Source organism: Pseudopipra pipra, chromosome 1 (assembly GCF_036250125.1).
Source record: "Pseudopipra pipra isolate bDixPip1 chromosome 1, bDixPip1.hap1, whole genome shotgun sequence".
In the NCBI taxonomy this organism is placed as follows: domain Eukaryota; kingdom Metazoa; phylum Chordata; class Aves; order Passeriformes; family Pipridae; genus Pseudopipra; species Pseudopipra pipra.
Window position 1 is genome coordinate 88588061 of NC_087549.1, and position 115851 is coordinate 88703911.

General features: G+C 38.2%; 1 protein-coding gene and 1 long non-coding RNA gene across 3 annotated transcripts; one reads left to right on the plus strand and one right to left on the minus strand.

The window, feature by feature from the left end:
* The first annotated feature begins 47219 nt into the window (after nt 1-47219).
* Nucleotides 47220-81007, plus strand: LOC135418604 (uncharacterized). 2 transcript variants are annotated; one of them, XR_010432569.1, is made up of 3 exons: nt 47220-47458; nt 47551-47658; nt 76917-81007. It is a non-coding gene; the product is annotated as an uncharacterized LOC135418604 (long non-coding RNA). The 2 variants fall into 2 exon arrangements; XR_010432570.1 differs by lacking the exon at nt 76917-81007 and adding an exon at nt 48112-48867.
* Nucleotides 81008-84429: 3422 nt separating this feature from the next.
* On the minus strand, nt 84430-91509 carry LOC135418598 (uncharacterized). Its single transcript, XM_064664033.1, has 2 exons — nt 91179-91509; nt 84430-90608 (listed from the first exon to the last, which is right to left on the minus strand). Exon 2 carries the CDS (start codon nt 90581-90583, stop codon nt 89813-89815), a length of 771 nt encoding a protein of 256 aa, XP_064520103.1. The 5' UTR covers nt 90584-90608; nt 91179-91509; the 3' UTR covers nt 84430-89812.
* Nucleotides 91510-115851: the final 24342 nt, after the last annotated feature.

The following is a 115851-nucleotide window of genomic DNA, read 5'->3' on the forward strand; positions in this document are numbered from 1 at the left end:
AGACTGTATTCACTGTCTCAATTGGAAAACAGAGATATTTTCTTTGATCAACATCTCCAATTCTAAAGTAGCTGTTCAGGACAATAGTCATTTAACAAATGCTTTCATTTCTAGAGTCTGTCACAATTTGACTCCAATAGCAATTTGGCTGTCTAGCTACTGTGATATAAACAACAACTGTGCTGGTGGGACTGATGTGCAACTAGAAGGTGGGGTACCATTCCATTCAGCCTTTTCCTCAGTAAAGATGCTGAGATGAAGCATTCTTTCTTCACCCCAGGAGCCCAGCACACACCCTTCAGTTCAGTATCCCTCAATTTAGTGATCTGATCCAGGTTAAATGCCCACGTCTTTTTCCTGCCCCCCAGCCCACCACACCCCGGGTCCTGCAAACACATACTAGCACAGCTAAAGGGCTGGAAGATGAGCAGAAGGAATAAGGAAGTAATTTTCCTTCCAAAATTTTACTTTGCTCCTGAAAAAGGTACTTGGCAATGCACTTCTGTAGACAGGCAAAGGCAGAACCATCTTCATTTTACAGTCAGGGAAAGAAATCACAGAAGTATTAATTGGTTTGCCCCAGGTTACACAGTAGTCTGTGGCAGGGCCAGAAATTTGACATAGATCTCCTGTGTCTCAGATCGGGGCCTTAGCCATGAAATAATTACCAGAAATCAAATATCAGGTTAACTGTGGAAGAGTAAGGGGGCTTTATTGCTTTATCTAAGATAATTTATGTTCTGAGAAGTGTCTGGAAAAAATTACACCTGGGATTCTCTGTTTATTCCCTCTCAGTTACTTTCACATGAAATTTACAATATTCACAGTTCAAAGGAAGGTGTTTATACAATGCAAATTCAATTGAGGACTGAAAAATCATACTATAATTTTGAGTCACACGTCATCAGTAGCCAGGAAGAGTTTTCAAAAATATTCCAGAAATCAAAGGTCCGGAAAAAGAGACACCTGTTTAATTTAAGTTGCTCCTGCTGGTGACAGAATAGTGTCCAAAATCTGGGAGCTGAATTTCTTTCACACTTATTAATGAGCAGAATCTTCCAGTCCAATCCAAGCTATCTAATTTCTAAGACAGAGTTACCTTCTAGAATATATAAATATTAATACTAGTAATAGAATAATAATGTTTCTTCACACTTGGTTTTAAGCAATTATTTAATTTTATTAATCCAAATAGAACAAGAAGGATTTCACTTCCCATATCACTTTCTCTTTTTGCAATGGATCCTTCTGATTGCAAACTTTCCCTGTCTTACAGTCTGCTGTCCTGCAGGTACCAGGCAGGCCAGAGCACTCCTCTGCTCAAGCAAAGCTGTGGGGTGAATAATGAGACTTTTGGACACTTTCTCCACAAACACAGTTGCAGTAGGTAACTCTCTCTCTAGCATCCAGCAGCATTCACCACACTCAGCCCATAGTTCCACGCCTGCTGGAGCAATGGACCTTTTCCCCTAAGGGCAGAAGCAAATGTGTGCAATGCTGCTAGGAACAGGGCTTCTGGCAATGAGATGCTTGGTCAAGCCTAGATTTAGCTGATCTGGCATGGTAGGCCTCCAGTCCCATCAGGAAAGAAAATGATCATATGGCATGAAGCCCATTCCCTTTTTCGGATTTTAAAAGAAATGCCCAGTATTTGTCCCTTAGACTCAAACTGATCCAAAATTTCATCCAGCCGCAAAGTCCAACCACTTACTACATCCTTTGTTTTCTCCTGCAAATGTTTCATAAATTTCTTTGTTGCTCTGCACTCTGTTCCAAGTACTGAAGACAAAAATGAGTGCAGATCTCAAAATACTGACTGGGAACATCAGTGGCTTGGGATTTTTGGGAGTATCCAAAGACAAACTTTCGTTTGAGCATTTACATCCAAGACAAAGTTGAGATTTTAATTTATGGCACACTCTGTGGTCTTCTGATTGCACAAACAGGTAGCACAGTGAGATAAATCCTTCTTCATCTCTAGAAGCTATGTACTACTCACATCCCACATAAGCTCCACCTTGAAAGGGTCCATATCTGGCTGGAATTCACCTCAGGTGAGTGTTTTTACTATAATGCTATTTCCTCTCTATTACTACATGTCTTTCTCTTCTCCCATTTTGAAAGAGTTCTCAAGCTGCTTTTGTGAAATAAATACTAAGAGAGCATAATGAGAACAAAGTCTAAAGATGAGAAAGATATAATAAAAATAAAAAACTGTAATAATACAGTAAGAGTATTGCAATATTGTACTATCTTTCTTTATAGAAGAAAGCATTAATTAAGCTTCAGTCTTTAACCTATACCCACTTCACTAATGAGTAAACAGAGGCCATGGTATGTTACAAGCCTTGTCTATAGTTGCCCAACAAATCAGAAGAAAGGGAAAGAAGTAAATTAACAGCAGCAGAAAGTATTTCTAGTATGACATTATGTAAATTCTCTTCCCTACTTCCACTAGCTAGCATCACTGTATTTCCCAAATTATGGTATTTTTATACTTATAACCCATAGGGTAACCATCTTCCTGCCATGATTTAGGAGAAGCTCATGTCTAGACATGTCTAGACATGCATTCATGTCTATGGGCATTTATTCCAGGTTTACCCTTTTCTTCATTTGCTCCACTGACTCTCTTTTCCCCAGTCTGCTTGGTCTTCCTTGCTTCTGAGCAGGCAGCCAAGGCTGGAGATGTCAAAGGTATCATTTTCAAGTGAGGATGCCTTTGCAAAGGTGCAGGTTTCCAAAGGGCTCCTCTGAAGCCTGAAAATATGGCAAGAAATTGTCAACTGTGCTTTAGCAAGTTCCCAACTGCAATAGCATCTATAGCGAGGAAACCTCTATACGCATTTTACATATTTATATGTAAATATTAAGGATATTTAGGGACATATATACCCCTAACACAGTCATGTATTGGGATTAAGTAACATTCAAGGAAGTCACCCCCCAGGTGGAGAACAAAAGAAGTGTTGATTTCCCAACGGACTACCTTCATACAAAATATCCTCTATTCCTTCCTAGAGAAAACAGAAGAATTAGGGCTTCATATGCATAAGGAAAGTTAGAATGGACAACTACATCTACAGAGAAAAGATGGTCAACTATTCTGTCTTTACACACTGGACTTTTGGGGATCAAATGTAAGCCTCTTTCTCAGACCTGGAGTGGTTCCAGCCAGCTGTGGAGTAAGGGGGTGGGAGAGACAAGCTTTCGTCCCAGTGCTAACTTGTTCATATCTGCACTATTACACTAGCAGCACAGATAATGTTCTTCTTAACTGGGAATGACTTGGAGATGCAAAATCAGTTAGCCTGGCACATCTTGCAGAACTCTGCAAAACAGAAACACTAGCAGTAATATTAAAGGAGATAGGTAATGAATAAAAACTGTTCAAGGATCTGGCCCATAGTTATTATAAACCTGTCTTTTTGCCTAATTTCTGCCCTAACCAGTGATTTTTCCTTTCCTCCTCATTTTGATTCAACAGCCATGACAGAAGTCCACAGCTCCCCCTCTCTCCCATTTATTCCAAGGCATAATGTAGTAATTATACTTACATTTTTAAAGGTAGACATTTCTCCATAGGCCCTATCAACCTGTGGCCTCACGATTATAATTACTTGATCTACAGACTGTTAATTTTTTATCTTCCATAGGAATAAAATAGCACAGGAATAGGACACAGGGAAATGCTGAGAAGTTGCAGACAGATACCAGATAATGTTTCTTTAATGAATGACATATATGACAGGAAATATGAATATCAAGAGCATGAGAAAATACATGATTTTACTTTTATTTTTTTCCTAATTTTCTGTTTCTGAACATGTAAACAGATTCAGTGAAATGGATTCAATTTCTATGTGGCTTCCTTGGTTATAAGCAACAAGAAAACCATCCAAAATAGGTTTCTGTTTATTACTTTTCCAGTTAGATTTACATGGCATTGATGCTTGCTCTCAGGAGTCTATTTGCAATATTGGGAAAGGGTGTGAGTGAAATGAGGCCAAATCCATGACAAGTTTCTACTTAGCTTAGTTTTCCCTCAGTTGCTTATGACATGTCTGTTTTTCCAGCCTGTAAACAAGATGAAAACCAGGAAAAGCAAGACTTGGTAATAACAGTGCTTACTCTGGCTGGAAAAAACTGGTCCAAAACAGCAAGCCTGGCCTTGATTACATCTAGTAATCAAGCTGTGTTCAGAATTACTTGACTAAGTGTCTCAGGAAATGTTAATCTGCACATGGAAAGCTTGGTTCTAGAGACTGTATGATCCACTGACACTGGGTAAGAAGTTAAAGTATTCCATGCCTCCTTTTTTTTCCTACTGTAGTCTCATGTTTGGGAAGGGCTAACAGACGCAATGTAAAAGCTGGTTAGTAAATGAGATTTTTTATCTTCTTGGTCAGTATGGTAACAGTACTAAACAAACAAAAACCCACAAACAAAACCTGGTAGCGATCCAGAGAAACTGGGTGCAACTTATATAGGACTATTTTGGTTTCCACTGGACTTAAAGTACACTAACCTGACAGCATACATTTTAATATACTTCAGAGTTTAGTGAACCAGAAAAATACTTTGCTGAAGATAAAACAATGCAGTAGAAGTGGATCACAGTGGTGACTGTTTCACGTAAACTGTAAGTTTTCGAATACTGTTTCCTCAATGTCTCCTAGAGAAAGACATTGATTCGATCTCAGGACTGTTAGCTGTGCTACAGTGGATTACACAACTGCACATTGCATTAAAAAATAAAATAAGCTGTATAGTCCTGAAGCAATTTTATTGGGAGTGGGAGGTATGGGAGACTAAAGAAGCTCATGGGATGTGTGTTGTCTTGTTTACGTGCCAGTTAAGTGCTGTGGTATTGCAAAAACTCTCCCAGTCCCCATCAAGAGTTTGACTGCATTTGGCTAATTTATTTTCATCTGATAGAAAAAACCAGTTTCTTCTTGTCATCTGTGAGTATCTTTCCTCCTTACAACTGTCCAGCTGTTTCCCCCACCAATTAAGACACACAAAGAGCTTGGGGAGACAGTGGGAAAGAAGTTTGGGGGAAAATCATAGTCATTATGCAACATGAATGAAGACTTGTTTAAGGCTATATTTAGGTTTAACAGAACAGCAAAAGTATAAGTAAAATCTGGCTATCTGGAGAATGAGCCAAATAAATTGTTCTTGATTATTTCGACAGGTACTTGAGTACCTGTTTTCAAGTATTTCAGAAACTTGGGGGCTATTTCATCTTGTCAGCAAAGCTTAACATGCTTCTATAGATCAGAATTATTTTCAGCTATTTGACATAGGTATGGATTTTCTACTGAGAATTCTAGATTATATTCAGCTGTCAATACATCCTGGGCCTGCATTTGCCTTTTCCACAAGATCAGCCTGATGGGTCTTAGCTATCAATGTGATTGACTGATTATACACCCAACTCTTTCTCTTCTTTGTTATTTCTATGTGAGGAGCTAAAAGCATCCGAAATTTTTGTTGCTTCCTGGGTGAATGACCAAGCACTTCATGCTACTGCTCATATCCTGCATAGTATTCTCCCTCCATTAATTAAGACTCCCGTCTGTACTGCCTTTCTGGTGTGTATCCTACATATCTCCTCAGCCTTGACAAGTTTTCCCAAGGTTAGGAAAACCTCAGCAAGGTTCATTAGCACTCTCCTGCTTTATGTGGCATGGTCAATCATGAAAGTACTAAGTAAAACCTGTCCTAAGAGTGAGCCTTGCGGGGACCTGTAACTGCAATACCTATTCTTTCAGCACAAGGTGTTGTCACATTCTACCCCACTTCAGATTTCTTGATCAAATTCTCTCTTTGTACCTCAGTAATTTTCCATCCCTGTGATATCAATGCTTCATGCAAGTCCAGTTAGACAAAACCTTCTGCATTTCATTTGCCTAAGAAAATCTTACCAAATAGTAGTATCAGTTTAGTGTGGTAACTGTAGTGGGTTGACCCTGGCCAGATGCCAGGTACCCACCAATACCGCTCTCTCAGTCTCCCTCTGCAATCGGACAGAGGAGAGAAAAAAAACAGCTAAGGATTCATGAGTTAACAGCTGGTCCTTGATGGACCTCTCTGGCGTGAATCCATCCCTCAGGCAGCAGTTCTTTCCAAACTGCTGTCCCATGGATCACTCCTCCATGGGGTGCAGTCCTTCACAAATGAGCTGTACTGGCGTGGGTCCCCCACAGGGGCCACGAGTCCTGTTCGGGAAAAACCTGCTGCAGTGTGGGCTTCCCTCCCCATGGGCTGCAGGTCTCCAGCAGAACCCTGCTCCATCTTGGGCCTCCCACAGGGTCACAGCCTCCTTCAACCTGCTCCAGCGTGGAATTCTCCATGGGCTGCAGGTGGGTGTTTGCTCCCCGAGAGTCCTTCATGGGCTGCAGGGGCACAGCTGCTCCACCATGGTCTGCACCATGGGCTGCAGGGGCCTCAGCTCCGGCGCCTGGAGCATCTCCTGCCCCTCCTTCTGCACTGGCCTTGGTGTCTACTTTGTTGTTCCCATGTTCTCACTCCACTCCACTCTTCCCTGGCTGGAATTCTTTCTGCACAATACCTTCTGTTCTTAAATATGGTATCACAGAGGCGTTACTGTCACTCCTGACTGGCTTGGCCTTGGCCAGTGGCTGGAAGTCCATCCTGCAGCCGGCTGGCATTGGCTCCACTGGATGGGGGAAGCTTCTAGCACACTTCTAACAGAAGCCACTCCTGTAGTCCCCCCTCCCTGCTACCAAAACCCAGCCGCAGAAACTCACTACAGGTAACAATCTATGTTGATAAACCTGTGCTGTATATTTCTGCCCTCCTCTCTATTTTTTTCCAGATTTTATTATTTTCTCTGAAAACCCATTTCAATAATTGCATACTCTGAAGTACTAGACCATCAGTAACACAGATTCTTATTTTAAAGCCTTGAAAAAATTAACAGATCATGATCCACTGGATTTTAATATTATAAGGAGCAAACAATATTTTCTACATAATATTTCCATAAATCAACAGCATGAAAAGCAGTTTCCCACAGGTGTCAGTAGCTGTTCATAAAATTTTATTTAATAATCAGAGCATACGATAACTGAAACTGAATCAAATCATACTGTTCCTGGTAGAACCTCCCCCATATGTGTTATAGGTGAACAGCATTATCACAAACAGAGTGAGTTTGGCAAAACTAAAAGTATGGTGATCCCTAGATGTAAAAACCAAATAAAAGGAAGATATCTGACTCAGACCTCCCCAAATCCTTTGTTCTTTATAGTCAGCAATTTAAAAACAAATAAACAAACAAATCAGACTATCTCAGAGGTAAGCCATGCATTGAACTTTGTCCCCACAAAGTTCTATGGCTTGAAAATATTTCTGCATTTATTTGTTGTTTGCAAAATGCTGACTGGCACAGCTACCTTAGAGTGACTAATATATCACTGTAATCAAGAACAGCTGGTTTTCTTGTGGAGTTACCAAATTCTCTTCAGGAGCCCTAGCTTCTAATTATCTCTAACTAGGAGCAGCCTCCACCTTGCCTTCCCTCCCCAGCAATACAAGAGACCGTGGTGCAGCACCACCAGCCTCCAACTCTTGCTCCCACACAATGAGAAGCAATGTATTAAACATACAATGCATGTTCTAATAAGTGGAGCCAATGAGAACTAAAGAGCTTGCAGCTGCTGGTACCACCTGTGTCCCTTCGCTTCCAGCCAGAACAATCTCCTCTCTGCAGTCCCTAGTTGTGGCGAGAGATAAAAGAGGCAGAAAGCGAGAGTGACATGTCTGGCTTGTGTCCTGCTCTCATCAGGAAGGAGCCAGTTGATCTGGAAAGCTTGCTTGTTCCCCCTGTGAATGTGGATGATTGTACCTCTTTCCCCCACACTGTATGAATTTCCCAGTTATTTCTCTGTGGAGTGTGCCCCACATGCTTGTAGCCATAGTTCACGTAAGTGCAATTTCATTAGTTATCCCTCTTGGCTTTTTTGAGCCATGAGGATTGTTGGTAAACTTGGGCTGAGCAGGGAACAGACCTGGTGGGTAAATGTGGTTTTGGCAGACTGAGTGGAAATCCATCCTGAGATCCATTTTATTTTAAGAGACATTTTTATAAAGGCTGTTGACACAGAGCTGGGGTATTTTTTTTTACCCTCCTTTTTTTTTTTTAATATACTGTTTCTTTTTCCCTTGCCTGACTGAGTGGTGATATGGACGCCTTTCAAAGTTTAGAATTATCTGTTGGCTACTTCACTGCCTCAGGACAACTGGCATCTATTCAGGGATCAGAAAGACCATCAGTTGTTTAGATCTTTTTCCTTTCACATGGAGTTTTGCTTTCTTTTTCCCTTTCCATGCATTTCATTTCTGAGTTTTGAATCAATGCCCATCTTGGGCCAGATTGTGCCATTAAAGCACTGGCCAGTATTGTAGCCTGAATGGAAAGCAGGGTTGGCAGAAATAGGCAGTCACATAGATTCACACTAGGTTGTTACCAATATTAGTTATCAACAATGAGAACTGTAGTTGTTTCTTACATAATTTCTACTCCATCCTCAAACTAGACTCTCCTTTCTGCATAACGCCTTCCACAATTTCTTCACTCTTTTTACACATTTACTCTTAGCTGACCTTTCAAGTATGAGTGCTGGAGAAAATTCCTTCAGCCATGCTTCAAGAGAAATACCCTGTACTCTTATAGTCTTGCCCTTTTTACTTCCCAAATCCAGAGGTCTTGCACCTTCCTTTCCCTTGTATTGTGTCAGAATGTTACTGCCAGTCTGACAGAGACAGAATGTAACAGGCACAACACAACATTACTCCTTCTGGTCCAGTGTGGAACTGGCTCCTTCCATTTTAATTTAGTATAAACTAATGACCTGAGTTGCAGAGATATTTTAGTGTTGTGGTATAAAACCTGGGCTCTTAGGGCTATCACAAAGCTCTGGTTTATAACACCAATGCCTTCTTGTAGACCTATCTTCTCTTCCACACAGAAATACTGTTCACAAACATTTTGAGGATTTCTTGTGCTTCCTCAGCCTTTTTGAATCCACCACAGCATTGTCAGGGAGATTTTTCCCAGTTTTCTCCTCTAGCTAGAACAACTCTCTGAATTCAAAAGTATTTCTCCCACAATTTAGAAGAAAAACAATTGGATGTGGTACTGTGATGCCTGTTCCAGTCATTGCAGAAGTAGACCTATTACTGCTTTATAGGAAGCACTCATAATACTCAAATCAAATTATCTAGAAAAAGTGATAGAGTAGATGTTTCTTTGTTTCCCTGAATTGCCCTAAAGCAGAGTTATCCCTCCTCACCAACTAGATAAAGAGCGTGGGACTCCTCACCATCTGACTTAGCAGGTGACTGAAGTTGGTGGTATGAATACCCTACTGTACCATTGCTTATTTACTATGCTGTGTGTCATTTGTTTCATATTTATTACTACACCCTTTGTTCTCCTTTGTAAAATACTCAGCAAAACCTTAGCTGCTGTGAGAAAAGACGCTTGCATTTATCAGCCTGATTGATTACAACTGGTCTTGGAACAGAGGCAGCACAAGGGGTACAGTGAACACTTCAGAGGACAGCATAAGTTGATATTGCTGGTAAATGCATCAAACAGAAAGTGACTATATTAAGCAAACAGCCTGATCTGTATCTATACTATTAGTTCTACTTGTAAAGAGGGAGTAAATAAGTTGACCTTCTAGCTTTCCATGTTGTCCCATGGCAGCTCCCACCATTTGATTTTGTATTTGCGCTGTAGCTCATTCCTTTTAATCATTGCAAAACTGGCATTAGACCAATTTCATTTCACTTGGACTGCTTCTATAATGTGACAGATGCTGTCCTGAAGCAGACAGAAATTGAACAACATTGCCCTGCACCTTCCAGGAATGAACCAAAAGACAGCCCAGACTTTTCCAAATTTTACTAAGATATTGCTTCCCTTTCTTATATTGTTTTTTTTACTTTTTTTCCAGACATTGGACACATACATGTGCCAACTGATACTTTAAGTCTACCAGAAAGTGTTTATTTTCTTAAGGAACAATTGAGTCTTCATTTTATTTGTGTTCCTCCACTCCTTTTACAAGCATATTATTTATACAAACCACTAAGGGAGACAGATATCCATCCATCCATCCATCCATCCATCCATCCATCCATCCATCCATCCATCCATCCATCCATCCATCCACATTTCTGTATAAACATGGTTTGCATGTTCAAATTCAGATGTGTTTATGAGTGCATGAGAGAGAAAATATTAATGTACAAAGTTGGCTATAACTCAACAAACCACATTAGCGCTCCTTTGAAAATGTGATGCAGTATTTAAAATACTGTTGACATGTTAAATTAAGAAATGTTTAAAAGCATTTAACATTTCAAATATATCTTTATTCTCCCTACTTAGCATATGAAATTATAGATTCAAAACATAAATTAAAGGTGTTCACATTGCCATCACCTGTGAAACATGTTTGGGGGGTTTAGAATAGTTGTCCTTATAGTGGGCTGCAAGAAAGTTGTTTTTCAATAGCTCTGATGTGTGGAGCTTAACTAAGAAGTGGCAATAATTGACATTAGTTAATCACTAGGCGGAGTTCGGGCAGAATTGTTGCTGTTATTTTCAAATTGTTCTAGCTTAATTACTTTTCACTGTAATAATGTTAACATTGACATACCGTGGAATGGATGCCTTGATGGTTTTTTTTGTGAATGATTGAGGTCCTCTCTTTTTTGTGTGTGCGAATGTACTCTTAGTCTTTCCCTGCTTCCAGATTTTCTTGTAATCATTAGGGTATGTGCAGTAATGACCAGGTTAATAAGGTATCATTTTAACTTATGCTTCAGCTAGTTCTTTGTCACAGGAAGAAGGGGCCTAGATATAGTTTATGAAAGCTTAAATCATGGATCCAGGTAACTGTCCCTCAAGAGTCACATCAGGATAGCGGTAGATGTGTGGAGCAACATTTTGCCCCACATCCTGGTGACTACAGTTGTAGTGCTTTGAAACCATGCATCGTTACTGCTTCTCAACCAGCATTTTCCTATCCTCTTCACAGGGATTCTCTTAGGAGAGGAGAAATTGAGGAAATCTTTTACATGGGATTGTCTGCTTTCCACCTAAGTCAGCTGCAGAAACACAACCACAAGCTGATTTTAATCTTATGCTTTATATATACGGTGTATGGCAAATAGTTTCAAAGCACTTCAGTAATTTAGGTGTGTAAGTCCTGTGGATTTGCCAAGTGTGCATAGCAGAGATTTTCCTCATCAACATTATTTTTGTAAGTTGCCTGCAGGAAATGCAAACAGCATGATACAAAATTGTATAATTTGTGCATACAAACAGAAAATTCTCCATTCTGCCAAAGATTAATAACATGAATCTTTTGGTTACTCTTGCCAGTTTCTTATATTTATTTTTCACAGAATATTCTGAGTTGGAAGGGACCCACAAAGATCATGAAGTCCAACTCTTAAGTGAATGGCCCATACGGATCAAATCCACAACCTTCGTGTTATTAACACCATACTCTAACCAACTGAGCTAATCTCAGGGTCATTTTATCAAAGCATTAATCAATTTTTACGTATATTTTACTTGGATTTTAAAAAGATGGACTAATATGTATCACATTTTATTTTTAAATTCATGAGTATATTAATTTGCAACAAATTAGATATCTAAAGGCACAAAAAACAGAAAAAGACTCCTGAAAATTAAGTTTTGTTTAGTTAGGGCTCAATATAGCTATGTATGAGTAAGCAGTCATCACATATTTAACTTTATTGTGTTATATATATCCTTTTCAAGATAAAAGGACAGACAAAGCAGCATTTTCACATCATTACCAAAACTATGTTACAGTAAAAGCATTCAGTAATTATAGTGCACACTGAGATACTACTGTAAAAAGACTGGAGAAAAATTACAGGTTATTTTGATAGGGTGACATAACCAGAAACAAAGATTTGTTGTAGCCATTTTCCATTGAACTGATCTTTTGATTTCAAAAAATGCATTTCCTTATAGAGTCATGTGCAAGTCACCTGCAAAGCAGGCAGTAAATTCAGTCTTAATGTGAGGTAATATATATGGAGGAAAAAAAAATGAGGAGAAAGACAAAAAGATAATTATATGAATCCTGGTCTTGATTCACTGCAGTAACATTCCAGTGAAGTAATTCAAAAGAAATTAAGCCAGCACTACACTAGAAGAGATTCACAGTGGTAAATCAGAACTTCTTTTGGCATGCTCATGTGCAAAAGGGAAATTTTCTCATTGGATTCTCCCCTCACTTTCACAGCATAAATCAGCAGTAATTCCACTGAAATCAATGGAGTTAAGCCAGGTTAGAATGAAGGGGAGATGCGAATCAAATTCGCAAAGCACAGTTTGCTGTGATTTAGCACACAAACGAGTGCCTTATAATCTGTTTACAAACAATGGATGAAATATGCAAATTGTCTTTTTGGAAAGCAGCCGTGAAAACTGAGCTTCACAGAAACAAAATGAGGGATGTGAATGTTCTTAGTTCCAGACATTCTTTGCCATAGTCAGAGATTTGATACACAGACGCTGTAAGTGAGAAGAAAACTGCCAAGTCTTTGCAACACATGCAGAAGTAAGGTAGATTATAACAAGATGTCAGAGCATGATGTGAAATGGCAAACATCCCTCACAGACACTGGGATAATCCAGCAATCGGGTCCCAAACAATGTCCCTTCAAGCAAACATAGGCAGGCCAACCAGGCCATTTCATAGCACGAGCTGCACCCTGAATCTACTGCAGAGTCATGCAAATGTGACTAGGTTCAGGTGGACCCAGTGCCTGGTGGTCTCAAGCAGGGAATATTCACAAAAAAAACCCACCTTTATGTTTGTAAAACCACCGAGGATTTAAAATGGTTGCAACTGAGAATCAGAATGTGTCAAGCGACTGAATAGAAGATTTCAAAATAACTAGACAGTGAAATGCTTTCATGTTCACTCTACCCATGGTAGAGCCAGGAAGAGTTAACTTTTATTGGCCCTGAGCAAATGCTCCTGGGTTTCAGGATGCAGAATGAGCCTTCTGAAACTGCACATCATAATTAGAGAGATTATTTCCTTATGCTAAGTCTTTAAGTTGAGACTTCCTTCTTTGGATTTTCTTTTTCCCTATGATCCTTTTATACTGATCCAGGCTTAACACAGATATTTATGTTACCTGTGAGAAGATATTGTATTATGACATTCAAGACTGGGCAGGACATGCAACACATGGAGAGATTGGGATTTGTGTTAGCCATATCCTAAAGCATTTCCTGAGGAGCACTCCAAGTTCCACAGGAGCTCACAATGAAGGAGGGCAGAGCTTATCTTTTCCCAGCGAGCTGATGACCTCATATCTCTAATTCTGGACTTCTGTTAATTTCTGATAGATTTGAGAAAGTCTCACAGTTTGACATAGGAGGAAAGACAGACAGGAGGAGCTGTCTCAGCTCACAGCCCTACAAATCTTACACGTCTGGCTCGAAAAGAGTATCAGGGAAACCAAAAACCTTCTGTCACAGCAGGCTCTGGAACCCCATTGCCCAGAAGAGGGCAGACCTACAGTATTTTTCATTAGACAGTGGCATTTTTACAGACCTACTTATCCTTCTTTTGTTTGTCTAGCCTGCTGTGTGGGCTGCAGAAGTTAAATACAAAGCAAACATACAAACAACCACAACTCCGGGAAAAAAAACTTAGGCAGTAGACTTAGTCCATGGCCTCAATCTTTTACCACTTTAGCCAGTCAGAGTTCTTAGGCAGGTACATTTTTCTGTCTGCCTAATGACTGTTGTGGTCAAGTAAGGAGATGTGAACTAGATCCATTTCACTACTGTAGAACTAGACAAAAGGTCTGTCCAGAACAAAAATTAAATCTAAAGACAAAAAATGTTAATTTTAATAAAGTTCTCCATTCCACCCCCCACCCCCCCCCCCCGGCAAGCAAAAGGAAAACAATCATCCAACTTTCACCTTATTAGTGTTCTCCCTACTTTTCTTCCTTCTTTTTCTTCTGCTCCCCCACAAATGAGTGGAAAAGAAGACCTGAATACATGATGATTCATGTATTATTTATTAAAGAATATCTAACACTCCAAAAGAAATATTTGAAATTATATTTCTATTTCACTAAAAGTGCATAGCAGAAAATACAGTGAATTCTTGTCACATTGAACCTAGGAACCATAACATCAGTATCAACTATGATGATACTGAATAATATACACCTAGAGAATAACATCTCTAGGGACACAATTCTCAAAAAACACCTGTTAAGAACCAGCACTTCTCCAGCTTTCTTAGCTTCCAAGCATTTTCACCCCAGAGTTGCAACTATGATAAAAAGACACTATTATTTTACTTTAAAACAAGCAGAAATTCTGCTTCGAAGCAGGCTGTGCTAGTACTGAAATCTGTGTGTGCCAGGTCTCATCTCTTTCCCTTTATCCAGCTCTTTTTGCTGTAGAAGCATACTGCTCATCAGCCAGCTCTTATTTGCTCTTGCAGTCTGCTTAATGCCAAGAGTTAAGGGGAACAGCACAGCGGGGGGGGTGTGACTGAAGGGTGGATACAGGCACTAGGAGAACTCCTCAAGGTTCTCACTGTTCTGTGATACTGATCTCCCCCCTCCTTTCACATACCTTTGCTCAAACATCATTCTAAAACTAAGCAGAATCAGGCATAAAATATCTGATATAAACCTACACTTGCTTAGGTACACTTACCACAGACTAGATTATTGCAATTTGGTCATTATCAGGATTCCCTTGAAGGTGACTGGAAAACTGCTGTGATTGCAGAAGGTGACAGCTCCCTCGCTGTTCAGACAGGTGTGTGTGAATCAGACTTGCACTCTTCTTGGACAACCACAAATATTCTGCTACACTAATGCATTAAAACTTAAAAGGTAAGAGAAAAGTACACACAGGAGTATCCTTGCTCTTAGGTCGCATCAAAGCACTTGAAATCAGATGAGTTGTTTCTAATCCCAGCTCCAAGTTTAGCACAGACCAGGACAACACAAGGATCTTGTTAACAAACTTCTCTATGGCATTTTCTCTGCAAGAAAAACAGGAATGATGCCACTGATCAGCTATGTAGCAGATCTACTAAATATTAGGGCTCTACCAATTCAGAAAGAAATAAATGAGGATATTAGAAAAGGAAAGCATACCACAAATATCATGGAGAGAATGAATAGGTAACAATTATAATTATTTCTTTTTCTGAAGAACATGAAATTATTATGGCCTGTTTAAAGTTAGCAGAAGGAAATACTTTCTCATTTAACTTGTGATTAGAATATGGAGCCTATTTCCACAGGAAATTCTGGAACCAGAAAGAATAAAAGGGATAAAAGAACAATTAGAAGTGTACCTAGAAGAAAAGTCTGCCAGGACTATTAAACACAGAGATATTCTCTGGTTCTGGAAGGCTTCTAGGTGTTCAAGGATCTTAAGATGACAAGTTTCAATTCAAATAATAATTTAGAATAAAATTTCACAAAAAGGAAACAGTATTTTCCAGCAAAACCGGGCCAGCCACCGTTTCACAGAATGTGTTTATGAAAACTGAGGTAATGCTCAAAACTGGACCTAGTCCTTTCAGAGTGCTGTTTAAGGAAGGAAAACATTTATCAAATAACAGTAACTTCTGACCTTGAAAAATTTTCCAGAAAAATAAAAGAACCAAACAAATCCCTGAACTACTTATGCCAAATAACCATTGGGGTTTCAAATTTTTTGACAGAAACTGTTAAATAGTTTTACTCACAGCTCATTGTCTCTCCAAAGAAATAGACACAGTGTTAGAAGATTAAAAGTTTAGGAATATCCCTTTTGAAACTTAAAATAACCTAAACATAGCCTAATTCAGCCCCAGGTATAGTAGCTGTTGCTTCAGAGGCAAAACTAGGTGTTGACAGCTACAGCACCATGCATACCAGACTCCATAGTCTAAACCTTTCTCCAGTTTGAATATCTGGACCTGCCAACATTTCCACAACAAAGGAATCATCCCTCCTAATGTGAGGGAAGACCCTTACTTCCCTGTCCCTCAGAGGGCAGAACAGATAAGAAAAAATAGCATTTTTGGAAGAATAGTTTAACATCCATGAAATTCAGTAGGGGCAAATGTGAGTATCAGCTGGATACTTGTTTAAAATGAGCATCCTCTATTCTTGGCTCAGTTACAAAGGCAGAGCTTGCAGAATGACTAGTTCATTATTGAGAGACAAACTAGACTGAACAATGGGGACAGTTGACCTCAGACCACACACATACTGCCTTTACTTGGTTCCTGGATGATCTCTGGATACCGAATAATCACTTTTCCTGAAATACCAGTCTCTTCCCTCCCCAAAATTATCCCGTCTCTTCCCAAGGCATTGCCCTCAGTGAGTGAATCAAAGAACACATCACACATTTTGAAAAAGTGGATCCAGCAGAAATGGGACACCTTTTTATCTGTATGCTGGGAACCTGATTTTGTCAATTATATGCTGTATATAAAAAGCCTCTTCTATCTGCTTTCCCAGTACTCTGGGGAATGCGTATGAATAATTTTAAATGAGGAAAATGCTGTTGGGAATATTGTTTTATTTGGGAATTCTAAACTTTGAAACACATCTACAAAGAATATTTTATAATTAATAATATTTATTTTTTATATACACACATATATGCATGTATTTTGGATTAAAATAAATAAAAAGACTACATCTTAGAATCACACAACAGCTAACACAGATCTGAAAGACAAGCCACAGTGCTCCTAAAAGATATATCTCTGGACAAAGGCGGTAGGCATAGGAAATCCTTTGATTACCTAGGTGCAGGTTCACAGTACATGTGAGTGATGGACAACACAGAAATTATTCCATTCATCGACTACATACTTTCCTTATGATGTGATAGTTATGTGACAGGAATAACTTTGGAAAACTCTAATACATATCACTGTTTACAAAATTTCTGCTTGGCTTTTAAGAAGAATGAGAATGGTAATAAGCTGCAAAGGAAAAAAAAAAAAAGAATGCTCATCATATAATGAAAGTTACTTTAGGGTGATTTGACCTGTGATTGTACGACAGAAAGTTTTCAGTCTTCTGGGCCTGTTTGATAACACCTCACCAGTTCACTGACATAGTTCATTCCCTTTTGGACTGTGTAATTTAGAATCATTTGTCTCCAAAACTTTACAATGACCTTTTAGAGACTGCTGATACAAGATTGTTATTCTTAAAGGAACAAATTTCAGAGCAACACACAGAGGAATTACAGTTTCCAAACTGCAATTGTTGGCCAGTTCTTTTGTCTTTCATGCTTTTCTTTTTGGTGATTTTTTGGTGTAGCAAACAAATTTAATTCATCTTGAAAAATAAATTACAAACAGGGAGTTTTCTGAGCTGTCCACACAGTATTTTTTTCATCTTCCAGCATATGTTCCAAGTGTATCACTGGGACTGACACTAAGAAAGAAGGTGTTTGCCAGCTGTCATCACAAAGTGGTTTCTGAGCTGTAGTGTTATTGCCGGATCCCAAGTGCTCTTGCATAAAAAAATATTAGCAACAGCTGATCTATTACTGAGGTAATAGTACTTACTGTTGATCAGCTAGAAGTTTCTGAGACTTTTTAAATGGTACGTTTTCTTTTAAAGGGTATGTTTTCTTTCAAACAGATGATTTTGTATTAAAAACTAAAAGGACACTTTTCATTATATGAGTCTGAACAAACTCTTCTGCGATTCCTTTTTTTAATCAGTGGAAACAAATAACTTTTTAACCGAACTTTTTAACATTCACATATATTTATTGGCTTTCTTACACTGCTGTACCACAAGAAGTTTTCTGTCTTCCTTGAGCCCTGGATTATTTCTCTCTGAGTTACAAAATTTTGCAAAACATTTCAAAAAAATCTTACAGTAGTTATTATATTAAAAGACTTAGAGTAAAACCATCTTGATCTACCAACAGCCACCTACATATTGCATTATATTTCTAGATTCATCAGCATTTATAGAATGGATTTAACTTGCTAGAAAACACAAGATTTTCCTTGAAAAGTAATACAAAGTTTTTCAGGTATTTTTCAGTTACGGTGAATCAAGTGTAGCATTTAATTTACAATATTTACCAAAAAATTACATACCCCTTCAAAAGAGCTCAGAATCAAAATATTAAAAACAAACCAAAAAACCACAACTTTTCGTGGGGAGAAATAGATGACAGATTAGGCAAACACGATTTTACATCTGGTCTCTAACTCTGGATATAAACCCGAGGGTTTGTCTTTTACAATGTTGCAAATATTAATACATTTATGTTAGATGTAACTTTCACCATATCTGCCTGACTCACCATCGCAAAATTCAAGGAACTTGTCTTCTGTATGTCATAATGAAAATGCTTAATATTGTTGACTTGTGAGAAAAACAAAACAAAACAGAACAAAACCAAGACCAAAAACTTAAAGATCCATTCCACTGAGGGCCATATTAGGGTATCTCATTCTTGTGAGCTGCCATCTACAAATGGTGTCCAGTACTGATGAAGAAGCTACTGCTCTGAAGGGAAAATACACTGCTGTGTATATAGCCTCACATTTTTCAACATATATCAATAGTACAATAATGTGTATTCACACATAAAAACACATATATATTTAAAGTAACTTGCATTAACACCCAGGACATCTGTGGTAAGATACTGCAATCCAAAATATAATTTAACTCTAAAAAAAGTCAAAGACAGAAAGTAGTTTTAAATGCATTTCTTAACATGAAACCTACAGTAGTGTCTACTATTAAATATGTCCCCCTTCAAGATATGACATTCCTTTGCATGAAAACAGGGTTGCTGCACAAGGAATTGGGGATGTCCTGATATCTATGTAATGGATAAGAAAATCACACAGTATATATTATTAATTTTATCCTAGAGAACATGAGTAGAAATTCCGAGTACTTTCCCAGCTCAAAGTTTCTTTTCCAGCTTGAGACGAGTGAAGCTAAAGAAATCAAACACTCAGGGTCGTGGTTAATCTGTCATCTTTCAGGTGTCTCATGCTGTGCACATGAAACTATGGCTCATTTTTTAAAATTTTTTGGGATGGGAAGCACTTTCAAACGTCAGCCTGAAGTCTGGAATACTAGCAGGGACTCCTGCCTTGTCTTTCTTCACTCACTATGGAGAAAGCAGTCAAATATTTGCCTTCTGCCCTTGGTGATACTGGATTGCTTAAGAGCTTGAAAAATCTTTTCTTTGCCCTAGAGAAGTCTTTTTATCTTGTCTAATCTGTGCAAACCTCACTAGGCTGGCAGAGAATTGCCTGGGTTATTGGCATCCCTGCTGCCAGTGGGCCAGTCTCGAGAACACCATTTCTCTCTGCAGATCTCATTTCTGGTGGCCTCTACACTCATGCTTCCACAGGGAACTTTTATCCAAGGAAACTCATCACAGCTGGAATCCAGTATTACCTCAGATCTTTTTACATTGCGTTACAGAGTTAGGACAAATAAAAATCTTCCCTTAGAAGCAGAAAAACAGGTATATATTTATGTAAATATCTGACCAAATAAAAAAATTAAAATTACCTCAAGAAGTACCAAAATATAAACATGTTTCATCTTAGTATTTCAACATTGAACTCTCATAAACCTTGCTTAGAGGTTCCAGAACTCCCCATACCTCCGACTTCGTCACCAGGTAAGGTTTTTCAGGTCTTCCAATATCTCAACCATTCAAATACATGTAAACAGTTACCATGTTAGTACATAGGATTCACAGCATGCATGTTTGCAAATAACATATGTTGATATAACTATTTACTCCATATGGGATTTAAGATTCAAAACCATCTACACATTTGAAAAGGATAAAAATTAATAGTAGGGAAAATACATGATCAGTCATTTCAGTTTGCATAATGATTTACCCATAAAAAACAAAAACAATAACCAAATTGAATTAAAAGTTCTGTACAAAACATTATTTTATCCCAATAAACCCCTTGAGACAATGATGTAAATATTCAGATATTGTGGGATATAAGTGCATAGCAAAAAGCAAATAACCTTGCTGTTAACATTTAAAATTACTGTAACTTCAGGTAAAAATAATATTAATACAGACACAACAGACTAGACCTTTAGCTGCAGTTCAGTCCCATGGAAGTATGTAGTTCTATGACAGCTAAAATTTTGCCTCAGAAAATTCATATTGCTGTAAAAAACCTCACATTGAGAAGCTCAAGTAAAAATTTAAAACAGTCTTTTTTAAAGCCCAGAATTTCTCATAATTTAACTTTGCACAGGTATGTATTACCGATAGTATAGAAATTGTTGGTAGAGTGAAATTATTAACAAATTTTGTATCATAGAAAATGAAATAGCCAGTAAGAGGTATTTGAACAAACCTTACAATCAGGTCTTATAATCTTTAGAAAATAGACTTTTCATCCCCAGAAATTCAATGGGATTGATCACAATAATATTGAAGTGCCTTCCAAAGACACCCTTAAAAAACGTCTACAAGGAGAGGACATATTATCTTCTTTTTATGGGAAACAAAACAGATGTAGAGAGATAGGGATTTGTACAAGGTGACACCAAAGCATAACATAAACAAGAAATGTACTAGAATTATTTGGGTTCCCACCCTGAGTCTGAAACAGGAGCACAGGCCTCTGTCTCCAGTGAAAGCCAAGCTCTCATTTCTTTAGAATTTCCTGTGAATCCATCATATTAATTAAAATAATTAATCGTGCTAGGAGAAGAAAAGCTGCTGATCTCATGTGCTCTTACCCCAGTGGTAAAAGGCTTTCAAAGCTGGTTCCCCATTCCCTCCCTTTTTGGGAGGGATTTACACAAATACTATTTGTCCTCCATTTATACTCTTAATAAGGTAAAGCATGACAAGACTAAATACCTGTTTCAAAAAACACTTTTTCCACGTATGATCTGTTTCCTATGCCCAAGGTATTCGCAAAAAGTAAGAGAAACAAGTTAGTCTGTACTATGCAGTCATTCACTTGCACGGAATTTTTGAAGGGTCTGCACTGCTGCTTCTTCATGTTAGCTGTCCATGAAAAAGACCAAAGCATTCCAGAAAAATGATTCATGGGTGTCTTTTTGCTACTTGAGAATGTTCTGAGGAGTATCCCTGGTCGGGGTTTTTGCAGGATCAGTGAGAGTGAGCCCCCCAGCTGGCCCTGCGAACATGTGGGAAATCCCAGGGCCATCCTCTTTCTGTAAACATCTAAGTGCTCAGAAGGTCTTACATAGCACATGCTTAAAGAATTGTCATTTTAAACTCGGGTTTTTAACAGTTGATTTTAAAAACATTGTATCAACACTCTAACTACAAAAAGAGTAAAAAAAAAACCAAAAAACTCCTTGCTAAACATAATGCTAGCTAAAAGAACAGTGATGACTTTCCAATTCTTCACTGATAGTAGTTTCAGTGTATTCATTATCATCCAAATGAATGGAACAAACCAACAAATTTTATTTTAGGAATAAAATTATTAAAAAATAACACCACCAAACTCCTACTCTGACAGTAACGGTATTTTTAGTCTTGACTGTTGCATCAGGAATTTTCAGCAGTAAGAGTTCATATTTCTTCTCATTCTGTGAAATAAAAAAGGCTTACAATTCTGTGAAATGTAATGTACAGGTTTAATAGGATTGTACTCTTGCCTAATGTCGCAGTAACAAATAAATGCAATAGAGAATTGCTGACACAATAGAAAACTGCTAGTTCAACACAAATGAGTCTGTAAATAAATCTGAAGTAGTTTCTCTATACATCTTGGCTACTGCTTTAAGCTCTGCTTAGAGTCAGGAGGTGGCATGGCATTAACAGGGGGGAGGACAGTGGGGGACCCTTATAGCAGCCTCCTCAGTGCATGCTGTAACTCAAGGAAAGAGGGACGTGATGGTTTGATGTCAAAATACCTCGTTTAGGCATAAAGCCCGCTTGCAGCCCACATGTTAAAAGGTGCAGAATGGCACATCCTGATCTGATGAAGAAGGGATTGTGAAGGGACAGTGACACTCCCATACACTGGGCAGCAGTCACATACTCAGATCCAGAGCTGTTGCCTTATGGTTGGCACTGCATATCCTGGCTACAAGAAATGAAAGCAACACCTCACCTTCCCAGTCAGGAGTTCTTGGCTCTTTCTGCCACCTTTTCCTTACTAGCACAGGTTTTCTTCTGACTAGTAGATTCTGCAACAATTATACTGGGAAAATACACATTACCTCTACCCCAACTATTTTCCATTCTGCTTATGTTGAGTCTTCCCACTGCTACCAGTTTTAACATGACAACATCTGCTACATGTTGACCACTCAAGAGGAAAACACAACATATAACTGACAGACTCTTATGCATTGTATAAGACCATGAGAGAGCCCATGAGCAAAAATAAGGGGCAAACCACAGAAAAACCAGCAGTGACTGTTATTAGTATGAAATTGTAATAGATAAAATAGCTATCACCCTTTTTCCTCACCATTCCCTCTCTTGGCATGTTTCTTAATCTCATTTTCTCATTAGTCTCATATGGGTTATAGTTCTAAGTAGTGTGTGACATTAAACAAATGGTATACTATAATATTTTTCATTTCAAGGTATCAGCACTCTATCCACTAAAGCAATTTAAAATGTCACACTAACAGCACAAACAATCTTATTCAACATGCACAAGCACTCATTAAATAAGATGGCAAGTAACTCTTCTTAAGGGGCAAACAGACATGCCAGGAAGAGCTGGCATTTTCTTCAGCACAAGGTAATAGCTTACACACATACTGGATAGTTGGTTCCACTTGTTTTCTATAAACTATATCATATAGCCATAGATTGCCTCTGATATTCAAAAGTGTTATAGTTGTTTTTGTCAAGGGAATCTTTTTATTTACTGCTATCATGACTTCCCTTCTGTGGAGGGTTAGCCTTGGCCAGGCACTCACCCAGCTCCTCTCTCATTCCCCTCCTCAACAGAACAGAGGGGAGAAAAAATGGAAAACTCATAGGTTAAGATAAAGATGAGGATGCCACTCACCCATTACCAAAAGTTGTTGATAAAATTATCAATATTTATGGGCAAAAAAATTGACTTAGTGAAAATTAATTTTGTTTATTACCAACTGAAATAGCATTGGATGGTAAGAAGCAAAGGCAAAAAAGGAAAATGTCCTCACCCCCTTCTTAACTTCATTCCCTCATTTATAGCTCCAATAGCCCTGCCAGGGTCTCATCAGGGGCTGCAGGGGACTCCGCTTTCACACCTGGAGCAACTCTTCACCCTCCTCTCGCTTTGATGTTCAGAAAGCTACTTCTCACACTTTTTTCCCCTTCACCCCAGTGTTTGGCCAGTGTTTTCCACTCAACTACATTTCGCTCTTTCTTAAATAAAATAAAATAAAAAAAAAAAAAAAAAAACACAGAGAACACTTGTCAACAATCTTCAATGATCTGCTTTCAGTTAACAGCCATTATGGAATATGGCATGTAAGAAATAAGGAGTGGCATGAGGACCTGGTCATTGCACTGTTTATCGACAATCTCCCTGGGCGGTTTGATTAGCTGAGGAGCAGATGCTATTTTTTCCCCCTTTCTTGATCTATTTTTCTTTGTAAAATTTGAAGCTGATTGCACATATGCTTGAAGTTTAGATATGCAGATTTGGAAAAATCTAAACAAGTAAATGCATTTCATGAATATTACCAAGTAGGTACCAAATATTTACTCTAACCATCGGATTTCCATGCACGAATGTTTAGCTGATACAAACAAAGGGACTCCATTGGTCAAATTTTCTTTAGGTTATGGAAGGAGTTTGTTTCTGTCCTGGTTTAATTATCTTTCTTGGTCCAGACGCCTTTTATTGAGCTGCATCTGCAAAATATTTCCCATCTGAGCTATGACTAAATCCTTCCTGTGATATGTCCCCATGGCCAAGATCCAGGCAAACTGAACACTCACACTGCTCTTCCTGAAGTCGTGAGTGCTCAGAACCCTAAACTCTTTTATAGGCAGTTTTGCATATCTCAAGGGTAAAAAATTTCACAAGAGAAGAAATCAGTTATGGACCATTTCACATATATACTTACATACAGGTACCCTCAATATTTCATAGGGTTAGACCAGAAAAGGCCTGACACTAATGTTCTTTGCAGGAATGGATGAGTAAGAGAAAGCAAGTGCTGACTAAAGCGTCTGAGAGGACTTTGTAGGGCTGAGCTGGAGGGAGCATGATAGTAGGATGGCCAAGACCTTCTCCACTCCACAGAGGGCAGCAACCAGAAGGAGGGAAGCCTTTACTATGGAGAATCAAAGGGCTCCCTGTGGCATGTTACCTCCTAGAAAGAAGTATTTCTGACTGCATCTCCATTTTCCAGAAGATAAAGATTACGCCTTTCAGAAGGCAAAACAAAGTATCATCAAGGATCACAAACCACAACAAAAGCATCAGAACTGTCTTGACAGAGTCTCAAGGTCATCTCACTGTGATTCTGAGTCACCATTTTGTGTGACTCAAGGGTCTGTGATTTCCATTAAACAGGTTGATGCACACAGCCCATGTTTTGATGCCAGGAGGCAACTACTCTTCCCCCATAACAGTCTTTTTATTCTAGAGGGAGGAGGAGGGACAGGGCAGGAATATTTTAATTGATATTTTTCATAAAATGAATCATTCTGATATTAAAATATTAAAATTGTACTTTTGTACATTTTCCACATGGCACCAGGAAATAGAAAGATACATGATTTGTTTCTGTATAAGGTTTTATTTTTGTACATCCTGATTTCCAAGCAGAGGCATCTCCGTTTTCTTTCTTCCTATGCTGAGTACACTGACCTGAGTGTGTATGTCTTTCCAACTCTATCTGCACTGGAGGAACTGGTGTTAGAGGTGTTGGCAACACTGATATTTTTAAGGCTGTAACAAGTGATCTATCTAAGAAATGAAGTCACAGCTCAAGTGAAGAATTATTAAACAGGAATGTCCATTAGTAAGAGTCAGTATATCAGCAATTAGGACAGTAGGATTTTGAGTAAAACAAACAGAATTTGACCAGAATTGAAAATTTCATCAAAAAATTATCAACATCCATGTAACTTTGTCTCAGAAAAGTCTAAATAAAAGGTGGCCTTGTGGCCAGGCACAGTTGCTCTTTCTTTCAAAATCATGTCTTTACCTGATGAGAACTGAAAACATCTGGTTATCCTCAGATTTTCATGCTTGCCTGAAGACTTTGCTCCACAGCCAGATTACGTGCAGTAAAACACGTCATCCCTCCATGGTGAGTCTACCAGTAGTTCATTCAATATTTGACACATTGGTATTTTCATATTAGAGTACTTTTTCCTTTTGGTGGGTCACGCTTTTTTTTCCAGTGGTTAGTTCACTTTTTTTCTCTTAAATTTCAGAGGGAGAATCCCAAAGCAGTAATCAGTAATTCTGTAATCTATTCTGATTTTGTAACGCTGAACTAACCAACAGGAAGAAACTCTTAAGACATAAAGACTTAGTTAGATGCACTTTGGTTGTTACTAGTGGCTGTTCATTTAATGTAGACTTTAATTTAATAAGTATAATCATGGCATCTACTGTATCTCTCATAGTCACAGACATCATTTAGAAACTTTGGAACTCAGAAGGAACATTTGTGTCCAGGGTCTTCAGCTACCTGTATGGCTGAGATCTGGCTGGATTATACACAGTGAACTTGAAATGAGAAGATAATCCCTCACAAATTCATTGAGTCAGGCAAACATTATGACTGGAGCTCTTTTCCATTACCTTACACAGAAACAATCATTTTTGAGTGGATATTTTTGCCTTCATGTCCACAACTTTCATTTCCTTTTCCAAAGCACATCTTTTGAGAAAAACTTGCTTCTTCTCCTAATACTTTTGAATGCAGTTTGTTATAGCCAGGATGGCATTATACAGTATACCAGATGGTCTGAATAATACTGAATGATTCAAGCTACAATTTTGTTGTAGAAGTTGTTCTGTAGAAAAAAAATATACCACTATTTTGTTTTTACTTTCAGAAATAGACTCACTAAGAATTGGGACAAGAATTTAAAAAGAACCAGTAAATGTAGGTGCAGAGCAATACCTCAAACAAAGCAGTGGTGTTCAGCATCCTCAGAAAATTTGCTTTCCTGGATACATCCTGACTGGGCAGAATTTTGAAATCTTGGGTTAATATGATCAGACAATGGGTTTAAATTGTGGTCTATGTACAACAACACAGTAAGCAGCTATTTGGTGGGCCTACTCTGTTCTATGTTACACATATTTAAGGCTAAAAATTACTCCACTGAAAAAAAAAGAGAATCTGCTATTTCTTGCAAAAAGTTCCTTTCTTACTTTTTTTGTTATAAACTAAAGATTTCAATTTTGAAATATCTTGTGTATTGATATTTCAGACTTCATTTCCCATGGGAAACCAATGGATTCATAATTCGTTGCAGCAACTCAGCAAGAGGTGAAAACTATATGCAACGTAATCTGTTTAAGGAGAATCACACAACAAGAACAATGGTGGGATAAAAATTCAAAATATAACTCCCATGAGCAATGTGGAAGTATTTTTCAAATAAAAGTGTTCAGTTTTCAATTTTTGGTGAAAAGGCAACATAGGCTAAAGAACAGCTGCTTCCTTCAATCCAGTCTGGTTAACTCTTGTGTAACTGTGACAGCAGATACAGACGCTGCTTCAGTTATCTGTGTTATGTCTACATATACTAACATGACTTTTTTTTTCTGCAGTGCTGTGGCAGATTATGGCACTTACAAAACATATGTCTTATTAGCTGATATGAAAGGTGGTAGAAAAGACATAAACCCACTAAGTTCTCCAACCTACTATTGCACTGTTGGTAGCTTAATAGAAGTAAACAGAGGTCAGCATTAAAGTCTGTCTGATTTTATTTTTCTCTTACAACCTATTCTGTAGATCAATCATGGACTGTGAGACTCCACGGCCCTTTCCACAGGAAGAAGGATGACTCCATATTCAGGATGTTAGACTTGAATTTAAGAGACTTGGGTTCAATATCCAGTTATCCTATGGAATCCTGGGCAAATTATTTAATCTGTCTGTTCCTATTCCCCATCTGGGAACACAATAGTACTTTTTCATCACTCTTGTGGCTTATTCACTTTAAGAGCACTTAAGGAAGGGTAGGAACTGCCCTACTGTGGATCTCTGCGTGCAGGGCTCAGCACTGCAGAAATCCAACCCTGCTTGAGGAACCACTGCAAGACCACAAGAGTAGCAACAACAACCTGTTCCCAGTGATATAAATGCACATGCAGGTTGGCTGGAGCATGCGCTTAATCCATAGTGGAAGGCAGGCCCACCAGCTGAAGAGGCGTATGCAGCGCTTCTGATGAAATCACAGACCAGCAATAGCTGTGAGATGAGTCATGCTCCATTTTAGCCTTTTGCAGCAGTTGTAGGAGCAGCAGCAGGGTGATGCTACCTGTCACCTGCAGGCTTTGAAGCCTCGCTGCCTAGTATCTTCACCCGTTATTCAGAAAGCACTTGACTGACAAGAGCTGAGCAGTGTTTTACCCTGTGGGGTTCATGACAACCACGATGTCTGTCAACACATTCTATCACTCTCTGCTTATGCAGACAATTTTTTTTTCCTTTTTCCTTTCTCTCTATCTCCTTTTTCTTCTTTCCTGATATATTCATCACTAGGCTGCAGACACCTAGTTAATCCATTTAGAACCTATCAGCTCTGTTCATCGGCTCATAAACCCATTACCTCAGAGGCGCTGTGCTCAGGGACACAGGTGCCAGACCAGTGCACAAAACCCAATTGAGTTATGTATCAGGCAGCAAGGCCCTTGGATTCATGATTCTGCCTGCATGGGGAATTGCACGCGTTATGTGGCAGCAGCCACTTTATTAAATATCGATTTAAATCACAGCCTTTAATCAAATCTGATAGAAGACCTTTCTCACCTCCTGTCTCTCCTCCCCCTCCCCATGTCTTCTCCATGCTCCCCCCTCAGCCCCAGGCCTCCCCAGTCCCCTCCTGTCTCACACGTGTCTGTCTGATGACAGCATAGCTCAGGAATGAATAGTTAGCAAGTAGTTCAACAGCAAACCCTTATCAACAGTAATGAGGCATTTGCGATAATCGAGTGATGAAATGTAAATGGGCAGTAATGAGCACAATTACATCCACTGGGGAACCATCAAAGCTGCTTCTTTCCTCGCAGATAGATGAGCTCTCTCGCTGTCACTGCCCATTGCTGCCTTCGCTCTGAGCATGGCACAGATGTGGAGACCAGTGGGAAGGGAGGTGGCACTGGGAAGAGAAGGATCTGGCGGTGCTTCGCCAGAGGAGCCTGCTGACCAGGTAGAAGACAGACTCCCTCTGTGCTTATTCCACCTTTGATGGTTAGCCTTCGCCTCCTTCTCCCCCACCCTCCCTCTACCCTCTCCTTCCTCCCTCCCAGTCCTTAGGGATGATTTGATTTGCTGCAATGTTTGAAAACTGCCTCATTGTGCTAACAAGATTAACTCGAGCCTATGTCTGTTTGATACACTGGAAATGTGCAGGGTGACTCAGACTGGCTTTCAGCTGGAAAGAGCCAAGAAATGGGACGGTTGCCAGGGAACAGGCCCGACGGCAGATTATGTCATTCTTGCCAGCGAGGGATCAGTGGGGAAGAACACCGACACGTTCAGAAAAGGGGGAAACTCGGTGCTTCCGTAATCCAACCGGGAAACATTAACAGATCCCAGAAATTGCTCATCCAGAAATAAACACATTAAACTGCGTAATCTGGCCCAGTTACTCAATTTATCCTGGATAATTTGTGCAACTAAATAGTGCTAGAGAAAAGTCAAAGACCTAGGGTTAAAAAGTTGGATTGCAAAGAAACAGGTGTGGAAAATACTTTCGTGCCTGCTGTGTATTCACCAAACTTCTCTTGAATCTTATTTCCTGAGTCTCATGTGGTTTAACTGTGACATATAACCTAATAATAAGTGTCCTTATTTCCCTGTTTCCCACGTTATCAATGGAGGATTATTGCAGGAGTTTGTTAAAGAAGTGATCTGCTAAGGAAGTTATCTACTAATTATCAGTCGTGACTTCTTTTTCTTCAAAGTCACAGGAAAGCTTCTGGTATGCCTAAGCCCTGACATGATGGTCAAAATTAAATTTCTGATACTTCCTTGCATTAAAATCCTCTTTAATTATGCATTCATTGTATCCCATGAAGAATTCCTATGCAGAAAAACCTCCTCCCTGTGGATCACACACTTGAAAGCCAGACATAGTACAAATGGTCTATGAAGAGCATGCTGCAGGACTTTTGACCCTTGACAGATCTGCTAAGAAGGGTAGGTGTCACGTTCAGCATGGCCAAAAACATGTCAGCCTGCTATAGGTGCAGAAAGGGGCCATTGGCAGAGCGGGAGATAGGGAAGAGAAGTTCACTTATCTTCCCTGTGAAGTAACTGTGAACTGAATTTATACACTGTAAAGGTGTGGGTCTCATTTACAATAATTCAGTTTCATAAACTGACTGGAAAGAGGAGGCTGATTAACTTTTTTTTAAGCATACACATTTTGTAAAAGGTAAATGGCTTCAAAGTCTCTGGGACGACTAGAAAGTCACAGGCATAAATAGTAAAGCAACCAGTGGAACAACATAATACTGGTGGATAGGGAGTAATAGAATAGGAAATAGTGAATTTTTGGTTGATCTCTTCCAAGGACTACAAGGATTGTAATAGATGGGATCTGAATGAAAACAAGGTTTGTGAATGGAGCAACAGGATGGGGGCAGGAAAAAACCAAAAGGAGACTTTTAATACTCGCTAAATGTTTTCAAAACAAAGTCAGGGTAGCAGACAAAGGCTGAACATACCCAAGCTACCAAAATGAAACAGTTTTCAAATACAGCTGAGTTTATCTTTCAGTTCTACCTTTCCAGCTCTCACAACATGTCACCTTGTGACAATGAATTCCATCAGTTAGCTCTTGTGCTGTGCTAGATGATCTCAAGTTGAGCCAGGGGAGGTTTAAATTGGATATTAGGAAAAATTTCTTAAAAAAAAGGGTTGTCAAACATTGGGAAGACTGCCCAGAGAAGTGGTTGAGTAACTAACCCTAGTGGTATTTAAATGACCTGTAAGTGTGCACTTCGGGATATGGTTTAGTGGTGGATTTGGCAGTACTGTGTAAATGGTTGGACTTGATGCTCTTAGAGGTCTTTTCCAACCTAAATTATTCTATGATTCTAAAAGATCCTCCCTCTCAATCACACTTGAATCTGCTGCCTTTTAATTTCAGAGAATATTCCCCATTTTCTGTGTCAGAAGTATCTCCAAATGACCAATCACAGTGCAGAAACTGCATAAGCAACCCAAATCCTGACAAAAAAATTATGTCAGTTCACATGAGGCCTAATTACGTGGATGCTGCATCTGAAGATAGATGACCAATGCATGGGTTTAGGAAAGATGCCACAGAGGATGCAGCCTGCTCTCAAACCAGGAAGAAACTCAACCCTGGACAATCAGAAGGATTGAGATGGTCACCTCTACTGGCTGCCACAGAAGATCCTCATAATGTCCTAACAAGTTCCTTAATATTATAGAGTTCTACCACCCTCAGTGTTTTTAACTGCACTATTTTGGATGCATGTTGTGTTTAGAAATACACTAGGATCTTTTACTTGTTAGAGACGCAATAGCTGTTAAATTGTATTAGTTATTGACCTTAGCAGCAATAAACTGTAGCACGAGTAGTCTACAGTAAACACTGCTAAATCATAAGCGTCTGGCACAATGCTGGTATTTCTGACCATTTGCACTATGCTCTGTAAAATGCGTTTAATCACGGTATATGAAAGTGTGAGGGTACTGTATATAGTTTTGAAATGGACTGAGTTTAAAGACATATTCAACCAATTTATCATTAAACTTACAAGTTCGCAAAAGCTATTAAACAACACTGTGAGCCTGGAGGCCACACATATGCTACAGCCCTGGAAATGTAAAGAAGTTCATTTGAATCGCTTAATAATGACCTTGACCTATCGAACAAGGTGTACTTATTGTCAACAATTTATCTCACTCTTGACCCTGGCAAAATGCCTAACCTTTGAATACTTATGGTGGGGGAGGAAAGGCTTGGGGTGTTTTTTTCTTTCCCCTGGTGAAATGGGCCAATTTTTTTCCCTGTTTAGCAAAATCTGGAACACAGATCATTAGAATGCTTTTGGCAGCTAATTTGAACATCAGTGACTCAACTTTGAGAAGGAAGCCTTTTTCTGCCCTAAAGAATCTCAGAGAGTTTTCAGACTACAGTAATTGAAAAATCCCTAAACACTCACTCACAGAGGAGATACACATTACTGCAGGAACAGTCTACAAATTGTAAAGTATTCAATTTACATTCTCAGTACCTCAGGGCAGTTGTGAAGAATTTATATCTTCAGAAACCTTTGAACTAACAAAAGATAACATTTCACAGCAAAGTCTACTTGCATAAAAGTTTTTTAACTCCCTTCATTCTTATTCTGAAGGAAGAGTCTTTTGCACTTCTGGAACCAAGGCTCAACACAGGTATCCGAGATGTTAAAAAGGAGATGGAAATGGAAATAGAGGTGTTAAAAAAATTTAATGGACATGCTGCATCTCATTTAGAACATGAGTTCATTATTCACCAGTCCACATATGATGTATTCTAGCTCTGAACTAGATGTCTTTTTAAATGATCCTTGGGTTTGATCAATGTGCAAAAATTCTTAGTTATATTAAGGCCCTTTATGCAAAGGACTTTATAATGTGTAGGTAACAGGTACAGCTATACCCTCGATGAGGGCAAGAGAACATTTTTTTTGTCCCTGTGAGCATCAGCCGGGGCAGGGTGTAGTGCCACATCTGATGCAGTAAACTGGCTACATTAACCCTCTGTTTGGATCTTCATCTGCTTGGAGACACTGCATTTGAAAAGAAATTTTGGTGAGACTTCAGTCAAACTAAAAAGAGAGTCCTTCTCTTTAAGATGTGATTTTTTTTTTAATAGTGTCATGACACAGATTATATCACTTGAATCTCTATCAGCAACATTTTCAGAGGTTCCATTGTGAACCACACAATTTACTTAGGACCAAAGTACCTCAAAGACTTCATAGAATAGTAGGTAACTTTAACATTGGGCTTAAATCACACAGAAGTGAGCATTAACATCCAACTAACACTTGAGCATATCAAGAAGACAGAGACTAATAAGTCATAAGGGTTCAAGCTCAAGAATCAGGCCCTGTTTGTGTTAAGAAAATTGGGAATAGAAACAGGCATTACATTTGCGAACTATGAAATTATCTTTCTCTTCCTCTGCCCCTTTTCTTGATCAAAAAACATTCAATATAATTACCAATTTAATAAAATCCTTTTGCTTCACTTTTTTTTTCTAATTTCTATGGAAAAAAAGAGAAGGAAAGACAAAAAAATTTGCTTCAAGCCAACCCTAAATCTGTGATTACCATATTCATGTCCAACACTAAGCATTATGTGGAAACATTAATGAAAGTTTTAAAATGCAATCATTGGTTAAAGTTTTTTTCCCCTTCTCTACAAAGAAATTGATAAATGTTTCTATTAACTAATAACCCAGGAATCAACAGTCTTATAAAACTGGTTTATTCAGCCCAGAAAATTAGGCAATCCATCATGACTGATTTGCTCACATTTTCCCCTGCAAATAAGTGAGATGAAAACTTTAAAACCAATAAGATAATGCACTTAACAAATTCAGCTGAGAGAGATGGATAAACTAAGATGCCACTGGCATCAGTTAAGGAAAATCTGTCGTGTTTCCAATTATTTGAGCAGATTTTGTATCCCAATTTGCTGCCAGACTGCCTGTATCCCCCACTCCCCTCTTTCAAACCAAATCATCTGATCTTAAATCAGAACAAGCTCATCATATCACACTATGGAAGGCCAACAGGGGATAAATGACACCAGATGTTATATGAGTTTTCTTTTAGGCTTTCATTTCAGACTTACTGCATTCCCCATGCTGCTTTTTACTTGTCAAAAACTAAAATGTGCTTTGATAGATAACAACCCTATTTTCTTCACTGTCTGAGCTTAGAGAATACCATTAAGTATTGATATTGATGGTGCTTAACTAGGGAATGCAACCTGGGACCACAGAAAGCAAAATCCTGGGATCCTGAGATATCTTTCAGTCCCACAGATACATTTTCTGTGAGTCCCAGGGTTTTTCTGTTGTTGCTGCTGGGGGTGGTGTCGGGATACATGCTGTGTGATTTTACAACACAAAATGTGAGCACTCAGACAGAGAGGAAGAGCAAGGAGGGGCAAGCAGGCTCAGAAACATAACTCTTAGGCCCATCTGCTGCTGCTGTCTGAGCTGCTGAGGGAGTCACTATCATACAGAAAGACTAACAATGAACTTCTGAAACTGAACTGTGGCTCACTGGTGCAAAATCCAAGGCACATAATTTTAATTTACTTTGCTTATGGTCTTCCAGAGTCATTGTGTACTCAGACCAGTAGTGAAAAAGGCTGGAAAATGGCAGAAACAAAGAACAGCAATGGGAGAACCAGGCATGCAAAGGATATGGCACACATGGCTGCAGGGCACATGGTACCCCAGCAGCCTAGGTCTGAATGGAGAAGCTGCTCTGTAAGGGAGAAACATGATGAAGGTGTGGGCAGCATTTTAAAAGCCAGCTTGGCCATGCAATGTACCATGTTCCCAGGCCTAAAATGGCTGGTTAGTGCTGCAAAGAACTTCATAAAGAGAAAATGTGAATCACCTTAATAAAGGGCAAAGAAACAAATTAATAAATAAGTCAGTCTTGATTGTGAAGGAAAAAGCCATTTCTTTCATTTGTGTCAAAAATTATTGTCTTTATGAGTATTTGTAAAGCTACACTACCTTTTCATAATTGCCACAAATATTTTCTTAAGAAAATACCTAAGTACTGAATGTGCTTTAACTCTTAAACCCACAGTGTCTGGGGACATCACATCATACTGGTGTTTCACATCAAGACAATAAAGGCCTCTCTCAACTGTCCAGGTGTGTGTTTGTATGGAGGCACTACCTTGGGTTCAAATACTTTAGTCTACTGCCTGAGAGTAGCTTGCTTGTCTCCTGTGTGTAGGAGGTGGCAGCTTAACCTCATTCACTTTCCTTCCAATACACCTTGCAGATGCAGTGAAGGAGAATATTCACACATACTCTGACTGAAGCTGCTGGCAAGAAGCTTGCTCCACAGTACACTGAAGTCAACAAGGTTAAGCCTCAGGAGCAAAGAGATAAGGGTACGGTCATCATGAATGACAGCAGCAGAGGCTCTCCTTTACAGGTCAGAAATGCTCAATCACGGATTCTGAAGCAGAATTCAACTCCATTTAAACATCACAACTTTAGCCCCTTAGCTCTTTCTGCTGTGCTGGTGTTCTGCTGCTGCCTATGCATTTCTGCCTGCTGTCGTGATTTCACTTCCACTGATAGCATCACCTTTGCAACTCATGCAAAATATGCTTGGTGAACAAAATACACCAATAAGCCAGCAGCTGTCAGAAACCATGACTTACAGCATTAAACAGCATCACTTTGGTTTGGCTGACACTCTGCAATATCTACGTACCACAGCACTATTTGATACTAAGAATGAGCTGGCCTCAGCTCCCACTGCAGAGAACCTTCACAGGAAAGCAGAAATCCTCACTAACCAACTTGGGCAGTGAAGTGATAATGCAGAACACTCAGGGTATGGGGACTGGGTCTGGCAGCAGATACATCAATATGTTTAGGCACATCAGTCTAGAGATCAGTGCCTTTTTGAGCCTGCTTTCTTTCAAAGACATAGGCAAAACACAGTGTGAAGAAAGGAGCCAACAACAACAACTCTTAAGTCTGTTATGACAACAAAAGAAAAATCATTAAGCATCTCACAACAACAAAGTTGTGGCAGATTTGACTTACCTTAGCCACTTGTACCACTGTAGGACATATAATGGTAAGCAGCAGCTTGAGCTGGTATTTTAATGATCCCCTCCTAGCATTTTTCAGTTTGAGAACAAGCGACATATCACTAGTTTATCCAATCTCTTAAGGGTATTTATGCCTTTCATAGAAAACTAGCAGAATAGTTTAGAAGATGTCAAGGTGTTTACTACACTAAAAGTAATTAACACTGGAAGTTATTTAGGCAAAGCAATAGAAAAATCCATTATCTATTCAAACTATTGCCTAAAAAAAGATGATGAAATAACCTTTTCATCTTTTCTAAATGTCTGATTTTATAAACACAGTCAGATGTGCTAGATAGCAGATGAAAGGAAAGATCTCCCATCCACCAATGCTCTCTCAGTGCTAATTAATCTTCCTGTTATGCACCTGCTCACAAGCTTTGTGGAAGAGGGACAAATTGCTCCTTTCAGATCCATGGGTTCAAGAGAAAATGCTGTGACTCAGCAGTCCTCCAGTATCACCAGGAAAGGTCATCCCTACAGTCACCAGAAATACAAGACCTTTGGCAGCCTAGTAGCCAAGTTAAGTGTGATTCAAAATGGGCTGTGGTGGGGAGAGACACAAGGGATGCTTTCTCTGCTTCCCCTCCATGTCAGAACAGAAAAAAATGGTCTTGGAAATGGATTGTCCCACACACAGGCACTTGGTCTCTCCGTGGCATCTGTCTCTCTTGGCACCTCTGGACGTCTTACCCCTAAGGGTTTTCTCTGCATACAAATTTCTCTGGTGGAAATTTTTGCCTAAGATGAAGATTTTAAATGAAATTGGAGAAAACATCTGTAGAAAGTGTTTCTGGAACCTCTGTCGGAGGACAGCCGCCATGGAAAGCTCATTCCTCAAACCGGGAAAGGAAAATGGCCCTTATAACAGTGTAACATCAAAGCAGCTTGAACTGCAGTTGCAAATGTTGACAACAAACTGCTCTCAGCCAAACCCCAGGTTGAATATTACAAGCAGAAATTAGGCAGCTAACACTTTGGCATGACGAATTGATTTAAGAAAATCAACACTCTGCTGACATATAAGTCATGAAACAGGAGCAAAAGTAGCCAAATCAATGGCTTCTTTCACTGTATGATATTCAGAGCAGCTAAATCCCACCATCACTTTCTTAGGACACCAATACAGTAAAATTGCCATGTTATGTCACTGGCTGGCCTGCCTGTGGAAGCAAGCTCCTAATTTAGTTATTGCATGCTCTCTGTTCTTACTGCAGAGCTATTTCCTTTTACATTTGCTCTGCCATTTTCTAGGCCGAAGATAAAAGAAACAACACTGAACTACCCCCAGCAGTAACCCTCTTAAAATAAAAGTCTGGGAATTAACAGCAGCTGCATAGGTATCTTTGGAGATCACAGGAGCAACTCTGAATTTCCCAGCATACAATTGTATGAATATTTGCCTTCTCATATCTTTCCAGTTGAGAATGAAGCAGCCAAGTAACGGGATTTGAATGCATGTTGGCTTGCTGCCTCTGCTGTTTTGATTTGCAGACTGGCCAAGCAGAACGCAATTAGTGGTTATTGACACCTTTACAGGAAGCATTCATAAGGGAAATGGGAAATTGAAAATGTCCTTTAAAAGATGGAAGCAAAATACGGTATCAAAGCTTGCTGGTAAATAAGACGAACCCAGAAAAGTGCTCAGTCAGAATATTTGTATTTCTGTATCATTTAGGAAAATCCTATTATGGCTTTAGCCACAGAGACATCCCTGGTGTGCAAGATAGAGGCAGTTCATAAAATACATAGCATTTTCAGCTTGAAAATAGGGCAACCTATTGCTTTCTGTAGATGGCTATGTTACACCCCAGTTCCCATCAATAGAACATAATCTCATTGCAGCAGGCAATACTCAATATCAATGAAACACTGGTATTGTAGGCATTTGCAGACTGCCAGTACCTAAAGGACAGAAAGACTTTGTGTTTTTACAAGGGCCAATATCTCTGGAACACATTTATGAAACAAGGCAGCACACCAAGGAGGCAAACGAGTTATATGCGTGTGTCCACAGAGCTGTCTGCAGGCATTTGTTTGCTCTTTCTCCCCCACCCCCCCTCCTGTTACTTTTCACCGTCCCTACCTTACACTCTCTAAGTTTCACTAGCAATGTCAGTTACACAATTAGTCCCCTGCCAATTAATGACAAATTAGATGCCTGCTGTCAGCATTCCCTAGCACTGACGGAGTGTTTGGTAATAATCTGTAACCAGGATAATGCTCTAAGGAGTCTGCATTGTTCTTGGGATGAGGGGAAAAAAAGGAAAAGAAAGAAAAAGAGAAAGGAAAAGTACGTTGCATGTTCACTTATGCCATCAGCAGTCAGTGCAAAATAAAATAAGTTTTGTTGTGCAGTTATCCCAATGATTAAAATATAATAGGCTAATGAGATTACAAAGCTGATTGTGAACAAGACCAATTGTGTTAATTGGAGACTCCTGAATGGCAATTTGAGCTGCCGCCGCTGCTGAGTTTTGAAATATAATCAGTTTTACTAATTTTATCTGATTTCTTAATGAAGCTTGCCTTGAGCAATTGTTCTATGTGTTCTTTAGCAAACAGCGTGTGTCATAACTGCTGACATTAATCTTGATTACTTTAGTTAAAATAAATAGTTATACTTGGGCGGCTTTCAGAAAATACATCAGAGCAAATGTAATGTTAGGAAGAGATGAAGTTTTACTTATATTTGTTGTTTTTCCTATGTTGTAAAGTTCCTATAAAGTCCCAACTGTGAAACGTCTTTCTTGTGTGACTTGATCTCTTTCAGACTCCCCTCTCGTTCACTCTCTTGAGAAAGTATTTTTGACTTCCACAGAAAGAGGGATAAAGACAATGTCATTAATACAGAAAAATCTTTACTAATAGAGGGGAAGAAAAGTCACCAACAAAACCCATTTCAGGAAAAAAAAAAAAACCAAAATGCTTTTTCATGCATGAGTCTCAAAGTTGGCACACACATTCTCACCACCTTATGGTCCAGCTGCCACTACTAACACTCGAGCGTTATAGAAATGCTCTCTCTCATATAGCTTATTTATTTTTATGGAGGATTAATATACTTAGGATGGCTCTTTGGAGCTTTCATGGTGAATTTGATGTGATGCTGTACCATATTGCTGCTTACAAAGGGACACATAAACATTAACAAAAATAAACACTAGAAAAAGGGAAATGGAAATATAAGTGCAGTCTGAATTAATAGTAAACATAGCTAGAGATGGTTCATATTTCAGAACTCCTATTATATTATGGCCTTGCCTTTACAGGGATAATCCTTTCATAATTAAGATAATGGCTAACTAGTCTGATAAGTATTATACATCTTTTTGAGCCAGTATGTTTATATGACAACAAAATTTGCATGTCCTTATTACTGGATTATAAAATCTGTGGATTTTATATGCAGTTACATTGATTAGGTACTTGCATGATAAATAGAAACCATTTGGGGAAAGATGATATAGGATATATTAAACATTTATTTCACCCACTCTTTATAGCCAGCACTGGTTTGTTAAATTAAAAATGTTTAGTCTGGCCTGGGTAGTAATCTATGTCCAACTCGGATCTAAATATGTATAATAAACAATCTAGCTTTTAATCCATATGCATCCAGCAATTTCTTTAGTTACGGGGATTTAGAAAGAATTTAGATTTCTCTGAGACATTTTTCTATAATAGGGGAAGGTCATGGCCAGCAGTACAAGCACGGAAAGCAGCTTCAAAACAGCACTGTCAAGGACCACTCTGAGTACCAAATAGCAGCATTTTCTACTCACAGATGCAATGGTTGAAAGTCTGGATTTCCTGTTTAAACTCTTCTTCCTCAGTGCTTAAATGCACTTGTACTTGAAACACCACAGTTAGAAAAGATGTCAGCTTTTTATGGATGAACTTAACTTTTATGGAGAAGCTGACACCTGGCTAAGGCTTTTTCACTCCCTGATCCCAAAAGTACTTTTACTTAAAGCTACTCCCTATCCTGCTTAAATGTTGAGCTAAAAATTTTGGAGAGAAAAAACCCAAACAAACCAACCATAAGATGCTTCTAGAATGACCTTTCCTTGAAATAAATCTAATTCATAATCATAATTCATAATCATAATTCAGACCCGCACCTAGAATGGCAGTGTTCCAGTTGGCTTGGGTCCCTCAAAAACCAAATAACCTTTTCCGGACATGTTTAAGTCTCCAATGAGTAGGCTGATGGCTTCTTTAAAAGCCTTGCTTCACTCAATGAGTAAAAAATATATGTGAATTTGAATGTATGTATTCTCACTTCTGCTTAATAAATATGGAAATTTATACTTACTGAGAATCTACTTTTACCCCTCTCTGCCTTCCTTAATGAGACCTAATTGAATAGAACAGTCTTCGTTTGGCAGGACACATCATGAGGGCTTGTCTATACTTAGAAATTTACTGAGATAACTAATCTGAAATGGTTGAGAAATATCCCTACAGCTTTTCTGCCCAAATAGCTGTTCCAGAGCAATTATTTCAAATGAGCTATTTTTGTAAATTTTCAAGTGTATACAAATCTCCAATCTAATATCTGGCTGGCATTACATGCCCAACTAGTTTTTATGGATCAACCTATTTGATCTGGTAAGTCACACTGTAGGAAAAAAAAGAAGTAACTTTGGCTCTGATTTGCCTTTATGCTAATGCATGACATGATAAAAAAAGAGCATTAGTGTCGCCGATAATTTGGCTATATATGCCCTGGATATTGATTCCACAGTACCAGTGGCAAATTCCTAGCCCCAAATACCATATAGAATACTTTGTAATAAAATCTTTCACCTTTCCACTTCTGATTAGGAATGAATAATTTATTTCTCAAGTGCTTTCTCTGCAATTTACAGACATCTAGGCTGCTGTAACTTTCAGAGGTGCATTAGTGTGTGATAAGCCTTATTTTAGGTCCTTGCTGTGCTCAGTCTAAGAATGACTACCAAGTTTCAAACCTCATCAGTATTTCTTTGGGGTCTGGCAGAACACCAAAACAGTAGACTCTGCTGAAACAGCCTGGATTCGGCAGACGTGGCTTGATCCTTTCTTGTTCTGTGTGAGACCCATTTCCCTCAGCATGACCACTGCTTTAATCTTGTATTTTAAACATAAACAGAATGGCAGATTTTACAGTATAATCTGGTAGGCACAGCAGCCTTTTAGAAGAATGAATCATTAACCTAGAAGCTATATTTAAGTAAAAAGGACAGACAACAAACAAGGGGGAGAGAGGGAGAGGGGGAGAGATTGGTTTTGTTCATGATTTAACACACAACTGTGATCCACCCGCCTCTAAACTGCATTGCTGAAGCAGAAATAAACCTCACTATAAGCATGACGAGAGAAAGTGGCAATACAAAAAAGCTTGAGGAGCATAGGGAGAGAGGGGGAGGAAAAATGAATTTTAAAATTTTCTCTCCTGCTGTATTTTTGAAATGTAACACATACTTTTATGGTAGTAATGTTCTTGTTGCTGTGCTGGTGTAAAGAGACAGAAGAGAAGGCATGTTGAGAAAGGCAGTGCCTCTCATTAAAGCAACCGATATAAGCGGGAAAAAAACAAAGAAGAGGAAATAAAAATGTTCTAGTTCTCCTTGTAGTCAAGTCAAGTGGTTTAAAAAAAAAAATCATTCCATTACGACACCAGGTCATTTTTGTTTAGAGGATAACTGGATTGCAGCTCATGTTGATATATTAATCAATTTGCAGAGGGAGAGTTTCTGAATCAGTTTCTCATTTATACTATTGTCACTTTTGTATCAGACTGGGCAGATTAAATGTAATTTACACCCTTGTTTAAGTTTATTTTGTATTGCTATGTTATTAGTGTAAGTAAGAATCAAGCCCTCTGCTCTTAAACTACTCCTGAAGGTGGCTTAGAGACCCAAATGTGAAACTGATACTACTCACTTACTGTCTCCTCTGATAAATTTTTCTCTCATTTCTGAGTATAAATGTATGTGTAAATGTATTGACATCACAGGTGCAGGTGGAGCAGGAGAATCTCTGTCAGCATTGCTATAATGAAGGTATTTTTATTTGTTCATCATGTGTACACATGTAGTTTTCCTTCTCCTTGATTACAACAAGCAGGATGTTAGATTGACCCATTATTATCTTTAACATTTTGACTGTGTGTTGCATCTTCAAATTTGACCTGTTAAAGAGACAGTGCAGAAAAAATGAGGCCTTTCAACTTGTGTTTAGGGTTGGTATTTCGCAATGAATTACTTAAATCCTTTGTGTAACTTGAACTTGTGCTGCTCAGTTATTCCCTGCAGTTGGTATTCCCAGATGTACTTGCAACCCGTGTGAACAGCAGGTTTTTTCAGCCATTTCCTGGGAATTGTTTTATACACCTGAGTCACCCGAAATGACTGAACTAGATCAAAGTAGGGCAAGAGTGAGGTCATCGAGTTGGGTGGCTTTTCTCATGTGTCCTAATATAATTTGCTGGTGCGGTGAAACAACATGTTACTGTGACAGGATACATCAAAAGGGAGAGAGGTACCTTTGAAGGAAGATGATGTCACCAGAAAAGCTTAGGCATGGCCAAGCACATGTATATACATGGAGCTACCTGAAGAAACGTCCATGGCCATCTATAAATGACATCCTGCTGACCTGCCTATGAGGGAGGACAATCATCAGCTGGATATCCTATTTACTTGAGAGAATGAGCAATAACTCTTTTTTTTTTTCTATTCTTCATTCAAGCTAAGGCGTTCGTAAACAAGAAGCAAACTCATACCAGATGGGATCTTACTTTTCACAATGCAAAGACAAAATTGTTATTTAATCCTTCCAAATTGATTTACTATGTCAGGCATCTCTTCTGTTGGTAATGGTAGGAATTGAGGAGTTTTGGGTGTCCCTCCATGCCACATCCCAGAATGCAGACTGGCTTATCTCACGGTTCTTATAACTTGTCTCACAGCCACAAAGATGAAGACACAGATGTTAGAAGTCTTTCCAGCCACAGGTGTTAGAAGTCTTTCACAGATGACATGCATGCCTTTACCTTCCTCTCCTCCTTCAAGGCATCTCTACATATTAGAAAAAAGATGGCACTATGATCCCTTCCTTTAGTTCTTCATAAATTGTTTTTTTAATGCTTTAACATCTGCACTTCTGAGATGCTTTGCTAACCTTTTCCTTTTTACTCTTAATTTCTGAAGTGGATCTGTTGAAAACAGACATCTGTTATTTTTTCAGGCAATATTTACTTAAATTATGTCATATAGTCTACATACAGATTTCTCTTTCAGAAGAAAACATTGTTTCAGACTGTATCTACATATAGGTAAGGTAGAATCACAGAATCATGGATTTGCAGAATATGCTGATTTGGAAGGGACCAACAAACATCTTTGCTGTATTTAGATTTTTTTTTATATAGTTTGAATTTACATGTTTCCACGTTGGTTTTTATACTGCAGTTTCTTTTTATTAATCTTTTTAACATATTTGTCATGCATGACTGTGGCTTCCTCTGTAAGCCTTTAATGTATAAGGGAAGCTTATTATATAACAAATAAGAATTATCTGATTAAACATAACAAAAGGGGAAAAAACCCAAAAGATTATGGTGGGGTTAAAGTCTAAAATTTGCCTATAAATTCAGTCTATCACTTAAACAGGCGAGTAGTTTTAACCAAATGAATAGTCCCAGTGAAATCTAGGGCGGAGAACTGTATTTAGAACAATTTTTAAGCAGTGTTCTGACCAACTGGGGTTGTAACAAGTTCTGCACTCAAGCATAACAAGACTAACAACCGCAGGTAATGGAAAACAAATAAAAATAGGCTAAAGAGTTGTCCTGGCTTGTCTGCAGAGTGATCTCGTCTCTTGGTTGGGCAAACTGCACTTTAACAGAGCAGAAGCATGATGTGAGGCAGCTTGCTGGGCATCGAGGGTTTGTGGGGTAACCATTTGTGAATCATCCTCTGAAAGGCTATGTAATTCCCTGATGAAAAATATTCACTGCAGTTTGCTTCAACAGCTGAAACTGACTTGCTGTCCTCTTAACACTTATATTTGGAGGAGGGTTTATGATAATTATCTAAATGAGTTATAGAAAAGTTCACAAACTGTTCATAAATAAACAGTGAGGAGAGATGGGTAGAGAGATTAATCCAAAGGTGTAATCTGGTGGCAAAATGAAAGGCAAGAGTTTTCTATATATTGCAGATCCCATAGTTGTCCTTTATATTTCTTCCAGAAGAACTTGTGATCTTGTGGAAAACTAATCAAAAATAAACATATCTCTTTCTTTCTCCCAATATCGTATAATCATAAGCTACCTGTCATCTCAATGCTACACAGATCTATTTGATCCTTGTGTTTTCAAAAATACTTATATATTTTACTGCTGCTAAACTCTTCAAGTTAATTTTGTGAAGCTAGCTTGATTATTCACCTTGTGGAACAACAGAGTTTTTAATTTAATTCCAATTCAAGGTTTTGCCATACTGCTAATGCACATACATGGAAGAGCACCTTTTAGTTTTCAGATTTCAACCCAAATATAATAATTGGACTGTTTTCCTGAGAGGTAAAAGTTGAATCCATATATTTCCTATCTTATTCATGTTGTGTCACTTCTTTTGAATTAAAGAAAGATTGCAGTAACAGGAACTAATGCAAATTCTTTTGCCTTTTGATAAATACAGTAATCCTCTATTTTCAGACTACAACTTTCACATCTGCATACTTCAGGCTCGAGTAAGAAACTTATTTTTTATTACTTTTTTGTATGGGTTTTCCCTATGTTTTTATCTCTGCAATGCCGCAACAGTTGTAAGCAGTGCTAGTCTCACTCTGAGGCTTTAAAAAAAAAGTTAAAATTTTTTGTGAAATTACTAGCAAAGCAACAAAAAATAAAATCAGCATTTATTTACCTCGGTTTAGAAATTTTGATGGCAGAAATTTTGTTTCAGGAATTATAAAAGTTTTTTTCTAATTTCAAAGTATTCAATAGTTTTTATCAAAGAATACTTCAATCAACATTAGAAACCAATTGGAAGTTTAAAAAAAATCTTATTTTTTTTTCTTTAAGTTCTTATGCATACAGTAGATATGAAAGGTTGAGCTCTTCCAATTTGAAGGCCTCAATGGCTATTATGAACAGAAATAGTTGATTTAGCTATGCCATTACACTATTTCATTTATTTAATATGCTTGTTTGAAGTGAAAAAGAAAGTCTGTTTAAGTAAACATATTTTTCCCTTCTACATATCCATTAAGATGGATTTATTTACTTAGTGAGAACTATTTTAAAGTGCTTTTTTCTCCAATTGTAGAGATGTTGTGACGTCTATATAAATATTTGTAACACAAATACCAAAGAAAAAATAGCATTCACCTAATGAAGAAGTTATAGCACTCACCATATTCTAACATTATGTAAAGGTGAAAAATGAAGAACTTAAATTATATTAAACTAAAAACCTTTCTAATTGAATGGGCAAAGATATAGAATATGCTTCTGTTCAGCAACAAATACACTAAGTGAGCAGCTTACTTAATAGGATGTATTTAGTCAGATATTTTACAGCTTGCCAACCAACTGGAAGATGGAAGGCTTTTTAAAGGGCACAAAAAAGGACAAATGCAAACAAAAGTAACAGATAACTTTAACCAAGTTAACCTCTTTTAAATCACAATTAAAACAAACAATTTCAATCTTTGGGAATTAAATCAGATCAGTGAAAGCTTTGGGTTTTTACACCCTTTTCACACATTGCAATGAGACCCTGACATGTCCCTGCAATACCAGTAATGGTTAATCACAACTTTTCTTACTTTGGAGCTCTCCTGGTAATCAAGCTTGGCAGGTACCTCCATGGTTTAGGTCTGGGTCACAGCTGGATTTCACCCACAGTGTTTAAAGAATGTACAATTCCAGAGGTTTTCAAATTGTGATATGTGTAAGCGTTAGCCAAGTTGCTACTAGTCGATTGTGAACCACTTTAGGGTGATAGGTGACACAAGTCTGGGAGCAGCATTACTACCATGGCTCCTGGTACTCAGAGAGATGACTGCCCCTGCTCATCCCTGCAATCACTGATGGGTGACAGTGACCAGCCTCCAGCCCTCAGAGCACAGCAAGGTGATGAAATAATTTTGTCTCAGAGTCTGAAGTGACCAGTCTTACAAAGATGACCATGAACTTCAGGTTCAGAGCTGTTGGCTGGAACTTTCAAGCTCCTTGCAATGAGGAGGTCCCTGCCTATCACTGTCCAGGATCTCCTCATAACTGGATGGCAGTAAGTATCACAGAAAACAACCAACAGGCTTTTGGCTGGACAATAACTCTAACTAATATTTACCCTTTCTCAAATATTTTTTTCTCATAGGGAGCTGCTGCAATGGCTGCACCAAGGGAACTTGGAAATAAAGGAATCCCTAGATTTCATAGTCTTATTTTTCTTCTGTTTCAAGCTGCCCACCGTGCTGGATGTTAAATTTCTTGAGCAAAGAGTGAGACTTACTTGTAATAAAGTTTATCATATGCTAGTTCTGGAAAAGATAAAGAGCAATTTCTTTGATGCTCTAAATGTGTAACCTGCACTGTGGTGATGAGGAGCTATTTGGAACTTCCTTTTTACTAAAAAACCTACCAGTTGCAACTTTTAACGTATTACCTGTCTTGCTGGGCTTGAAACCTGCGTGAGAACACAATTCGGATTTTACAAAAGCCTCCAATCAAGGGGCAGGTTTGATAACTGGTCATACCATAGAAGAAGTCTGTCTGATTTTATTTCTGGTAGATGAAGTCATTTTTTGAGAAATTGGATCTATAAAACTGCAGGGCATGATACAATGATCATAAATGCATAGAAGCTTTCATATTTATTAATTAAACATATTAGAAGATAGAAACCAGCCAGAGTAGTTTTCTAAACTGGGATCAAGATTTTTTAAAGCAGCAGCTCTTTTAGCTGTAGATCTTCATACAAGACCCACTGTGAAGTTTCTGAGCATCGAGAGACAAAAAACTGTATTAGTATTTGAGACAAGGTAAACAAGACCATCACATCACATGGAGAACATAGCTCCTTTAAATTATCTCATTCATATATGCAAAAATGGACATAAAACCCCAAAAACCCGAAAAAACCAAACCAAACAAAAAAACCCAAACCAAACAAAAAAAACCCAACCAAACAAACTAACCAACCAAAAAACAAAAACAAAACAAAAAACCCCAAAACCCACAAAAGGAAGAAGTGACACTTTCTAAAGTCTTTATCCCAAACCAGTCAATAAAAAGCAACTTCTAGACTTCTAGAGCCACTTGCTCAGAAATTACTTGTAAGCTTCCATTTACTGTTCTGAAAAATGAATGATGAATGGCATAAAACTGTTGTTATGCCTAGCTTAGAAAGAGAAACTGAGACACTGAAAGTTTATGCAATTTCTTCAGAACTCACAAAGGACATGGAAATAGAACTGCTGTCCTTGGTCTCAAGATCCTCCTCCTATCTTTTGAAAATGGGAGATGTTACTGTAATGACTATATTGTTTCCCTTAGGGTGGAAGGCAAGTCCCCTTCCAGTGATTTTCTTGATGTTATTTGCTAAATTCCTTCTTATGGCTGTCAACAGGGTATTTATAAGACAAATTATATAAAGGAAAAGCTATGCCACATGGCAGGTATAAAAAGTAACAGTTCTAAGGATTCATGCAAATACTAAAATATTGAATTTACCCTAGTGTTGTTCATGTTTTGTGTTACACTGCCCAGAGGTGTTTCATTGTTTCCTACAAAAGGGATATTTGAATTTTTTTCTTTTGCTTTTATTCCAGTAATTAGTCATGACTGAGTTTTAGAGATATGCAGGAGAGGTACCCCAGTGCATTTTCTTTTGACGTTCCTTGAATTAGGTTCAGTGCTAAGAGAAAACACTTTCCTGCACCCCTCCTCTATATCTTTAAATGAATGTCATCCAAATGGCATTGCCACTCAAATATTACAGTGAAATTCCTTGCATGCTGATAGTGCAGTGTGGGAATGTCTAAAATTGTCCCCTGTAGGCTTGAATTCAGCCCCTGAAGGTTCACTTGAGTTTAATTTCACTAATCACACAGGGACAGTTATTTTTTGCTCTTGCTCAGCTTCTCTTTCACATGCAAGCACGTTAACACACACACACACACACACGCACACGCGCGCACACACACACTCACTCACGCTGCATCCCTCCCGTTCTGTTGCACTGAAGTCCAGATTTGCTCTGACCATTCCTGCACACAAGCAGAGAGCGACACAACATGACGGTGCCTAAGACCATAGGTGGGTCGTTTGCTTCGAGCCAATTTATTCACATTTGCGATGGTAAGATTGATTTTTATCCTGCATTTCTGAGTTTATTTAACTGATTTCAGAAACTGCCACAGAGGTGGGGGCAGAGATCATCTTCAAGGTTGCTGTCATCTGGAATTTTATGTCCTTCATTTTCTTTCACTCTATATGCCTGTCACATCGGCTTAACTGTGAGTAGCGTACTAGCCAGTACCTCTGGCATACTGTATATTAATAGAATATTGATATAGCCCAAATACTGTTGTGGGATTCATCATTTGGTAAATCCTCTGCCGTCTGCAGTTTTACAGAGCTGTTTAATTAGCAATTTTACAACCTCCTATTCTCTCATTAAATTAATTAATAATTAAGTTCAAATATAGGCATCTTTAATGTCATAATTATATTTCAGTTTTATGGTCACCAGAGTTTAGCTCATTAGGCAAAGTAGTCATAAACCATAGTTCTATTTAGGGGCTGAGGCACTAATGCACAGGTAGTTTGCTTCTGCTTAGTATTTTTTATCCTTCTCAATTTCTCCCCTTCTACCCTCATCCCCCCGCCTTACCCCCCTCCCCGATTCTCCAGTTTCCCTTCCTCTCATTGCTCTCTGCTAACACTGGCTTTTTTTTTTCCTGTGGCAGCTCTTTCTTATTTATATGTCATGTTAAAAAAAAAAGAAAAATCCCTGGTGCACACTGTCACAGCTCCCCCTCCCCATTACTCTCTCTGGAGCAGTGCAATAACACCGGCCTGCTGTGGGTCCTGCTTCCTCGCAAGCCTCAGGGACCACCAACTCCAGTGCTGGGCACCCAGAGGTGGCAACTTTTGTGTAGCATCATATTGGTGATATTGTACTCCTTTTTGACTGCGTGATTTACCAAGGCATGGGATGTAGTAATGACATTTCACACAGTATGATATGTTGTGCGTTGTTTTATATGTAGTGGATTTATTTCGGTCATTATCACTGATTAAACCAGCTTAGTTGAAAAGGCAAAGCAAAACTTGGCTTTGAAATTGTTCTTATTTAATTTTGTTTGTGCTCACATAACCCAGGACAGCACTAATTATCTCTTTAGCGTAGCTCATATTTCTAATGTAATTCATATGTAAATTGTAATTTAAATCATATGGGAATGTTTGTGTTCCTTGCATATTCTCAGTAAAGAGCACAAACAGCGAATTAAAACTGTTTGGAAATGAAAACTTTATGTTGCCTTTTTTGAACTGTCTTTGATTTCTTTTGGCTTGTTGTTTCTCTAATGAATCATGATTCAATTGGATGGCTAAGGCCGATGCGTTTAGTCTCTTCTCTCTGTATTTACGCAGCTTGCTCACTGGCCTGCTTTTCCTTCTGAATTTAGAAGGCAGGGGGGAGCTTTCTGCATGCTTGCTACCTTCGGAAAAAAATCATCATAAGATGACTATTACTAATAATGAATAATATTTGTATGATTACAGAGCCTAAGAGCATGGCATGCCATTATTTGTGCGACTTTGCTATTCAAATGGAACCACGCAAGAGTGTTATTTCTGGTAGCATAACTGATAATATTACATTAAAATTTTAATCCCAAACCCGACTTTCCACTTAATAACATTAACTTTTTTTTTTTTTTTTACTTAATGCAATACTACTATCTTCTCTGAAAGCTGTTGCTGCCCATAGTGAAGTGGTCTTTTGACAAGGCAAGTCAATACTTATTTGTATGAGTAGAGCATAGGACAGTAAACATTGTTCCCAAACTTCTGAAGTTTCAGGACAGGTTGGCTTCCTGGATGTGGGAATGCTACTGCGATACACTCTAACACCAAAAACAGAACTAAGACTAACAGCAAAAGCTACAAGCTGGAGGGTGATTGTGAAAGCCTGCAGTTGTGGGTTGCAGGTGCAGGTGTGCTACCATCTCCTGAAGCAGAAAACAGAAGGCAAAAGACGTGAAGGAAACAGGAAGGGTAAAAAGGTCAAATGAAAGAATAATTAAACCTAGAAAGCTATTAAGTTAATGAATGATGATGTCAGCTACACCTTTCTTTGCTGGAACTGCCCTTTACATTTCCTAGGCAAATCTCTACTCAAAACATTAGTGAGATAATGAATGTCTGTTTCTCATCCTGCCAAAAAAGATCTTTGCCCAGCCCATGCCAAATGAAGCTGTCTGTGCTGTATAGAGTCCAGGTGTCAGTGTCACTCCCTTGCCCCAGCAAATTGTGACCTGACCTGCCAGTGGCCACACAGGAGTGTGTTTGAAGTGCTCCCTCAGGTTCAGTGCAGGGTACTTGCGATATGATGGTCCTAGGAGCCTCTTCCCATGGACAATTGCTGCTCAGGCTGGAATACAAAGCCCTCAGAGGAAAAATCCTTAACTCCTTGCCACCCTCTCTGTTGTTCCTGCATAGAGAGGTTAAGGGTTTGAGGACTAATACTGCTGTATTAGTTCCTGCTGCTGTAATGCTGAGCTCTGGGACAAGTGACCCTGCCCACCAGTGGGAAAGATTGTATATGCCAAGAAAGAGGTAGAGAGGTCACATCAGTGAACAGACACACTGCTTCCTAGCATCCCTCTGCCGACCTCTCCATCAGGAAAACCGCTCCCTCTCAGGCCTTGGGGACCCCTGCAGATACGGTGCGGCATCAGGGCGCTATGTAGCACAGTTGAATGGGGGATGGAAAAGGCGAGCAAGAAGCATCACTGGTCTGGTTTGGCTGTGACCACACAGCCCTCCTGCAGCCAGGTATCCTCCAGGGAGGAATGCTGCGACATCTAGGGCACGCCTTTAAAACATATGTGGACACACATACCCACACGCACATGCACGCGCACTCACCATGACGACACAAGAGCTGTCCGAAACTATTTTCAATAATTGATTTGCTGTTTAATTGAACATCATGACTGACTAACATAGCTCATTACTTTACTCATTAGTTAATTATCGAAGAAAGTAGGACAAGTCAATAAAATGGAAGGCTGTAAATTCCAATACTAATTAGCACCATTTCCTCAGAGACATATTTAAGGGCAGATTGGCTACCTGAGTGTCCCTGGACCTTGTAGATGAAGGGAAAGGGTAGACTTACCATAAATCTAGATTACCGGCAAGCGAGGCTCCTCAGCAGTAAGTAGTCAAGTACACAGGTGCTGAGCTACTGTCAGGCACGCTCTTTGAACTGGAATATTGGAACACAAGCAGCACAGAAATTCCTATTTTTAAAAGAAAAGAGGGGCGTGGAGGTGGTGAGGGAGGGAGTGCTCACACACCAGAGAGGATCCATATTTAAAATAAATTATGCAAACTGAACTACTTTTGCAAAGCACATTTGCTCTCCAAAGCTCTCTCTTTTCCAGTCTCTCTTGCATTCACTTCATACTCTTTTTTTGGCAGTCAAAATCCTAGTCAAAATCCTAGTCAAACACCTTCAGGAGTGGGCACATTTTTAATGTGTGGCTTCTAATTTATATCTCTTATTTTTGTTTTGGTTTGGGTTTTTTTTTTTTAAATACAATATTCCAGTGAGGTAGAATTTAGTGGGTCCAGCAGAGCTTTAATTGAGCCAAAAAGTAATGTAAAACAAATAAAGACAGTTTCAAAGAAGACTGTGAGAAAAGGAGGCAAAGAAAATGCACATATGTGTAACATGTCTGCACTCATGGTATATATTTTATATACACATGATGTGTTATATATATGTATATATGTACTTAAATAATAAGTGCATGTGTGCATATAAAAATTCATGCAGATACATACATAGAGCTACATACATACATACATACATATGGAAATATGCCTATATGGGGTTCCTTATCCTCAGTAAGAGGAAATTAGCAAATTTCTTGAGTTCTGCAGTTTAAAAGCCCTCAGGACTTACAGGCTGCCTTTTAAAAATCAGCACAAGAGGACTCAGACTATGAAAAGGTTCTGTTGATATACTGGTACACTGTTCAACCATTCGTCTAAATTATTATAAACAATTAAGGGATCAGGATAAATATAATTTCTTAATTCCTTTTATTTGGAGGCATATCTTCTGGGTCTTCATCTCAACATATATTCACTTTTGAAAAATTAATTTCCAGTTAGGTGAATGGAAATGGAGATCAAAAGCATTACTTGAGCTCAACTTAAGGGAAGAAATCACCCTAAGAATAGCTCTCAGTCTGGAGCTTTAAATATTTAGTAATTCTAAAAATATATTAGTGGATTAACCTAAAAAATGCTAACAGATGTCTGTTACTTGACTTACTATATTTTGTGCCTGCAGTTCTGATTATTAAACCACAAGTTATGCTTGATTATCAAGTGTTTTAAAAAGTACCTTGCCAAAGTGTCCTAAAGATTGCATGGATTTTTTTAATCAGTAGTTTCGAGAATCTGGCCTCTGGTGCAAATAAAACAAGACTGAAATTTAAGTTTAGGGAAGAAGATGTAAATGTGCTTAACAGAAAGCTCTTGATAGAAATAATGTAGGGGAAAAAATCTTTAACTATTTTAGTAAATTTTTTTTTAGAAGTGATATTTTATTATCTATATTTGGAAGGAGACATTTGTTTGGGATGTTCTCTTTGCATGAATGAAGGATTGGGAAAAAAAAAACAACAAAACAACACCATGTAAAATTGACTGGGAAAGAACAGAGAGGAAAAAAAATCAGATGTTCACTCAGTATAGGCTAAGGTGCAAGGTATATACAGCATATACAAGCACTGCACACTTGCTAGGAGCTGGAAATTATAAAGGAGAACACTCAGAAAAGATGTGGTCCCAGACAGTGCCAAGCACTCTTCGATACTGAGATTTTTATTTTTTTTTGTAATAATTCTGGTTAGGTCATGCTATATCTCTAGATATACTTGAACATCTTGGCTATGAGGCCTCAGGGAGAGCTCCCAAACTGAGCAGCCAGCATGCTCAGCCTACAAGAGCTCAATATTACACAATGGGTATGGGAATGGGGAGAAGGCTGTGAGAAGACCCAACTTCAAGATTTGAGCCATGCTTTAGAGCCACAAATGTCTCTAAAAGTACACAAATATGCAATGCTTATATTTTACACTGTCATTTGTCATACTATTGTAATGTATGTACATAATGTAAGATAATTCTCATTTACATTTTTAACTCCTTGTCTGTATCTGTTGTTAATCACTCCAAAACTGGAGGCAGAAGTCGATTACCAAGCACAATACCTAGAGTACTCTGAGCCAGCAGACGCAAAATGTGCAGACTGGAAGTGCTCTGGTGAATTTGCAGAGGTCCTCTTTGAGATGGGGCCCTCAGGCCCCTGCAGCCTTTAATCAGCTGTAACTGGAGTGAAGCTGTCAGCTCCTGCTTGTATTCTGTCAACTTCAGTACCACTTAGAGCATCCCTGACAAACGTATATTGAACATTTAACAGTCAATCTGTGGGCAAGCTTTTGATTTTGCAGGAAACTTTCTAAGGTTCCACTTTTTACAAGGGAAAACTTGTTAAGTTATTAGGGAGGAAGATGGAGAAAAACATCCTTCAGTCAAATCCTTTGCTTTTATGGAGAAACTCAGTTATCTTTTCTTTAGCAGGATGATGGATTGGCTCAGTTCAAGGTGATATCCCAGCTGGTGCAAGACAAAGAAAGGGCTATCATATGATGGTGACACCTCTCTTCCACTGTCAGTCAAACTGTGCTAGTTGTACTGTAGAACTGGAGCAGTCTGCTATTATTAGAAGTATTATCATATAAATTATTCACACTGAAATATATGTTCGGCTCTGGTGTGTTTATAAGTTTCCCATTAAGAATTTAAATTTAAAGATCTTTTCCAGCTTCATGAACCTCCCCAAATACCCTTCTTCCACTCACCTACTTCTGGTGTTGCTTCAAAAGCATACAGATGTAAGTGTGACTGTCTGGGATGAGTGACTTCAAGCAAAGCTGTTCTTATATTTTTAAAATACTAAATGCATTTCAAAATAATGCAATACATGCCAAATCTACACACAAATTCTTTATTATGTGTAAATTATTTGAAGATTTTTTTCCTTGTTCCTGTCCTTTCTGATGCCTGGGGACTTTATTTTTTCTTTTTTTTGTGTGTGTGTAGTTTATGGACTAAGCTTATTATTTGCTAATTTTAGGTCCTACCTCCTCCTCTTGGGAGCCTAAATACTCTACTATTATTTCTTCACAGAGCTCACTCCTACAGTATCCCTGCTGTAAATGCAGTTGAATCTTACCTAATGATGACAAAATAAGGCCATGACACATCTGAGCAGTCTGGAAGGGTACCAAGGGAAGTAGGACAGATACAGTTTCTTCACAAGTCAAATCAGTCCATAGCATTCGGCTTCCCCACAGTCCACATGGTAATGCCATTGCAAGAGGGAAATTATTATAACATTACAACACTGAGCTCCCATAACCACACTGATCCCTGGGTACTCTGCCATTTGCCACCCCACAACACAGAAAACTTCCTGAATAGGCTCCTTCCCTAACACTATTAAACACACAGTCTTCCCAAGGAGAGAACAGAAACTTCCTTGAGGACACTCTGAGTCCTTAGAAGACAGTTTTGGATGCCTTCTACACTATTCATATAAAATGGGAATGAAAACACTTCTGGTCTCCTAAAGGCACCATATGAAGATTATGGCAACCTCATCCAGACAGAAATTAGGAAATAAATCTAAATTAATTAGAATTAAATTAAATATTTGAGTAATTAATATTTATATGGCACCAATATGTACCTATTTATTACTACTGAGTGTTGTTGGTATCACTTTTACTATTTTAATACTTTTTTTTATTACTGTACCACTTAGAAGCCCTCACTGCAGAGGGCAGTAGTGCAACCACTGTTGCACCAGCCTGACAGAACAAGTCACTGTCCCTTCTCCAAAAGGTTAAGGAGCAATGACTGTACTTATGGAAGCAGTTCTGGTCCTACCAATGCAGAGACTTACCTAGTGAAATCTGGAAGATTATTTAAAGGAAAAAATTATTAATTCATATAGTTGTCAGTGGGACTTAGGTGCCTAGCATGGCTTAAAACCCAGGCCTGGATTAGGCAATTGCAGCTATGACAAACTCAATAAAACTGGCAAACTTAACAAACTGAAACAGTAGGAACAGCTTTAGGAAAAAACAGCGGCAACAAATTTTTGTGGACTTCAATGCAGGAACATTTCTAGTCATATTTAAAAGGAGAAAAAGTTTCAGACAAAACCAGGCCTACCCATCTTGCAGAAGTCTGAGGAATGAGCAGAAGGCCAAAAAGAGTCAAAGCAAAGCTGCCCATCTTCATTACATACAAAGTAAGAGGCAGACAAATGAGGAAATAATTAAATTTTTGTGCATATATTTGAAGAACCCTCCTTTCCTGCATCTGACATTCATCAAATTCTCACTGCCTCTCCCAGTCAATTCTGTCCTTCAATTAACCAATAAGTCAATTTGCTCTTTCTCCATTAGAAAAATCCTCCTCTCAGCAAAAAATGCATCATTTCGCTATCAGATCGATTCACCCTTCCTTCTCACTGCTCAGTCGATAATCTCTGCATCTCCTACACAGCAAACAGGTCCGTGGAAAGAAACCTGCCTAGGAAGTTTCTCTCCTTTTATTTGGCGTGCTACCTACATACAGGTGGCTCACTAGGCACTTCTGAGTGCACAAGCATGGAAACATTCGAAACAATACTGTAGGGAATTGGATTTGAAGGTAAAAGACAGATCAGAACTGAGCTTTTATTTCCAATAACATTACAACTGTTTTGATATGTGGTGGAATTATATGTCACACCAAAAGTGCATGCAAAATTTCACAATATTAAAAAAACAAATGGAAAATTGAGTATGCAATGACAAACAGCTCCATTTTTGGACAATATAGAGATTTTACAAACCATTCTATGCCACTGAACTATTCTGATTGAGTTTGATAAAAGTAACAAGAAGTGCCCATACCCAAAGCTCTAGACAGTGACAGATTGCAAATACAGATAGCTATGAAGAAAGAAAAAAATTGTCTTCAAATAAAAAATGGCTGTAAGTCAGGCACATTTCATTTGACCAGAAAACCATCAATAAAGCTCAGTACATTCACGATGTCTTTTCAAATCCAAAACGTAAGGTTGTATGGCACTAGAAAAGCACAACTTATCGGAGAGGTTGCACCTTCTGTACAAAGGACATACACAGGTGCAAATCCAGAGACTCCTTCAGCATGAGCAGGAATCCAGTCCTGGATGAAACACAGTTACCATATAACTAAAGTTGCAATGCTCAGCAGATTATGGCATGAAGTGGAAAAGAAGTTGTTTAGATTACATAAAAAAATGCAATTAGCCAAGTTGGTTAGAACACTGATATCAGTACTTGTAGTACAGAAAGGGCAAGGAGCTCACTTTCAGTGAAACCTTAGGCAAACTACAAGCACTCCATTTGATGGTCAGAGAATAAATTTTGTGAGATTATATTTTGGGGGAGTTCTCCACCATTTAGAAATGTGAAGATTTAAAATACGAACTGCTAAAAGCAATGTGTCTTCACTTTTTATTTTGTTGTTGTTGTTGTTTAAATTTCTGCTGAGTGTTTTTTCACTTTAGGTTTGGTATTTTTCTTCCCACTTCAATTGTTTGCTCTCTGTAGGAGTGTGGCAGGGTATGGAGTAGGTTTTTTACTTCCAGCTGTGAATCAAAGCAAAAGTGAAAGTTACACTTTTTTGTCTGTGATCTATTAAGACTTGTGAATATTTTCATACCAGAGCACTATTTGAATATTTATGAATAAAAATCCATTAAATACTAATGAGTTACCATTCTCAGTCACTAGCCTCTTTCTTAATCTGTTTTACCATTAACTCATAACCTCAATGTAGTAGCCCAGGTTAGTCTTTGGCATAAATTTCCAGCTGAATATTTTATTTAGGAAAGAACGCAAATTTGGGACAAGCCAAACTATTCATAAACTTGTGCTGAATTTTGTTAGTAGGTCACCTGAAAATAAAAAGAAAGAAAATCAGAAAAGTCAAACCGCCCCTTTCCCTTCATTTTGAACAACGTTCCCAGTTATTGCCTCAAACTGATTCTTTTCCATTCTAAGGAAAACCAGGTCTCCATGTAACCCAATTAAATACTTTCTAAGCAACTGCAACTTATAGACACCAAAATCTCCCTAAAAACACTCAGGGAGTTGAAGTCTCCTTTGGGAGCCCAGCTGGTTTTGAGTGCCTTGCAGCTGGGAACATCATTTGCATCAAAGAGCTCCTGGTGTAAAGACTCCTCCCTGCAAGGATGCTGTGTCTTCATTTATGCACCGACAGTACCTTTGCAATGAGATGGGACACCACACAGCACCTTCAGTTAAACTCTCTGCAGGATAGGGGTGTACCTTGTTGCTCTACAACTCTCACGGGGAACCTTGCTGCTTTCTACAGCTAACAAAAAGGAGGTTGTAGCTAAGTGGTGGTCCGTCTCTTCTCTCAAGTAAAAGTGACAGGATGAGAGGAAATGGCCTCAATTTGCACCAGGGGAGGTTTAGACAGGATATTAGCAAAAATTTTTTTCACTGATAGGATGGTCAAACAGTGAAACAGGCTGCCCAGAGAAGTGGTGGTATCACCATCCTTGGTAGAATTCAAAAGACGTGTGGATGTGGCCCTTGGGTACAATGTTTAGTTGTATTGTTTAGTAGTGTATATATATTGTTTAGTAGTGAACACACAGTGCTAGGTTGACAGTTGGATTTAATAATCTCTTCCAACTTCAGCGATTCTATGATTCTAGAAAAGAGCTAGAGATCACTGCTGTAAAAGATGCTACAAAACATACAAACATTACTAGCCTTTTCAACTGAAAAGCTAGAATAAGATACAGCTTCTTTGAGACAAAAATGTCATAACTTTTGAGACAGCTTAAGTCTACGTGTATAACATATACAAATTTCACACTATATCGTTCATACTGTGAACATGTACACAGCATTGCAGAGCACTTCTGATGTGACTTCATTCACTTTCCATAATATAGACATGATTTTATGTTGGATCACAGTTGATTATGTGTGCCTTACAACTCCAACACAGGAAAATAATCTCTCTTTGAGCTGCCCTGGGGTAGATAAACACAGTTTTCACAATGTTACCCTATGGCCATAAGAGCTGCATGGTGGGGAGAGAGGGGAGAACTAATCTGTGCACAAGATTATGGAAGGGAGAGAAGATTGCAGGACGCAGATTGCACCTACCACACTCTTTGTGATCATCACTCAATGGCTGTCCCTTATCCTGGGAGGACAAAGAGACAAAGGAGAGGATACAAGATCTCCTTTTCACCAAGTAATTTACTTGCCCATTGTGTGGTAACAGGGAACAATGTCCATATATCGCTTGAGCAAAAGGCCTTTTAACACTGTTGCCCTTGAAATCCTTATTTTTGTTAACGACAGGACTTATGACTACACTCCCCTTCTCCTCCACCCCCTTCTCTTCCAGCTCCCAGTAGCAGGGAAGAGGTTGGGCCAGCCCGCTCCTGGCCCCGGGGAGGAGGTGGCAGAAGGCTGGCCTTATTTACCTTAGCCATTTCCCCGTGTAATCTGGGTAATCGTGTGGCTAATCGGTGACACGGAGGAGCCCCCCACACCGCAATTCACAATGCCAACCCATTCATATTTCATACAATAGGGTATTTAAGTCATCCCATGCCTTGCCAAGGCGATTGCTCCCCCTTTGTTCTGATGCTTTCGGCAGGGGTCTCCTGCCCTACTCCCTCTTTCACACCAGCATATGTCCTAACTCTTGCCTGCTGCAGCTGGACAAGGGCTGTTGTTTTTGTTTTGTTCTTCAAAACCAATGAATTGATTATGGCAGTGTGAAATGTGGGTTAAAACAGTCCCCACATGTATGCATACATTAGCCATTTGCTACATTACAATTTCACAGCAAGGTGACCGATGAGGCAACAGTGCTCATGCTCTTCCATTTTGAATGGGCAATCTGTTAAGCACAAAAGGAAATAGTAAATAAAAGACTGACTGAACATATTGTTTCAAAAATGGCTCACCATGCTATATCAAAGTGAAATAAAAGTACCTCTACCCCAATGTACTGCAACCATAAAGAAAGAACAAATCTGGTCTGTAACAGAAAATTACAAGGTTCACATGAATGGATATAGAATATTAAATTCAGACCACATTCCTGCAATAAGGATTACTATTGCATCTTCACCTTTACTTGCTGCCTATCTCACATTCAGCATGTAGTGAACTCAACAGCTTTACAAATTATGGAATCTGATCTCATCTTTGTACAACCCAAATACAAAAAGCCCACAGTAAACACCTCCAGTTCAGGATGTACCTCTCATAGGGTGTGTTGATTTGTGGATCAGAACTGGCAAGGAGAAATTGCCTTCATAGGCTAGACTATCAGGTCTCTTCTCTCCCTGACTGGCAATGACAAAAAGTCAGTTTTCTCCAAAAACTCTTTTGTAGCTTATACAAAACAAGTCTTGTGGCTCCATTTCTCTTCCAAGGTGTAAAGAAATGACATATCACAGCAACTCCCTCAAAATTAATACTGCCAGCTTAGGTCAAAGTCTGCAACAGAAATGCCTTTTTATTTTTAAGAATAACCCTAAATGCATTATAATATAATTCAGGTACTTAAAAAGAAGTGTTTATTGACATGACAAAAGATGTCATTCCTTCCTGGTTCAAGTTTATACTACTCCATGGATGTACAACTGGTGCTGAAACACGTCACTCATGACTTTTCGTGTAAATGCCTGAGCCGTGTTCCTTGGCTTGAATTGAGTATATAGAAGTTCACACCTGTGTTCTGTATTACAATTAATTTTCATTTTTTACTACTATAACTGGAAAAAAAATTTTGAGCCTCAGTCTTGAGAGCCAGTTTTCAACAGAAAGCTAAGCTTTCTATGAAAAGTTAATTAATTAGCACACATACAATATTTTACAGACTTATAAATAGTAGTATATTGTATAAAGTACATAAAAGGAAAAATTTGTACTGCACGCTCACCTAGTTTTTGAATGCTTAACTGTAAGCCTGAAACCAGGAATTTCAAAATTTTTAGGGGAACAGAGGGCACAACACAGATGTATATAAAATTTCATTTTGATTATCAAAGAAATTACAATATCTTGTTTCCAAATCCAACTCTTCAATGTCAGAATTTGGAAACCTCTTTATTTCTACACACCCCCTGCCCCCCCCCAAATCACAAAAGAACTATAACAAATAAAGCTTCTCAAGACTATTCTTTCAGGGCACACTCTGGCACTAGAATGTGCAGCAGCAAATTATCTATCTGTACATCTGTCGCTGAAGAAAAGCAGATTTTGTTCAAATTGCTATCAGTAGAATTTATACCACCTGAAAATTATCCCAATACAGCTAAATTGTAAATGGTTACCTTCCCCATCACCCAAACAGCAGGGACAGAGCTACAGCAATATAAATGTGCTAATCCCTGCACAATGTATTCCCACATCTCCCTATATCAAATCATTCCAAAGGGTTTTCAATATACAAGTTAATTAGCTGTAGCGAAGCAGCAAAGTAACGCCTAATGAAGACCAGGACTTAAAATACCAGAAGTAGCCTGTTGTACCCTTTCCCCCAACTTCAATGTTCTTTTGAAACGGGTTGCAGATATAGTTCAAGTGTAATTTAACAAGAGACAGGTGGCATTTAATGAACAGGATTGTTTTAATTACATGGTAAACATAGTGGACATTTTAAAATATACATTTTCAACAACATCTACAAGAACACCATTTCTGTTTTAGCACCTCGAAATGCTACTGCCATGCAGTATCTATCTATCCATCCATCTATCCATCTATCTATCATCTATTTAAGCACTTGTAACGCTGAGCAAGAAAATGACACTATTTTGTTACTGAACACATGACATTATATTCTAATTATATGCTCAATTTCTCATTTCTTAAAACAGTTCATGGAAAAGCAGTTGCATACTTCTACTCAAAAAAATTAAATCTCTCTAAAACTAATTGTACAGAATTAAAAAGATACAAGCAAGGGATGTCTGCAACATACAATTTGCAGAGATAAGATAAAAGATAACATAAGAAAGTAAACTTAATTACCTAAGAAATATCTGCCACTTGCAGGAAATGCAGAGCTGCCACAGTCACATGTTTCATATTTAACTAAGAAATGAAAAGCCTTAATTAATTAAATTAAGGTCCTGATCCTCACTGGATGTGGAAGTCAATGAGAGTTTATCCATGTGAACCTCATAGCTGGAGCGGAACTGAACACTCCCTTTTACTGTCTATTAAGGATGAAACTCATTTTGTAATCCCATCACTTCATTAGCACCTTTCCAGCACATTATCTTTGCCCTAATCCTCCTGTCACTTTAGGGATTCAGGGTCATTAGAGCACTTGAAGGGTCGATGTTATTGTCGTGGAGGTGTGAATTGATCACTAAGATGACAACTGGTGACAAGTATACTTTATTAGTCTGCTACTTTGCCTCTTAATTGCCACTGATTATCCTGTCTTTTAGAAAGGAAATTTGGACTCCTCCTGCCATTGCCAAAGATTGCACTGCTTTCTAATAGAACCATCTAATCACTGTCCCCTATCCCTTCCACTTCCTCATCCCTCCACCCCCAGAAAGGAGTCCATTTAGACATAGTATATTTGCTCAATTCAATGGAACTACTTGTGTGAGTAAAATCAACAAGATAGGCCCTTTAACCCTCCTATTGCATTGTGTTTGGCTTTTGATTGAGAGAATTTCTCTGTTAAAAACCCAAACATTTCTGATTGCTTCTTTTCCTTTGCGATGGCATGAATAGGATCTTTTTTTTTTTTTTTTTTCCAAAAGTCCCGTTTTGGGTATGGCTATGCTTACTATTTGAATGGATTTCCCAGAGGAAGAGCTGGCTTTCCAAACATCATCATATTGCATTTTAACTACACATTAACCCAAACTAGCAAAAAAAAAATTAAACTTCTGCGTCTTGCCATATTTCACATGCTTCAAGCCTTAATTGCTGTTAACTACAAGATTTACACTTAGTATTTAGTTTTACAAAACTCCTTGCTTAAAGAAGGGTAAAAAAAAATAAAAGGAAAAAGAAAAAGAGCTTTTCAAACTAGAGAGCTAGGAGAGTAGAAAAATCTTAGGGCAGCATAAATGTGCTATTGTACTTCCTTGAAAGTGGCAATGTTTGCATTACTGGTTGTTTTGTTTCATATCAGGGTAAATATATCTATAAGGGATCACACTTAGCAGCAAGGGAATATTAATACAGAACTCTTAAGCTCTTTGTTCTTTTTTATTAACATTGATTAAAAAATAACACCGGCAACAAAAAGAAAACAACTCCCAGATCTCCTATTCCTACTCTAAAACCCACATAAAAGTCAATCTCTGTATAACACTCCCTTCCAAAACCAAGTGCTAAACCTAAATCGGAAAAAATTAAGAACTTTAACAAATGTCTAATCTTGAATTTTGTAATAGAGACATTCAAATATGAATCTAGCTGCTCAGGATGAATATTTGACCTTCCTAAGTCATTTGAATTGTTCAAGGTTATTTTATAGGATCAGTATTTCACATTCTAATTTCCAAGGATGACACATTTCCCATGAAAAAAAACTGCTACATTAAATTTAGATTGGCTCTTTGAATTTTACTGTGGTCAAAAGAAAACTTTGAACAGTTTGTGCAATAATCTGATCCCTCCCTTCCTCTTTTAACCATGCCTACGTAGAACTTCTGCAAAGCTTGAAGATGATTGAAACCTTTAATTATTTTTTTATTTGATTTCACTAGAGAAAAATAGCAAATACTTAAGGTATTATTTTTGCAAGAGTATGACTGCATTTTATAGATAGTTTTACATGCACAGTCCTGCTCAACAAAACAAAAGTTCTTTCATTTTACCTCCACATGTCAATACAAAACACAACTGCTCCTGACTAGAGTGTTGTTTGGTCTTCTGATCCCATTGTTTTCTTCAAAAAGAGATCCTGAACTGTATTTGGATGGAGGCCTCTGTAGACCCTATTCTAAACTGTAGCTACTTTAACTTCACTAGTTTGGGATCTAAAATATTTTTATTTAACTAAGACATGGCCCATAAATTGTCAATGTAATTTCAGTCTGAGTGACTCACCTCAGTTTTCATTAACCAGTACCATGACAGCCTGACTTACCTGAAACAAATTGGCCTGCGTGGAGATAATACCAATACCAAGTACAACAGGTATGGGATTGATGAGCAAGATGTTTGGGAGACAGAACATATCTGTGAAGTAAATGGAAGAAGGTGAGCACTGTTGAGGTCACTTCTGAAACCCATGTCAATGATTGCTTTACACAGCCTGCTCTGACAAACGTAGCCTTAGGAAATAACTGTTACCTGGCAGCATTTCTGGAAACAATCATAACTGGATATTCATGCTAAAAGATGGGTACTAAGAAAGGGAAGACACTGTAAAGTGAGACAAACTGGTGCAGTAAGATGTTGTTGAGATGTTTCCTTACCATCACCACAAATTTGTGACTCAAATTTGGTTCCCACAGAATGTAATTACCTTCCTGCAACAGAAAACTAGTGAGCAGTCCTTCCTGGAAGGAGACTGGCTAAATAACCATAATGTACTCCTTATGATTTAGGTAAATTATAAATAAATATATTTTAGATCCCATATCCCATATCTGGTAATAAAAAGACTAGTACTGAAATATACTTCACTGTCCATACATAAATAATGGGCCAAATAATTGGAAAATTTTAGGAGATGAATATGACAAAAATGGGAGAAGAGTGTAAATTTCTTCTGGAGGAAAAGATCTAGTATCCTAAGGGAAAGTAGCACCTCCTGGCTAAAAGCAGGGAGGAGTTATACTTTGAGCTAGAGGAGGGGATATATTTTTCAGAAGGGTACATATTCCTTTGCAATGACTGAACAGAGACTGTTGAGTAACAGTTGACCCACTCTCACAGGCAGAGCTGAATGATGTTCTGAGAGACTTGCTCTTTTCAAGCAGACCATCAGCAGATGATAATACACTAGAGTCAGCTTCAGGGTCCCTGTGGCATAGGCCATATCTGATGACAGCAGTGATCAGATCTAGACTTAGCATCTCTATAGGAAATATCCCTGACACTATCAATTTTCTCCCACTGTCTGAACAATTCCAGAGGTTCTTTCCTCCCACAGTCTTGGCCTCACAGCCTCTTGTTCTAGTGTATAACAACAAGGCCCAATGCAGCTACAACATATCCAAAGCCCTGTCACAAACAGCCCTACTAAACAAACCTAAGGATGCCACGATACATATTCACAAAGAAATGAAGGTTGTCTTTTCCTAAAAAATATGATGATACTCTTCATTGGTGTTAGTAGGACTTCTAGTTCAAGAGACAGCTGTTTGGATAGACAAAGCACTTGAAGTCCAGGTCAGACTGATAGATTAACTCAGAACTCTGCCATTTGGATTAAAGAAGTATAGAAATGAATCTTATATTTGACATTTAAAACACTTTCAAAGGGAACCTTTTCCACTGCCTGTACTTCCTTAAATCACAGCAGAAAGAACTGCCATGGTAGAATAGTGTGAGAAATTACTGTCCAACAGCTTCTCTGTTTTCCCACGTTATGACTGAAGACATTAGTCCCTGAATCATTTTACATCTCGGCATTACGTGCAATGACACTGTGCATGAAAAACAGATGATGTAACAGAAAGAAAATTTGAAAATTTATTTATCCTTTCTTTTGAAAATCATCTAGAATGTAAATGTGGTTGTGGCAGCTCTAGATGAAAGGGAAGAGAAAAAAAAAAGTCTGCTTTTGGAGGGCTAGCTTGACTAAAAACTTTAGATTTATGCAGTCTGACTCGCAGTTCCTGCACGACCTTGGCAAAGTCACTTATTGTAACATTTTCAGAAATGGATGCTATTTCCTCAGGCTTTCATTCTACTTCTCATCTCCAGAGTATATGACTACTTTGCATGTACAACCAATTGCAAAATTAAAATTCTCAAGGGACTTTATGGAATCTCTGGATCTTGGTGTTTTCAGGGCTTTAGAGCTATTTGATGTAACATACATACACCATGATTTGTTAGCTGTTCCAGGATTTCCCCCACAAAACTTTGAGTTTTACAAGAAGTCTTTATGGACTGCCAGAGTTTTGGAAGACCAGTTTGAGACAGCTAAGTTATCCAGAAGAAGTCAGTGAGAGACATAGTAGGTCTGAAATATCAGATTTTTTCCATCTAATTTCTTCCCATCAAATGACATGAAGCATTTAACAACTGAAGGACACAAAACTGAAAAAAGGGTGTTTCATCTCTCCCTTACTTCTCAGCTTTCAAATCGGGGGTTTAATTATTTTGGAATAGTTGAGGCAGAAGAAGTAACGAAACTGCTGAACAAGTTGAAAATCTTCATACTTAGGGGAAGCAATATGCTTTATACATATGCTTTATACATATGCTTTATATATTAAATGATTTGCACATTTGCTAGAAACTTGCACTGATTTATAAGAAACATCCTCTCAAACCCAGATATTAAGGTTAAACTGGTAACTGCAATCTCACTCTACTGCAGTGTTAAATAAATAATACATATATTAGGACTGAAAGAACCAATCCAGAAAGGAAGGACTATACCAGACTATAAATACAAACAGAACAAAGTTCATTAATCTGCTATATTAGCTGTTGTAGGATATTTCAACACAATGTATACTTCCTCTTTATTATAGTCACCAATCTTTCTCCTGCTCATATTCAAGCTGAGGTGGGCTATCAACCTTCACAATCATCTGAAATCACATTTTGGTGAATATTCAGGCACGTCTGACAGAGCATGGAAAGCTGAAGTGCTCTAATAGGGCACCAACATCAGACTCTCTGTTGGTGTTCATCCCACCAGCTTTAGATATTCTCTAATTTTTATCTCAGAACAATTTCAGTGATGCCACTTTGGGTTCTCACTGAACTTCTCCATGTATGACCTCTCCATTTTACTGTGCCTATAGGAAATGTCATTTCTCATCGCCATTGCTTGAACTTTTATTGCCACCTTCTTCCTTTTAGTTGTGTGGACATTAAGCATTCACTAGCTGACATTTCTTCTCTTTCTTTTTTTTTTTTTTAATAATGTATGTAAGCATGTAATCACTTAAGGTCTCTACGTAGTTCTTATTAGATGTTTTATTAAGTCAAAAATATGCCAAGTTGAAAATATCCCTTGCTTTACATTCCAGATTATAAAAACAGCTCACCTTTTCTTAACATTTTGGACATAAGGTTTTCTCATAAACGTTGACAATGCTACCAAACTTATGATGAACCTGTTCTTTAGTTCCTTTAAACAGCTCTAACCACCAGCAGCAGAACAGTGGACTGTTTGCTGCTCTTACCAGCCAAACTTCACAGGGACAATAATCAGCAAAGAAAGGAAAGTGCATGCATTTGTTCCTGTAGTTAAACCAAAATAAGCTGGAGTGAAAGTCCTCTGTACAATTGACTGTAATATTGCACACCTGTTAGTGAAATACTTACAAGTAACTTTCTCAGTCATGTGCTTGCACTGACTGTCTTTTATGCTAGCAAAATCCTGTTGTACCAAGTTTAGCCAGTAAAACTAATAAAAGTGAATGAGTAAACCATGATGCAGGTATGAAATACATAAATTAAGCTACAATATTGGACGGAGGGGAAAAGGCAACACCTAGAAAACAACAGAAACCTACAAAAACAAGATCTGAGTAGGATCAGAAGAATTACCTGTGGCATTCACTTCAGATTCCCTCAGAAAATTATGAAAGATATTGTTTTCAAAAAAAGCCAACAACTCTCTTAACTGCAACTTTCTAATATGTTGGAAACAAAGACGCTGCAGACTGAAGTACACTGTTTGAGCTGAATGTGAACACAAACTTTCTAACACCTCAGTAAACACTTCAGAGAGAGCATTACTCTAATATCTGTAAATCAGGGCACTTCAAATTAACCCCATGTTCATTAAAAAGCTTGCTGATTTTATGTTTTTGTTATCATTCTGATACAAGCCTGAGAACAAAAGTACTTAACAATTCCGGTCAAATAGGATCAGGGCATTAATTCTTGTTTGGATGCAAGAGCAATATAAATCATCTGTTCCAAGCTAACAATTTAAAAAGTGCACAGCGCATTATGTTAAATAAAGTATTAACACTGAGTAAAGAGCACCTATTAAGGGACTTTGAGACTTCTGGCTCACATTACCTTACACTATTTCTTTAAATAACCTTATTCCAGCTTTTTAATCCCATAATTATTCCACAACTGTATTGTCAGAAAACTCCACTGTTTCTAACAATGTATAGCTGTAAGACATTGTGTGAACCTTCAGTTAAATTCTTGTACTTATTCATGTTATCAGCCTGACCCACATTAGTGACTTATCTTTTACATTTTAATATATATAATATTGTAATTGTAAGTTGATTAAATAAAGTGTACTTGATGATCTAAATTTCTGTTTTTCAAAACAAACTGCTGAAATAAGGAAGAAAAAACCACATTTTACTTGTGCATGCACAGATATGCATCTACATGTATACACACACACTATTTAATACATACTTGTGATGTGTCTTCACTCAGTCATTTAGCAGCCTTCTTCCCAGTCACTTTCAAGGTCTGTAGATAAACTATCTGAGGCTCTTCTTCCATGACCTTCGTTTTCTTTCCAATATGTTTTCTCTTGACCTGATCCCAATTTCAGTGGATGTACTAGGACCACTATTGTACAGACACTTGCATTAGATATTGATACAGAATAAATTTAGAGCTTGAGATGCTGAGAGTGTAAGAATTCCTTAGTGGTAAGGCTGAACTCTACAACAAGCCATGACTCTATTAGCATGGGCCAGCATGTTCTCTTGTGAAGGGTATTGTAAAAGAGAAGGATTGAGAATATGAGAGTAGGCTTTTTGTACCTTCCCTGTTTCAGCTGAGAATTACTGTTGTGAAATGTAGCTGAACCTCTACTTTGAAGAGTCCAAGGGAGAACATGCATACTTGTATTTCAGAACTCAGTCCCAGCTTAGACAAGAAATCCAGAAGTGTGCCCCACCACTGCTGGCTTTCAGTCGCTCTGAATAGGATCTTCCTCTAGCTGTGCTCACAGTTCCAGGTGTGAGCAAATCCATTTGAAAGTACCAGGGGAAGAAAAAGACAGTAAAAAGTTTTTGCATTTGTCTGGTCATTATTACACCAGGCTACGAACTAATGTAACTAATTCCAAATGCTTCAGACACTCAGTTTGTATAAACACTGCAAAGTCTGGAAGGGTACCCAAGGACTGTCAGCCTGGAAAAATGGTGAGGATTCACTTGCTGGGTCACTAGCTCCAGCTTCCACACACATTCATGTCAGGCCCTCAGCTTCTGGATGAAACCAGAGCAAGTTGCCAACAACAGACAAGAGATAGTTAGATGTTTTCCATCCTCAGGAAAAATGTAGTTCAGATAGATACACCCTGAAATTTGGACCATGGTTCAGATCTGTTCTTATTTTGTCTGGTCTCTGCCTGCTTTATACACCTGAAGAATTTAGATTCTTACTTATATTTGCCAAAACAATGCTAATATCAAGTCGAACATGAACAATTTAAAATACAAATCACTGGATGCTGGTCTAAACTGGAAAAAAAACCCCAAACCAACAAACAAACAAGTAAAAATCAGTAAGCCTAGCCCTAAAGAAGATGACTAGAGTTACTTGGGCAGTGTAAAATTACGGATACTACTGTAAACGTGAAGGTTGTGGAGCTCCTTTAGCTTCCAGAATTTATTCATTAGACCCAACTATTCTCCTTATTTTCATATACTAAACACTAGACCTTGGAGACAGGGAATTTCTTCCTTCATATAGACTTATATAGACTTCTGGTGGAGTCCTACTTCTTGGCTGAATCCTATGTGTCAGTTCAAGAGACCAATACATTCATATGCCACAGAGATGCAAAGAGGCAAATGAATGTGGTTTCCCAGACTCCTTTGCCTGATTTTCTATTGAGTGGGAACAGGTCTTCAACAGATTTGACTACAGCACAAAGATAATAACACTGCAATTAAGTTCTCTTTAGCTATATGGGGTTGAGAATACTGTTAATAAAAAAAAAAATAAGGAGAAGTGGAGAAGAAACTAAAAGCCCTTGTTGCCAAGTTGGGATTTTTCCAAACATTTCCAGTTCTGTGCCTCAACAGAACACATCCATGCTAATTTCCTTCTGTGCACATAATATGCACTGTTTGGACCAGTTGCTAACACAGGACAAGGAGAGGCTGAGGCTTTTCTAAGAGCGTGTTCATTTGAAAAGGTGTTTATTCTGTATATTACATCAGTTTTCCACTGAGGATTGTTTTGTTCTCAGTGTTCCTCTCCGTTAACCAATTTGGAATCAATGCCTGATCTTCCGCTTCTCTTGCAGTTTGCCTTCAGAGTCTTCTCCTTAAGAAAATTATGCATGGAAATTCCTTTTTACAAGCTTTTGCTGAAGCCACAAATCTGTATCTGAAATATATACTACTGAAAAATTTTGCCCAAAGCTTTGTCTTGGCTATATAAAGAAATTATAGGTGTGGACCAATTTTTGAATTAGCATGAAAACTGCTTTTATGTGTATATGAGAAAGGCCTTTGAAACATCTTGCCAAAGGCTTTTTTGTCTTCTGGTTGTTATAAGAAAACATGGTTGCCCAAAAGAAAAAACCTGATCATGGTTCCACCTTAATCAGATTCACAATCGTGTCCTAATGCAATTTGTCCTAATCCATTTCTAAGGAAGACAACCACTTATGATTTGGAAGGATGTGTGGGAATAAATGTGGCTATATGGAAATCCCCTGAGTCCTTTATTTACTATATTTTACCAGTTCATAAAAAAATCCTAATTACATTATAGAGAAGAAGGCATTATAAATGCAATGTATATTCTAATACAAAACCCCCTCTACCCGGGTGTCCTACAGTCAAACTGTGCTCAGTTTGCAATCTCACAGTGCATTTTATATGTCTGTGGCTGGTTTTAGAGTAATGATGCCATGCTTAACACATTTTAATACTGATAACACATTTCAGCACATAGCTGAAAATGATGCTATGTTTGTTTTGTTTGGGAAAGGACTGCCTTCTGCTTAGTGTGACAGCAAATTGCCCTTGCAGCAAAAGAGAGAATTCCTTGGTGCCCAAGGAATAAATTAATTAATACTTGTGCAAATATCTATACATTCATCCATACACAAAACCCTACATATTTATTTCATGAAAATTACGTACTCCAGAGAATGAAGAGACAGTTCAGTGTGTTCAGGAATCTGTTTAGACTACCTACCCCCCCCATACACATGCATCTCAGGAAGTGAAGGGTGGGATGGGAAAGCGTACAAGAAAACACTTAAGAAAATATTTAGCTTTATACATATGAGTATTCCATTGGAATTGTGTGAATAAAGTTAAGCATAACTGTTTTGAGGACTGAGGCCCTAAAATAATACAGAGGAGTTCCAAATGCAAAATGTTCTAGGTTTATTTGTTCTGAAACTCTTTTATGTACTGTTTCCCTCCATACACACATATTAAAATATTATAAATATTATTGTTAAGAAAAAAGTTGCTATAAACATTACTGACTATAATAAATGGCATAAACCTGAGGCAGGGCAGCAATGTAAATAATCAGAGTCTTTCTATTTACCCATTTGTAATAAATAGGAGATCATGTAACTCATGAAATCATAATTATCCAACATTTCATCATTTGTTTTTTACTTGGAAAGTTTGGGAAGGAATGTTTTTCTTTTGCACACTCGCATCTGAGGATGATCATTTTTTTCTTTAGCTGGTGAAAACTGAGGTCCTAATTCAAAGCTCATCATCTGCCCTAAGCTTTTTATCGGGTGATTGGTTTCGTGTAAAAGCTGGAAAGTTGTGCTGATGAAGAAACTACGGCCTTGTGTGCACCCAGTCAGGGAATTTTTTTGTTTGTTTGTTTGCCTGATGAGAAACAGCCCTCCACTGAAGTCAAAGTTTTATTTTATTTAGGACTTCAAGATAGAAGAAAATGGCCCTGTTCCAAACTGGAGCCAAACCTAAAATGGTGAAGTTGCCCCTGAATGAAAATTTCATTGCTTGTTCAAAACACATTGATCTTATTTGGTGCAGCTATAATGTTGAATAAGACAAATGGGAAGAAAATAAACTGAAAAGCTGACAACAATTAAAAATCTGTTTGAATCCCACAATATCAAAGCAATATTTCAATGTGAAATTATTTTTAAGATTTTGTGAATAAAAGTCATATTGGAAAGTGTTTCAATTCATATAAATCAGCATATGCAAAAGCAAAATTTCTTCAAAGCATTTAAAAAAAAAAAACAATAGAAAATTAAGTCCTTCATTAAAAGGACAGAATGTTAGATTTTCCCTTTCTTTTTTAATTATTTACTTTTAAACACACAGAAGTGCAATATTACCCCTTGATGTCCTAATGTTTCTCTATGTAGTGCACCATAAGACTGAAAAAAAATTGATGTACCCCTTGTAACCTTCTAGTTACTGTCAGCATGAATTTTGGCATTCAGAAAACTTCGTGCCTTAGCAGCAGCATTAACAATCAGAGGCTCAGGACCAAATTCAAGTGTGAAAAAGGTGCACTATAAGAACAACTTTAATGGTAAAATGAAAAGGACTGATTAGATGCCTCTAATGCATAAGCGGAATCTGAAGTAATTCATAACAACGGAATGAAGTTTAGTTTCCAAGAAAATACAGTCTCCGACTTGTTTACAGTGGAATAGAAAGTGAGACACATTTTTGTTTCAGTACACTGCACCAGTAAGTCTCTAAACTGAAGTCCTAATTAATGTGTGAACCAAACATTGCAGCAACTAAAATCATCTTCTTTCAAGTTATTATATACACAAAATGGAAGTGCTCTCCTTTGATTTTTGTTGTTGTTTTCACTTTGGTTTGTTGTGGGGTTTCTTTTTTTTTTTTCTACATAGGATCTTGCTTTTATTTAAAAAATCATTTTTCCCCATGTATTTTGTTTCAACGTTTGGAATATATTTCTTATGCGCATTTCACGCCACATGTAGGCCTGGACACCATCACTGGTCTAGACAATACCACTGGGAAAACTTTGTTGTCATACGACAAAAAGACACTTTTTAATGTTGAAGAATATTAGAACTAGTACAGAATTGATATGTTCTGAGCTTAAAGGCAATGATCATTCAAAAGTAAAAAATCTAATCAGATATGAAAATAAACATACTCTTAACTTGAGACATTTTGGAAAGAAAGTTTTTCAAAGAATGAAACATTCAATACTTTCTGAAATAGGGCCTTCTTTACACTAGATGTTAAAAAAAAAACAACCCCAGGTCTCCAAAAATATTTTTCTTATTTTTTTTTAATATTTAATTTTAGATTTATTAAATCTGAAAGTTGCAGACATAGTTTTTGCAAACTCAGCATGCTCAATAAGTAACTTTGAGTACCTTTAACAAGACAAGACTGATTTTCCTATTCAGAAGATTAATTTCTTATTGCTGTTGTTGTATAAGTACAGGCCTGTTTTCTTTTGTAATAAATAAAGCTGAAGTCAACACATGTAACCACCGGTATAATACGTGCATGTTATGAAACTTGCCCTGACTCAAATCTGTTTAATGGTTTTCCACTGAAAATTCAACATCTGCCAACACCACACAAATCTTGATAACTGATGTCATCGTGAACCCATTAAGCCTTGGTTTTTAACATGTTAGGAAAACAAAGGGTTTATGGAAGACTGCTAACAGAGGGCTAAATCCTGGAGCCCTTATTCAACAGTAGGGATTGTTCCTTAAGTAAGGTGTGAGTAAGAACATCTTAAGCCTGGCAGAATGTAAGCAAGCTCTTGTTCCACATTAAATTTAATTAACCAAGTCATTCATGAAAATGACACCGTAAGATATGAAACCTGTCACTGCAAATCACCTTTCGTCACTGAGGCTGATTTGGGAATGCATGTCCTGCCACACCAGCTACTAGCTTTGATGTGTCACAGCTGTGATACTGCAGCAAGGAAAAGCCATTTAAATAGAGGGGGAGCTTTGGAGGAGTAAGACATTTTCCCCTAAGGATCTGAAACTTCTCAGCAAAGGCCATCCAGAGATACATATTGAATAAAAAGGTCTTCATACTAAAATCTCATAATATGCCTGCAGGATTCCTGTAGCGGGAGCTAAAGGAAAAGCTGTGTAGTGTTGAAACAGTAAGGAGCATCCATCCAGATAAAGAAGGAATCCCATATTATCTCTAGCATCCATACACCTGCAAAACTGATAATGTCTATCCTGCAGTTTGTATCCTGGGCACAGAGGTGGTTAATCAAAGCTACAGCATAAGACCTGTGGGGGTGGGAAAGTAATTTAATTAATGTGCCAGATATCCTTGCCAAAGCTTTTGCCAAGATTAGGTTCAGATTGCAAAGAAATCTCCAAGAGAAGGATAATTCTCAACACCTGCAGGCACTTTTATTAGCTGCTCGCACAGAATAGAAAACCTTATGTTAAAGTATTTGTCTCTGCTCTACCAAACTGACCTCACAATGCTTTTATCTGGCCATAACTATAAGCAGATTTTAAAGCAGGCTGCAGAAGAGATTGCTAATGGGCAAGCGCTCTTGTGGCAAATCCACTTGAATAAAGTAACCTGCGGATGGAAGCAATCATATAAAGCTGTTCAAAAGGGGACGCTGCCAAAACAAGGGTAGATTTGGGTACACAGTGGAGGAAGAAAGTGAGAGATCACTAGGATCTTTAACACATCCAGAAGAGGCATCCATCTAATGCAGCGTTATGCTAGATTGATCCAGGTTCAGGCCACCAGGGCAGAACCTTGGCTTTGTTAATGGAAATAGAAAAAGTCCCCCAAAACCTCTAAATCTTTTTCTCCTGAAAAAACTTTAGCAGTGTTTTTGTTTGTTTGTTTTGGAGTTTCTAGTTGTGTTTGTTTGTTTTTTGTTGCTTCAGGGGGTTTTGCTTGTTTGTTTCTTTCTTTTTTTTTTTTTTCCAGAGGCAGTTGATTCTACAACACTGGAAACAAGGGTCAAAATTTGAATGCATAACAACAATGCTTTTAAGGAAACTAAACCTCAGTAAAAACCTGATGTGTTTAGAAACATATTACAATAAATCTAGGAAATTATTATGTTTTGGTACTGCATAATATGACTTCTCTCTAAAAGAAATTCAAGTGAATTTAAAGGTCTGTTTATCTGTATTTTGTTGTGAAATAATTTGTTTCTATCTGAAATGAATAGTTACAACTGTCTGGTGGAGGCTTGTCGAATTGTTATTCACTCTTGATCCAATGATATGTATTTTCTGCACATGTAAACAAGTAGACACATGCATAGACATGTGCAACACAATTTCTGCAATGATTTGTGGTGATGAAACGTGAATTCTCAAATGTTCATCATTCCACACACTCGAAACAATCTCTCTTTTATCTTGGATAATGTTTTATCCATTTAAGTTGGTTTTTTTCCTGGGGTTCAAAATACTCCTACCTTTTTTTCTAGATAGAAAAATAGCAAAAGGGCTCTGATTTCCATTCTTTTAGTGCTAATGAAATAAAAATACTAGCAATAATAAAAAACATCTGTGACTTCGGAAAATATAGTAAAAATCTTTAGATTTTTCAAGAAGTGGCCTTGAAATATTGCCCTGAGCTTTGGTGGTCTTATTGCTCTGGTTGCATTTCCTTGTTCCTGCCTCAGCTGCACCAGAATTCTTTTAAATAAAATGTTAATGACAACTCACAGCTCCATAATTTTAGATCAGATTCTCCCCTCTTCACTCATGCTAACTAGTACCTTATTCTGCAGGAGTCTAAGTCACCTAAATGAGTGACGATGATAATGAATAAATGTCCAGGAAGCATCTGGAAAACTGCAATGAGTCTAAGCTTAAACTCATCTCTCCTTACATTTTCACCTAGCAAACATCACAAAAACAGTGAATCATCCTAAGCAGTGATTGCCGTTTACATGAAGTGGGGTAAGTTTACATGGCAAGTGCTGCATGAGGTAAGAAGAACAGAGCTGTGACAGAGCCCTGCCACTTGCAGGTATTTGCAGAGGAAATGTAGACCCTAAAATTCAGGAGACACAGCTCTCTCACAGTATCTGACAGTATTAGCAAATGATCTAACAGCTCACACGCAGCTCCTGGGCAGATATATCAGTTCAGAGCTGACGTCGCTTTTAACTTTCAGAAAGATGAATATAGTCTTAATTACAACTAACTTTGCCCACTTTATACACTATGAATCTATAACTATGACTAGCTTTTACAAAGCAGATAAGAAAAAAAAAAATCCAAATCAGTGGGATATTCCTAGAGGTATTCATGCTCATCCTGGAAGATAAAATTGGTGCTAGGGTTTTTTACACTCTACTTCTGAATCTTCTGAGTCTCGAGGAAAAGAGAGTTCCAGCACTCTCCACACTCCAAATTCAAGGTGATGACCTGCCATTATGTTACAACTTACAATCTTTTTAAACCTATCCCTAGGATTTTACTTTGAAAACAATTCTGTATATATATATTGAAGAGTATATATATATATATATCATCTTTTAAAAGACTGAACTTAACATTTAGTGCACCATTTCAGTACAATAAATATCAAAGACAGCTGTGCAGATATCTTTGTTAGCATTGCTGATACAGGTCTCTCTAGATAAGACCTAACTCTTCATCTTCATCTTGTTACGAGCAATGGAATATGAAATGATGGAGTTTTGTAAAATGTAATACACTTCTGTGTTGTGTGGAATTTGCTTAGGTCCCAGCCCTACAGAGCACACACATCAGAGTTTTACACCTGACTAGTTCTACCAGTTGAGCGAGGCTTACTCGTGCGTATCATGTTAAATGTGAAAATAAGTGCCTGCAGGATCTTAAGGAGCAACATAGGCACTGAAAAGACAGCATAATCTTGATGGGCAAATAACAAATATGTTCCTCTACAGGGGAAGGGGGGGGGAAGGTGAGCCTACCATAACAACTTCATCAGTGTAAATTTGGCAAACACAGAACCACAGAGGCTGACTGCAATTTTTCCACTGTAAGCCTGACCTATAACTCGTTAACCTACTGCTAAAACAGTATTCACCTCATGTTCAGTTATCCAAAGAACTCAAAGGAAAAAGAAACCGGAATAAATTTTTATTCCCCTCCACTGGAAAAAGGGCAAGGTATGCTGTATTTGTAGAATTTTATAAACACTAGAAAAAGACTAAAAAAGAATCCATCACCAACTTATTGAATGTATTCATACAGCACTTTTAATGTCTCATGCCTTTTTTTTTGTCCACATTAGTGTCATTGAATTGTAACTCTTCTTTGATATTACATTGTTCTCACATAAAAATAAACCAATCCTCCTGAACACCAAAATTGCAAAGGTTCAAGACCAAGGATAAAAGTACTTCTTCTTTATTTCCCTAGGTACTCACCACCTGCCCCATTGCTAACGCTGCTCTTCCTAGCACTTCAGGGTATTTCTGCAAACTCCACAATTACACCAAAATGACTTTTGAATCTTTTCCTAGAACTTGAGTTCATGAATGCCTGTTAGTTTGGGAAGTATTAATGGGAACCATTTCACCAAATACTAATGCTACTTTCTATTTCATGGGATTGTGCAGAATTTAAGACAACCTAAAGCTTAACCATGGTAGTTGTTTTTGCATGGGTTTATAAGAGTCTGTCAAATTGAAGATAGGTCCATAAATAAAACATCAGGCCTTTTTTTTCCCTGTTATTACCCTCATTGTGAATTGTGTGAAAAATTGTGAAGCATAAGATTAGACCACTTTAATGGGAATAAAACCGGTACTTCCCAAATTTCTTCAGGAAATTCAGATGGATGGCTCACTGAGAAATTTCCAAGCAACTGGATGAAGAACTTCACTCCAGCTTCCCTGAACAAGTATAAGCTGTCATTTTTTGAAGAATTTTAGGGTGATTTCTTTTCTTTAATTTTTGTATAAACCTTCTAACAAAAGCACTGCAGCTTCTAGATAAGGGAGCGTAGGTCTTTGTAACCTTGGAAACAAAAGATTACTTTTACTTCCTTTGATAAAATGTAGTTTTTTCTATCTCAAATCCCCCTATCTTATTATTTATTTTTATTTTAAGGTCACTGAGTTTTCAGAGTGCCCTTTGACAGTAGCAAAAGGCACATGTAAGTTACGGACACACACAGACTAACCAACCTATTACCTTTCCTCTGCTCTGAAAATTGTCTAGGTAATAAATATATCACCATTAAACTCAGAGATTCCTAATCTCTACTTTGCTGTTTTCTGTTTAATTTCAGACCAGAGAAGACTCATCTTGAAACCTGACTGGATTCTTCCAGCCTCCTTAGTTGATGTAAAGAAAGAAAATGCTTCTTCTTATAGTCCTGGGCAGTACTCTGCAAGTCATCTTGGAGATCGCAAAGACTATGGAGTTTTCTGGGAAGAATCTTTCTTTCGTTTTTATTTCTGCACTCCAAGCAGATGCAATAAATGCTGCACAAGCACAAATATATGTAACTTTTACCAGTGACTGTTTTTCAGGAGTGGTGCCAAAAATGCAACCTACTGTGATTTGTGTTTTTAAGCTGCGTAACAGAGGCCGATCAGCTCTGCATTTGCAGTCTAGAGGCAAACTCCTGCACTTATACAGGCAAATTCCAGGACTGGATGAACAGTGAGAGCAACCTCTCCATTTCTGTGGGATTTTCTCTACTACCAGATCCAGTTCTATAAAATATGACCTTCAAACGGAGAGGGAACCTAATCCTATTCAAAGTTACACGTGCCTAATTTCAAAGCTTTATGCCTGAGGGCTATCCACACTGAGAGAGATACTGCATGTTGCTCACTCTTCTCCCCATTCACACACTTTTATTGCTGTGATTCTGTTGTAGAAAATAGCTTATAAAAAAGACAGTTTGAGATGTTGTATTCCTTTCTCCACCAGTAAAGCATAGCCAAACAGACACTACGAACAGTATAGTTTCTTTTTGTCTTTCCTCTTCTTAGAAATGCTGGTTTACAATGGGTTAAAAATCTACTGCTAAGCACTGGCCATTTTAAGGTGTATTCTTCTCCCCTGCTGATTTGCCCTCTGACCTTCTGGGGGCCAGGGTGGCTGCAGACTTCATTTTTACTCTATTTCCTGGTCTCTCTCTTGGCTGTGCACTCAATGTTTCCACAGCAGATTAATGACAGCTAATAATATCTGATATATCTGGACATTGCCACATAATGAGTTGCAGTCCCACTGGGTGCCCAAAGTGTCACTACTAACAAATTCACCAGAGCTGCACATAATTAGCATGTAAAGGGAGTGATCATGCAGTAAATCTGGAGGGGAAGATGGATAGCCCATGAGGAAAAAATATAAGGAAAAACTACTGTTCTTAACACTCATTGGTATATGTATGTTTCTTGCCATGAATATTTCCTTGATAACAAACTGTGGACAGGTTACCTTTACAGTAACATTATTCCTTCCACGGCTGATAGGCAGAATTTCATTATGCCACTGCTAATGTTACAATATTTCTGCAAAATGTCACCATATGTAAATTAGGAGAGGTTAGGGTTTCAGTCTTAGTTTTCTTTCAAGATGCACTGTCCCTTTCTGCTATGGCCTAATTCCCTTTTCTTCTAGTTTACAGACATGCTAACATTGGCCCAACCTTGCAAAATGAAATTGGCATTGGAGGACCTTCCTTCTCCAATAACTAAATAATGAAGAAACTCCACTCAGGATGGAGCAATGATATGGGAGTAAAAATGAGCTTACTTGATAAGGTTTTATCCAAAGCATAATCTTTTCTGACATGTCAGAACATACCCAATAAAATAAAATAAAATAGGGTGCATGGACAACGTGAGTTGCCTGACCTGATCTGCACACAGGTCTCTCTAACTTGTGACCATCTGGCTGCCCATCACACCCTAAGTGCAGTCTACAGCCTGGGTCTGGGCAAAGAGGCTTTCCCAGGAGGACGAGGAGGTCGACAAGGAGCAGATGAATTGTCCTGATGGGCTGCCTTCAGCCTGAAGAGCCCTAAATAGGGCAGCTTTGCTCTAGTTTAAGTCAGTCATTTGTCCTCATTAGAAACCATTGCTCAGCAGTGTTAAAGACTTCATTTTGGTTTGAGGTGGTGACATTTACAGGCCTTTTGTTTCTTTGACATCTGTGTGGGAAAACTTGCATTTATGTGACTCCAGCTCTGAGGTTCATTTGAGCAATTGCCCAAAATGTGGCTAGTTTCAAGTGCAAGGTTTTGGGATGTTTTAATTATTGTTTTGATTAACAGAGAAGCCTTTGGCCCTGAAGGCTTCAAACTTTAAACTGTTCTTGTTCTTAAGGCACTTCTGTCATTTAGGAGGAAAAAAAGAGTTAACAACGAAGCCTAACTTAAAAAACTAAATCCAAACCCCAACAAACAAACAAAAGATATTGCCTATAACACAAATATTTTCCCATAACAAATAACTATTCAAAGATGAAAAAAATGCATGTTATTTTATTTATATAAATTTGTATAAATTTATAAATCTATATAAATTGATCAAAATAATACCAATAAACAAATTATAATTTATAAGATATATATATGTTCTAGTTATATAAATTTATGTAAATATATAAAATCATAGCTAGTTTAGCTTAGTTGAATCTCTGCAGTCACCTTTTGCAGAGAAGATGTTTGGCCAGGAGAGTCTTGTGATCCTCAGGCTGAGCAAGCAGAAGCTGACAGAAACAATTTTATATCAAAGGCAGAAGTTTCACAGAGCTCAGGTACCAGCCTGTGTTTGGGATACTGGTGAGCGCTGCCAATAAACCTTGACACTTTTAATAATGTGAACTGCTATTCAGCAGTGCAGGGATGCACCCTGGAAATAATAGTATCTTCTCCTGCCCACTACTGCATTCCTATTTCTGTCATTAGTTAAGTGCTCATGAGCTGAGCCCCACAGATCAGCTCATAAGCTCCAAAAATTTCTGTATTCTCAACTCATAGTGAGTTTCATGCTGGCTCGTGTTCTGTTGAAGAATCACCTTTTGGAGTCATGTGACTTTAAAGTTTAGACACTTTTTTTGAAAAAGAAGGTTTCTATACTACATGTATAAACCCTGGTGATGTAAAAACAGCACAGCTCATTAAAAAGCAAGCATTTCTTTTAAAAATCCTGCAAGTTTTGCACCTTAGAAAGGGAAATCCTATTGAATTTTGGAAGGAAAGAAAAAAGAAAAAAAGGAAGAAATTTAAAATCTTTAAAATTTTCCTGACAAGAACCAACTTTATTTTGAATCCCTTGTTCTATTGCCTTGTCTCTGCAATCCATATGGTAACTCTCAGCACAATTATTCAAGATTCATCTTTTCACATAATTTCTTTGAATACAAAAAAACCCAAATGAAAAAAAAAAAACAAAACAAACAAAACGAAAAATTAAAACAAGGCTTATATTGTTTATCTTGTTTTTAATGAAAGAATGATGCTCACAGCCTATCCAACTCCCACAGGGGCCTTTTTTTATACAATCTTAATGATAATTAACTGACAGTGATTGATGGAACTGAGGTAAGAGTAGATGCAACTGCACCATCCTACCCAATTCATTTTTCTATTTTTTATGAGCCTTGGTTTATTTCTAAATAATATAAAATGTATTATTTGTCCAATTTAAATTTCACATTTAAAGTTCATCAGAAATGCATTTGCCCAATTGTTTTGTCACCTTGCTGACTGGGATTTCATATAGTCAGATATCATTCTGTGTCAAGTTTAAGGAAGGCAAGTACTTTTGTATTGGAAATACATGCAAACATTCACATACATTTCCATAAGTTTTGTAGATAAAAGTATTTCTACTGGAAAATGTGCCCCAGCACACTGAGGCTGTACAGAATTTTTGAATATGTCCACATGGAATTACATTGAAGGGAATATGAGTCTTTTTTAGGTTTGTTTCAAAATATTGTTGTTAGCATTGTAGTCACCTCTAGGGGTATTTTTTATATGCACTGAACTGTATTTCCACAAAATCATCTTTGCTGAAAAACTCCCAGAGTCTCACGTCCAACTTTGGTCTTGTTGAATATCACAGCCTCTTACACATTGTCTAGAATGACTACATGAAATTACATTCTTTTTCCTTATTCTTCAAATCTGTTTTAAATAATTGTTGCTGTTCTGTTAGTTGTGTCAGCCTTAAAATTTTGTATATATATCAACTATTTTAAAAGCTTTTGGCAGAGTTCTATTGCTTTATCAGGAAAATGGTCCAATTTGAAATGTGTATGTTACACAGAAGACTTCATGTTTTGAATTTCTTCATCTGACAGGTGAATTCTCTCTGGTATTTTATCACTTCTTACATTTAAATGATATTATTTTAACTGCTTTTCTGAAAGAGTCTTTCCTTCTTTTATTGGTTGAAAGAAAAATAAGTTCTTTTTAGACATGCAGTGTTCCCTTAACAGCTTCACTGCCCTTTCAGTGTGTCATTACATATAACAAAATGTACACACAATGCATCCCTTGGGTGTTAAAGCTTATCACGGTGCAGTACTTTCAAAGTGAGTGTTTTATACCATTTGGCACCCTGAGGACACGTGAGGTGACACCACTGGTCTCTCAGGAGAGACCTCACTGATTTCTTACAGCTCTTGCTGATGAAGAAATTAGTCAATAACTATATTTTGTAAATTCTAGCAGCCTTTTCTTTCTTTCCCTCCCATAAGACAGAGGCTGTGGAAAAACTGCATCTGCCTGGGCCTCAAGGCATGTTCAGTTTTTGCCTACCTTTATACCCTCTTGATGAGAGTAACAAATCAAGTTCAAGCATCCTGTACTGAGAGATCCTTCACTAAGTCAGACACTGCTAAGCTCTTACTACTAGGTAAGACTTCCATGGAGGTCTATCAACAAGTCTCAATCATCCATACAGGTTATTGCTCAGGGACAAGGGACACCTCTTTCTGCCCAAGGGCTGCCTGCTGTCACTGAAGCATCCTTTTCCAATACAATCAGTGATCATTTGACACACAGGGGACTGCCAGACTTCCAGGATTATGGCCAATAAACCTTCCCCACTATGAGAAGAACCACTAGTGACCATGAAACATGCATTTTTCAAGCACTAGAGAAGATGGGTAATACATAAATACCTCCTTACTTAAATTATTTTTGAAGAATGCTTTCCTTAAGAATAAGCTGGGAAATGTTGGTCTGTGCACGAGAGAACATATCCCCTGCCCCATGCAGAAATTCCATGGTCTCACTGCTTCACAGACACCAACAAATGGAAAAAAACAATTGCAAGAAAACTGAAGGTGGGGTTTTTTTCCCCTTCAGCTGAAGAACAAAGCAGCAATAACAAATGATTTTGTGTCAAAAGAAACCTTCCTTCCAAGTGACCTGAAATTAAACATTTCCTTGTCACATATTGTGAGAAAAGCAAAAGACACGGAATCATAGAAAGGTTTGGGTTGGAAGGGACCTTACCTATCATTCAGGTTTTTTACATAATGAGAAGCAGCACTAATAGGAAAGGCTGAGAAACTCTACACCACTTTCCCCAATTTAAAAATTAGAGCAATTCTGACTCAAGTTCAAAACCCATCGAGTAAAGGTAGAAAAGGAACTGAGCTCTTCCAAGGCCTAACCTCTGTGATGTTGGAATGGTTGAGAGGCCAGGGCAGCTACATTGTCTGTATTATAAAATTTTAGTCTCAATTTCTTTCATCAGGGAAAATTACTCATGAATATGACATGAATCAGTGCTTTTCAACGGGCTTGTTTCTAATTCTATGTACCCACCTATCATATCTCTATGAGTAACATCAGGAACATATAGTAATGAAGACAATCATCCAAGTATAAATAACCTCGTATCTGAAACAACCTTAAGTTTCTCCATGACAAGAAGGATTATAAATTGCATCGAGGACTTACAGAGAGAATGATACATTTATAGTCTATGGTACTTTACCTGTGACAAATAACACCTGAGATCATTTAAGATCTATTGCCACAGGGTAAAACATATCCTTAATTTTATGCTGGTGGCTCCTTACAAAAAAATATAACAGACTGACCTTCCAGATCCCCTGTATTGAACTATCACCTGATCTCAGCAAGGCATGGGTACAGATTAGTGAACTTCTGCCAGTGGGACCACCTTCATGTTTTGTTACTTTTACAGCTTCTAGTGAAGTCAGTTGCCAAGGTGCTTCTTAGTAAGATATGGAGTTTACAAAAGACTTGGATCAAGTGGGTTTCAGGACAGAATATAATTTACCTATACAAGAAGTCATTCTGCTTCAAAACCTAGAGAGACCATCTTATACTGCAGAATCATAACTGCTCTCTTCACTGCCTAAATCAGGCTTCCACTTTTCTGCTTCAGTCCACACAAGTAAAGATGAAAGAGAAGGGACTTAATCTCATTGTGTCTTTTCTGTTGTTAATTTAGAGGAATATGTTTGAAAGTAGAAACCAGGCACCAAACTACTCTGGAAGCAATAGCACCAATGTTCACTGAAGAGCAATCTGAAAGGATAGCAGAGAGTTATATATTCCAGCCCCCAGTTTTAAACTTCCATGTCTGAAGATTTGGACCAGGCCTGTTCGCCTAGTTCCTGTTGCATGTTCCTGTCATGCAGGCAATGGAAAACCAACCTGACAGCTACAGATAGACGAAGAAATCTGTTGTGACCCCAGTTCAATTTGCAGAGCTGAGAAAAATGAACAATACACAAAGCCCGTGTCACTTTCTCTGAAAATTTTCTCTTCAAAACAGAAGTATTTAGCTAAAGACATTTTCTCCTCTTTGAATTTTCCACATGCCCGGAAGAGAGCTCTCTGATTTGAAGCAGAATGCTCACAAGATCATACGAATGTGTGCTCCAATTAATGGGAACATAGTTAATTTCTACCTCCCTTTGTCCCACCAAATTTCAGGCAAGGTTTTCTAATGTAGTTTGAAGGTGGTTATCAGGCAAGCAACCAACTTCTTTCCAGAGTGGACAATTTAACTCATTAAAATCCCTGCCAGTGTCATGACTGTATACACAATTCTATTCTTACTTTGCTTGCCAAAATAATACCTAGCTAGGTACAGATGTTCCAGCTTCCACGTTGTTATACCTATTTGAACAGGCACTCACGAATTTTGAGCCAGTGTTACTTTGCCATCACCTAATATAGGGGATTTGGAAGAATGGAAAACAGCCTCTACTAAACTTGGTGATTCATTTAAACAAGCTTTTTCTCAGTAAAGCAAAATTTGTACCAGTCTACATCCCAATTGCCTCAGACAAATCTGCCATGATTTGTAATTACATTATTATTTTAAATTAATCCATCCATGAATTAGAGTTGTCTTTTGTTTATTCACTTGTTTAGACTGGTCTAAAAAAATGAGCAAAGCTTTCAGCCATTTATAATAAAGGCAAAATGACCAAAAAGACCTGCTTTTTTTTGTTTGCATTAATGAGTTCATCCCAAAATATATATGCAATAATATAGGAAATTAAGTTATAAATGTAGGGATGTGCTCCGAGACACCATGAAAATCTGCATGCAAATGCATAATAATCACAAATCTACATTATTACAATATTAAAAAATACCTACAATTAAATTATCATGTGGAAATAATCATAATGTTATTGGAAACTCAATTATTGTGGCAACCCTTGTCGGGGAATTAGCAGGCTATGGCAAAGGCAAGTCAGACCTGAATTCATCAAATATATATTATCACAATATTACATGTTCACTTCGATTCCATGCAAAGACAAACATCCTCACTCACTAGTATCTGCTCAATGCATTTGTATTATTCATGAACAACTCTGTGATCTATTATACATACAAAACTGATTGTACGCTGCTTGCCGGAGGCTACAATGCAGAGACACAGAATTAATTTTATTATATACACATGCATGATAATTGTGTAGAATTCGGTCAAATATCAAACTCTGCTCCTGTGCTCCATTATTTTACTTTCCAAAAAGAGGTCTAAGGTCAGCAGCAATTTCTCTTTGGTGACAGTGAAACTCTTTGTCATTTAGAGTAGAAAGTTCCTGGGTACTAACGAGCCTGGAGCTGTGATGAATGGTCACACATTCCCTTTCCTTTCCAACCCCCACCCATCAAAGGGAAAAATGTAACTTTTATTGAGATTCTCAAGAATGCCTTGCCACTCATGCACACAGAAGTCACTTTGGGCTGGGGACTTAGAGACTTGATTTGTCAGAGATGGAGGCAACTTTTTTGTTTGTTTTGTAGACTTGGCTAAAGTTGTGTGAAAAGATGAACAATACAATTAAGGAAACTTACTTGCAGCTATAGGAAATGTTATTTTCAAGACATTTAAGTGAAACCTCCAAAAGTGTTTTCACAGGACAGCCTCCCCTGCTTTAAGTTTTCACTAAATTAAAAAAAAACAAACCTACCTCCCCTTTCTTCAATAGCACAAGAGACTGATAGGAAGGCCTTTTTCCTCTTCTCCCAAGTCTTCCAAACATTTTGCCAGAAAGACAAAGGTTAGTACCACACGAGGCATTGTTTGAAGACACCAGGAGATAGAAATTAGTCAAAATTGAGAAGGGACTTGAACAAGGCATACCACCTCAAACTCTTGGCCTGGATTCAAGTGTCACTGAAAGTCAGAAGGACACTCAACTTTAGTATGTTACAATTTAGATAGAAACCAGTTCTAGGAGTAAGTTGTATGTGTAAATTTTGGCAACAATAACTAATGTCACTCAACTTCAGAGATAGGTGTCAACTCCTATGTACTGCAGCTACACAAACAACTTTTAGCACCATCTAACCTAATGATCCAAAAGATTTTTTTCCGAAGCGAGAAAAAGAAAAGGTCATCTTTAACTGAAGAAAAAACCTGTGCAGTGTGTAATTCTCCATGCTGCACTAAAAATCAAACTCTGAGACATCTTTTCCTGTAGTTCCAGTCACTCCCATTATCCAGTCATCCTCCAGGTTTTTGGCAATCATACTCATCCAAATCTGTGAGCTTTAAGAGTAAGGAACATTTACTCCTTACTCATTGCATTTGGAGCAGGGTCCCATTCAAGCATATCCCAAACCCACCTTTGCATTACTGCACTTCTTTCAACAGTCATAAACAAAAGGTGCTCTCCAATGCATTTATATTCTAGATTTACAACATTTATGGAAATAAACTGTAACAAGGACTCTAAAGGGTTTCCCAAGCCTACTTGATCCAGGGGTGATTTAAACAACCTCATCTTTAAATCTATCTTTTGTATGCTTATGTCCAGAGTCCATAATTTTCAATGTTTAAAGAACAATGCAGGGTGATCCGCATTTAATATTGCGTGGCTCATAAGTTTACCACAGTATCATAAATTTACTATAAATTGGTAAAATCTTCACTGTCCTGATAAGGGAATGTGATAGACACACAAGAAAATCTCAGGAAGGAGGAACTGAACTAATCCCTTGCACAGCTCCATCACAAGAGGTAATAATTGAACGTTTTAAGGTGGGCCGTTGATCTTGTCTGACTCGTAACTGTCAACAACAAAAACAGCAAAACCACAGTTCTGAAGAGTCTCCAGGGCAGCAGTTTTAAATATCCCACTCTTTCATAGTAAACCCATTATTATTGTCTTCCATTTGAGAATTAGGTGAGCAGCAAGACTTTAAGGCTCAGGCAGCATCATTTAACTTCAAGCTTGCTGTAAAAGTAGGTAGCATAACTGTCAAATTGCAGAAAAGATTTCTCATGGACATCGTTATTTTGACAGACTCTGGAAGACAGGAAAGATAACGAGGAGAAAGGCACTCCCAAAACTACTTATTTTGTCATCAGTACCCAAGACCTGTGAGACCTATGTGAGTTGAGTTTAGATAAATATAAAAATTTTGAGATATTTAGTTGAACCTCATCCGAACTGCCAAACCTCTTAAACACATAAGGAGGTTGAACGACTTGGAAGGACAGACTTTCATTAAATCTAAGACTGTTGCTCTGCCTGGTGTGCCTGAAACCACCTCCATGAGTTACCCATGGCATTCTGTCACTTTCTCACTGGCCTTCAACTTCCAAAACATACAAAAATATCTAAGGAAAAAAATATAGCTGTGAAGCCACATTTTCCAAGTTTCTAAAACAAACTCATTTTAAAAATCATATTGTGTTTAATTGGTTTCTCCAACTTCACTTATTAGTAGAAGCACACCAGAAGCACAAGCTAAGCAGCAAATTGTTGCAAAGACTGACGTTATTTCCTCAGTTAACATTTATTTTGCATGTATCCATAAATGTACTAGATGGAAAGAATGAACATGCACAGAATAAGTCCTGGCTTCATTTTCCTGACAGCTATCAGACAGCATTGCTCATGCACAAATCTTTCAGTATTTAATATTCATAATGCTGAAGCATCTACTGATCCTAGTTAGGATCAAGAAATTTTATGGAATGTACAAAACAAAGATTGCCACAGTTCTGCCACAAAGAATTTACAATTGGACAGGTTGACAGACTAACTGTTGCTGCAGTGGGTATTATGTGAGAAGTATTCTTTAATGTTATTCTAGCTACTCTTAAATGCAAATGACACTCTAGGTAGCTCTAAGCAGTAATGTAGGGCATTCTTGAAACAAATGCAGGACAATACTGTACTTCAGCAGCTACTGAGGCAAAGCAGTTACTTTGTCTTATCAGAGGTTTTTGTAGTTTTGTTTGTTGGGTTTTTTAATATATTTTTGTTCATTTATTTTATTTCAGTGGAAAGTTACATGATAGTATTAGTCAACCTGAATGTAATTTAGAAGATAATTTTTTTCAGTCCAAAAGAAGTTGACCAACATTAACAACAATATTCATTTTGACTCTCTTCCTAATGGAAACAATTTGATATTTTGTTTCAAAATGCAGTAATATTTTTGAGTTATGATCCTTCTCCAACACTTCTTTCCCCAGGAGAGATGACATAATAGTGGGTTGCTTGCGTTTGGTTCACATAACACTCACTCTTAACCAATGGCAGAAAGGCTTTTGCAGCTCACAAAATAGCGGGGGGGGTGGGATAAGTGTGGAAATAAAAGAATTTTTACATAATCCTGTTGGCCATGATCAACGTTCTTTTTTGAGAGGCACGTTGAGAAAGAACAGGTTACCTCTGAGATGAGTTTGGTATTTAAGCACTCTTTGGGAAACCTGCACTGCTGAGAGAGAACAGCTTTCCCAAGGCTGAGCAGAGAGCTAGATGGGGTCAGAGCTCAGGAGTAATGTTTCTCAGTCACATGCAACCCCCAGCTCTCTTCTGTAGCCCACTAAAGGCCTCTGGCAACCTGAATTCCCCAAATGAGGCAGAGAGGATGCTCCTTCAAATATCTCCTTGATGCCAAGGATGTTTCTATGGTAATTCTGCATTCAAAGTTACTAGTTCATGCTGCGTGAGAAGCTACATAAGGGCCCAAGGAGATGAATGAACCTATCTAAGGTTGTGCATACCCAGGGGGCTTCCATAATTTTGGGTGCGCAGAAATACAAAGACGGAATAATGACAATGTTGTGCTGCACTTCATTTGTTGAATTACTTCAATACCTTGCTCACAGATGTGTGTATGTGAATCTAATCAACCAAACTCCTCATAGACAGCAGAGATTATTTTGAGACATTATTCCTTCTTCTGCTACAGAAAAAAAAGAAGCACCAGCCTTTCATAACCTCTTGAATACAGGGAGGTGTGTGTGCATGCACAGACCAACACCCCTTTCCCATATGCACCAAAAAAAAAAGGTGAGAATAAAAATTTTCCTATATATAGCACATATATTCTAGAATATATGTGAAATTCTAGAAAGATAGGAGTATTAATAATACACTTGTCTTTTAATGCAGAAAAAAAACCAAAACCCACCAAAAAACTCTTTGATTGTTCATCTACTTAAACAGTTATTAAAAGAGAAAAACACCTGCAAAAGAAAAGGTGGCATGATCAGAAATAAACATCTGAAGAATGAGATTTTTCTATACCACTTTAAATCCTAGAAAAAGAAATTTTTTTGTACCTTTTCTTCTTGAATCATATTTTGCTTCAGATCTTAAAACTATTCAATTTGCTGTTCAATAATAGGGACTCATATTGCCTTTTAAATGCATAAAAAAGTTGCATATTTTTGCTTTCATTTTCCCTGTGTGTTTGTTGCATACTGACATCAAATTCCCTGCAGGCATCCTAACTTTGCAATCGGAGAAACAGTGCTACAGGGTTTTCCACATGTCTAATACACCTGGATAGAAAGTGCTAATTGTCACCAACTTCCATTAAATGACAGCAGTAAGGCACAAAATATGCTTGATTTGCAGATGCTAGTGCTACTGGGAGTTAGCAGTAGATTAATAATTGTGCAGACCTCAAACATTCCCCTGGTGCTACCAGCCTGGGTTTCCAACGCCACGTCAGATTACAAGGCCTTTGTTTTTACCTTGCTCTCCTGAGGAAATCTGGCTTAGACAGTTGTACTGTTTCCCTGCGTGTATGACTGTCCTGCCCTCCCACGATAATTTCTGATCAGTTTGAATAAATTTTAAAGGAAAGTAGAGGTTGCAAATGTACAATGGCCTTAGCAGCTTTGTGAAAAACAGGCAGCTAGGTAGATAGATCAAGTCTGAGTTTCCTGCAAGGATATCTGAATCTAGAAAGCCAAATATCCTGGCTTTCTAGATTCAGGTATTCTTGCAGGAAAACAAACCCTCATTCTGTTCAAATTTTGTTAACACTGAAAGTAGAAGGGAGATGCATCATACCACATATTCAGCACGCAGCAACCCTGCATCTGACCACCTTTATGGATCAGGTGTCAGACTAGGTTCCCAGTTTTGTGATGATTTTTTTCTTTTTACAAACCTATATGCCAAAAAAATCTATTTCAGCTTGAGGCTTTGAGTGTGCATCAGGAGTCAACTTCTTGCACAAGTTCAATCTTGCTCTGGTTTCCTCCAGATAAATTCAGGGGCCCACACTTTACCTTCTCTCATCTCTTCTTCCTCTGCTGCTATTGCTGTTTCCTCTCTACTCTGAGTGCACATGGGCACATACCCTTGGGTATGAGGACACTGCCCCTGTAGCATGCAAGCTTGCTGGCGGCTCCGGTGGCATTGCAAAGCTCATTTTTGCGTGCAGCAACATGATTACGGCGAAGGTGAGGGCGAGGCTGAGTAAATGTGTTTCAACACTTCTTTCTTGGTATTTATTACCGTGCCATAGCATTCCTGCAACCTGGCCTGCTGTTGCTCCAGCTGCCTATGCAAACTCCTGATGGAGCGCAACAACAGAAGCCGTCGGTACATAGCTAGCTGGAGGCGGTACTTCTCCTTTTCCTCTTGTTTCTTATTTTCTAAGGTCTTCATTACTGTTTTGCTCTTCATCCAAATCACATGACCCAGACTACAAGAGGTAGTATTGCCATTGGTGCCACTCCCTGCCTGCTGTGTGTAGCAGTCCTTTTGGTCAGTCCCAGCCTGTGGGGGTTCGCCATCCTCACAGAGCACCCCTGGGACCTGCAGCACTTCTGAACTCGAGCTTTTGGAGCACAGAGAGGCAATGTCCACAGGCTGCAGATTACCGACTACCACAGGGTACAACAAACCACCTAATGATACATCTACAGCTGTCAGATGATGCTCAGCCAACCCAGAGGCTGTCCTCTGGGCCTGGCCACCACTAACCACCTCTGGGCCAGTCAGGGCTTTTACCTGGGCCATGGCCTTGCTGGAGAGGACAGACAATCTTTCTGGCACCGTTGAGCTTCCCCTGTCTTCATTAAGGCTGGCTAACGAAGGGCTGGCAGAGCAACCAAGGGACACTGTAACAGTATCATGATTCGGAAATCGATCTTCATCATCACTATTATTTTGTGTCTCCTCTTCATCTGTTGGTATTACAGCTACTGTCTCAGCCATTTAGTGCATGAGCTACAGAAACTTTCTGTGGACAAAGGTGGAAGCAAAAGGATTTAATTTCTACATACACACACGAAGAAGCCCAGTGCAGTGACATTTGAAGAAAGAACCTCTCTTTATATTTAAGCAATGGACCTATTACTTTTCTAATAAAGCACAACCCTTGGGTCACTTCAGGCCATTTCTTGTGATTTGCATTAGATGTTCTTTGAGACACAACATTAATCCAATAATAATTAAAATGATATACTGTACTATTAACATTCTCAAATCTTTAAAGGCAAGTGATCTATCCCTGCAGCACTGGCTGTGCTGACTAATTAAACAGAATACAGTTGTAAATGGGCATTGTAAGCACTTCTCCCATTTAAGAAGTGTAGTTTGTAGAGACGGACAAGTTATCAGGATTGATCAGCTTTAGAGAGAGGTGGATGTACCAGAAACAGCAGGTTGCATTTAAATGCCCTCTCCTTGATTAATCTGTCTGCTACCAGTTTGTTTACAAGGTTGCCTTTCCCCCTCCTATTAATTCAAACCGTAAAGATACATTAGCACCACACTAGCCAAAGAGAGGAAAAAGAAATCAAACACTTACCGAGGTTACTGGGGGAAAGGAAAAAAGTTACAGTGCATTGTGCCTATGTATCGTTTTTTCTTGAATGTGAGTCAGCACAATCTGGAACAGAAACATCACAGTGCTGGAGCAGGAGCAGCAACAGCATCACGCAGCATCCACCCAGCAACAACACAGTCAGTCCCAATCACAGAGGAGTGCAGGGCTGTTTTCTTCCTTCTCAATGGACATTCCTCCCTGGCATGCCGCTTTTATGTCATCTTTGAGCATCAAAATAAATACCAGGATTGGATGACACTTTTTTTCCCACCTAAAAACAGACATACTTGATTCACCTATTCTAAAGGGGGGCAATACCTATGGCCCTTCCCACCCCTGACAGTCAGCAAGGAGGTAGCCCAGCACCAAAAAGAGAGTGAGGCATTCTGGACTCCAGTATGCACTTTTTCCTTAAGAAGGAAATAAGCTTAGATAAACTTCAGCTGCGTGCACAAGTTAAACCCAAAAATTAAACAAGCATTCAGCACCAACCAAATGCCTCACATAAAGACAGGTAGAAGCTGTAGATTGAAGTGTTTAATGTACACCCATATTTAATTAGGCTGGCCTAATCTTTAAGGAGCAGCTCTACATCCAACTAACCCATCCCACAGAACAATAAACTTTATCTTCACTTTTGATGCTTAGAAAAGCTACCTTCAACATCCTCTCTTGCTTGTAGTGCCAGGAACAAAATTCACAAATAATCTATCTGCACCTACTTAAATCAATTCACCATAGGACATCAGTTACTCCAAGACTTTCTCTACTCCGTTCTGCTAATATAAACAGAAGAAAGAAGCAATCCAAAATACTACCTAGAATCTTCCTGCAGCTGGAAAAGAATGAAAGTAGATCCTATCTCCACTTCTATGGGTGCTGCAACACAGATAATATTTTTTTTTGCATTTCTGTACTGACTATCCTTCTTTCTGATGAATCTGTTAGGATATACTTACAAACTTGAACATAGGAAGCCTGGTTAACATAAATTCAGATTTATACCCTGAGGTCTAACTTGAATGCATTTTTTGGTGCAAGAGGCAATTTGCACTGAATTTGTAAACTAAACTAAACTAAACCTGCTGTGCTTATGTGCCAGATCATGCTGCAGATTATATAAATAATACTAGGAAGATATTAATATCCAGTGAGTTAATAAACTCTGCAAGTTTATATCTTGGTGATTCCCATTTATCTGAATCACAAGTTACTGTAATTGAAGAATATAGAATTCAGATAACAGGGATTTTACTGCATTAACACACTGAAAAGGTTCATTGTAATACAGCATTATATGGAGAGTGTTTTAGCTTCAGCTTCTCTCCTCTCCAAAGCACTGTAGGCATATCTCCCTACTACAAAGAGGACAGTGGATGGGTGCTAGGGAGTACCTGATCTCCAGCTATGTCAATACTTTTCTATTAGCAATAGTATTCTCTTCCTCACTTCAACATCAGTAGCAATCTTCTGCAAAATAAGTATTTTCTAATAGTCTAAGAAGGCATGAAAAAACAGAGTTTTGGTGTTTGTGGTGGTTTTTTGGGGTGTGGTTTTTTGTTTGTTTTGGACTTCTGGTTTTTTTTGTGGGTTTTCTGGTTTGTTTGTTGTGGTGGGTTTTTTTCCCAAGCTCTTTACAGCTTCAATTTTTCAGCAAAATTTTACAGGCAGTACTGTCTGAAGAGATGGGGAGGGGGACAAAAAAGTCATTTTCCCTGTCAAATTAGAGTCACCAAAAATAATATTAAATGTTTATAGATGTGGATCTGGATAGAATAAATAGCATCTGATACAATCAACTAAGCAATAAAACTACAATCAAAACTGATTGAGCTAAATGGCTTTTCATAGAATACTATGACTAGGGCTGTAATCTATGAAGCTTAATAGCAAAAAATATTCAGTCCACCGGATTTAGAGAATCAGCACCATACAAATACTGCTAAAGACACTTATTTATTATTGCTAAAATACAAGTGCCACTTATGGCCAGGGCTGCATGCATTATCATAACAGGGCTGTTATTATCCTCTCCATTGTTCACAACTTCATAAAATCTTAGCTAGAGCATCAGATGGAAAGGTTCTAGATTCAGTTTCTGCCTGAAGGTGAATACATACAGAGCACTTCAGTCAAAAAGATAGAGATGCTCAAGTACAAAAGAAGGAACAAAACCAGTCTTATGGCTGGGAAGACTTATGGAAACCTTTCAGAAGAAAAGTCTCTTGTGTAACCGACAGACTGGGGAGCAGGGAACAAGACCACAGCTCACTTCAAAAGGAAACATGTAAATTCTTGTTCTGAGATGAAACAACTATCCTTCTATTCACACAAGACTGTTTTCTTGACAAAGTGACTCCTACAGTTTATCTCCCTTTTATTTGCAATTTGACAGATCAATAGAGACCTGAAAAGACATTATGTTAGTTTCTTCTTCAAAAGGCACATTGTGTTGTTTCTCTGGTGAAGAAGCACTTGCTGTTCCACCCAAGAACCTGTTGCAGACAGACTGTTCAATTCCACTTGCTCACTCCTGGACTTGTTAATCTATTTGTGGGAACCTTTCTAGTCAGAAGCTGCTTCCAATTTCACAGTGAATACATCTGTCAGTTTAACACACTGGGAATCTCAGGTAGGCAAAAAGAAAGCAAAGACACCCTCAATTCAGGTTCATTGCACTTCATTACCAGCCACTCACAGGTAAATAGATGCAGCTACAGGAGTTTCAAGGTGTAGATAGACCCTGGGGAGCCACCTTCAAGCTGTCAGTCTTGCACACCCCTGCAAAGTCTATGTCAGTAGAGGTTTTTAAACCATCACACTCTTCAAGGTATTAACTACAAGGGGTGCTTGGCAACCCACATGCTCATAAGTGTAAGCATGTGGTGAAATGCTCTGTGCTTGCAGGCTTATGGAATAAGTGCTTAGCCATCACAGTTGTGTCTTGTATGGCAGCAGAAAAGACCTGGTCACAGGGAAGTCCCTGCAGATAGTCAGGACAACAATTTCTCCATCTCTTCCAATTACAGTGCCGTTCTCAAGCATGGACACATGTGAGGATAGGAAAGTGCTTGGTCTTGTTATTTATTAAGTACAAATGTTTTACTGAAGTTCAAAGCATAACAACCAAACACATTTACAAACAGCACCAAAGGTGATAAGCATTGGTGAAGATATACCATTAAAAGACCATGTCCTGGGATGCTACATTGTTTTGTATTCGAGCTTGAGGAGTACTTTTAATGAAATAGTAAAAAATATCTTATCACACGGTAGTGCAATTCCATGTGTTATATTAATTGCTCTTAAAGATCAAAAGGGATATTTTGTCTGTTAATGTACACACTCGCATAGCCTCCTATGAAATCAATGAGATCCACATGTGTGCATCTGAGGCCTAAATTTTTTCCCTAAAGATTCTTTAAAATATTTTTATAGGGCAGTAAGTTGTAGAAGAAAGTCATGTGTTCCCTTTCTTCTGCCTTCATACCCAAAAGATATAGGAGTTCTTACAGGCTGCTTTGTATTTTTCTGGATAGTAACAGTATCCTGAGGGGCCACTGGCCAGCCAGGGATTGCCATCATTCTGCTGTCATGTTTGTCCACACCTGGGAGTTTCTGCAAGCCTTTTACACCAACAACAAAATAAGAAAAGGAGCCCAGCTCCATGTGCAGCCCACTGATGACAGCAAGTGTTCTAGATATTTCAGGGCCAGGCAAAAGCATGGCTGGATATCTCAACAGCTTTCAGACAGAAGGAAATTAGGAATCTAAACAGAGCTGCAGTGCAATTGTGTGTTCAGGCAACCTGGAAGCATTTAAGCAAAAGAGCAAATACATGATTTTACTAGTGAGGAAAGTTTCAGTGGCTTTGAACATGAAAATCCAGGCATTCGAACATACCATCTTTATATTAAGGGTACAAACATTGAAACAATCTGCCACAACTGGTAAAAATTAGCAGGCTTGCTGCCAGTCTCAACAGAACTCCCTGTCAGAGGTGCAAATCTCTGAAGGAGTGGCTCAGACTGCATTTGGACAGAGCTGAATTTGCAAGCTTCAGAATCTCAAGACTGCAGGTGTCAAAGTGACCCAAACACTAAGAAGGGGTTGATGACAGCTCTCACTGCAATATTTCAGCAACTCTACTCCTAACTCTGCTTGGGCTTAACTATTCCCAGGGAGACAAAATGAAAAATACATTTATATGGATTTATAAAGATATTTTGGAAGTGAAATATTTTGTTTTTTTTTCTCAAGGCAGTGGCTGTTCTCTCTACCATCTATGTGGAAAGCATTCATTTATGATTTCAACCACCATTCGTTGAGTGAAAGAATAACAGCATCATTGCCCAAACCAGTTTAAGGTCACATTCCTGCCAGCAGATCCACGTTTTTATGCTGAAACAGCCACAAAGAACTTTCCAAAGTCATCTTGTGAACTCAGGGACCTACTTGAGCAGCTAAGATTGTCTCAGTGTCTCAGAGGCCAAGGAGAAGACGGACAACCCGTGGGTACCTGTAAATGCGCTTTTGTTTGATTTTTCTCTCATCTGGGCAGACCAACCTATGTTGGGCAGACTCAATGGGCGTCAAAGGGGCCGGCACATTTTAACATGAAGGAAACTTTGCTTTTCTAGAGAGGGTTAAGAATGCTTTGCGACAAAGACGTCTGCAGCATATGCCCTACAAATTAGTGGGGCAGACAAATTGAAATTTAGAGTGACTTTAAAAAACTGAAGAACTACCAGTTTACCCTACTTACTGTTTCTTCTTCTATTAGAGAGAATACACTTGTCTATAATTCATTGCAATTATACTGAAAAATAAAATCTGATTATACACAGAAAAAATGATGAATTGCAAAAAACAAATTCCCTTAACTGTTAAGTTAAAAGGAAATTCTAAAATGTCAAAGGCTTGATTACTTTTTCCCCATAATAAAGCTTTTGTTTCATGGTAACAAAATTAAAAGTGACCTTCTTCAGTGTGATGCTCCAGCCTTTATTTTTTTTTTAACCTTAATTTTGCATAATGCCTATAATTTTGTTCAGGAAAAAATAAAGTGATGGAGGGGGAGGGAAAAAAAAGCAAATTAATTTAAAGTAGATCATGTAACAGTCTTCCTATGGAGGAAACTAAAAATTTTTTCCTATGGAAAAGATGGTACTCAAAATATATTTGAATAACCTCCACTATTAAAAGACTTAAAAGTATTGCTCATATACTGGAAAAAATCCATGTTTGGCAGGATTACCAAACCCACCTGATAGATTTCAGATGTGAGAATAAGTATGAAGACAACTCACATGTCTAGTTACAGTTCACATCCGGTATGCATTGAGAGAAAAATCCTTTCTGCAAATGAATATGTAAACAGACTATGTAATTTTTTTATAATTGATGCTTATGTTTGCTTTCATGTTGACACTTGATCATAACTGGCAAACCAATGGCTAAGAAAGAGGAAAGATTTAAGCTGTAAGAATAATAAACAAAGCACTGTGAGACATGGAAAAGAACCCCAACATACATAGGAGGAAAACTTCAGGAAATGGGGCTAAGTAATAAATGGATAGACAAATAATTGTTTGGTGATTCTGCAATTTGAAAACTGACAGACTTTTCCAGAAGTCAAGTAATTTTTTTTCTAAAGTAACAACATTAAATACTTCAAAAAGAGTGTAAATTTTCTGCCTTAGCTGTTAAACCAGAATGGTATGAGAAGAGAATAATAAGAAAAATACATTTAATATAAATTTTTTTGTTGAGAAACAATTTCAGATCAAGCAGCTAAAAAGAAAATAAATAACGGATGCATTCATGCTGTTTGAGCCTAACCATTTCCACAAATCTTAAATTTACTCATGAGAAGCCAAACTCTACAGATCAATATCAAGGACTGAAAAGTCTGCATCTACAAATACCTTCTCAAAAATTCTACTTCCTCATTCAGAATGTCTTTTTGTGGAGCCAACTGTAGTGTTGACTACATATCAACTCTTGCATAGCACTCAAAACAACCCAGCTTTATGAATAGTGCCCGTATAGACTCACCTGCCACACACAAACACAGATTTAAAAAAAAAAAAAAAAATTCCTCAAGGTCATTTGGGGCTGAGAATGTCAGGCTTGCTCACTCTTTAATACCTTTGAAGCTGCTAACGTGGCTGATGGATGAGAGCGAGTAGGATACAAGCCTGTCTGTCATCAGAACACACGATCTCAGCAATATGTAGTGTAATTGATCTGAGTCTCAGCTACAGCAGTTGACAGGCTCCAGTAGGGAGTGAAGGCAAGTGGACCACAGGGTTTGTTGTACCTGACTGTGTCCTTATTATACAACATAGACATTGCTCAGCACCCTGGATTTTTGCAGTGTGCTTCCAGTGGTTAGTGCAGATAATTTTTTCACACCAGCAGTTTCATTTTTACATCCAGAGGCTCTTTGCTGAGTGTCTGTCACAGTCCAATTCATTACCTGCAGAATTATGAATCCTATCACTAAAAGAAAAATTTTTAAGAGATTAGAAAGTAACAGAGAAAAGATAGACATATATATACAATAAATAAAAGATAAGCCTCCAAATATTTGGAGGTTTATTTTGAAGATCTGTATCTACAGATACTTATTTCTTAAAGGAAGAAAAGATATGGAGTTCAATTTCTAGTTGATTGAATAGAGAACAAGGATAAGAAAGAAGAATCTGAGATACCAATCCCACTGAAGCCTCAGGTTGAACAGAAAAAAGTTAAATGATGCTGCCTGAGCCTTAAGGTCCTGCTGCTCACCTAATTCCAAAATGGCAAGCATAGTTTCTGGATATCAAAAATAGGTAATGCTTCCTTGTACCACTTTTGTTCCCTGCAGCCCTGTCTACTTGAACCCCAGTTGAATCTCCCTGAGCCACAAGCAAAGGTCCTGCTAGAACCCCAATGGCATGTTTGGTCCCAAATCCTTCTTGTACTCAGAAGGCACTGTGAAGCTGCTATTAGCTCCAGTAACACCAGGCCACAATTTTATCCTCAGTTTTGCTTGCTTAACCTCCTTGAAATCTACCTGAAGAGCTTTAAAAGAACATAGAGCCATTGCTCATTGCCAACTGTTAGTGTATTATTTGTCACCTTGGAAACTTTCCCCCATCTTTTCTAAAACTTCTGCCAAGGTACCACCACCACAACCATTCTGACTTCTGAAGAGATCCCAACACTTAGTGGAAGTATTGCACTAATTAAGATTTTGAGAGCAGTAGGCTAAGACATCATGTTTGCCCTCACATTTAGCAAATTACTCACAGTTCCTTGCTTCCCTTCACTAAATTGTCTTGATAACAACCACTGCCAGTAGGGATATGAGACAATGAGTCCAGCAAAACCCCAAACAAATATATGCCTACATGTGTAAGCTCCACTTCCTTAGGCAAAAATAACAAATCAAATGAGTGAAGGATCTGCTGCTATCTTATGTATGGTATTTGTGCATGCACCAATGTGCAAGAAGCCTTCTAGAGACTTCTGTCATAGCTTGTCAAATTGCCAGTCTACTGATTTCAGAAACTTGCACTACTCTCCAAGAAAGGGTGCTGTTTTGTCATTGTAGAAAACTGGTACAGCCCTGCAGCTTCTTTCAGTGTAGTCTGAGGGAATGAGTGTACATTATGTGTGCCAGAAGGAGATGGAATTGGCCAGGTTGAGCAAGTTAAGGCAATCCAAACCTTTGGCATGGGGGAAAAACATATCTGTGTGGAAGGACACAGTTCAGATACAAACAACACCCACACAGACTATCTGAGGCCTTGCTTTCTCACTTGGAAAAACAAACTCCTTTCTGAACTCCGCTCATTTTTACAGAAAAAGCCATCAAGCTCAATGGAAAAAAGTACAAGTCATAAGTACAGGACACCTAATCTGGGTAATTCATCTCATCCTAAAGTGTTTTCAACATAGACAGGAGTAACTGCCACTTGGAATAGGCTTCCTTTAACTTCACTTTCAAATGACGTTAACTTTCAGATGACTAAGTCCACAGAATTCACCTTAACCACAAGGCATGTACTACTGAGAGAGACTGAAAGTTCAGCCTTAACACAGAACAGGAACTCTCCGGCCATGAAGAGGGTGATCCTAGCACTACTATAGCCAAATATCTTCCAGCAACCAGTGTTTTAGGGGTTTTCTGAGCGTGATGCTACATCTAGATAACTGCATTTGACGGTCGTTGATAGAACAATTTACCTAATTCCCTTTTGAAGCCGATTATGCCTTTTGGCTTCTATAACATCCCATGACAATGAATTCTGCAATCTAATTTTATGTTCCATGAATAGCATTACCAACAGAGCAAGCCACACCTTTCCAGAGATTCAGTGGCATGCTGACACCATCTTACTTTTGTCTCATTTAATCTCATGAGTCATAAGCAATATAACAAAGTTTTCTACATCTGTCTGGATTTTTCCCCAGTATGAAAAAACTCTTTTGAAACAATGCCTATCTGCAGGCAAATTACCTGGTATACTTTATCACAGGATTGTGTTGCTCACATAACTCACGCTACCAAAAACCCAAGGATGGCTGAGGCTATTCAGCAAAGGCTTCAAATAATGAGCAATAAATAGATGTTTGCAGAAAGAAATGCAATGATGGGAGGAGACAGGGAATCCTCCCACAATCCTGGAACAGCACAAGTAGCAAGCAGTGAAACCTCCCTGGAGGAGAAAAGCTAGGAGAAATCAGCAAGAGTTTTAGAGGGAGAGTGAATAAGAAAAAGAGACGGGGAGGAGGCAAAAAGATGTCTTCAGATTTCCATAAGAATTAAACTGGAAAGGGGAGTGGGAGGGACAGTGGAGAAGCAGGTTAAAGGATTGTACTCCTGTCATGGTTAGCAGAGAGTGGGTAGGAAATGAGACCTGGACTGCATCTCTCCCAAGTCTGCTGCCCCAGGCGACTGTTTACTTTGCCTTTGCCCAAGCCAGCGTGAGATATTATAAAATGAGTTTCCAAAATGCTCTTAGTAACCAGAACATGGATGAGAACTGTGGATTCAAGCCACCTTTCAAGATTATGAATCTCTTCTGAATATCCATTATGCCAATGATATATAACAAAATCACTGCTATAATGTGATGCACATGTCAACTTTAAGGATGCAGTCCCTGCTCAGATGGCATCAGCAGAGGGACACGTCAGCATGGTGGATTACCAGAGCAAATGCTTTAGCATGCAAAGTGATGCAATGTGTTTTGACAACAATTGTTCCCTTATGTTTGTTTCTGTGTCAGGTTTGACTTGACTATCTGCCAGGACAATGCTCAGGATCCTTTGCTGAAGCTATGCAGAAGCTGATTATGTGATCAAATGCTTAAAGTACATAAAATCACTTCCAAGATTCAATGAGATAGATGCGCCAGAAAAGTCAGTAGGTGTTTGAAATAATTGACACTAACAGCTAGACCTGGATTTTTCAAAAGAATATGTGTTTTGTTTTGGATTTGGGCTTTTTTTGTTGGTGGTAGGGTGGGTTTTTTTCTTTCTTCTAATGCACTATCATATAATCTGCCTAGAAATTCAGCCTTAGCATAATGTTCACATCAAATGAAATTTACCCGTTAAGAAAGAACATACACAGGGTCCTCCCTGAAGTGGAAAAAATTCAGTCTTTGTGTAGAGCAGATCCACTGTGAGTCTTCTTACTCTGTGCACATGCCTAGAACAACACAGCAGACTCCAGTGGCATAGTAGAGCTGATGTTTTTAAGGCTGAGCTATAACTCTTATCAAGACTTTGCCCCCTATCTGTGACGTTGAAGTTTTTCTAATAAAGACCAAGACCCCTACAGAAATATTGCATATGTAGATGGTTATAGAAGAAACATGTTACCTGCTCTTATCACTTTTATATTGCATTTCCAGCCTACCCTGAATCATCACACAGTCCCCACAGTGAGTAAGTGTGATTCCCATTCAAGAGACAAGGGCAGAAGGCAAGGACTGTGGCACTTGGCCAAAAGTCATGATCTCATATAGAGCCTTCACCCTGTGCTCCCAGATTTGGGCCTGACCTGGCACCAGAACCTTACTACGCAGTTTTGCAAGAGCATAGGGCCCTCCGAGGTATTTAGGCACTGAAACCAATAAAAAGGGGTACCTATATACTTTCAGAAATTTGTCTTTAATTTCACCATCCCATAAATCTCTTTAATGGAGATATCTTTCATCTTTTCTGCTTCACAAGCCAGTTGTGAAGCTTAATTACACAATGATTATGAAGTCCAGTAAACACAACATATATTAAGAGTAGTTAATGAGATTTCTGTCACTAACAGACTCTATCTCTTGTGAAATATTACTTAGATGTTGCAAAAAAAAAATTGATTTTGAAAGAAAAACATGCATATTCAATATAAATCAAAGCCAGATTGATTACTTCCATAAATAATATGTTATACAACTTGATGATATCTATTAACACAAAATGGAAAATAGCATAGACTTTTCTGACCAACATGAAACACTCTCTACTCATACATGTGTCAGTGGTTACCTGACATGCCTGAGTGGGACTGCCTGTATGTTTCCAGAGAGGGACACACAAGATATCTAATTCCCAAGGGATCTAGTGGCCTAAATACCTCCAAAGACCTAATGTGAGGTCACAGTCCACTGACTACCACATAAATCCACTGCAAAAAAATGGACTCAGTTTCAAATTATGTACACTCAGTAACAGCCTTACCTTACCACTGGGCCCCATGTGCACATGGCATCATCACAATTGCAACGTGCTCAGCCAGTTCAGATTCCTCACACCACTTTAACCATTTTTCCACTGTCTTTGTATGAGCAAAGTACCTTGTGTTGTCAGAAAAGAATGAAGAAAGGAAGAAAAATAAAAAAGAAGGTCTAAATGGTTATGTAGTATTAACTATGTAATGGCCTAAGAAGGTCCACTGCAAAGACAAACATTTTCCCAACAGATACTCATATCCTGACCACTTAATTAATTTCATGGCAGAGTGGGTTCTGGTTAGATGACTACATGCACATATAAGACTGTAGAGAAAGTGCTGCTTGCAGATTTAGTACTTCCTCATCCCGTAGTAAAACATATAACCTAACATGGGTAGAAGAGCTCAAAGGCGGAAGGAGTGATTCCTTAGTAAAACAGAGCTCACTGGCACACATCCTTCCCTGACAGAACAAACATACATCCTACCTACACTGTATCTGGGCAAATACATTTTCTGTTAAGAATTATGGTATGGAATTCATAGCTTAATAACACTTTTGCAGAGCTCAGGCAGGAGTGATTTTCAGCACACGAAGCCTGTTACAGCAAGTTCTATTAATATTCGCCAAAAGAAAACCTGTTTGTTGACCTAAAGTGCAACTGCTTCCTATTCTCTTCTTGCAAAATTATTCAGGTCCTGTGGGACAACTGTACTGAGGTTTTGACGCAAATATTAAAATTCTATTTAGATGTACAATGCTTTAATGCAAATTTTTACCATAAAACCAAATGCTCCATTCAGTTAAATTAATAGAATTACAAAAAGATGTAATGATAGCAATTAAGTCTTGAAAATGCAAATTTTATAGTCAAGGACAATTACTTCATTTATAGTATACTGGAATGATGCCAGATGAAGGTAATTTAGATCCCCCTAGCTCACAGTTATATCATGAAGGATATCTTAATTTCATTAGTACAACAAAGATGGGTGAGAAGTAAGAGAATACAAAGAAAAAAAAGATGAGAGAGAAAATTTGACCTTTCTCATTTCATTGCAGCTAGAATACATAGATCTTACTAAAGTAATAGTAATATTTCTTTCTACTCCCATCTCTGAAAAAAATGCTCTTTTTTTATTAACAGCAATGGAACATTAGTATGGAAAAGGTCAGCTTCATTTAGATACTCAGAAACAATGTGTCCATGCCACAACAGTTATAGACCTCCTATTATTTCAGTTTTAAGGATGCATACAGTATTAACTCATGGCTTAAAAGGTCTCAAGCCACGGCCTCAGGAACGCATGGTTTTGACTGCAAGAGGAGTTAAAACATTCTTGAAAAATTCTGGTCACTCTTATAAAAGTACTCTTGCCTCCCTCAAAAAAGAAAGTCAAATATCATTAGTTTTTCATCACCATAGCAAAGAGTGATCAAGTAGATGCAGAATACAAAGTGATATACTACAGATTTCCTAGCCTGCTTGTGTGTATGTATAAAAATAAATAAACCAGAAAAATACGGTTTCATACAGATGCTTCAGCACATTACCAAATTCAAATTGGAGTTTGAGAGACTCCAGGGGTTCTTTCTTTCTTCCAAACAAGTATCCAGGGAAAGATACATTAAATATGGTTCAGTATGAAGTTTAAATAAAAAGTCTTTGCATCCAGCACTTTTTTCTTCATGGCCTGCTATGGCCACTGCAGAGAAACTGAAGTCCAAGAGGGATGGACTCACTGAAGAACTGTATCATCCTAAATTATTCTAGTTATGCCGAATTCTCTTCCCAAAACCTGGCCTCTGGAGAGAGTTGAAATCTCCACAGACAGAGCAGCAGATTTTTCCATCTCTTTCCTCACCCTGAGCATAGGTAACAAGGGAAACACGAAACACGCTTGCCAAGAGAAGATGCAGTTTACCCATGACAGCAATGGCTTTGTTGTAGCTGCCACAGGCTGGAGCCTCCTTCTGGCCAACCCCCTCTGGCACCATGATGCAACAGGAATGCATCAGTGAAGGGCTCCCACCCACATCCCCATCACACTGCAAAACAACATCTGCACTTGAGGGGTACAATGTTTTTGTCCTTCTTTCCATTGTTGACACGATGGCCAGTGTAATATTTTTAGGTGGTAATATGCATAAACACAAGCCTTACTGGGAGACAAATGCAAACAAGTCAAACTGCTATGTTATTCTGACCTACAAGTTCACTAAATTTATTCTTCAGAAATGTTCATTTTAAAAGGACAGCTATGACCTGATTTTACCTCATTTATGATTTTATTATACAGGGCTGTGGCTAACCCTATTATGAAGAGAAAATGTACCTTGAGTAGGGTTTGTGCTTTTTCCTCCTTATTTCTAATTTAAAATATTACTCAGGGAACATGGAGACAGACTGGCTTTGCTTCCTCCAACAATGTCCTGTAAAAATAGCAACAGGCCTAGTCCTTTCTGCATGTCAGCATGTATGCTCATGTCCATATTTTGCACTAATCTCACCAGTGGAAGTCTGATCATGCTGAAGAGAGCTGGAGAGATGCCATTGACTTCAATGGCAGGATTTTACCACATATTTCTGCAAGTCAAGGATGCTATCAGTCATCCCTGTGCTTGAAACTAACAGATGATATCCTGGATCCCAAAAAGTCATTGGCTCCCTGCAGGGTTCAAATTTCCTTTAGTCAATTCTGTCTTCTGTCGTCCAAGAGAAAAATTAGACCTTGTGCCAATATTAACTTTATCCCATGCATCTCATTGCTAAACCCTACTATACCTAACAAGTTAATCTGAGCTTGTTATTTTTATATACTTATTTATGTATATGGACTGACGTAGCATTCTAAACTCTTGGAAAGTCTTTGTGGATGTTATTTGGAGATTTGGCTTAATGAGGAACTCTTGAATGAGTTAAGCTTGGGTATGTTTGCACCATACGGTACAATAGAGCCTAAATATCCATGTCATTTTATTGAAAAGAGTAGATTTAACAATCTAATAGTTTGTGAATCTGCCAAATCTCAGCTGTTGCAGGGAGAAATGTTTTGTCCAAGCTATTCCCATTGTGTCTCAGATGTAAGAAAAAAAACCAGGCTGTGATCGTAATAGGATATTGATTAGTCTGGATGCCATACAGAGCAGAACTTGATTCTTTGGTGGACCACTAAAAGGTCATATTGCTTGATTGCTCCACAGCTTCTAAAATACAAGAAATATTGAACCAAAACTGCTTTCAATTATACTCGTGTTATCCGAGGCCTGGGAATGTAACCAAGAGCAGTACTTGGCTCATTCTGCTAAAAAATGGAGCGATTCTCAGCATTTCATTTCATCATTAACATAGCTGAACATCAGCTCTGTCTACTGTAATTGATGTCCTGAGCTAAACTTTATTCCAAGGTAAGCAGGTGCAAATCTATTTAAACCATGGACTCACTTTTGGATGGACGTGACATACAGTGATACATGTTTAGTGTTATTTGAAAATTGAATTTTGGTTTACATATTCATATGTATCTCTGAAAAACAGTATTTACAATAGTTTATGTACCTCAGATCTCCAAAATCCTCATTTGACCTGACTGTCACAGTGATCTTACATCAATAACAAGATAATGACTTGCTGTTAAATGGGATATAATCAAAACATGAATGCTGTGATCAGTGAAATGAATTAACTTTTTTTTTGCTAACAAAGATCCAGGCCAAAAGTTATATAATGATGTCAAAATATATTGTGGAAAATACTATATATCTAAGTCGTCCTTTTATTACACTGACATCACTGAGATTGTAAACGCAGAAACAGGTTTCTAGGAAATGTTAGAATATAAGTGAAGAAAAAAAAAGTCGTTTTCTATCTTCTTCCAAAAATTTTAGTTTTATAGTCAGAACTCCAAGAGAGTAAATTCCATTTTTTGTCACCCATACCATTCAAGGCAACTGTAGAGAAAAATTCTAGCAACAAGTCAATTATTTCATTGATCCTATCAGAAATGTGTGTTAGATTCGGCTTGATACTGAAATCTACTAAATTTTAAAATGCAGTAAAGAAATAGAAGAGTCATACATTAATTTTAGTCAGTACTGTCCCTAGTTGTTTAGTCACTTGTAAGTTAGCAAACAACTTCAGTAGTGCATATTTATTCCAAATTAATAGATCAATTCCGGAAAAAAAAATAGTTTTTATGTATTTTTGGTATTATTTATTTACTCTTATTTCCAATCCATACTGGAATGCTTCATACATAATGCAATCCCCTATTTACTCCCGACCTGTTTGAAAGCTGTATGAATGGGATAATTTATTTTCTGTTTTCTAAAGTTTTTCTTCTCACTTTACAAATGTTCAAAAGAAAGACAATTTTTTTCTGATAATTTTCTATTTTCCCAACTTTCTGAATACTAGGGTGAGTTTCTTTTGAGATGTGATTTGAAAAGGATTTAAGGACCTGCATTTAAAAGTCCATATTCTCAAAAGTTGCCTGTGATTTTTGGAGACTTGGCATTTTATAAGTCCAGTGTAGATTTCCAAATACTACTTGATTTTTAAATATCCAGATTATTCACTAAGTGTTTTGAATCATGAACAAGGCTTTTGATGTTCTTTAGGTCCTTTAGGCTTATTCTCTTCATTAACTCCAAACTTATGTATTTTGGAAAACTCTTATTTTTTTAAAGCTCTTGCCTTCCATGAATTCCACAGAATTCCTGTGAAGAAAGTCAATGGGAATAAGAGATTAAGCTCAGACTTCAAGTTTTCCTGGTTCATGCAGAACTTCTTGTCTATTGGAGAGTTCTCAGAAACGATGGCTATCTGTAAAATTCAACCAACGGTGGAAATCATTAGCAATATTGACATCCAGATAACAGAAAACCATTTAAAATATTTGGTTTGTTTGCTTTTTCTTAAAGATGAATAATGCCTTGCTTAGATAACACATATATTTATTTGCCCTTTTTTTTACTTTGTGAAAAGGATGTGTTATAAAAAGAAAATTTACAAGACAGAAAAAGTAGGTATAAAATTCCAGAAAAGAAGGAAAAGAGTGTAGAGAAATATTTGCAGAAGCAGATTGCAGACACTGTCTTGGCCACAGAAACACATCAAGTAATTTCATAGAAGAAAGCTTTCAGCTTGTTAGTTTAAAATGTTCTAATACAACATTTAGCTTGCAACATTACTGTACCCTGTAAGGGCTTTTATATAATTTCCAGTATAGTTTCTGACTGGCAGTATTAGCTGATGCAGCAGGATAAATAAAGAAATGTCTAGATCGCTGTGGTTCCCAAAGGTCATATTTATGAAAAGATCAGGAAATATGTTTCATTGAAATTAAAAAGAAAACCATATCAAGTTTAATAATGTTGTTATTGTAATGACATAAAATTCAGTGAAATGGAGTACTGTTTAACATTTGACTGTCAACTTTATGCAGTGAGGCTGAGTGTGGAAGCACTTAAACTTTTTAAACCAAAATTGTTTTCAATTTTATTACTGTTTCATTACCTGATTCTCCTTTTTCCCCCTTGTTATAACACAACTTGTTTTTTGGTTGAACCTGATGTTTTCTGTAAAGTACAATAATAATTCACAGAGAGTTGCACCTCTATTCCCAGGGAGACTTAATATGAAAAGGCATCCCCAGATAAATAGCCAAAAGCTTTCTACTCCATTTCCTCAATCAAGATAGAACTCCAGCAGTGGTTTAGGGCATGGCAGGAGGTCACTGACAGGACACAGCTGCTTTTTGGGATTTCTCAGTGATGTCATCATCTGAGATAGTTTAATACCAGAACCTGTATCAACCCTCAGCCATTCTAGGAAAGGTAGAGCGTCCGGATGGCATAATGTTACTGCCCCCAGGCCTGCAGTCACCTAAACCACTGTAAAGACAACCAAAGCCAACACCTGCAAAGTCAGAGCAGTCTCTGACTACACGCAGCATTTTGTTGGACATGCTGCTGAGTGCTAGAATTAGAGAAATGAAAAGTTGATAGCTTGGCACAACTCTGCCAAATATGGATTTTCAGGTAACTAAACAAACAAACGCCTGTCTCCAGCTCGGAACAGAATGAGTTAATGCATATAAATAACATGTAATATTTTGAGATCAAATGCTTTTTTTTCTTTTTTTTTAAATGCAAGCTTGGTTTAGCACATTTCTGTAGGATGGGTTTTACAAGATTAGTTTACGAGTTGTTTGGATTCGAGTGTAGAAAACAGATAGCTGTAAATGTACCTGAAGCATTTATTAACGTCTCTGATAAAGCAAAATCTGTGTGTCCTAACTGCAAGAGTTACTCTAAATGTTTCAGCAATTGTAAAATCCTGCATAACAAAGTAACTGGTGCATTTATGACAGTATTTGGAGGCCTGTTCATAAATGGCTATATGAATTATACTTATATACTGACTTCTGTTCTCCCTTTTATATGAGTATAATTTGTATAGTTTTTTCTCACTCTCACCCTTAACCGTCTTTTGGCAGTAATTACAAGAGCAACTACGTGTGTGAAGGGCAAAAAGGGAACACAGTAATTACCAATACCCATTTATATGACCTTGCTTTTTTACTTATCATGCAGTTGTCAGCAGAGGTTCTATGCTGCATCTACCAAAGGCCATCTGTTATGTGGGTTTCAACACAACACAGGTCTCTGAGGCATCTTTCCTTTCTCCTCACCCCTCTGCAATGCTTCCTCAGGACTGACTTCATATGGGCCAGGCAGCCTTCCATACCTTAAAGGAATATAGAGATGTTGTTTTTAATTACTATAGTGTTGAGCTTTCAGGAACAGGTAAAGGACTCAAGGAATCTCTTCAAAGGAGGTTTCAGAGATGAGAAAATGGAGGCAGAAAAGTTACCATCTCAGGATAACTTTGCAGAGCCTTGGTCACAGATAGCATAGAGCTACCTGTGTTAGAGGCAACTATCTATCACCCTGTCAAATTCTGCTCTTTCTTTTCCATAAATGTATCTTATCCTGTTAGTCAGGTATGTGTCCATAACTGGTGTGAGGACAAAATTAACTGATGTGAGAAAAGACAGTTGTCTAGGGGCAAAGGGAAGGCATGATCGTTTGGTGTGGTCAGATGGAAGGGACTATAGCAAAGGAGTATGACTTGATGAAAGTTTGGGGAATGGTGTAGATTCAGCCATTCAAATTCAAGCCTAAAGCAGAGATTAGAGGGTCACAAAATTAAGTACTTGGTTTTCAGAGAGAAAAATGGAGCTACTAAGCAGTTATATGAACTATTTGTTTGTCACAAACAAATTATGAGGTCTTATTATTACACAACAAAGAGGGACTCCACAGCAATGTAATGGTTCCTTTGGTCTTGGTGTCTTTTTTGAATGTAGTATTCTCCGTTATAATATGCTGAATGCTACTGCGTCATTGGACATGGGTGGCTCAGGGGCATAGAAATACACAGAATGGGCAAAGGACTAATTAATAGGATGTCCTGATTAGCCCTCTTCGCTCTCTCCTGTAGACCATCAGACTGTGTTGTGCTAAGCCAGAAGGTGAAATAAAGACCAAAACTCACATTAGCAATGAGTTCTCTAGCTTTTAAACGTACAAGTCATCCTGGGTGAGGTCAGATTTTTGTGGTGACTCGAAAGGATGATGTTGCTTGTGTCAGCAGAAGCTTACCTATGGTCACAGCCACAGGTGTAGACACTGCTTCTCTTAGCAAACCACCCGGAGACTAGACAGGTTGCTGCATGTAGGGAAAGAGTTCAAGGAATATGGGAAGGTGGATAGAGTTTGGAGCATCAGCACGAACACTGTGACTGCTTCCAACCCAAGGTTACAAGTGAAGGGGAAGCTGCAGTCCGCATTTGGCAAGGCCAGGCATGTTGTGGAATAAACTGGGCAGCATCAAGGCTTTTTTTTCCTACTTCAAAGGCCTAACCAAGGCATTCTGGGCACCACCAGTGTGAACAGGGAGAGCCCAACAAGTCGCTACTGGCACTCTGCTGCTCTGAGCTGTGGCTGCTTTTTGCTTACAGGTGCTGTTGCTTCAAGTTTTTATGACACCAGAGTACTCAGTCCTTGAGGTGTGCTCCTGGGAACCCTTTTAAAGCAAATAAAAATGCTAGATCTTTCAAAACTTCCATGAAAACTCTTGGGGAAATCATACAGAAGTTTTGGGATTCAGTGGGCTCTCGTGCAAGGTCTGAAAATTCAAAATGTTGAGAGAAGTTAGGTTCTGAGTCCCCGAAAGCAAGTTACTTTGGATTGGTCCTAGTGATTAAATTACTGACAGCTATTATATCTCACAGCAATGGAAGTGCCAGGCACCATGCCAAAAGCTCATTTATGGAACTGCTCCACCATGAGCAGCTCAGTGTTGCTACTGTGGTCCTTAAAGATGAAAAAATTCCCTCCAAAAAAGATGATTCAGAGTTATATCACAGAAAATGTGTTTGGGTCTATTCTAGTGAAGAAACAAATCTATAAGAAAAAGTAATGGATGACGCTGTTGAATGGTGGCTCCCATGGATGAGACATGAGGTAATGCAGACCCCTGATACTGAATGAACTTCAGAGCTCTATAGTGACACTTGCTTGCTGTGATTGTTTTTCATAATGAAATGAAGCTGTTTATCCCAAGAGTACAGTGAGGTGGGAGCCTAGCTGCCCTTTTGTGTACATTGCTCGTCAAACGCTACTGTAAAATCATTTGCCACATCTGAGTTGCCAGGTGAAATTGTTCAGTTTGCCTGCTTCTGAGTGCTACAGAGTAAAAAGATTGCAATAGCATCTTAAATGACTTGGCAATATGAATACTATTTATCCATGCAATGCTGGAATTTTAAAAAAAAATCATAAATTGTGCTGGATTTATTACATAGGCAGAATCTAAAGACAAGTAAAACTGCCAGCATGCTGCACATTGGCTGGATACCTGATTGTCCTGTGCCACTATTCATCCAAGACTTGAAGATAAGTTATCAGGGAAAACTGAGGACTTAGACAGGATGTTAGCAATACATGGACTCTTTTGTTACTTACCACACTACGTCTTCAAGTAGCGGTGTGTGTGGAACAGCTTTTGCTGTGTGCTAGAGGAGATTAACTTCAGCATCCAGGACAGCAAGAGGAGTCTCACTCTTTGGTCACTTGAGTTATTTAATATTACAAGTGTTGACAAGTGTTGATGACATTTGCTAGCAAGATTTTCTTTTGCTTGTTAGAGAGACTGGTTTTGTAGTACATAGGTGGGTGATGCCAGTGCAAATTCTAGAACTAAAATCAAAGTTGTCCTCACCTACCTGTCAGATGGGACTTCTGTTGCTTTTGCTGTAGGAGCAGAAAAATAATAGAATCTGTGTCTATCAGAGGGACATTAACAAGTGTGTCAGGAGTGGTACTGCAAAACCAGAGTGCTCCCCTTCTCATCTTACTTTAGTCCTTCTTTCTTTAATGAGGAGTGACTTACAGTCAATTAAAGGTTTCTGATAGGAACTGCGGGAAATGCATTCATAATCAAATATGAAAAATTACCATATACCTTGTGATCGGAGTATACACATTACATCATGAACAGAAAGTAGCTATGGTTGATTGGAGCAATTAAATGTTTTCTTTAAGAAAAGAAAAAAAAACCTCCAGTGAGAATATTTGAGAAAATGACTTTTTAATCATCTGTAGAACTGCTAGAATTACTCTCTCCTAATAGTTTTAAAGTGCTCCTTAGTTAGAATTAGCTGCCATCCCTTTGCAGAGCAGCCGAATACTTCCCCAGGAACCTGTTTACAGGAAATTTTATTTTTAATCACAAGATCATATCCATATGTTTTTACGTAGTTCAAATGAGAGTACAGCAGCTTTGAACATGTTTCCCTGCTGTGCAAACATCCACAAACTTGGGAACCATCCTATGGGAAAGAACATGTTCTAAAACCAGTCAGGAGGACATGGCACATAGCAAGATTCACCACTTCAGCAAGGAAAAACATTAATACATATTAAAAAATTGGGTGTTTCCAGTGCTATCTGATGCATACTAACTAGCATCCTGCCACATTAGTAAAACAGCTAATGCCTTCAGTCTTGTTTGTTTCTTCATCTACCATTATCCCTAAAGATACCACTAGGTATCTACCATTAACCTTGCAGATACCCCTACGCATGGGTAAGGACAGATTTTGGGAAGGGAAGGACTGTGGCCACCTTGCAGTTGAAGAGTGGTCTCTGCTCAGCAGCATGGTGAGAAGGACACGTGGCCTGTGGGCAAAAGATAGGGAACTGCTTGGAGCCAAAAAAAAAAGAGCTCCTGGACATGGCATGTGCCAGTGTTCTTACCCTTGCTTAGGAATGCTGCCTGTTCACACAGCCTGGGCACTGGCATAGGTGTAGGCAGCCAGGGATTGGCCCCTGCTAGCAGTGCCAGCCCGGCCCTGATGCGGTGTGAAAGAGCACACCAAATGAGAGCAAGGGGACGAGAATTAGACTGCTAGAAATGGCAGACCTAACAATGACCCTATCTGAACAGAAAGAACACAAACTCGGTAGATATGCTCTACCAATTGTCCAATTTAACATTAAGAATGTTGCTGAGGCTGCTGTGAGAGTTCAAACCTTGTCTTGAGGAGATGTGGGAGGCTGATAAAGTAAAGAAAAGGGTAAAAAATGCTGAACACAGCCTGGCTGGTCAAAGAAACCCAGAGCAGTTTTCATATAAATGGGGTCTTTTTTAATCTTGGTGGAAAATTCACATTATTATTCCCTTTTCTGCCAGTTTCAACCATACCTCCCCTTTGTGCCTGCAAAACAAAGATAATTATTTTTTACTCACCTGCATAAAATGCTTGAAGAACTCCAGATGATTGAATATATAAAAATGGAAAGGAAATGTGTGTATATGAATGTTTATATATAATTGTTATTATTGTTACAGTCTGGCAAGGAAACAAAGATTATTTCTAGCAAAGCTTTGGGGTTTTTTATAGCTTTAGAAGCTGTTTAATAACTAGTGATCAGATGAAACCCAACTGCTTTTGAAATCAATGAGAACTCGATTATATTTTGGAGAGGAGGAAGCTTTAGCAAAAAATGTTTATATTACACGGTATTTTTTATCTTAGATAATCACCATTTCTGCCTACATCTTCCAAGTAACTCATTCTGTTGCTTTGAAAAATATGTAATGATTTGAGGATAATTTAAAGACCAACCCTCCTGAAAATCTAAACCCATGAGCAAAATACATGTAAACAGTGTTGCAGATCAGTAAAATCAGACTGAAGAGGACAAGAGGAGAAGTCTTTTAATCATCTGACCTCAAAAATGGCAATACATTTTTTGTGTTTTCTTCTCCCACTTTTAGTCTTGTCTACATTTAGGATTTCTAATTACTTCCTTTTTTTTCATATATATGATATAAATCAGTCAATGCTAATAGAATGTCTCCTAAATGTAGCTTAATTCACTGCCTGTCACTTTAGTCCACTACAAAAGATAGCAGCGACTACAGCAATTCCCTCCATGGACTAAATCCTGACTACTGCACATTTCCAGGAAAGCTGAAACAGTGTGTGCATTTCATATAGATACCATAAACTGGACATATCATTAGTGAACATTGGTATATTTATATAGTTGTACAGTTTGACTCCAGACTCATTCATGATGGGCACCATATCCCTGCAGTGAAATTATTTTGTGATGCAGTTCTTCTGTGATAGCTCTATTATGCCTATCAATGCTGCATTGGAGATGTTAAGATCTGAGCTGGTCCTTACCACTCCACAGTTTCATCAACTGCCTCTACTTCATTACAGGTGCATCTACAATGGGAGAACGGCAGACTTTACCTTACACCACCATTTCTGTTTTTAACTAACCTATCTACCTTCTGAATCAAATGGAATCACTCAACATTTCTCAGCAGCATTTCTCAAGGAATAGCTGAAGTATGAGACTTTCAATCCACATAGTACAAGCTCATCTGCACTGTGCAGGAACTAGGCTTGTGGTTCAGACCCTCGGCTGTTGTTCTTCATGCCTCTTAGGTCTTGGTGATGTAAATGAAATTTTGATATAAAGCACATTAGCCCACCAGTTTGAGGGCTAGGCCTTTCCAGATTGTATGGACATAGTCACTAACACTGTGGGAAAGATTTGATTTCAGAAGACTGCCATAATACCCTCAGAAGGAAAGCATTGGGCTAATACCAAGGAATAACAGTCTGGAAGAGTGCCTGGGTTCATAAGAAAAAATACAGTTTCCACTTCAGGCTGTCAATGAATATTGAAAAAAAAATGAGTGATGATTAAGAGTTTAAAATAATCTCCTTTCCACCCTTTCACCTGCCTCCAGTCAAACCATAAAGCCAGCCATGCCCCTGGCTTACATTATAATGGAATTATTGTTCATGGAGGTTTGGCCAGTCAGCAGTCAATAGTGAAGAAATGACAAACGTGTGTACAAGGGAGAGCCTTTGGAAAGAAAAGGGAAAGGAAAGAAGAAAATTTATTATTGCCTGTCTACTGATGAATGCAGGCATTAGAATAGCAGATGCAGAGTGTATAAGGGGGCTGGAGAGTGAAAAGCTGAGTGTTGCCTTAGAGCACCAGGAAATGGAGCCAGGGTTGCGAAAGCCATCAAGCTGACTAGGCTCTGCATTTCTTAATGTACAATGAAATGCTTTGATAACTGAAACCAAAAACCCTAAAATGGCAAGTGTTTCCTACAAGAACTCTTGAAATAAGGTTTGTTGCTAATGTGGAGTAGCTGTCAGTGTAAGGAAGAAAGATGGGAGAACTGGAACTCTGCGTGCTGAAATAGGGACGTTTGCTTTGGCACCTGGGACTGTTGCTTGGGATACACTGAACAGCAAGAAAAGTACTAGGAAGGATGCAGTCTTAGCTCCAAGGTAATGGATAATCCAGAAATAGCTGTTTCTCTTCCTCAACCTTTTTTAAACTGCCACAGGAGACCTCTTTCCACTCAGAGCTCAGTTATTCTTCAGCATCGACTTCTCAACACACCACTTTGGCTTTCACAAGTAATCTGTTGGACAGGCTAGGAAACCTGTGCTGAATTCTCTTGCCTCCAATGTTTGGCTTCATTTAGGAGAAAATTTGCCCCAAGACTAAACATGTGTGATATTAAGCGTAACCTTTTCTTAGCTTTATTGTACTTGCTCTTAAATCTAAATTATGTATACCTTGTGTGTGTGTTTATGTGTGTTTGAGTGAGGGAGAAAAACTCAAACGAGCATGGAAAATGTGGACTCCATTCACTGTGCATACATTGTAATATGAACAGATTCACAGAGGTGTGTGGGCATATATAGACTTAACCACATCTACTGTGAAGAGGAAAAAAATGCTGAGAAGAATTTTGTCATGTTTTCCATTTGAAATGTGTGAGCTGTGGAGATTCAAAGTGATCACAATAATGTTTCTTCTGTTTCTTCTTCTTCCAATGCTATTTACTTTTCCTGTGGTATTTATTGTTATCATGTTTTGTTGAGAACTCGACGAGTTTGTGAGATCGGTTTTTTCCCCCTTTCCCCATATCTTGAATATATGCACATATTTGAATTATGACTTTCCTACAGGAACTAACAGCTGTATGTGCAAATCATGCATATAAATCAATTACTGAGGCCTATGTACTATAAATGCACCCATTAATTAAGCAATGTCAGATGCTATGAACCATGAAGTTCATTACATCTTTAGCATTCAAACCAAGGATTATTTGAAGAAGCAATACTACATTTACCTAATAGTTAATGAAATTAAGCCAGGTTGTTGCCAACATTCTTATTTTATGCCCAATTCAGTGTTTAAATGTTTATGAATAAAACACTAACTGCTGAAAGCAGAAATGTTGAAATGTAATTACTGGTAAGTTATAACGCACTTGAGGACTCATTATACCAGACTTGGGATTT

Excerpts from the sequence above, each read along its gene's own strand:
- LOC135418598 (XM_064664033.1), bottom strand. The coding sequence starts at position 90,583 with ATGGCTGAGACAGTAGCTGTAATACCAACAGATGAAGAGGAGACACAA.